Consider the following 144,179-nt stretch of genomic DNA (forward strand, 5'->3'; position numbering starts at 1 on the left):
GGGGAGCATGAAAAAGACTTGAAATTGTTTATTCAGACCATAAGCTCATTCGGAAAATGTTTATTTAAGACACAGAACGAGAGAGAAGTCGGCTCATTTTTACATTGGAGCCAATGTACGTGTCGTCACTTCCGGACCTGACGTGCGCCCCCCTGCGGACTTTTCGAATTAATGGAATTTCACGACTGGCTTCATACATTCCCTAATTCTGTTGCCCACTGGCTCTGATCTAGTTTTGAACCTGACTGATAACAGGGGCCAGCTGATTAATAGCCCTTAAAAACATTAATTTAAAATAACACCAGGCTTCGGCTGCAGATGTCATTTTGAGAACACGTGACAAGTCCAATTTTCCTAGCTGGTACAATAAAGACTCATTATTATAGTTCCTCGTGGATCTAATTTTGACCGTGTGGTGACAGTTATCACCGGTCTCTGAGTTTTACCAAGTCCCAGGGCATCACTATACTTTTTAGTTTCGGACGAACCGGGTTGTCCAGCAGAACTCCCACAATGGCTGAAAGCCACAGCAAAGTGCAACAATCAAGTAAGCCGGCAGCACTTTAGGGGGAAGCGGTGGGATTGGTGGACCTGAAGCATTACTGACTTCCAACTTTGTCGTCGGTAGAGAGCTGGTTTGAGCCTAGATTTTAACCCCGTTTTAACAGTTTTTAACCCCAACAGCCTGGCTAAGGTTAGGAGTAAAACAACTTGGTTGGGTTTAGGCAACCATAACCCTTTAGTTGCCTAAACCCAAATTAAATTAAATTAATTAAAGTTACGAAACTAAAGTGATAGAAATGGCAATGGCAATCCTGACTGAAACTGTGGCTCTAAATCAAACTGAATGATGGCCGGTGGACTTTAGATGTTGGAGACATCATTAGATTAGATTAGATTCTTTAGATTAGATTCTTTAATCTCACATCATGAAGCTACAGGACGTCTCTGTGGTTTCTGCTAGCAGCTTCCTGTCAGTGCAGCCAGCCAATGAGCAGGGACTGATGACATCAGAGAGAAAGCACGCAAAGCTGATGAGATGAGGAGATAAAGGATGCAGAGGAAAGCGAGGTAAGACGAGGCACCGACAGACAGACTGGATATGGACCCCATCAGGCTGATGCTGGTCATGTTGCTGAGCTGTTCAGGTAGGACTCTGTAATGATCATGTGTGAAATAGAGGTCTGCTACCTGACCCGATGGCTGGGTACTGTAGGGCCTGGTTTTTAAATCATCAATTAGGAGGTGGGGGAGGACTTGATCGTCTCGGGAACGGGCCAGCAGGGGGCTAGTGTGAGAGGCTCTGAGTCAGAGATCTGTGTGTGTGTGTGTGTGTGTGTGTGTGTGTGTGTGTGTGTGTGTGTATGCGTGTGTCTGTGTGTTTATATGCGTGCGTCTGTGTGTGTGTGTGCGTGCGTGTGTATGCGTGTGTCTGTGTGTGTGTGTATGTATGCGTGTGTCTGTGTGCGTGTGCGTGTGTGTGTGTGTTTGTGTGTGTGTGTGTGTGTGTGTGTGTGCGTGCATGCGTGATCGAGTGTGTGCGTGTATGCACGGGCGCCGATTTATGTTTCTGCCACTGGATGTGCATGCTTGCCAGCAACCCACAGACACATTGGGTTTAACCAGCATACTCTACTCTTTCTCTCTCTCTCTCTCTCTCCTTTGTGAGATTAACCGCACAAGTGGTCTGACGTCTTGATCTTTCGACAGGTAGTCTGTGCACTGCGTCAGCCAATCAGATTCAAGCTAACGAAGCTATATCTTTTGATCAACTCGTTTTGCAACCCGGGGCCCGCGGGGCGGCTGGATGCTATCAAATTAATGTAAAGAGGGTATGCAGTAGGCAATTGCCCCTCTCTCTCTCTCTCTCTCTCTCTCTCTCTGTGTGTGTGCGTGCGTGTGTGCGTGCGTGTGTGTGTGTGTGTGTGTGTGTGTGTGTGTGCTCATGTTAATGATTCCAAAATTTCCATTTCCACTTCAGTGTCTCTGATGGAAGAGAGTCTACCCAGGTTTCAGTACAGCAAAATACACTGGCATTGCTTTTGCTTGCAAGTATACATGGATTTGGGAGCGTATCAATATTCCCATGCAGGGCTCAATGTTCCCAGGGTTCAATACCAGTGTTTCCTCTATATGCATTCAGCAGCGGTGCACCAAGGTGGATTTTGCGTGTCCCCCCCCCACTGGTAAAATAATAATAATAATAATAATACTCACCATTGTAAATCTCCATATCACTGTCTGAATATGATCATAAGATTTATATCTGTACTTTGACCAGCACCGCAGGTATCTCTTTGCTAAAGCTGTGACAGGGGCCTCTGACAGGGCCTTGCTGCAGCCACCCCCTCCACCAGTCACATGTGACAGGCCAAAACTCTGTCTTTATCTTTATTGTTTATTTGAGCAGGGACAGTACACAATAAACATATTGCAGCAGAGATAGCTAAGAGCTAATTTGCATCTGTAGTCCCTGGTCTTCAGTGTTTCATACTCATGTCATCTTTAAAGGGTAATGAAACCCTAAAATGCATTTCTTTCAGCTTTAAACAAACATGGCTTTTGAGAAGTTTTTCTGAAAGATTCTTGGCTAAATCTCCAAGTTTGAGAGTAGCACACTGTATAATTTTCATACAGCGAGAGTGCCCTCTAGGGGTTAAAATCTGCTTTCGCACCTGGGCCTCCCAAGCTAAGATTTACAATGGTGAGCTCTAGTTTAAAGAGATATTCAACACTTTTTCCACTTTTTTCTGCTGAAAATCAATATATTGTAAATTAGCTGTGTTCTTGAAGAATCCAGGTCAAAGTCCTGACATTTACTGTAAATCTGAGTAATTCCTCTTCTCTTTTCACATACCCATGCAGTTCCATACAAACCAAAAAGGCCAGAGCCGTGTAGATAGAAGAGTCCCGACATCTTCATTCACTAATGGACCAGTTTTTTACTCTCAAGAGTTCCAGGAAGTAAGGTCTTGGATTAAGCAGCACTGTCGAGTTGCAGCAAAATAGACAGTTTGTGTTGTACTCTGAAAGGGTTTTTCCCCCCTTGAATCAAATTGTACATTATCAGCTTTATTTTAGCATGCAAAAGTAGCGTGAGACCCATTCCGGGCTGTTCATTGGCTAATGAGTCTCGCATTTTGGCCCTCCGCTGATGCCACTCTCTCTCTAGAGGACACTAAAAAAGGCCAGCTGTAGACTCCAATTTTCCTCCCTTTCTATTGGCTGAGCTCTTCATCAGTGACGTAGCTTGATCAGTGACGTCACCAAACCCAGCCCGCCCATCTCTCGTGCCTAGGCCCCTCCCAGCCAAAGTTTATAAAAGTGGCTGCACCAAGGAGCAACCCCACCCCCTTTCCCCTGAGGACATGGAAGTCTTGCTGTAATTCCTCAAATGGCCACTTGAGGCAGGGCTCAGTAGTCCCGTTGTTCCTGTTTAAATGCCCAACTTCTAACTGAACGATTTACAGCCTGGTCATTAACACGGTTTTGTTCTATATAGCTGATTTCACCTTTTCACAACATGTCTGGGGGGGAAATATATTTGATAACTCACCCGTTTACATTTGATAAGGGTTTAAAGTTATGCATAATTGAGGTGAGTGAGCGCTGCTCTGCTGCCACAATGGGGCTGCCACAGCCCAGCCTGTTTGCTAGTACTGTGGCCAACGTTAGGCTAATTGTCTGACCAGGGGGGCTGGCCTGGCAATGTTGATGTTTCTATTAGTGAACAAATATAACATGTATCATCGTGTTCAAACAACCCAAATTGGGCTTCAAACGGCCCAAATTGGGCTTCAAACGGCCCAAAAAACAGCCCGCGCTACGGCCCGCATCGGCCTGGCCTGCTTGGTATCTAATGCCTGGCCTGAATTATGATCCCAGTCCGCCTCTGGGCACGTCAGACACAGAAGAAGGCATGGCCTGTTGTGTCTCTGTGTTTCACTGGCACTGGATTAAAGTTAGGCTGGTGCTATTTGCACCTGGGTGTAAATAGACAATGTGGCTATATACTCGATTTACACCCGGGTGTAAAAGGGGGGGGGGGTAGATTTTGGGGAGAGAGGATCCGGTGTCTTGTCCTTCTCAGTGAAAATATATCACATATGTTTCTCATAGAATGATTTTGGAATTGGATGTTATCATGACAGGGAAATATATAAAAAAGGAAGTTTAACGTTACTTGGCTTATGTTAAATGACCACCAATCATAAACGTTGAGCAGCTCTTTATTTCCTGTGGAGCAGTGTAGTGGTAACAAAGAAAGATGGGTAAACTTTACATTTCTGAGGCAGTTTTCTCGTGTGTCGCATCGTTATAAAAAAAGGTGGATAATTAAACTTTAGTCGCCCATATACAAGACTAGATATGAGACTACAACAGGGGTTTTCAAAGTCTGAGACTGTGGGCCTCCCCCCAGACAACGCTTGGAATAAGGACCCCCCCCCCCCACTCAATTCCTGGACTGTGCTGCAGTTGAGGGGGAGTATGTCGAGGGGGGGGGGGGGGTAGTGCTGGGGGACTCCTGTAGTCCACTAGCTAGGTTGTTCTGACCGCACCAGAGGGCCAACCCTTCAATCTCCCATCTGTATGCTGGAGAACTACGGTAATAACTGCATGAGAATGATCCATAAAACATACAAGGGAATGTGATTGACCAGTTAGGATCATTGTACTTACTGAGCTTTGTGATGAGTGTCCTGCACAACACTGTTTCGTGGTATTTGAAAAAAGCGCACCGTTGCGATATAATCGACTTCCAAACTTCTATTTCACAAGAATCGCCATAAATCTGGAACACAACGTGCGATCCTAACCAACCTTGGTCCAGGTGTGGAAGGATGTACTCTGAGCCTATAGGAGAAATATTGTGTCATTTTGCCTTTAGGGGGCGCTATAGCAGCATTCAGTACCTGTACCTTCTAAATTGTTTTATTTTGAAGGGCGGCAGGAAGTGCTGATTCATTGTCATTATGGCCAACCTTCCTTCTTGTATTGACACTTGACACACGCCCGCACGCTATTATATAGACTTCAGACATACCTATACCTGTATTATATCACTCATGGTCTCACTCTCATAAATTTTACATTATCTTTTGAGCAGCTGCAGCTCTTCTCTGTTAAAAAACACATGCAAAAAGTGTACTGGAAGCAGGAATCTAGTGTGATTTGACCAGATAAATATAGCTTAAGAGTATCTCTGAGCAGGAGTGTTGCATGTTGGGTAGAGAGAATGATGTTCACAAAAATAACACATTAAATTAGCTGTATCTCAGAAACCATACGAGGTACAGCTACAAAACTTCTTCTCCCGGGAAGTTCGACTTCCCATGCATGAAAACTAACCAAACTTTGCACAAAGGTCCAGTCCCATGCCAAACGTCTGACGCAAATTTGGGGCCAGTAGTCCTAACGGTGGCACTACAGCGACTGTCTAAAGTTTCAAATTTGAAAATTCATAGAAAATCAGGCATACGTGCTACGGCTTTGCAACTTTCACCGAAATGTGCGCCCAAATGAGGAGAAACTTTTGTACAATGCAGCCTATGGCCAATTATGAAGTCTAAAGACCGCAAAACTGCAAAAACTGTAAAACTAATTAAACCCTACTCCTCCCACATTTTTTCTTCAAACGACACCAAACTTAAAGGCCCATTCCGTTGGTTTTGGCAAGAAATAAATGTGCACAAAGTGTTTATTATTGGCACTGAGTGAATGCGCCTTGACGTAACTTAAAAATGGCGACCAGGGGCGTTTCTCTCCGACCAGCCGTTCAGAAGATATATGGAAAAACCGCCGTTTCAAAGTGGATAGCATCTCCCGCCACAGCTAGAGGATGTGACGTCTCGCGCGTTCACGAGCTTGTGCTCTTATCCTAGACGCTAACAGGAAATAGCTGAAGTAGCTTTTAACATTACGCTCGTCGCTAGCTGCTAGCTAAAGGAAACAACACAGACTCCAGAAAAAGTCCAGACTAAATAAATAAATATTTATCTAATGAAGCCCGTCTGGCCAGACAGCAGCAATGTGACCGACATCGGGGGGAAACTAGAGTCAGGACTGTGTTTTCGGTTCATGAAGGGGAACTTGCTGCTTGTAGCTACTGTAATGTGGTTTTTACCAGATAACGTTAGCTGCTTGCTAATGGATTTTCAAGATTCAAGATTTTTACTGTCACTCCGTAGTACAAGTATCTGACCACCTGGTCAGAAACTCTGCTAACATTACCGTCTTGTGTGAAGTAATGCAACCCTAACGTTACTACCGTTATGCTTATGGTCATGGAACATTATTGTTTGACTGCATTTAGCTGCGGTGGTGAGTCTGCCTGAATGTTAGCTTGATGCTATACGCGGCTAACTAATAGATTTAGCTATATTTATAGAAATTACCACCAGCCCCACTAGTAACGTTACTGTCTTGTGTTGATAATTAATCTAACAGTCGGAAATATGCCTAACGTTAGCCTACTGTCTGTTATGCTTACAAACATTCTGGGAAACAGTCATCTTCAATTAAATCCATAGCGAGAGGAGCCAGCAAGAGGGTTACCTCTCTGCAACGAAAATCACTTCCTCGTTTGCCTGAGGCGCATGTGTGCGCATGTGTACGCATGTGGTGGTCACATGCGCCTCATGTAAACGAGGAAATAATTTTCATTGCAGATGGGAACGCTCTTTGCTAGTTATTTTCTCTATGGATTTACTTGCAGTTTGTGACAACAAGCCTTACGTGTGCTGTTTTGATGCGTTTCTCTCGTGATCAGCGCTGATCGCCGGGTCCACTCGGGTCTTATTGGACCCGGCATTTCACTGTCAGAGCCCCGAGACCCGTGACAATCGCTACCGGAACCGACCCAGACCCGGAGGCACTTCTTTTAACAGTCGGAAATATGCCTAACGTTAGCCTACTGTCTGTTATGCTTACGGTACATTGTTTGACTGTTCAGTTTGGACGGTACCGTACATACAGGGGGAGCAGGCTATTTCCTGGCTTCTGCTAACATGAGTATCCACTTCCCGCAGCCAGCAGGCTCTGACTGCAGTTGGCTGTTGGCTGCATACTAGTAACGTTAGCTTGATGCTAATCGCGGCTAACTAATATTAATTTACATTTATAGAAATTACCACCAGCCCCACTAATAACGTTACCGTCTTGTGTGGATAATGAATTTAACAGTCGTAAATATGCCTAACGTTACTGTTATGCTTATGAAACATTGTTTGATTGTTCAGTTTGATCAAAGGCATTACAGGGTACCGTACATACAGGGGGAGCAGGCTATTTCCTGGCTTGTGCTAACATGAGTATCGACTTGCCCGCAGCCAACGCAAGCCAAAACACGACCAAACATGCCACAATAACATCCCCTAATTAATCCAGAATCCTTCCTGGGCATCTCGAGGCTGATCTGACCGATAAATTGTCCAGGTTGCCGTTTTCAAGTGACTTTTATGAGTTAACGTTACAAAGCAACGAACAGCTCTGCTGTTGCCAGGCAACTGCTTGTGCGCGTGCGAGTATGGTGCCCGCGCGTCAGCTCGTTCACACGCTGCCTGCAGTTACACTAACGGCCACCGGCGTCGGTAATAGTGAGTTTTGACGGATTGGGCCTTTAAGCATCTGCATCGTTAGACTGTCCTACACAAAAGTATCAAAACAGATTTTCGATCGGTCAAAAATTGAGCCCACAGTGCATCAAAACGTTTAATTCTGGCCCCGTGTATAGCCTAATTGCCTTAATTACCTATGGCAATTAGGTTGTATTTGTGATGTCATCAGTCAGTCAAGCAATTGGGATGCCATCACTGATGTCACTCGAGCAATTGTGATGTCATAATAGCTCAAAGTAGAGGTCTTCATGGGTCCAAAATCACGGACCCGGACCCTAATGGACCCTGGGAATTTGTGCCCGAACCCGTAATGGACCCGTCTATTATTAAACATCTGAGACCCGGCCCCGTTCAGAACCGATAAATGTCGGACCCGGACCCGGAGTGGACCCGTCTATTATTACAAATCTGAGACCCGGCCCCGTACAGATCCGAGAAATACCAAGGCAGAGACTAGTGGTGTCGACGTCAAAGTTGCTTGTTAACTGCTACAAGTTGTATATCAAATTAAACGTTGTGCATCTTAACGTTATAGCATTCTCACCTGGTTGATGCTGCCTAACGCTAGTTAGATAGTACAGTGGCAGTCTCTCTATGCTACCGCCGTTCCTTCGCCCAAAAACACACACAACAGCGCTAGAAATAATCACATACATGTTGTGACTTGTGTACTTACCATGCGATCATCGAATAATAATCCAAAAGTACGGGAAACAGTCATCTTCAATTAAATCCATAGCGAGAGGAGCCAGCAAGAGGGTTACCTCTCTGCAACGAAAATCACTTCCTCGTTTGCCTGAGGCGCATGTGTGCGCATGTGTACGCATGTGGTGGTCACATGCGCCTCATGTAAACGAGGAAATAATTTTCATTGCAGATGGGAACGCTCTTTGCTAGTTATTTTCTCTATGGATTTACTTGCAGTTTGTGACAACAAGCCTTACGTGTGCTGTTTTGATGCGTTTCTCTCGTGATCAGCGCTGATCGCCGGGTCCACTCGGGTCTTATTGGACCCGGCATTTCACTGTCAGAGCCCCGAGACCCGTGACAATCGCTACCGGAACCGACCCAGACCCGGAGGCACTTCTTTTGAATGGACCCAGACCCGGCCGGGTCCGGGTCAGAACCTCGGGTATTCGGAGGGTCGGGCATACGCGAAGACCTCTAGCTCAAAGCCTTGAGACTTGCCCGGCCACGACCCATTGCTGCGCAGCAGCTATAATTATATATAATATTTCCAATATTTGATTCACTATATAGTCCACTATAAAATACCCACAATGCAGTGCATTTTTCTCCCATATACCACTGCAATGCTGTTGTGTTTATCAAAGGAGAAGAAGAGTGAGCTAGTGTCCGAAACGTTTTGATCATTCCAGTTCACTATTATGATCAACACTACATGCCATGGGGATTGACTAGTGAGTGAGTGAGTGAGTGAGAAGACTCGCTGGCCAGCCTCCTCTCCCTACCGTCCGAGGAGTCTGGCACCGCAGGTCTCCATAGTGGGATTGCGATGGGCGGCGCTTAGCGGCAGTGCCCTTGGAAAATAGTTTCCAACAATCCAACTTGCCGTTTTCAGCGTGTAGCAACGAGCTACCGTGTAGGTTTCTGCGACACACAGGGAGGAGGGAGCGGAAGCCGCTCTGCGTCTGATTGACATGGTCGGAGCCAATGACAGAGTTTGTAATAAGCCGGGAGCGGACATCCGGCTGCCACCGAAACAGTCGCTTCAATGGGGAGCAGCTGTAGAGCAGGGGAGGGCTTATCCCAGTTGCCTGTTTCCGTGGCGCCAGACTCCTCTCTCGGTAGGGAGGGGAGGCTGGCCAGCGAGACTAGTGAGTGAGTGAGTAAGTGAGTGAGTGAGTGAACCATTCTGAACATGGCTTCTGTCTCTGGCCCAGCACAGCAGCCTCTGAGGAACGCAGCAGGATAAGTGTGCAAAGCGGCAAGTCTGTCCTGCTGAGCTTTGAGCTGGGGGAGAAGGTCCAGCGGCGGTCTGAGGAGAAGTATGACTTCAGGTGGAAGCTGGGTGACAAGCCCGTCACCGTCCAAAACAACGTCACCGAGGACTTCAGGGGCCGCTTGGAGCTGCAGCCGAACGGCTCGCTGCTGCTGCGCGCGGCGCACGGTCACAACAGCGGGAACTACACCCTCGAGCTCTACGATGAATACACCGGGAAGCTGATGCTACAGACACACATCCTGCTCACCGTGGGTGAGTCCACACTAGTTCTTATTAGTACAGCAGATAAGCTCCCATTAATACAAGAATTGTACACGTTTTGAAAGAAACATGACATCTCTCACATATCGAGTGAATACCATGAGGGTAATTTTCAGATGTGGAGGGAAGTCAGATTTGACCTCAAATCCAAGATGGGTGCCATAGACCTTATTTACAGCTCGGTCAACAACAACTGGATCGAGTCTTATATCCACGATATTGAAGGAAGCACAGCCGATGGTCTAAAATTGTAAACTGCTTTACACCCTCGCACCACTGAGCACCGAGCTGATACATCTGGCGCTGTGGAGCAGTTGAACCCGAAATGACGCAGCCGAAGAAGGCTGTGTTTGACCTTAAACTTAGGCACTGGCATGTGAATACATGTGAAACTACGCAATATTTGTGAATACCATGGCATCAAAATAACAATATTGTGTCGGAGGTGACACCTCTGACAACTTTAGTAGCACTAACATTGACGCTAGCGTTAGCTAGTGTTTGAGCTAGTGTTAATTTCGTCGACGAAAACTATGACGAAAAATTTTAGTCGACTACCTTGGCTTGTTCCCCCAAGACTAAGACGAGACTAAAATGTTCAGACTTTTAGTTTCATTGACTAAGACGAGACTAAAATACTCAAACTTTTAGTCGACTAAAACTTGACTAAACAAAAAGAGGATGAGGTTGACTAAATATGATAAAAACTAACAAGGACATTTGACACAGGACTAAGACTACGACTAAATTTAAAAATAGATGACAAAATGAACACTAGTTTGAGCTCACCACTGTCATGCTAACCTAGCTAGCGAAGGTGCTAACGCTAACGTCAATGTTAGCGCTACTAAAGTTGTCAGAGGTGTCACCTCCGACACAATATTGTTATTTTGATGCCATGGTATTCCCAAATATTGCGTAGTTTCACATGTATTCACATGCCAGTGCCTAAGTTTAAGGTCAAACACAGCCTTCTTCGGCTGCGTCATTTCGGGTTCAACTGCTCCACAGCGCCAGATGTATAAGGTCGCTCAGTGGTGCGAGGGTGTAAAGCAGTTTACAATTTAGACAATCTGCTGCACTTCCTTGAATCAATCAATCAATCAATCAATCAGTTTAATACATGTCCCAGAAGGGCACTTTGGTTCACATCAGACAGTAGTGGATAATTACAACATCATTACTAGTTTGAGATTAGTAATAACGGCACACTTCAGAATATTGTGGATATAAAACTCGATCCAGTTGCTGTAGCCCTTTTTTTTAAATCCTGTACACATTCATCTGCCCATTTATGCTCTGCAGGTCCTCTGCAGTTGTTCATAGATTCATCTCGCGACAACCTTCTGCAACAGTTCCCAACTTTCGAACCTTGCAGACTCAGCTATCAAGTGCTTCAGCGTTCCTAGTTATCGAGACTTCAGTTACCAAGTGTGTCTTGTCCAGCATTTTGAGCTGCATTCTATGTATGAAAGGTGCTATACAAATAAAGCTTATTTATTAGTGGCCGGGCCAGCGAAGCGGCAGGGCCACTTATTGTATTTGCCTGTATTATTAGTGGCCGGGCCAGCGTCCAATGAGACCAGAAATTCTGCAGACTCCGGTGGATCCTCTGGAGTCGGCCATCCCCCGGGGCACGATCCAAACATGGGAGACTGGAGACCATCAAAAGGGTCAATGTTACAGTTCAGTGGGGACCAACAAGAACTGTTCTCCTGACACAACACCTCAAACTCCGCGGGCTCCGAAGGTGGGGCCCCAAACTTGGAAGAAGGATCCAAAGGAACTGCAGGGGCCGCCGTCTCCGAAGGCAGAGCCACAGGGGGCTCTTCCCCGGGGGATGGCGGCCTAGGCAAAAGGCCGGCAGGAGAACCGAATTCCTCCAAGGCCCGATAACAGTCCCAGGGTTGAGCAGGACCCGAACGTCGACGCTTAGACCTGCATTTAGACTGCTGCTGAGGACCAGGCTCAGACTCGGCGAGGGAAAGGCCTACCATCCCGACCTGTAGTTGAGGTAGGACACCCACAGGTTGGGCCTCAAGGTCTTCTGTGTTGGCCACTTCAGCTGACCGCCTGGTGCGTCAGCTGAAGCGGCCGGCGGGGAAACTGGCACCTCAGGGTCTTGCTCCTTGATCGGTGGAACCTTATCCGCTAAACCCATTTCTGAGTTGTTCATACTGTTAGGCATGCTGTGAGACTGGTGGATTTACGTGCGGATACTTGATGGCCAAGACACACTTGGTAACTGTCATCAGTGACATCATTGGTGATGTCATAGGCATTGTGACATCAGTGACAGTGATGTCATCAGTGATGCCAAGTTGAGCAATTGTGCACTGCGCAAGCCATTAGAGCAGGTGAATGTGTGCTGCGCATGCCAATAGAGCAGGCGAGGCCATGCAGCAACTGAGCTGCGTGCGGCCAGCCCGCGCAGCCCAGATTATATATTTGCTATGCTGAAGGATACTATTGATTATAGGAATACAAGATAATACAATACAAGTTGTTTTTAGAGATGGACTAGAAAAGACTCCAACGCATAATTGAATGCATATGAGCAAAAAGGCATAAAACATCCATGTCCAGCCACTCAAGGAGCTTAGAAAAATGTAAAAGTCCTTTAATTTAATAGGCTAGACTAGAGTCATTAAAATACAACGTGTCCGCTTCCGCCGTCTTCAGTGTGTGATACGTCTTCCTCTCTATTCAAATATTCCCTTCCAAGAGCACAGGTGGTTTGAGGGATAACAGCAGTGCACCTGCTGCCACCTATGCATTTTCATTTGACTTGTGTTTTACTTATGTGCACAGATTCCAGCAGCATTTTATTGAAAATGCCAAGTCTCTTAAATGTATTAAACTTTGTAGAACATATGCCACATGTTTTGGAGAGAACCTGTACACCTTCTCTGTCTCTGTTTCTAGATGCAGATGTACAATACAGACGCAAAGGAGAGAAGGTCATATTGACACCAAACCTCCCTTGCCAAAATGTTGATCACATTCTGTGGAAACATAAGGGTAACAAAGTGGTAGAGTTTAATGGCAGCCAGCAGTGGGAGTATGGCACCTTCAAAAACAGGGTAGTCCTGGACTGGGACAGTGCAGAGCTCACTATCGAAGACCTCACTGACCAAGACCGCGGACGCTATGATTTGGAAGTAATCATAAACTACATTCTTCATGATCCACCTCCACATATTATTCTAGAGGTCATAGGTGAGTTTTTGTGTCTGTCTTCTTGAACATAGATTAAATAGATCAATAGAGATCAATAAATGGAATGAATGAATGAATGGAAAGACAGATCGAGATGATTAATAAGACTTTATTGTATATAGCTAAGTAACTCCTATTCTATTGTTTTATGTTCATATGCCTCTTATAATGTTTCAATGTCTATATTTTTCCCACAAGTGTAAGCAACTGCAGCATGACTAAATTTCCCCTCTGGGAAGTCATTCTAATTCTGATAAACCACAAATGAGCAAAAGCAATGAGCAAAACAGAGCGCTTCTGGTGTGAATGGGAAGGCTCCTGCTCGATGCTTCCATGACATGCTGCTTTGGAGATGCTTCTGGTGAGAACCAAGCGTTAGCCTAGACCCCGCCCCCAGTTCCCCCTGTCGATCTCAGAGAGAGAGAGAGAGAGAGAGAGAGAGAGAGTCTTGTATTGAGGGCAATAGCAGTTAAAAAAGCCGGTAAACACACATGCACACACACACGCATACTGTACACACACACACATGCACATGCACACACACACACATCAACGTTCAAGGTGGATGGTATCAATATCATTGCTATCGGTGCCAAAAACATACTGTGTTAAAAATCACTACTATCAGTCCTACAAAATAATAACTCAGTAAAAAGAAAACATTCTAAAAACAACAATAAGGCACATAGACTGGTGGCCAACAGGGCCTGATTGCATCTGATTGCATATGATACCTGTTAGGGTTTTTGTTCCAAGGAACCCAGGCGTGTCCGTTGAATGGGAGGGAAACACAGCGAGATAAGGGACAAGGACACAGCCGACAACAGACAGGTGGACAAGTTTAAGTGCATGGTGACACACGTTTATTTAAAACTAGCAGACATGAATGGTTATATCAAATGCAATGGAATTAAATGGTACAAGTCAGAAACAAATGAATAAACTCATAGATACTGATACCCAAGTTGTTTAGCTCCAGAAGATCTATTCTAGGCAAAAACGATCGTCTCAGCAGCAGTGACCTGTCATACCTCAACAACAAGTGTTGGGGGATCAAAGGATGCAGAGTTTACGCTGCACTAGGATTTGCCACACACAGATGCATGCATGCAAGAGATTTCTTCTCCACAACACAAAGCATATATCAAACTGTATTTTCATTATTGCTCAGAAAAACATTACATAAAAATATTATAGCTTAACCAAATTGCATAATGAAGGTTCATAAGAGTATATTATATAATACAATACAGTTATACACATATACATTCTTCAAACTTTTAAACAATGGAGCCTTGTAATTTTCGTGAGAACGCTCTCCCCTTTGCTTCGTTCTAGAGATAACACCGCCAGCTGCATCTGAGGATGTCATTTGTACACATAGCAGTGGGAGAATAGATACTAAATTGAGGAGGCCTTTGTCCTGTTGGCTCCTTTCGGTGGGAATCTAACTTTTCTCACACTGACTGTACATAGCTTCTCCATTGCTCATGGGCACATGGGCGTACATAGCAACTCCATTGCTCATGGGCACATGGGCAGCATGTAAATATCTATACTAAGCATATGGGCCGTATACAAACATCTATAATCACTCTATTGATTAGAATATAGGATGTCCTATAATCACTCTATTGATTAGAATATGGGCTGTCTGTAAATATCAATATACCTGATATTAAAAGAAGAAGAGTCAGTCAGTCCTAAAATGCAGTGTGTTACGGCGGGTTCACACATACGCCTAGAGCGACGCTTAAAGCTATGCTTTACGCTTCGTTCACACAGACAACCTACGCCTTGCCTTGCCTCAACCCACGCCTACGCCGAGCTGGGCGTGAACCTGTTACACGCTTTTGTGATCACACCGCACGCCTTTTGCACGCCGAACCTGGAGCCGAGTCACAAGCGCCTCTTCTCTCTCCCGACTGTATTTTTTCACGTGTTGTCCAGAATTGTCATGGGTAGCCTCTAGGTAAAATAAATCGGATATATTTAATGTTCTATTGATGCTGGATATGTATAACCAGGTCTGACTATAGTCGGACATTTTAGAGAGGTGATCTCTAAAACAATCCATAGAAATGCAGTCTGACTTCATTCATCTTTTCGCCCTGCTCAAAGAGAGCGGACTGTCCATCTTTTTCTCCGGCCCGATCCCCACGCTAGGCCGGTCAGCTATGAGGTTTAGCCGCATCCTCAATCTCCACACCTGGCTTCAGTCAGAATGTAATAACCGTCACTTCAATTTCATTCACAATTTCGATTTGTTTTGGACCCACCCAGCCCTGTTTGGACGCGACGGCCTCCACCCAAACAAAGCAGGGACTCGTATGTTGGCTACTAACATCCATTACGCTGTCCAGACGCTCCCAAATAAATGACCACTACTTTGTTGGTCACCTCCTAGCGTTTCTTCTTCTACGGTCTTGCCTAGCTCTTCTTCTCCGCCCTCCCCCCTGTCTACTGGCAACACACCTCCATTGCCATCTCCCCAATTCGTCACCTCCCCCTACCGACCGGGAGGACAATTACTCTCCTCTCATCCACCAGTTATCACAACAGACACCATTACACCTGCAAACAATACAGCTCTTGGCGAATTAAGAACATCCATTTCCAACATCCCTGTCCGTATTAACATTAGACCTTTTCTCACTCCAGTAAAAATAATTTCAAAAAATCAAAAATCAAACTTGGCCAGTAGTAACTCTGATAATTTTTCATTTCCACAACCTTCCAACTCACCCTTCACCGTTTATGCTGGACTCTGGAACTGCCAATCCGCCAATAACAAAACAGACATCATTTCCGCACATGCCCTCTCCCAATCCCTTCTTTTCCTTGCCCTCACAGAAACGTGGATTATCCCGGAAAACACCTCAACTCCTGCTGCCCTCTCAGATGACTTCTCATTCTCCCACACTCCCAGAGCTTCTGGCCGTGGGGGAGGCACTGGGCTTCTGATTTCACTAAAATGCACTTACACCATTACTTCTCTTTCTCACCTCTCACTATCCTCTTTTGAATGTCACTCTGTCTCTGTTTCTCTTCCTATCAAACTCATCATCACTGTCCTCTACCGCCCACCTGGTCCGCTCGCTGCCTTCTTTGATGAGCTGGATGCTCTCCTCTCCCTCTTCCCCGAGGATGGCACTCCCCTGGTCCTTCTGGGGGATTTCAATGTCCCTATAGCATCTCTTCAATCTCCTCTTTTTCTGAACTTTTTCTCTTCTTTTGACCTCTCCCTCTCTCCTTCTCCGCCCACTCACAAGGCCGGGAACCTCCTCGACCTGGTCTTCACACGTTCCTGCAGCACCTCCAACCTCACAGTCACTCCTCTCCCTGTCTCTGACCACCACTTCATAACCTTCTCCCTTCCCATCTCTCTCCCCAAACCCCCCCCACCACCCACTCATACTACTACCACCCGTCGAAACATAAAAACACTCTCACCCTCAGTCCTTTCTTCTGCTGTCCTCTCTCTCCTCCCCTCAGTCGAACACTTCTCTACCCTATCCACTGATGCTGCCGCTACTAGTCTTCTGTCCTCCCTCTCCTCAGCCCTTGACTCACTCTGTCCTCTCACTTCTAAACCTGTCAGATCCTGTCCCCCTGCGCCTTGGCTGTCCGAGGCTCTGCGTATCCATCGAGCAGAGCTTCGGGCAGCCGAAAGGAAATGGCATAAATCCCACAACCCTTCAGATCTCTCCGCTTACCACCTCATCCTATCGAAATTCACCACCGCTGTCACCTCTGCAAAATCTTCCTTCTTCATCTCCCAAATCCAGTCCTCTGCCTCCAATCCCAGAAAATTATTCTCCACTTTCTCCTCTCTACTCAACCCTCCCTCCCCTCCTCCCCCCTCCTCCCTCTCCGCTGACGACTTCATGACTTTCTTTTCCAAAAAAATCGATGACATCACCTCCTCCTTCCCCCCCCCAGCCACTAACAACAACTCTCCCATCTGCAACTATAACTCTCTACCCCCTGCCACCACCCTGTCCTCCTTCTCTCCCCTCTCCCCCGATGATGTCCTCAAACTTCTTATGTCCTATCCTGCCACCACCTGCCCCCTGGATCCCATCCCCTCCCCTCTTCTCCAAACCATTTCCTCTGATTTATCCCCCTTCCTCACTTCTTTCATCAACTCCTCCCTGTCCTCTGGTACTGTCCCGGCCGCTCTGAAAACAGCCAGAGTCAAGCCCCTCCTTAAAAAACCTTCCCTTGACCACACCGCCCTCCATAATTACCGCCCTGTCTCTCTCCTCCCCTTCATCTCAAAAACCCTAGAACGTGCAGTATGTCAACAACTCTCTCTTCACCTCACTCAAAACAACCTCCTGGACCCCTTACAATCTGGATTTAAGCCCGCTCACTCCACGGAAACAGCCCTCCTCTCAGTCACCCATGCCCTCCACACAGCCAAAGCCTCCTCCCTCTCCTCTGTCCTTGTCCTTCTTGATCTTTCTGCTGCTTTTGACACGGTTAATCATCACATCCTTCTCTCCACTCTCACTGATCTCGGTATTTCTGGTTCTGCACTCTCATGGTTCACCTCCTATCTCTCCAATCGCACTTATCAGGTTCTTTGGCGTGGGTCCCTCTCTAAAACTTGCACTCTGAACACGGGTGTCCCCCAGGGATCTGTCCTCGGCCCCTTCCTGTTCCTTCTATATGTTAGGTCCCTTGGTCACATAATCACTTCCCACGGTTTCTCCTACCACAGCTATGCAGATGACACTCAACTTTTCCTCTCTTTTCCCCCTTCCGACACCCTAATCCAGTCACGTCTCGCCGCCTGCCTTAATGACATTGTCTCCTGGATGACTGCCCATCATCTTAAACTTAATCTCAACAAAACCGAGCTCCTCTTCCTCCCTCGGAAAGACTGTCCATTCTCTGACCTCTCCATCACTATCAACAACATCATCATACTACCGTCAAATACTGTTAAGAACCTTGGTGTAACATTAGATAACCAGCTATCCAACTCAGCCTTCATCTCAGCAACCACCCGCTCCTGTAGGTTTTTACTATATAATATTAGAAAGATCCGTCCGTTCCTCACTAGGGAGGCAGCTCAGCTCCTGATCCAGGCACTCGTCCTGTCCCGCCTTGACTACTGTAATGTCCTATTGGCGGGGCTACCTGCCTCGGCCATTCAACCCCTCCAACTCATTCTAAATTCTGCTGCCCGTCTGGTGTTCAACTTACCTAAATTCTCCCATGTCACTCCCCTTTTCCGTGACCTTCACTGGCTCCCCATCTTGGCCCGTATCAAATTCAAGACCCTGGTACTGACCTACCGTGCAGTTCACCGGTCAGCCCCGCTCTACTTACAATCCCTGGTCAGCTTCCAATCATCCCACCGTTCCCTCCGCTCCTCCACCTGCACGGCTCGCCTCGCCCCTCCATCGCTACGTGGCCCTGGTGAACGCTTGTCTCGTTCAAGACTGTTCTCCTCCATGGCTCCGCAATGGTGGAATGAACTTCCCCCCTTCGTCATGTTGGCCGAGACACTGCCGATTTTTCGCCGGAGACTAAAAACTTACCTTTTCGGGCTACACCTGGGTCCCTCCGGAATCGGTTAACCCTTATTGATTATATATGGTTTTAGTTATGTTTTCATTGTTTGTATTTCTTTGAATGAATTGTATTGAAATGTGATGTAAGTCGCTTTGGATAAAAGCGTCTGCCAAATGAAATAAAGTAAAGTAAAGTAAAGTGATCTTGCAAGAATATGTGCTGGCACAACAACATTGCCCATCTTGCTTCTTCGGTCGCTTTCTCTCTCATGAAGATTTGTTTCCCGACGGGGAGAAAGCCCCACGTGATAGCCACCCGTCAATCTCTCTGTCTCTCTGCTCAACATGTTGTAGCTAGTAACTCCATTTTATTTTGAAATTCAGTTGACTTTTCCATTTCCGACGGATATTGTGCGTTTTTCTTTCATGGCTTGACAGAAGAAGCCTGCCTGCACGCGCCTTGTCGGCTTCAAAATAGAACTCACGCCTATTCGATAAAATCGGCAAGGCACAGGCGAGGCGTGGGTACACGCAGGGTTCACGCTCAGGCGCACGGTGTACACAGCCTCGTTGACTAAAACGGACGCCTATTAAAAAGCGTGGGCAAGGCATAGGCAAGGCTTGGGTCGTCGGTGTGAACCCAGCCTTAAGCTACGCCTACGCATATAGGAATCGCTTCATGCACGCTAGGCGCCTATTTGCGTTCACACAGGACGCCACACTGAAGCCCCGCTCTGCGCTACGCTGATCACATGAGCAGTGGTTTTTTACACTTTTCACATCTGATTTATAGCATGGGTGAGTAATATAAACCTCTTTTTTATTGTAATGTGCAAGTGACGATGTCTGTCTATTTCCTAGCCGGCTGTAATTGTTATTTTCCCTCGGGTAATCATGTGAATGAATTTGCGCTGACATAGGCTATAGCACAATGGTCAACACCATGAGTGATACATGCATTGAGACAGGGGGGGTATATATACATCTGACAGAAAAGACGTTAACTCATTCACCGCCAATGACGTCTTTGACGTGTTATCAGCAATGGCCTTCCCCGCCAAGGACGTGTTTGACGTGTTTTTGTTTTTATTGGTGCAGCGCCTGCAGCAAACACTTGCCCAGCCTGTCACACAGACACAGGTCCCTGCCTTCAAAGGGTAGCCGACAGCACGCGATCAAACACATACCGCAGCTGTTGTTTTGAAATTGAGCAGAGGGAAAGCAGAGAACGGGTAACGCTTCCTTGTGCAGACAGGAGAAACGCAATTGAAACGCCGAGCTGGAGTCGCCTTCCTCTGTGCCAGCCAGGAGAAAACGGGAGAAAGTAATCAAGAGATGTGTTTGATCATCGGAGGAATGAGGAAATGATCGATCAGTTTGCGAGGGCGGTGAGGACGTGTTGAATAGCCGAGGGGAAAACGGGAACGATCATAGATATGACAGGGAGACATGGACGAGGACGGTGTACCAGAACAAATCAAAATAAACACAGGAACAGCTAGGCAGCAGCGGGCAGAAGGCACTCACAGCAGCCCGCTGTCCTTCTCAAGAGCTCTTGAGTTGGTTCATGAAATCGCTGGGCTGCTCGCCCTCCAGTGTTGCTCCTGGCCAATCCCAGCGCCACAGGGCGTGGTTATTGCTTATCCTATGTTGGGTTAGAAATCTAAAAGGGGGATCGTGTGTGTGTGTGTGTGTGTGTGTGTGTGTGTGTGTGTGTGTGTGTGTGTGTGTGTGTGTGTGTGTGTGTGTGTGTGTGTGTGTGTGTGTGTGTGTCTGTCTGTCTGTCTGTCTGTCGGTGTGTCTGTCTGTCTGTCTGTCTGTCTGCACACTCACACCGAGTAAACTGTATTGTTGAATGTAAAAAAAAAGCACTTCATGTGTGTATATATATATATATATATATATTTTTTTTTTGTCATTTGTGTCCTAACGAATAATATTTACATGTCTGATGTCAATACAGTTCAAAATAAAAGAATTGAGAGTGAGTTATGCCTGAGATTGTGCCCTTTTACAAAAATGCTTTTTTCTCCCTTTTCTCTTCCCAGACAGGCTTTTTTGGTGAACATGGGGTGTATAAAAAGGGTTATAAGTAGAGTACAGAACATGCTAAAAGCTAACTTTCTTTTTGGGGGTGAAAGTAGAGACTTAGATCTTCATTTCGAGGTATTGGACATCACTGTAGTCCTAGTACAGAATTTACTGTGGGTCTTGAAAGATGACCAAACATTATGGAAATACTTGGCCTGTGCCAAAAATGCCAGTCAGATATTGGCAGTGAATGAGTTAATAGAGGAAAACATGAAGGACAGCTCTCCTACTATGCACTCGTTAATTCGCGCTCCACCCTCCCTTTTGGGCAAACTCGGTAGAAAATATGGCCCAAGTCCGTCAGAAACAACAGGCAACAATGTGATTAATAATATTTTAATTTGAAATTGGTTCAATTGTGAAAATAAACAGGACGCTCTTTGCCATTCTTGTTGCTCACTTCCTGCATAGCTTGACAGTTCAGCGTGCCTAGACGCTGAAAAATAGAACAGACGCCTAAACGATAAATGCAGCGCAGCGAGAGCGTGGCTTCAGCGCAGCGTGGCAGCGGTCTGTGTGAACGCTCTCATCTGTTAACAAGGACGCCTACATTTTATGCGTTCCTTATGCGTTGCTTAAAGCGTCGCTCTAGGCGTATGTGTGAACCCACCGTCAGGCTCAGAGCATGGCAGTGCTGAAGTGCAATAATTCACAGATACAACAGACAAGCAGCATCTGTACAGAGTTAACAAGTCTCACAGCCACCGGGGAAAAGCTGTTCTTGAGCCTTGTGGTTTTGGCTTTGATGCTGTGTAGCCTCCTGCCAGAGGGGAGGGGGCAAACAGTCCATTAGGGTGGGTAGAGTAGTCCCTCCTGCCAGAGGGGAGGGGGCAAACAGTCCATTAGCAGGGTGGGTAGAGTAGTCCCTCCTGCCAGAGGGGAGGGGACAAACAGTCCATTAGGGTGGGTAGAGTAGTCCCTCCTGCCAGAGGAGAGGGGGCAAACAGTCCATTAGGGTGGGTAGAGTAGTTCCTCCTGCCAGAGGAGAGGGGGCAAACAGTCCATTTGGAGGGTGGGTAGAGTAGTCCCTCCTGCCAGAGGGGAGGGGGCAAACAGTCCATTGGCAGGGTGGGTAGAGTAGTCCCTCTGGGGCAAACAGTCCATTAGCAGGGTGGGTAGAGTAGTCCCTCTGGGGCAAACAGTCCATTGGCAGGGTGGGTAGAGTAGTCCCTCCTGCCAGAGGGGAGGGGGCAAACAGTCCAATGGCAGGGTGGGTAGAGTAGTCCCTCCTGCCAGAGGGGAGGGGGCAAACAATCCATTGGCAGGGTGGGTAGAGTAGTCCCTCCTGCCAGAGGGGAGGGGACAAACAGTCCATTGCCAGGGTGGATAGAGTAGTCCCTCCTGCCGGAGGGGAGGGGGCAGACAGTCCATTAGGGTGGGTAGAGTAGTCCCTCCTGCCAGAGGGGAGGGGGCAAACAATCCATTTGCAGGGTGGGTAGAGTAGTCCCTCCTGCCAGAGGGGAGGGGGCAAACAATCCATTGGCAGGGTGGGTAGAGTAGTCCCTCTGGGGCAAACAGTCCATTAGCAGGGTGGGTAGAGTAGTCCCTCTGGGGCAAACAGTCCATTGGCAGGGTGGGTAGACAAAGCTATAACAAAGTTATTCGAAGAGCAGATTGTAACAGTCTTTTTTTAATGGGTTGCAATGACAGAACTGATAAGTTAGCGCTGATACAGTAGCATGGTAAAGTTTTGGAACAGAGATCACATATGTGATGAACATTGATTATTAAGCGTGCCAACCCGCACCACATCATCAAGAAAAAGAAAGGGAGCAAACAGAGAAGAAACCAACTAGGCATTTTAGATAGGTAGGTATTTTGTCATTTGTATTTGTCAGGGGCGGACTGGGATCATAATTCAGGCCGGGCATTTATACCAAGCAGGCCAGGCCAATATTGAATATTGATTGAATACTTTATTGAAACAATGGCACGAGAAATACAGCGTAAGACCAGATTCATTGAAACAAAAGGAATAAAACACAACAAAGCCCGAGGGCTTATTTCCATTGTGGTCCTTGAAGTGAAGCAAATGGAGTGAGTGTATGTGTGCATGTATGAGCGCGTGTGTGCGCGAGGGACATTGAACACAATAGACATTACATGCGTTACACATAAAAATAGATAAAAAACCATCTATATGCATATAAATACACGCGTACACACGTCCACCCATATACACGTACCTAAATACACATACAAATATACATGTAAAACAGTACAACATTTTACACTTCTGCAATAATCATTTCGAATCCAATTACTGCAGAAAGGGCCAACCTTAGGGGCCGCTCTGTAGCCACTGTTTTAAGGTGGACTTATACGTGAGTTTAGACCTGAGATCCTTAATATTTTCGGGGAGACTGTTCCACAGGATCGCTGCTGAGTATAAAAAAGTACATTTACCTATTAAGGTTTTTAATTTAAAAAGAACAACGTTAGTTGAGCTTCCCCTGGTGGAATGGCTGTGCACCTCGCTAACCCTCCGGAAATAGCCAGAGAGGTACACAGGGGCTTTCAGATTAATGATCCTGTGGACCATACACAGCTTGATATGAGAAACCCTCTCCTCCACTCTCAACCACCTGAGGCTGAGGAAGTGAGAGCGGAGGAGAGAGGCTCTGGGGTGTAGGCCCTGGACAACCCTCACCAGTTTATTTTGGGCCGTCTGAAGTCTGGTTTTAAGTTTGGCTGCAGTGGCTGTGAACCAAGAGGAGCAATACGGGCCGACGCGCGCGTGCCGGCGACCAAAGGTTGCCAGCGCAAATAATCTGGGCCGTTTGAAGCCCAATTTGGGTCGTTTGAAGCCAGATTTAGTGAATATAATGCTAACACGATGATACATGTTACCTATTTGTTCATTAATAGAAACATCAACATTGCCTAGATAACTGCAAGTATAATATGAAGAAGTAAAACCAAAAACATGCCTCTGTACAAACGCCGTCTGTGTGACTCCGTGCGTGCGCAGCCTCACCTCGAGTGGCCTGGGCTGGGACGAGTCTGACTGACAAGTTAACTCATTCCTGCCTGCCTGTCTGCTGGCTGCTATCCGCACAAATAGGAACACTACTGGCCTCAGTGGCCTACCTGGCCTGCTGTTCAGTGAGTGGCCTGACTGCGGGCACAATATATATATATATATAGGCTATATATATGTACAGAATATATATATATTGCCTGGCCTGCTGTTCAGTGAGTGGTCTGACTGCAGGCACACACCAAAAAAATAAAAATAAAAACTTTTTTTTTTCAGGCCAGGCCAGGCCAAGCCACTTGGCATTTGCCCGACGTGCCCGATTATGCAGTCCGCGCCTGTTTATCCATGACAAGCTGCTGCTATCTGCTAACTTGCACGATGTATGATGTATGTTCTAACTTCTATGTTCTATGTTCTCTATGTTTTATGGTGTGCTGATTGTGCACAATATGTAACATACTGTATGTGCTGTGAAGAGAAGCCAAAGACACATTTCCACTAAGGTGGACAATAAAGTAAATCAAATCAAATCAAATCAAATCAAATCAAATCAAAGGCCACCATGTGCTGTGAAACATATGCATTTAAACCTTTCCACCTTATTTTTGAATGCCCTGCTGTAAAATAATTATGGGTACAAGGTCTGGTTTAACGTGACTTGATTGTTGCAGCTTGTGCATTTCGAAATGCACAAGCTGCAACAATCAAGTCACAGTAACAGTAACTCACTCCCCATTATAAAGGCTTGTTGGGGTTGCGGTTTGCAAGCAGGAGATCGTGGGATTGAATCCCTTCTCCACCCCTGGGGCAAGCCCTTAACATGTGTTGCTGTCAACGCAGGTTATAAATGTACACGCATCAATCAGATTATTGCCATTTTACTGCCATTACCTGATTTTTCAGATTATCGTGTGCACTCTCCTCTCTGTGCGTCTGTCTGTAGCTGAAGAGATGTGTAAGACCATAGCTGACATTGTGATCTTGGTGGATGGCTCGTGGAGCTGGGGGCAAAACGGATTCAAGCAGGTCTGCATGTTCCTGGAGAGCCTGGTCAAGGCCTTCAGCGTGGAGTTCGACAAGACCAGGATTGGTGAGTTTTCTGTTTTTTAACTTCAGCAGAAAGAACTGGGTTCCCACACTCCTTGAAAACATGGAGAGGTTTTCTAGTCCTGGAAAAGTGATGAAAAATGATGAGAAGAATTTTAACCTTGCGAGGCAGCTGGATTTGCACGAGAACGAGATGACATCATGCGACGAATCCATTGTGCCACGTTCCAATCTATTGGTTTGAGTGCTACCAATCAGCATCTGAGTGGTTGAAGTTAGCCTGTCATAGATGGTGGTAGACAGATGGTTCATCCAATCACCCCAATTATTTTTTTAAAGTGCATGCCCTTTTTCACCAGTTTCCAAGATCGAGTTCCCAGACAGCTCTGTGAAACAAACTATCTGGCAAGGAGGAGGTTACAAGAGTTTTGGAAAAGTCATGGAATTTTATTTTAGTGAAGTTGTTGATTTTATTTTCTTGAATAGTATAAAATGTTACTAGAATCTGTGGCTGGCTCTGAAACAGATGAGGAATATTATAACAACCCTCAATTTTAAAGTGAAAAAGAAACGAATGCTTAATGTTAGTGTAGCTGATGGTTGATGATTACTTTTGAATTCCATCTCATTAAAATGTGGCCATGGCAACTTGCAGAGGGGCATGGAGGAGTCATGAGGAAGGAGGAGTCATGAGGAGGGAGGAGTCATGAGGAAGGAGGAGTCACGAGGAGGGAGGGGTCATGGAAACGTTTTGTAATTTGATATGGGAAACGGTCTGGGAACCCTGAAGGAAGAAAGTTCAAGTTGTACACTCATTATTTTTAGTTTTGTGCTTTATTTAAAACCGCCAATCGTTTTCAGCTCCCCAGCCTTCATCATTGTGAGACAAAATAAATGTCATTACTTCCTTATGGACTGTATGTGTATCAGGTAAAAGGACACACAGTTAAATGTTTCTATATGATTCAACCATCATCTTTAATATAGCTTGTCAAGTAACTAAGTAAAAAAACAAGAAGAAATAAATTTTCATCATAGCAAGTCTGTAAATCCCATAGCAGTGCATACCCATATTAACAAGAGTCATCACATCATTATCAATTCCAGAATTACAATTATGCTTTTATACAAAGCATCTTATTTGAAGGTCTCATTACATATAAGTAAGGCATAATGTACAGCGAGCAGGTCATTATTGGAAAAGAAACCCCAACAGGGTGGTCACACCCCGACATGCTGTCATAGGTGTTATGCACTTCAATAATGTGACTATAGATCAGAATACTCCACATGCCATTTAAGTTATGTTAAGTTATCCTTTATTTATCCCCATGGGGAAATTCATCCTCTGCATTTGACCCATCCTCTAGAACCCTTGCTAGAACTAGAAGCAGTGGGCACCAGCAGTGCTGCGCCCGGGGACCAACTCCAGTTCTTTTGCCTTTGCCTTGGTCAGGAGCACTGACAGGAGTATTAACCCTAACTTACATGTCTTTGATGGTGGGAGGAAACTGGAGAAAACCCAGACAAACACGGGGCGAACATGCAAACTCCACACAGAAAGGACCTGGGACGGACCGGGCTTCGAACCCGGGACCTTCTTGCTGTGAGGCAAGAGTGCTAACCACTGAGCCACCGTGCCGTCCCGGTCCAATTAAGGCATGTGAGGCCATATCTCACGCCCAAGTGCAAGGGCAAATCATTGCTAGTATAGCACTAAAACAAAACATTTTAGTTACCACTGGGTCGCTGAAACATGGAATGAAGTTTGATGTACAACCCAGTGCTAATTAAAAAGGAAAAAAGGAGTGCTAGAAAATAACAAAAGATTTGCCCTTGCACTTGGGCATAAGATATGGCCCCACATGTCTTAATTTGACTTTTGTTTACTTTGACTATGGCCTTATTGGGGCTAAGGTAATCAGAAAATGCTCTTTACATGGCAGTGTTTTATTCAGAGTATTGTTTTAAACGGGTTAATATCAGAACATTGCACTCCATGTGAATGACCACATAAATGACTTGACTGAATGCGCACATTAATTTTGTTTAACTTTTTCGCACACTTCGTTCCTGCGTGTGTGCATGCGCGCGCATGTGTGTGTGTGTGTGTGTGTGTGTGTGTGTCTGTGTGCAGGCCTGGTTCAGTACAGTGGAGACCCCAGGATTGAGTGGCATCTTAACACTCACAGCACTAAACAGGCTGTGATAGACGCTGTGAAGAACCTGACCTACAAAGGAGGAAGCAGACTTACAGGTAGGTAGACTCTCACACTGATTATTATGGTCTGTTGCAGAGCTGCTCTGCCCTATATGCTCACTACTAGCAGCCCGCAAATTAGGCAAAGGCCCCGCCTCCGCCTTGCATGTGTCATTGTTTACAAGTCAAGTTTGCTGAGAGGATGGAAGGATGAAAAAAACACAATGAGAGTTGTTTGCGGGAACAGCAATCAGGCAAACATGTGTTCTCTCCAAGTTTGTCAGCCAATCTGGGAACCCATCTGTAGAAAAGAAAAACTAGAAAAAACATATTGCCGTTATAAATATATCACGTTGTATGCCTCCGCCAACAAGTGAGCAGCCTACAGCCATGTCTGTCCAGACACATACAAGCACAAATACATGTCTGTCCAGACACATACAAGCACAAATACATGTCTGTCCACAAGCACAAATACAGACACAGTGCAGTGGTGTATATTCAGCCTTATGGCACTCAATGTTTGGGAGTACTGTACCTCAATAACATGACTAATTGTTTTGAACATGGAAAATGGTCCTACCCCTACTCCCAAACCACAAAAATCTCCCCCAACAACTCTCCCTACCCACCCCTCGAAGACTCTCTACGCCATTCCTATCCATAGCTCTGGTCCCTTTCCCCTAGCACCACCCCTCACCACAGTCCTTCCCACCACCCAGAGCCCCCTATCCACTCCCTCCACCCACCCTAGGACCTTCAAATCCCTAGCTACAGCCCCTTTTCACCTGCCCCACCCCACTTGACCCCCACACCCGCTCCCACCCCTCCTAGCCACTCTCTCTAGCCACCCCTTGAAGCCTGGCCCTCTACAACCTTCCTATCCCTAGCTATGGCACCTTTTGCCTAGCCCCGGCCCTCACCGTGCCCCTTCCCACCACCCACACCCCCAAGCCACTCCCCCGACGTCCTATCACTAGCTACGACCCATTTTTCTAGGGCCATATGATTTCCGCAAAATGGAAAAAAAAACAGACGGAATCATGGAATTTGGGGGGCAGCCTGTCACTCAAACGCGAAGGATTTTGTTTTCACCACGCAACCTACACGTCCACAAGTCACTTGTCCTCAGGAAATAGTAATCCAGTTCCTGAACTCGGTAAAAGCTGTGCCCACGGGAGAGTTTGACCGGAAGGGGAAACAAAATCATTATGGGGTTCATAGTTGAGTGTAACACTGCCAGTATCCGCCATCAAAGGCATTTATTTGGGTCAGGAGCCGTGAAGATTACTTAATTTACAAAAATGCCATTTCCTCTGCTTTCTGGTCAGATACTGCTGTTTTTGGTGAAAACGACCTACATTCAGGTGTCGATAACTAAAGAACGGGTGAAGGTAGAATCAAACTTTTTTTTCCATATGAAAGTCTCTTCTTTCTTTTGGGAGATTCAGTCTTTATGTAGTCATAGAAGGAAATATTCTGTGGGTGTTGGAAAATGAATGAAAATGATCAAAAACCCTGGCGGTGGCTATAGTGACTTTTTCTGAAAAACTGTGGTGGAGAATGAGTTAAATACCATATCAGAGCATTACATTTGCTCATCATCAATTTAGACAAGAATTGACAAGAATGAATCTTGTGAATGTGCGCCATGACATCAAAACATCTCAGCCATCACGACACGATTCCACCAAAGACGACATGCGACTACGCCAATCATCACCCAGCCCTATATATCATCAGTGTTTAGAGCTATGGAAGGTCTAAAGCAGTGATACTCAACTTGCGGCCCGTGGGCCACATGCAGACTTGAGGGTTAAAGATTCAGGGGTGTTTTGCTAGCTGGGAACCCGGTTCCAAAACACAAACGGAGACCGGACCCAAACCCTGAAGTAACCTCATTTGTTCCTACCTTCACCATGTGGTAAAGGCTTTCAACCAGAGAGCCTTACAGTACCATTCTACTTAGAGTGTTAGACTCTGCTTCCATAGCAAGTTTACTCGCCTCCGCCCACACATGGTCGTCATAGCGACCGCATATCTGTCCTCCTCCCATAGCTGAAGTAGGCTATAACGTATAACATTAAAATTAAATCCATACACGGAACTTTTAAACTGGTTATGAAATACTGGTGCCTCTAAATTACCTACAGTGTACATGGGCAAATGTGACAATCGGCCAGGAGAATGGATATCACTTTGTTGTTACTCAAACTCACATGCATGCACTGCACGGGGGATGGGAGTGACGCTACAGGGAGAAGGGAAGCCTCTACCCCGGCGGCAACTCACCAGGCAAGACCGCGGCTTCACTAAACCCCCGCCTCCGGCCTAGCGGAGCCGACGTAGCACACAACTACAAAGGGCTTCCTGAGGAGCGGACTTTTTCTCTCTCAAAACAATTGAAAACCACCGTCATGTTAAAGCTGAGCAAGGAGATCGATTTTATTTCATCAGAGCCGAAGGCAGCAACACAAAAGACTGATGGAAATAACATAACAGAAGAGAAGGTAAGCCCCACTAAACTGGTATCCAGCATTGACAGTCAGTAGATACAGTAAACACAATTCTGCCTGACCAATCAGTCGTCTACAGTGTTTTCACGTCACGGTATGGTACCGGGTCCACATCACTGGAACCTCAACAAAGCAGGGACCAAAACCAGCACGACTCAACCCCGACTCAACCCGGGCTGTCCACGTTTTTGATCGGTGGAATGAGACAAAAAAGCAAGACGAGCTGGGCGGGGCCGTGCTGATACCAGCGGTGGAAATGGGCCATTAGTTACTTTAGCAGTATCACTGCCTTGCACAACCCTTTAAGCTACACAGGCAATTGAACCTCTGACCTTAACAGTGTGAAGACCTTGATGGAACCATGGCTCTGAACCCTCTCACTCACTCATTCCCTCTCTCTCCCTGCCCTCTCCCTGTCTCTCTCCCCCTCCCTCCTCTCTCTCCCTGTCTCTCTCTCTCCTTCTCTCTCCCCTCTCTTCCTATCTCTCTCTGCAGGCCTGGCTCTGACCTACATCCTGGAGAACAGCTTCAAACCGGAGTCTGGATCCAGATCTGGTGTTCCCAAGATCGGGATCCTGATCACGGACGGGAAGTCTCAGGATGACGTGATTGCCCCGGCTCAGAGCCTGAGGGAGGCCGGCATTGAAATGTTCGCCATCGGTGAGAGAAGCACCACACTTTACCTCTGTCCTGACCAACCATGGGTAGTGTTTCTTTTTCTTTTTTTAATTCTTTATTTAGTAGTCTCGCTTGCCAGACTTATATGCCAGACTATCCCTATGCAGGGTTGGGGAGTAACGGATTACATGTAACGCCGTTACGTAATCTGATTACAAAAAAACGGTAACTGTAATCTGTCACAGTACATTTTAAGATGTGTAATCTAGATTACAGTAACGGGGGTATAGTAACGGCGTTACAGGCGGGGTTACATTCGCCCTTGCCTTTTCATTAATTTTACAAAATAACAACAAAAAACGGTGTAGCCTACTGTGTGCTGGTGACTGACTGTGACGAGGACGAGCGAGGCGGAGCAACAGCAGCAGCTGCAGGCAGCATTCATGATGACAGAGGCATGCCTCCTCCCACGAGTGCATTCACCTCATGGAAATATAACAAGCATTTCACTTTTACGTTCGCTCAGTGTTTAGACAGATCAAGCGTCTTCCATGTGGAAGGCGCTTGTGTGTGGGGCTGTCAGCTGAACGAGCTGCCAGGCAGTGGAAAATCTGCATTTAATTTCTTCGCCGGACACCCGTGCTGACAAACGCTGCTCTAGTCTGCATCATGGGGCGAGAGGTTTTTACTTTCACTTACGGCCGGGACACACATCTTGCGTGTACCTACCTAGTGCGTGTGCGTGGCGTGATGGCTGCGGCTGGCACGCCCGCGGCATCCACACAGGCAGCGTGGCTGCTGCGCGCTGCTGTCTGTCTGTCTGCCAACTGTCTTCCTATAGACCAAATCAGCGGGGATGTTTACATTTACTTCCGGTTACCCCTGGGTCCACACATTATAATGGCGGTGGACGGCACAAACTGACGTGTTGAAGACAAAAACAGACAAAGAAGACAAAAATGGTTCGTCCGTGTTGTGTTGTTGTTTAATATCATTCATAACAACACTTTCACTAACGTTAGTGGAGACCAGACTAGCTAATTTACCTGTTGGACCAGACCAGAGTAGACTTGAAGCTAAATTAAATTAACGTGGCGTCAGTAGCTCCGTCTGTAACGTTAACGAGTCTGCAAAAAAACAGCGAGTTTGACAGACAAACACAAGTTATTAGCTAGCTAACACTACATAAAACAAACACAGAAGAAAGGCTAGATACGTCGGACAAGCATGTTTACCAACCGTTTAACCATTTAAATTGAAAGTAGTCGGCCGAAAACAACGAGAGGGTTTGACAGCATTTATTTGACAACACGCACATTTAAACCTGCCGCCTTCCCCAAGTGGTACCCGGAAGAAAATTTGTTTACATGGTGACGTCACAGTGATTTGGTCTATAGAGTTTACCTTTTATTAAATTTGCTATAAACAATACAATGATGATTTTAACTGAAGATCGCTTGGGCTCACTTCGTAATCGAGGCAGTATTGATTTGTGTGTGTGTCTGTGTGTGTGTGGTGGGGAGGGGAGGAACGAAGCCATGTTGTAGCCTATTATATGTGGTTTTCAGAGGGCAGGAGAACTGCAGCCGTGAGCTCAGCTCATCCTCTCGTCTCAAATCAAAACGAGCCTTGATTGGCTGTGGCTGCCCCTGTAAAATATAATTTTAATGTCTTTTTGTGTCTATTTGTGTAGAGACACACTAGAGACACGCGCGCAGTAAAAGGAAAAATAGACGTCGTGTTTCAAGATTAAAGCAACAAGCTGCGTCTTCCACTCCACATCATGAAAAATACCCATAACGTAAATTAAAGTGGTCTTAAAAATAACTCTTGTTGTATTCTCCTTAACTTCATGTTGGTATAAACATTCTTATCTGGTTATCAATGGTAAAACATGCTTCATCTAGTTAAATAAGGGTTTTAGCCAGGACTCTTGACCAGGACTCCCTGGAAGAAGAGATCTTGTATCCCAATGGGACATTCCTGGATTAAAAAAAAAAGTAATCCAAAAGTAACTGAAAGTAATCCCTACTTTACTTTTAAATAGTGGTAATCGGATTACGTTACTAAGTACAATTTTTAACAAGTAACAAGTAACTTTAAGGGATTCCTATTTAAAAGTAACCTACCCAACCCTGTCCCTATGACACCGTACCTACCCCTATGACTAGGGGTACGGTGGCGCAGTCAGTAGCGCTGTCGCCTCACAGCTAGAAGGTCCTGAGTTCGATTCTCGCCTGGGACGCTGTGGGCGCTGGAGTTGTGACCCCCCCATATCTTCAGTGCCTACTGCCCAGGTGGGCTATCTCGTCGAAAGGGCCTTTCTGTGTGGAGTTTGCATGTTCTCCCCGTACCCCCCAGGGGGTTCCTCCGTACATAACCCCCCACTAAAAACATGCAGAAGATTGTCATCCGACCAGTGACGACAACATCTGAAGTTGGTCCCAGGGCGCTGGAAAGAAAATGCGACCACTGCTCCTGGCCTGCCCCCTGGAGCAAAGGACAAGCCTGGATGGGTCAAATGCAGAGGACATATTTCACCGGCCACGGTCAGCATGAGTGTGTTGTGGCCGCATGCATGTGTTGTAGTGTTCGTGTGACAATAAAGACGGGCTTCCGTCTGAAATCGTGTTTAATCTCCGTTTCTGTATCAGTGCAGGAGAGAGTCTGGCTGCTCTTACTCTCACTCTGGTATAGCAAGGGGGGAAAGGCTCTGATATCTTTACAACCATCCCAGGGCTTAAAATTTGGTGCGGGATTGCGAGATTCGTGCATCTTTTTGGAAATTCCCGCATATTTTCAATTTATAAAGGGGGAGTAATCCCGCAATGGTTTACGACGTAAACCATTGCAGGGTCACCGCCCCCGGGCCAGACACGGCCCCTAAAACGATTTCATACGGCCCGCCACTTGATATCAAGTTATAGTGAAATCAGGCCCGCACCTCGGCTCGTTGTAAAACACAGAGAGGCGCTTGGACGAGGCGCTGCCTTCATGCAGACGAGCCGCACTTCACACCAGGGTTGCCAGATACATTTCCATAGATGTGCAGTTCCTTGGGCGGTTTTGTGTGCATTTTCGCGGGTTTTGAGCTCTTTGTGCTGGAAACCGTCAGCAGTATCTGGCAACACGGCTTCACACTCCAGGCCAGCCAGTGGGATCATCACTGCATGTAAAATCCACCTCATTAGGAGGTGATTGGGTTCACCCGAGTGAAAAAACAAGTGGAAAGAAAAACATTTGCACGCTAAAATTTCATCTTTTGTTGAGAAGTGAACATGTTGCTGTCAAAAGGCAAAAGAAAGGTTGATGACGAGCACAGACAGTTTCAGGAGAAGTGGGAGAGTGATTATTTTTTCGTCGAGTTCAAAGGGAATACCGCCTGCCTCATTTGCAAAGAGAAAATCGCCGTACTAAAAGAATATAACCTGAAGCGAATAAGAATAAGAGAATAAGCAGAGATGCAAACTAGTCACCTTTAGGTAACAGTGAGTCACCTTTTTCATCCCAAAATAGTGCACTTAAGTGAATGATTTTGTGTCTGCCCTGGTATCTGTCACCTTTTTAACTATCCATGACTTTGCATCCCTGAATAATCTAATCTAAGACATAGTCTAATCTACTATGTATTTTGTCATTGTGTTTTATCTGAAGACTAACCCTGAAAACACACTGCAAGCGTCTCCTGCACGTAAGCTGCGCGGCGCGACCTTGTGCGCAGCCAGTTTACATTAGGACACCATGTTAACAGATCTGTCTAGTCTGGGCACCTTTCACCCCGCTGTTTGTCAACGTCTTTGTTGCCGTTAGCTTGACGTCTCTTTCCTCGATTAATTGTCTGATGCAAAGCTTCTGTATTGGCTTAAAAGATGTGAGATTGTGAATCTGCAATGTTTCTACAAGAACTTCTTCAAAAACTTTGTTCGGTACGTCCATCTTTTGTTTTGTTGTTTGCCATTCTGATACATTGTGTCTAATTGTCAAGTTAACGTAAACGTTGCCGCTGTTACTTCCTGTTTAGGGCGGGCTCTAGGCCGGAACCAGGCAGGGTGACAAAATCAATTGTGAACAGAGGCCAGGCTCTTTCTCGCCGAGAAGAGCCTGGTGACGCGAGGTTAGATCTGTCAGTCCACACTGAATTGCGCGCAGCGCGCTGCTCCGCGGACGCACAGGGCGCGCAGGATAGCCTCGATTTCTATTTTCGTGCACGGACCCTCTGCGCCGACCCTCTATTCTCCCCCTGGCCTTAGGCGCTAAACTGGCCTTAAACACAAAAAAAAAAACACTTTACAGCTGCCTACCGCTGACTCGGGAGGATACCGTCATATTTTTACTCCCCGAAATGCACTTTACGCTGAAGAGGCGTGGCGCAGTGCCAGAATAGGCCAGAATGGGCGTTTCGGCCTTAAATACCAGCCTAAAGCGATCTTCCCAACGGGCGTTAATTTTGCGGTTAACGCTTTTCAAAACCAGGCCTTATTCAGTGCGCCGGGGGTGCACCTCCATGGTGACACAACGCGAGCTTTGCTGTCTTGCCCCTCTGTCTGCTCCTTTCTTTCTCCTCGCCTGCTCACATGGAGAAACGACTCTATACCTGAATATTATTCTCTGGGGCGTACGAGCAGGCGAGGATAAAGAAAGGAGCAGACAGAGGGGGAAGACAGCGAAGCTCGCGCTGTCACCAGGATTCCCCCGCTCTCGTCTCATCAACAGAGCTGTGCTGGAGACAATTCTTCCATGTCCCAAAAGTGAAAGGAAGAAGTGGCCAAAACAGAGGGACTGAATGAATAAAACAAGCAGTTTTTATTAGCGAACGTGTATTGACGATGCAGTGCGAGCTCCTTTACAAAGCAACTCTCAGTTGTGTTTGCATGCTCAGACTTCTCCCTCTCTCTCTCTCTCTCTCTCTCACACACTCACTCACTTGCACTCTCTCTCTCACTCCCTCTCTCCCTCTCTGTCTCTCTCTCACTCTCTCTCCCCCTCTCTTGCTCTCTCTCTCACATCTTTGCCAGTCATCTTCTCATCCCCTCCTGACTTACATGATTTTTGCTTCTAGGGCTTTTCTGACCGGACTGGAGTATCACTCCGTGGATCTGAGCTTGGAAGGGAAGAATGTGATTGGTTTACTGGAGATCACCAATCCAACACTTGTGAATAATTCTATGCTTAAAAAGGCGTGGTTAAATGGTGGTTAAATGGCATTCTGGCTTTTACCGTCAAGGAAAAATTTGGGAATGCGCATGACCACGCCCACTAATAGCACTGTGCCCAGCCATAAATGCAAATTTAAGGCCAGGGGGAAAATAGAGCCCTAAGTCTCTTGATTGAGTGTGATTGGATGCCTGTGGGCAAGTGGTGACCAGGGGCATGGGAAGTGGGGATGCTGCAGCACCCTCTGCTGTTTTGTATTGTAATTGTAATGTCAATTAAAATATATACGATTAAAATGTGTTTTATATTTTTATACTGCAATATTTAGGGTTTAGTTGAAGACTATGAGCAAAGCAAAGAGGGTGGAGATGTTATTTTTGATGTTTGGTTTATAATAATAAGATAATAAAATATACTAAATAAGTTCAGTGTTTCTGCCTGTGTTGCTGTCTGTTGTAGTGTAAAACGACCTAAAGGGAGAGCAGGTGGTGACATGAAAGTGAGTGAGAAAAGGAGAAAATACTGAATAATGACATAACAGTATAATCCTAAAGTAATTTAAAATGAGATATTCCTCTAAATATGGCAAAAAAACATCCAAACGTCCAATAAAACCGTCAATTTCCCCCCTGGTGGCGCCCTTGCGGGGGGTGTTAATCTGCCATTGTTCTTACCAAATATGGAAGTCCCGCCTAGAACATTTCAAATTTGCCACCATGTTTTTACCACGCTGTTCAGATGCTGTTCGTCCAATCAGGGCCACAGACGGCCCTGATTGGTCGAACGCTGTTGTTCGGCCAATCAGGTGCAGCAAGGAACAAACATTGAAGTCTGCAAATTCTGTGGAGCAGGGCGGCCCCTAGTGTGGATTCATAGTGACATGTGCATGTACCATCACTCCCAGAAAGGGGAGAAACAAGGCCAGGTCGAAACCTGGCATAGGGCCGGTGTGCTCAGTAAAGTGCAGAACTCTGCCAAGCTGTATTGAGTCATTTGTGTAGTGTGCCTGTGCTGTAGTGTAGCCTATGTGGGTTAATAATCCTGGGTTTAAACTTCATTGACATGAAGTGCCAGATTTATGGTTAATCTAGTAATATATATTATTTTCACACATAAATGTAGGCTATTGAAATGTAGGCTTATTATGTGGTGTATTCCCAGCCTCCCCCCCATACGTGTAGGCTAGGTGTTTTTTTTTACAATGAATTCGTATATCATTAATAATTGGGATTATTGTAAATATTAGGATAGGTGAGATCAGATGACTGCTTACCATGTAAAAGCTTTAATAACACTGGAATTGAGGGCCATAGACTATGGCCCAAAATTAAAATATAACACTATGGCCCATAGTGTTATTAAATATTGTACATGGTATGCAGTCATCTGATGTCCCCTCCCCTAAACGTTACATGTCATGACTTGCTCCTTCCTTGGCAGAGATCTGTGCTCCAGCACATTGCCTCGTGTTTCACTGTAAACGAGTAGGCTATTGTGACAAGCAAACTTTTTCAGTGAAACAAGTTCGCTTGTCACACAATACTCGTTGGACTTATTTGAGGGCATGTATGTTTATCGTTCACGTTCGTCAACCTGTTGGTCTTTAAATTCTTTGAACAGGTCGGGGTGCCTGTCGGCAAGATGTTTAGCCAGGTTCGATGTGTTTGAGCCTTTCGCTTTGGTCGCGTTGAAGCACCTTTTACTTCAGGAGCAACTGCACGGCCGGGCGTCAAGTCAGCCAGAATGTACTAGTACGTCATCCGCTTTGTTGCTTTCAAAATAAAACGCTTATTGTAACCTTATTTATTTTGAGTAATGCGTTACAGTCACAGTTTCACGCCATATAACATCACAACGAGTATTTTGATACAAGGTTTGCTGCTTCATTCATTGAAATACCTTTTCTCCTCCAACGTGCATCAATAAGCTATTTACTTTTGTTTAAGTAACATTATTTTGAAAGTTTTAACCGGAAGTTTTCCAGCTCTTCCCGAAAAAAGCTGCCTGGAGATATTCTCCCGAATGAGAAGCACGCTTCTTCATAGCGCACGCCCGATAAAACTCATTCAAAACGTTGCACTAGTTTACTGACTACACTGTCGTTTCCCATAACGTTAGTCACAAGAAATGTGGCGAAATAATCACTTTTTGGGAGACAATCGCATCATGGTGATCACTATTCAGCAACAATGGACATGTATTGGAAATCAAATGCCTTCGCTTGTTTCACAACTTGTCTGCTCCAAAGCGCTACTCCAACCGGAGATACTGTGTAAAGGTAGGCTTTAGAATGATGTTAGCTTAGCGTCACCTAATATCATCACAGTCAGTCCCTCTCCTGACAAAAAAATGCTCCAGGTAGCGCTTTTTCCATGCAAAAATGCAAACGTTATGTGTGAACAGCCCCATACACAGCAGATTACCCCTGCTCAGACATTACCATAGTAATCACACAGCCCGCGCCCCCCGCGCGAGTGCTCGAGCACTCGTTCATAATAGACTATTTAAATTGCTTAAAATGCCCATCCCTAGAAGCCGCTGCCATTTTCGCTGTGTCTGTCCTCCTGTGTGTCGGGAGTCGGCACGCCCACACATGAAGCAGACAGAGTCAGAGAGAGCTTTTTTCACTTTTCACCAGTCACCATTGGTTCAAGGCAACGATGTGTTTATTAGCCAGAGGTGCATTACCGCCACCTACCGGACTGGAAAGACATTTACTCGGCCTGGATCCGTGCTCAAATGCAGCGACAGAGTCGAATGTAAGGGCCCTGCTGTGCACTGCACACCGGCCCCAAAAAGTTCTGCACTACAAAAGTGACACACTCCAGGTTTAACATCTCTCTCCTCTCTTTCTCTCCCTTCCTCTCACTCCCTCTCTCTCACCAGGTATACAAAATGCTGATGCTGAGGTGTTGGTGATTGCCTCTCATGTTTATATGGTGGCAGACATTGTTGTGTTGAGTGACATCGGTCTGACGGAGGCGCTGTGCGATCGGGTGGAGCAGCTCAACAAAGTCCTCAAAGGTTTGCTTCAGCCCAGCCGAGTCGTGATCCAGTCTGGGACTTGTGTTATGTGGGACCTCATGTCCTCACCTACTATTCATTTGACTATTTCAGGCATATTTTTTGTTTGTTTGTTTGTTTTTGACACCCCCCCCCCCCCCCCCCGTTACCCGAAAGTGTTACCGTAAATTTCTTCACTATTGTGGAGCAGTGTGCTCAGACCAAAAAGGGCTCTGCTAATATCTATGAACTTCAGTTTACTTTTAAAACTTACTATTAGCTTTCGCCCTTTTAGGTTCTACTTTCTCAATCAAAAAGGGTGGAGCTTTGATGTAGTCAACGCACACTGTGACACAACTGGTCCAGGTGGCTGTCGACAGATCATTAGCTCAGGTCGGTGAGATATGAGGTCGTCCTAGGCCACACCTCCCTGAGAGGGGAGGGACCAGAATACCCCATTTTTGTGCACCTGACTTCCCCAGCAGTTACACTTGGGGAGTAGGTGTGTTTATCCAAAAAGAAAATATAACCTGTGGTTTAAATAGGGGAAGAATTATTATATTTCCAGCCTATTTCTATGCTTTAGAGAGAGAGGAACGCCTCTTCGTAGCATGTTCAGTTATGATGAGTCTGCTCCCACAGGAAAAATCTATTTTGAGGAGGCATACATGTACATTATTTCCCTCCAATCAACAAATGATTTGTGGGAGTGAAATAATCACCTTTCAATGAATCCCTCTACTTTAAATAATAATTTGTGTCTGATGGTTTTTCCCATAAAAAAGGGTTCCATTATATTGTTAAACTCCTTAAAATGGCTTCCCCTCCTCCCTCATTTAAAAATCCAAAGCAATCAATCAGGGTTTTTAAAGCCGTGTTGAAAACACAGGCTTTCAACACATTCTCACAACCAACTGGTGACAAAGTGACGACAAGAAAGGTTCCTGACCGATCTGCATGTATATGACGAGTTGGGAGTGAGAATGTGTTGGTGCTTTTTAACTGCTAAATAGACCTTATTCGAATGACGTCACTCACGTACGGGCACGCCCACCGCTGCCATATTGTTGACATTCTGCAGCACGCTGTTTAAAAGTGACTGACAGCTGTCATAGCTTAGGACGCTAGCCAGCGTTACTTACTAGCCTATTTACCGTTTTTACTGCGTCAGGAGCTATTTCACAACAGTGTGCTGTGTAACATTACACGACTGTAGTAATAGCAGCAATAAAAGCCTGGGTGTTAGCTACTAGCTACTGTCCACAAACGTGAAGGGAAAGAGAGTAGAGGCTAACGTTAGTAGCAAACATTGGGCTCATGCAAGCAAGCGTCAGATCATATCAAACAAACATTTAACGTTAAGGTTATTTACCTTTGCTGTCACGACAATGTTTGATGATGATGATGATGTCGTTGGTGGCACAAAAGTAAAAATGTCAGATCAATTGCCACAGATGAAATAGTTCTAACGCTAGGACTCAAGGGATTCGAAAGCCTTCAGCTCCTAAGACGTGTATGCCAATACTGTATTCACAAGGTAGTTCTAAATGTTTGGTACGTTATACTTGGCAATATGAGTTATATTTACTACCACTGTAAGTCAGTTTTTTATAGGGGTCCGCACCTCCGACCAAACTTATTTTTTCATCACTTCTCTTTGACGAAGCCATAACTGTTGCTATACACTCGGCCAGACTACGTTGCGGCTGCAGTTTGTCAAAAATATGGCGCTGTCCGGGGTTATCGAATAAGGTCTATACTGGACAGGGATTCACTCCAGTATCCGTGATGGCACAAATCTTGCTTGTTGAAAATGGCCTTTTCAGTGAACTCAGAGAAACTTTCCATTTTCAGCAGACGATTGTCAAAACAGTCTTGTAGAGCCCTATCTTCGTATGGCGCTATTGTTTGCGCTGCCGTTTGCGCGCCTCTTATTGCTATCTTGCCAGTGTCTTAAGCTATCATCTGCCTCCACCGTCCAGTTTTGCGCTGGGATCTAAGCGCAGACACATGTAGGCGTGGCCCAGGCGTGTCCGTGGGCCTCTAGCCTATCATCTGCCTCCCACAATTGTCATTTTGCGCTCTGGCGAAGATACCGTCGCTATGTTCCGAGCGCGAAGAGAGGTTTGGGCGTTGAGCGTGCCAAAATAGGTGTTCTAGCACAATGTGTTAGAAAAAATGGCCTTGGGTGCTCTCAATTTTTCTTAGCGCAAAAAACCCACTATGCCAGGCGTACGCCTCAGCGCAGACAGTATTCTCCGGTCAGTGCAGGAAATCCTTGCTTGGATACATTTACACACAGCATGGATGTCACTCTCCAACACCTCACGCCTGCACACACTCTTCTCTCCTGGGAATGCCACATTGATTTTCAACTATAGCCTAGATTGCAGAAAAAACACACCTTGATTTAAAAATGAGAATTATTTGTCATGGTTTCATTGGGCTACATCATTCCTGACCATACAGGTTTGTGGTGTGAGGTAACAGTAGATTGCTTTTGAGAAAGTTGTGACGGTGTTGTGCCAAGCTGCCTCTCCCCACACTGTGAGCCCCATGGCCGGCCCAAAACACCCAGGGCACCGACCCACACCCACCCCACCACCCAGCCTGCCTACCCGTCCAGCTCCCACCTTCTCTGGGGAAGACCCCCCCTCCAGCACCCGGTGCACTAGCCGAACCTACACATGCCACAATTAAGCACCCCTCCAAGGGCTACATACAGACTCCCGCCCCGCCAGACCCTCGTTCCCCTAATCCAATTCAAAACGCAAATCACTTTTTGGCACAACACCTGTAGTGTCTGATAGGAAAGGATTTTCTCCGGCGCCTGGTCCAACTGGACAGAAACTGACCTCACCGGTCAGAAGGTGTTTGTGGAGATATTAATTACCTTTCCCGCATATTCAATTAATTCCAGATAAATGACACACCAAAATGACAAGTAATTTCTGATATTAAAATGTTATTTTTATATAGAGATAATTTGCAAATACAGAGCAGAATCAAATAATACAATACCACAGAAATTTCTGGGTCAGTTTCAGTCGTCTCTCCAAAACACAACAGCTGAGCATGAGTCAGTTGAAGAAGAGGCAAAGATGACAGGTTGAAAAAGACCCCGTTTCTCTCTTCATGATCATTTTTATCACTTTCAAACGTAGGAGGATCGTCGGTGGGCGTTTTCTTGTATGGAGATGTTCTTTCCTGAACGTTGGTTCATCTTCACCACAAGACCCACACCACGTGACATCTCAGCCGGATGAGCACAACTCTACCCTACCAAAGTTTATACACTGAATAGTAGGGGTGTCACGATACACTCAGTTCACGATACGATACGTATCACGATACTGGGTTCACGATAACGATACGATACGATACGATTTTAACAATATTTTTTTAAACTTGAATAATGACAATATATGACTGGAAAAGTAGTATTTTATTTGAAATGCACAAATACAAAACATGCTGTTGTGGGAAATTGTTATTACAATAACAACTAGAAAAAACATGAGATTGGAGATAAGGCTTATCTTGAAATAGAATGAGTTACACCGTCACTTAGATTTACTTTGAACTAAAAGGTTTCTCAGCAGTATAAATTCTCATTATGCATCTTCAGTTTTTCTTCAAACTCAAACAACAAGACTTTTCTTAGTCTATTTTTTATGCATCTTCAGTTTTTCCTGTCAAGTAAACAGTTTTGCCAGAAACTCAATTGAATGGTTTCTCTCCTGTATAACTTCTCATGTGTCTCTTCAGAGACTTGTTCAACTGAACTACTTTCCACACATTGAACTTCAACAAACAAGTACGTTTCTTTGTCTACTTTTGGAAAAAAAAAAAAAAAAAAAATTTTTTTTTTTTTTCACGATATGAGATTTCATCTCAACGATACATATCGTGACGTTTTACTATCGCGAAATTTCGTGGGACGATATATTGTGACACCCCTACTGAATAGCCATTAAATCATTCCTATTTTTATTTGCTAAAATGCTTCTACCAATATGCACTTGTCTAACATCTGAAATGTCAAGAATAAAACTAGAACAAAACTTTCAATACAAGAGCTATTTGGTTTCCAGCATGAGACATTTGAACATCATTTCTATGCAGCATTATTCAGCCCAAGCCACAAAATCGCAACTAGGTCCATTTGTCACGGGTCGAAGAATGGCCGGAAAATTAACCTGGCTTTATGAGTCAGGAAAAAACGCCATCACGAGAGAGCCTCGTCCAATTCCGGTTCGCCCAGGTAAAACCCAAAGAACCGGGAATTTCATGGAATTCAGTCATTCTCATGAATTCATGAATTCCCATTTTTATAAGCTAGTGGTCAAGCATAGCATTTTACTCCTGTTAAAAAAAATGGCTGGAAAACCCTTCAACTAACACATATATTTATAAAAAGAGTCTGTTGAATTAGTACACCTTAATACTGTAATTCCATGGCTGAGGAGAAAAGGTTAGTTATACATACTTCTTTTAATATTTAATCATAACAATCTTAATCTAATTCATATGAGAGTGTGTTGAAATATTTAGCGTGACTTTTACTGTGACAAATTGGCTGTCATGCTGTACCACCTGCGCTGATCCTTGCTGGCAGGAAGCTAAAACCACCGCGGCTTCTTTCCTGTCTGGTTTCAAAGAGCTTCAAAGACGTCTTGTTTTGCAGAGACGCTTTGCAAGAAGCGCTGTTGCCTTGGCGTTAAAACCACATTGAATACACCGAAGCACCTGTGTCACCTCAATGGAAAAACACATGAGTGAACTTTGGGCTAGGTGTTTGTGTCCCATTCTTGCACAGGCTGCAAAAATGTGTGAAGGAGGTCATGGGTCGGGGGGGTTCAGTAAAACATTTATTACATCAGTAGGATATATAAGCACAATATGCATTTCAAGATAAAAATAAGTATAAATGAAATAAGTATAAATGATAAGGTATCAAAAATAATAAGGACATAATTGTAATATTGCAGTAATTAAATTCATTTTAGCTAAAACCTTCTGACTTTATACCTTTCTTTATATCTTTATACCAGGACTCATAACATGGTCTTGGGAGTTTTTTTTACCTTCAAAATCCACAGTCTTCTTTCACATGAGCAAAGCTTTTAAATTTCAAAAACATAATTTCTGTGGTGGCGGTGTGTGTGTGGCCCGCTCCTCCATTTTGGTTTCAGTTTCACGTTTTTCTTTTAGCAGGGTACAAATGAGGAAATGTTTGCATCACTGACAGGCAGAGAGAGAAATGTTATCCATTTAAAAAGTGAGGAATCTTATCATGTCCGGCCAGTACAGTAACCTCTTTCCCTGCAATTGCACGCATGCAAGACCAGCTTCTCCACAGCGTGGATGGCGTGACCGCAGTCAATGGCTTAACCAGAGTGGACAATTCTGACATAGGCTATTGAAATAGGCTAGAAGTAAAATCACACACATTCCTACCCTAGAAACAAATATTTTTAGATGTGTAGGCCTATGTTATAGCCTATATGAACGAAACGTCTAATTACAGTAAGCACACGCTTTGGGACATCACTGCGTAATTGTGCGGCGGCCCTCTGTCTCATTCTCCCCTCCCTCTCTCTCTCTCTCTCTCTTCCCCTCTCTTTTCTGTCTCTTTCTGTTAGGCGTGGGTTTTTTGGACTCAATGGCAGAGACAGACAGAGACAAAAATAGCAAGTTTAACAATGTTGGTTTATTCAAAGTTATTGGCTTGGTCCGGCTGGACTAGATACCCAGCCAGAGAGCTGGCAGGCTGAAGTCCAGGCAGGCAGAGAGCTGGCAGGCTGAAGTCCAGGCAGGCAGAGGGCAGGCAGGCCGACCAGTGAGGATTGGAGCAGGTAGCAGAAGTTTAGGACAGCAGACGTTTCTCTCTGTGTAGCTGAGTTCATAATCTGGCACTGTCTTGGGAGTCTGGGCTGGTTATATAAAGCCGCTTGATTAGTGATGACTGGCAGCTGTAGTAGCTGGGACCCAGCTCCCACACACCTGGCTCCAATCCTGCAATCACAACACAAAGGTGGGGGGGGGGGGTAGAGAAACTAGGAGGCAGAGGATGAGGGCATGGCACTCTCTCTGTTTCTCTGCTCTCAGCAAGAAAGAAGCTGGTGTCACAGACCTGATGGCAGTGATGCTGTGGCTTTTAAGGGGAGTGATCTCACCTTGTGAATCCTTTATGGGCATAAACACGCCTATGGAGGTTTGCGCCAAGATGACGTGAAGCGCAGCGACACTAAAAGTGGTTTATCTCGAGAACCATTCATCGGATCGACTTCAAACTCGCGGGGGCCTGTCTCACGGACCGTTCGTCCGATCGACTTAAAGGTGGGGAGTGTGCTGCTGGGAACCCAACAGAGTGCAGTGCCGAATTTCGTGCATTTCGGCATAGCATCACCTACTGGCAACACAAAAGTGGTTTATCTCGAGGACCATTCGTCCGATCGACTTCAAACATGGGGAAGTGCGCTGCTGGGAACCGCCCAGAACAGACCCAGACCTTACATACACAACAGAATACCGGGCCGGAGTCCCATCTATTTATTTATAATCACTATCTATTTATTTATAATCATTATCTTGTCTCTGTTCAGCTGATGAAGTCAGGTTGGTGGGAGGAGCCAGCCGCTGTGATGGTGTAGTGGAGGTGAAGAACCAGGGAGACTGGAAACCAGTGGATGACAAGTATGAGTGGAACCTGAAGGCAGCAGGTTTAGTGTGTGGACAGCTGGACTGTGGCTCTGCTGTTCACACAGAAAGGAGAGAGGAATCGTCAGAAAGATCTGTATGGCAGATCGATCGTCATCACTGTCTTCAGTATGCGTCTACACTGAAGAGGTGTATACTCTCATGGTCTGGACCTTCCTCTCACAGCCTGCTGATCACCTGCTCAGGTAACATCATCAATGACATCAACTATGACAGTAATGTTTCCAGTCTCTTCCTTCCTCTGTCACAGTGCAATCAGTGGAACTGACCAATGAATATAAAATATATTTTTGGAACTTGCTCAATTGTTTTTTAATAAAGAGCTGTTAAAATTCCAATCTCTCTCTCTCTCTCTCTCTCTCTCTCTCTCTCTCTCTCTCTCTCTCTCTCTCTCTCTCTCTCTCTCTCTCTCTCTCTCTCTCTCTCCAGAGACTGTGAGGCTGGTGAATGGGACAAGTCTGTGCTCAGGCAGACTGGAGGTGAAGTCTAACCAGACGTGGTCCTCAGTGTGTGAAGCTGACTTTGACCAGCATGACGCAGAAGTGGTCTGTAGGGAGCTTGGCTGTGGGGCTCCTTCAGTCCTCCAGGGGGCGCTCTATGGAGAAGTGGAGGCTCCAAGGTGGACCAAAGAGTTCCAGTGTGAAGGCAGTGAATCTGTTCTCCTGGACTGTGGAACCTCAGGCTCAGCTAGAAACACCTGCTCACCTGGCAAAGCTGTTGGACTCACCTGCTCAGGTAGTAGATGAGCTGCAGCTTGGACTTGGCTTTGTTTCTGTTCTAATCCAAGTGACTTCTCTTTGTTTACTAATTACTCTCTTCTCCCTTGTTCAGTTGATGTTGTCAGGTTGGTGGGAGGAGCCAGCCGATGTGCTGGTGATCTGGAGTTGAAACAAAATGGAGACTGGAAACCAGTGGCTACCAGGTTCTATGATGAGCTCTGGCACTTAGAGTCAGCAGCTGTAGTTTGTAGACAGCTGGACTGTGGCTCTGCTGTTCACACAGAAAAGACAGAGCGTTACACCTACACACCTGTATGGAAGATCACACCTTCCTGTTTTAATTCTGGGTCTTCAATGAGGGACTGTGTACTAACACAGTCATTCACAATGGAATTAGACAGGCTGTCAATCACTTGTTCAGGTAACAATCAATGACATCAACTATGACAGTAACAATGTCTGCCACACATTATGTCTCATCTCACTTTTGTATTTACTTTACAGGCCAAAGGTGTCGAACTCAATTTCATCCACATCAGCATTCTCAAACGGCCGGTTAGATGTAACATGATATAAATGTATCAAACCTACGTATCATATTACATCATTGCCTCTGATTAGATTTGTATTGGTTCTTAGTAATGATGACTTAATAATAACAAGCTCTGAAAACAGAATTATAGGAAAAATAATGACAGACTAGTAGCCTACAACTAAGAACTAGTTGACTTGATTTTCAACCATAGCCTACATTGCAGAAAAGACACACCTTGATTTAAAAATGAGAATTCTTTGTCATGGTTTTATTGGGCTACATAATTCCCGACCATACAGGTTTGTGGTGTGAGGTAACAGTAGATTGCTTTTGATAAAGTTGTGACGGTGTTGTGCCAAGCTGCCTCTCCCCACCCTGTGAGCCCCATGGCCGGCCCAAAACACCCAGGGCACCGACCCACCACCACCCCACCACCCAGCCTGCCTACCCGTCCAGCTCCCACCTTCTCCGGGGAAGACCCCCCTCCAGCACCCGGCGCACTAGCCGAACCTACACATGCCACAATTAAGCACCCCTCCACGTGCTACATACAGACTCCCGCCCCACCAGACCCTCGTTCCCCTAATCCAATTCAAAACGCAAATCACTTTTTGGCACAACACCTGCAGTGTCCGGCCAGTACAGTAACCTCTTTCCCTGCAATTGCACGCATGCACGACCAGCTTCTCCACAGCGCGGATGGCGTGACCGCAGTCAATGGCTTAACCAGAGTGGACAATTCTGACATAGGCTATTGAAATATGCTAGAAGTAAAATTTCACACATTCCTACCCTAATAAAGAAACAAATATGTTTAGATGTATAGGCCTATGTTATAGCCTATGTGAACGAAACGTCTAATTACAGTAAGCGCACGCTTTGGGACATCACTGCGTAATTGCGCGGTGGCCAGCCGCGGCGCCAGAGGGGGGCTAGGGGGGGCTTTAGCCCCCCTGAAATTAGCCAAGCCCCCCCTAAGCCCCCCCTGGAAATTTCTTTGGAGAAAAACAAAAACTTAATGTATAACAACTAAACTAGGCTAATACATCATAGTAGAAGTGAAAATTCCCAGCGTCCTTGAACACAGCATTTACACACCTCGTGGCTGTCTGAGAACCGGGCCGGCCCATTTTTTATGGAGGGGTTCTCCCCCTACTGGCAAGTGATTATGGCGCGTATTATGGCATGGTGTGATAGAAGGACCTCCCCTCTGCTCTGCTCAAAGTGGCCTGCTCCATCTCATAGCGTCTCTCTCTCAACCGGTCCGCGGAAGTTAAATTTCATTACATACACATGTCAATATCTACGGAAAATGGACATAAAACAAGCATCTATCGTTAGTATCGCGCGCCTTTATATTGATCAAGCGTTTATGTTGATGGCCATCACAAAGGAGATACTTTATTTTGCTTTGTACACGGACTGGACTGGACAGCACAGGACTCCTCAGGATCGAGCGCACTGATGTTAACAGCCAGGTAGGCTGCCAGGGCATGGAATTTATATTTGATATACATAATGGCTTTGTTAAGACTGCGTTGCCTACTGTGCTGTTGTGTTTTTTGGCCGCCATGCTCATGCGTGTGGTGTGAATGTGAACATAACTGTCATTCTCCCATGAAAGTTTGTTGTTTTAGATCACAACTTCTGCATGGGAAGTGGGCGCCTCTTATAGGGCAGGCCCCGTTTGTAGCAGGGAGGCAATGGGTCCCATTTTTATAGTCTTTGGTATGACTCGCCCGGTGATCGAACTCACACAACCTCCCAGTCTCAGGGCGGCCACTGAGCTGGTTTTGATAAAAGTATCAAAAAACGCCTCAGTCACTATACAGTCTTGTTGTCACTGGCGTGATTGTTATATAGTGCAATCTATCAATGGTTCTATTTATTTTTTACTCTGGCACAGACTATTGATGAATGGATGTGCCTGTGTATGTGGCATTGTTTATTTACATATAGCCTATATGCAGTGATTAGCCTAATTTGTCTCTAAAATATAGCACATTTTAAATCTTTTGTGTAAATTGTGAATATAAACTCTTGATTTACCATCTAAATGTGTGTGCTGCATATAGCCTTGTGTAACTGGACTCATCAGTCTCAACATATACAGTGTGACATAGGGCTAAATACACAGTCAGTCTTCAGCTCATTGAAGCACTTACATGCATAATGTTGGGTTGGCGATTTGGCTCTCAAAGGAAAAGCAGTGGGCCCTCCTTGTCTAATAGTAGAGCCTAATTCACACCCTATCATATTATTCTAATTTCTTATATTAGTGTTTCTCAACCTTTTTACACAAGTACCTGAGAAATTACCACCATATGAATGTATGAGAGGGAGGGGCCCCCGCGTACCACCAGTGGTACCTGTACCACAGGTTGAGAAGAGAACCACTGTCTATTTATGTAGAAAAAGTTAGCCCCCGCTGTAAATATTTAAGCCCCCCCTTAGCCCCCCCAGGCACAATTGGCTGGAGCCGCTACTGGCGGTGGCCCTCTCTCTCTTCCCTCTGTTGTTCTCCCCTCCCTCTCAGCCAGTGTTGGGCAGTAACGCGTTACTTAGTAACGCGTTACTGTAATTAGTTACTTTTTTAGTAACTAAGTAATATAAGGCGTTACAATTTCCAAAACAGTAATTAATTACAGTTACTAATCCAAGTAACGCATGCGTTACTGCGTTACATGATTGCCTGCCAGAATGCAGTGTTTTCTATGTAAAAGAAAACATTTTATCCTTACGGACTCAGTCTCAGTCAGGTGGACCGTGAGGACGCCGACGCACACATATGGGCCAAACACCAAAATTTCACATATCGGTACCACTCAAGTGGGCAAATTCTAATCATGATTTTTGAACATGTATATATCCATAGATGATATTTTAGCCTTTCCAGAATGGTAGCTTTCTCACGGTTATCAGTTCATGAAGTTAGCCAGCCCCTACAATAATTTGGATTCTAGGTGCCGATGCATATCCTATTCTAGGCTCTTTTTAGGACCTTTACTCATGTTTGATGAGAATATCTTTGATATAATTTTAAAGGGTAGCTTCCTAGCTTTCATTTAAGCTCAGTTTTGTGTCTCTCTGACAAATACAGAGGTCACAGGAGCTCCTCAAACTGTCAGTGACATTCGTTTTTCCACAATTTTCGTCTAAACTATAGTTTTATTTCAGCACTGTGGCATCTAACATCAGAGATACAAACAACAAACACTGGAATACTCACAGGACTATAAGGATTCAGACAAGGTATCATGTGCCCATACTATCCCATCGTGAGGGGTGAATGTGGCCCTTAAGGTAGAAGAATGACTTCTCAAGGGAAATGAGCCAGAGCCCTAAATTTAACAAATCGGTACCAGCCAGGTGGGCAAATTTTACTTGTGATTTTTTTAAATTCATATACATCCCTAGATTATGTTTTTATATGATAGACCTTGATGACTGGTAGCTTATTAGTGGTTATGGCCTCTTAAATTATGGACTGCTGTCGTTCAAAACTAGGAAAGTGCCCTCCCTGGAAATCATCTTTCTTTCATTATCCGTTGCCTATAGGGTGTGTCTGGACTACTGTTAATATTACATAGATATAGGCAAACTATCCTATGATATTGTACATACTATACTATACTATACTATACTATACTAGATATACTATGCTTGTCTACTGAAGTGGCACATTTCTCAGTCAAAAACAGAGTAAATTGACACGTTTCTCACTCAAAAATAGTTTTATTTGTGTTACATTATATGAACAGCCACATTCAAAATGTTTCCAGTCTTTCAGGACAATATTAGGACAATCTACCCTCCCTGAGACACCATGCCACCCACGAGGGCAACACCATCATCGTCATTCACATCTGAGTGTGCTGGTTGGCACATTTTTGTAGTTTGCACAGGTTTGTGCACTTCAGACCATTATTGAGACCTGTGCACTCTGGTGGTTTGCACGACCTCACACACTTGCAGGAGAGCAACTGCAAAACGGTCTGGTGCTGGGGAACCGCACATCCACTGGATTTCAAGCTGCCCCTCATCGTCTGTGGTCCACCCATGGTCCTTGGGGCTTGGTACAGATGGCTGGGTTTGAAGAGACCGTCTAGAGATTGCAGTCTGATCTTTTGCATGAATGGAATGCATTAATAGCCAATCCTCAAATGGTGGAAGCTGGCTGGACTCGACCTCCCCACGTCTGGTGCAGAAAAGTTGGTATCGGAGGAGGTTGACATCTGTAATGTGTGTAGAGGGTACATATACGTAATACATGTGGCACATGATTTCCAGCAGCTTCTTGAAGAGCTCATTAGAGACATCCCAAGCATGGCCGAGCTCAAGGAAGGCTTCTTGATATGTCCTGTCTGTTCAGGGTGCCCACTTTTCCGTGTCCTGCAAATACGCTGACAGTGTTGCAGCCAGTGAACGTGTGCATGCCAATCAAGGCGCCAGCAATACTATTGCCGCGTGATTTGCATAGTTTGGTGATGTCCTGGAACATTGTCTTGTTCTGTGTTCCACATTTTTGGTACATTGGGCATGGGATGTCCTTGCTCCAACCCAGAGTCAGTATAGCAGGACATCTGTGTCTGCCATGATGATCACTGCCTTGAAGCCAGACTCTGCTACATGGAGAGCATGCATTAGCATGCAGGTGTCAGCTTCTTCCTGAGAGGATTTGAGCTGTGTTACCTCCTCCCATTGGTTCCTGTTGATTTTGAAGCGGACTACTTCACAGGTAACATATAAGGCCTTGTCTTGTAGTTTCTATCTGTGTTTGGGTCCTTTCCATTCCTCAAACAAGAATTTGATCAGACTGACTTTGCTGGCAGCGCTGTAGAGCAGTTTCCTCCACTGCTGGATGTTGTGGCTGGAATCATGCAGGTTAGCTACATCTGGCGGGGCAACAGTTGCAGTTGACAAGCTGACAAACTCATATTGATCTGGACTGAGTGGATTCACAAAGGAGTTTCCCATGATATCAACAATGGACTGTACTTTAAGGACCATGGGTGGACCACAGATGATGAGGGGCAGCTTGAAATCCAGTGGATGCACGGTTCCCCAGCACCCAGGTGCCGTCTTGCAGTTGCTCTCCTGCAAGTGTGTGAGGTCGTGCAAACCACCAGAGTGCACATGTCTCAATAACGGTCTGAAATGCACAAACCTGTGCAAACTACAAGCATGTGCCAACCAACACGGTGAAGAAGAGCTTGCTGCACAGCTGACAGACTCAGGTGTGAATGACGATGATGGTGTTGCCCTCGTGGATGACATGGTCTCAGGAAGGGTAGATTGTCCTAATATTGTGTTGAAAGACTGGAAACATTTTGAATGTAGCTGTACATATACCGTAACACAAATAAAACAATTTCTGACTGAAAAGCGTGCCAATTTACCCTCTTTTTGACTGGGAAATGTGCCAATTTAGTAGACAATTAAGTATAGCATATATATTTATCTAGTATAGTATAGTATAGTATGGTATGGTATGTATAGTATCATAGGATAGCATGCCTATATCTAGACATGTAATATTAACAGTTAGTAGTCCAGACACCCCAGGGAGAGGATATAATGAAAGAAAGATGATTTCCCATAATTCCCATAAGTCCATAATTTAAGAGGGGTGGTTAAGCACTAATAAGCTACCATGGTCATAGGAATTAAAAAAAATCACAAGTAGAATTTCTCCACCCGGATGGTACCGATATCTTACATTTTGGGTTCTGGCCCGTTTCCCTCAAGAAGGCATTCTTCTACCAAATTCAAAGGGCAAAATTCACCCCTCACGATGGGATAGTATGGGTTCATTATACCTTTTCTGAATCCTTATAGTCCTATGAGTATTCCAGTGTTTGTTGTTTGTGTCTCTGATGTTCCTAGATACCACAGTGCTGAAATAAAGACTATAATTTAGGCGAAAACTGTGGAAAAATGAATGTCACTGACACTTTGAAGAGCCCATGTGAGCTCTTTATTTGTCAGACAGACACACAACTGAGCTCAAATGAAAGCTAAGAAGCTACCCTTTACAATGTTGTCAAACATGTTATCATAGAACATGGTTAAAGGTCCTGAGCCTAAAATAGGTTATGGATCAGCACCTAGAATCGAATTTATTGTAGGGGTTTGCTAACTTCATGAGCCGATAACTGTGACAAAGCTGCCATTCTGCAAAGGCTATCATACTAAAATATCATCTACCTGTTCAAAAATCATGATTAGAATTTGTCCACTTGGGTGGTACCGATTATGTGCAATTTTTGTGTTTGGCCCATGGACTAAATAGGGGAAAATAAGAAAATGTCCAATAAATATGAAAAGCTACTCCTGTGGAAAGGCTATCATATATTAATTTACTTATATTGACCCTATAAACAATTTAGTATAGGTAAAGTTTTGCCCACCCATATGGTACCGATATCTGGTCTGGCCCATGGACTAATATACGCATAGTGTGTGTGCGCGATACAGCGTCAGAGCGTGCGCGCTGGCTTTCAAAACAAACCGAGTCAGAAGAAGGAGACAGCAAGAGAAACCCGGGCCCCGTTCCAATACCCATACTTCCATACTATTTAGTAGGCAAAAAAAGATTTAGTATGTCCCAATACATAGTATGTCAGATGCAGTATGCCAAGAGTACCAGGATGTTGTACTACATCAGCTCCTATTTCGGAGTATGCATCGATGCATGCTGCTTCAGCCAAACTTCCCCACAATCCTTTGCGCAGCAGGAATTTATGTCTTCTTCTTCTTCTTCTAATGTTTTATGGCGGTTGGCAAACAACTTTTTGTGCATTACCGCCACCTACTGGAGTTACGTCGCACTGACTGAGCTGCGTGTTCATGAATGAGATAATTAACTTTAAGAAAGCCTTGAAATATGTTAAAACCAAACAAGCATGGTGTGTACCAAAACATGCATATCTTGATTCCTGTTTAGATCTCTGACTTAATGTTTTTGCTTTATTTATTTTATTTTGTTTATTTGATTGTCTGTTCCAATTTTGTAAATGTTTAGTCTGAATTTTTTGTATAATGTACTGTTTGTTACTGCCAGACTTTGTTTATTGAATTAAAAAAAAAAAAAAAAAAAACTCAAATGTGGCGCTGCGGACGTCGGCGGAAGTGAGCAAGAGGTCGGAGTTCAGGAAGCTCACGTGACGACAGATGTAGTGTGTCCCAATAGTATGCATTTTGCATGCATGCTGCACACTACAATCCATACTTTGTGAGGGCAGCGGCAGTACATACTACAAGAAAGAAGTACAAGTATGGGTATTGGAACGGGGCCCTGGCTACCTCGAGAGAGAATATGCGGGGATGGAGGCTAAATTGAAGGCGACGCTGGGTGAGGTAGACTTGGGTGTGTTCACTGGATTAACAGATACACTTTGGGTAAGTCAGTGTTGTACACAGTTACTTCCTAACCTTCTCGTAAAAGCCTTTCTCACCGTAGTCAGACGGGCCGGCCCAGGGAATGTTGACAGATCATCACTTTTCTTTCAGCAACGAAGCTTGAAACGTTTGCATTGAGGCTGTTGTATTACCACTCCGAGTTTCCGACAGTAACAGCATCTTTCACTCACGTTATCTGACTGTGTGACTGTCTGATTTCATTTCGTGTGAAGCTAGCCAGTCTTAACACACCACTTCCTGTTCTTTCTAACCGAATTTCAAAGTAAAATGCCTTTGGCTTTTCGTTTAACATAGCCTATATAATACCAAAGCGAAAATAATTAATACAGTGACATGCTAGACGGTATTTGGGGTAAAAAATAAAAATAAAAGTAACTAGTAACGTAACTAGTAACGTACCTAGTTACTTTTTGAAAAAGTAATCAGTAAAGTAACTTTTATTACTTTTTTAAGGAGTAATCAGTAACAGTAACTAATTACTTTTCCAGAGTAACTTGCCCAACACTGCTCTCAGCAAGAAAGAAGCTGGTGTCACAGACGTGATGGCGGTGTATGTGGCATTTGTCACATACATGTGACAAAAGCCACACAATGTGGCTTTTAAGGGGAGTGATCTCACCTTGTGAATCCTGTTAATATGGGCATAAACACGCCTATCGGGGGTTTGCGCTGAGATGACGTGAAGCGCAGCGGGCTGACACGCCCACAATTAGGGCTTTGCACGGCGCTATTCCAGCGCAAAACGGGCGCTAATGCAATATTACCGCTGTTGCGAAGATAGGGCCCTAAGTGTTTTTTGCTGTCATTACTAACCTACAGCCGTGTATAACACAGGGCACCGTCGCATCCCTCCTCAGGTTCCTCTTAAAATATTTCTTGCAATGCAGTGGAGAGCAGTTTATCGTGAGAACCGTCCGTCCGGTCCCATCGACTTCAAACTTGGAGAGTACGCTTTTAGGGGGAGCTGATGGAGTGCAGTGCCGAATTTCATCCAATTCGGCAGAGCGTCACCTACTGGCAACACAAAAAGTGGTTTATCTCGAGAACCATTCATCAGATCGACTTCAAACTGGGGGTGCGCTGCTGGGAACCTCCCAGAACCGACACAGATCTTACACACACAACACAATACGGGCCGGAGTCCCATCTATTTAATTATAATCACTATCTATTTATTTATAATCATTATCTTGTCTCAGATGATGCAGTCAGGTTGGTGGGAGGAGGCAGCCGCTGTGCTGGTGTACTGGAGGTGAAGAACCAGGGAGACTGGAAACCAGTGGATGACATGTATGAGTGGAACCTGAAGGCAGCAGGTTTAGTGTGTGGACAGATGGACTGTCCTTAGCAAAAAGAAGTTTATACAAGTGTACAATTAGTATACTTTACTATACTTATTTTAAACTTAAAATGAGAGAGTATTTCAGTTTACTTTTTATATACTTATCAAATATATACTTATCAAAGTTTTACTTAAGTATACTTACACTTGAGTATACTTATACTTAAGTGTACTTACACAGTATACAGTATACTTACACTTAAGTATACTTATACTTGAGTGTACTTACACAGTTTACAGTATACTTACACTTAAGTATACTTTTACTTAAGTGTACTTACACAGTTTACAGTATACTTACACTTAAGTGTACTTACACAGTATACAGTATACTTACACTTAAGTATACTTTTACTTAAGTGTACTTACACAGTTTACAGTATACTTACACTTAAGTATACTTATACTTGAGTGTGCTTACACAGTATACAGAAAAGTCTAAGTATACTTGGCTTATACTTGTACTTAAACTTGTGATTGAGATACACACAAGAAAAGTATAAATAAGTATTCTTGCCTTATACAGAAAGTATAAGTATACTTCGCTTGTAGTTGATTTGTTTTATTTGAAGTAGGCTACAGCAGTTCTGCATATAACATGGAAAAATCAGGATATCACAATAAATCCCAGATGCTTATTTCCATGTGGTCCCTTATAGCCTATTAAATACTTCTTCAGACATATCGGTTTCTTTGAGGTAGTATACACCATACACATTTGGCTGATTTTATTAACAATTCTTCCATGTGTGAGAGTAGCAGACTTGATGTATACTGGCTGCTAAGGCAGTACCAGAATATATGGAGCGCTTGAGTGATGTCACTAAGCACACAATTGCTCAACTTCACATCACTGATGACATCACTCACTGATGACCACCACTGATGATGTCATAGGTGTGATGATGTCATAGACATTGTGACATCATCAGTGATGATGTCATAGACATTCATTCATTCGAATGAATGAATGAATGGTATCATCAGAGGGACAATTGAAACAGAGAAACAAACAGACAAATAGAGCCCATGCTCCCTTTTATAGGCACAATTAAAGCAATACAACTGTGCCTTTTGCTTCGCCGGAAATTATGGTGGTGTCCAGAGATGGTTTCCAGAAGTACACAACCTGCCTATGACCATCCCCTGATCACAACCCACTGCCATGCAAATATTCAGTACAATGACACCTGGGGTGTGGGTGTGAGGTGTTTTCCAGGACTTTCCAAGTGGTTCCAGGACTTGATGAAGTGCCCATGACCTTCCCCAGATCATAACCCCCTGCCATGCAAGATTTCAGCCCAATCTGACCTGGGGTGTGGATGTGAAGTATTTTCCAGGTGGTTTCCAGGATTTTCCAGGACTTTCCAGGTGGTTCCAGGACTTGGTGATGGACCCATGACCTTCCCCAGATCCTAACACCCCGCCATGCAAAATTTCAGCCCTATCCGTCCTGGGGTGTGGGCGTAAGGTGTTTTCCATGTGTTTTCCAGGATTTTCCAGGTCTTTCCAGGTCTTTGCAGGTGGTCCCAGGACTTGATGACATGCCCATGACCTTCCCCAGATCACTACCCCCCGCCATGCAAAATTTCAGCCCTATCCGAACTGGGCTGTGGGCATGAGGTGTTTTCCAGGTCGTTTCCAGGATTTTCCAGGACTTTCCAGGTGATTCCAGGACTTTACAATCTGCTCATGACTTTCGCCAGATCATAACCCATCTCCATGCAAATTTTCAGCCCAATCCGACCTGTAGTGTTAGAATAGAGACAGATACACCTATAGTGGTATGGTCAACATTCACTACTTTACTGAGCTGAACGGCTGGCCGAGTGGATAAGACACAGGACAAAGTGCTGAAAGGAAGGGGCCCTGAGTTCGAATCTCACATTTTCCTACTTTTTCCTTACACTTAAAGTATACTACTAGTATACTTACTTAGTATACTACTAGTATACTGAATTGGGCCGATTTAGTGCCAATTTAGTGTCAAGAAGTAATAGGCAAGTATACTTGGACTATACTACTAGTATATTGATATTAGTGTACTTGGTGCAGAAAGTATACTGAATTGGGCCAATTTAGTGCCAATTTAGTGTCAAGAAGTATTAGGCAAGTACACTTGGAGTATACTACTAGTATATTGATATTAGTATACTTGGTGCATAAAGTGTACTTGAGTATATAAGTATACTTGCATAAAAGTACACTTGGAAATACACTTGGTCTTTACTTAAGTTTACTTGATAAAATAAACTTGAAGTATACTTCTTTTTGCTAAGGGCTGTTCACACACAGAAAGGAGAGAGGAATCTTCAGAAAGATCTGTATGGAAAATGGCTTATGCCTGTCCTCAGTGTAGGTCTACAGACACTGAAGAGGTATATACTCCGATCGTTTAGGACTTCCTCTTACAGCCTGCTCATCACCTGCTCAGATAACATCATCAATGACATCAACTATGACAGTAATGTTTCCAGTCTCTTCCTTCCTCTGTCACAGTGCAATCAGTGGAACTGACCAATGAATATAAAATATATTTTTGTAACTTGCTCAATTGTTTTTTAATAAAGAGCTGTTAAAATTCAAATCTCTCTCTCTCTCTCTCTCTCTCTCTCTCTCTCTCTCTGTCAGGATCGGAGTTAGACGTGTGGATCTATTCGCGGGTAGTTGACGACCACGGGAAACTTGGTAGGTCTGGAGAAGCTGGGGTGTTGTGGAACTTGGTAGCTTGATAGCGGGGGCTGCACTGTTCGAGGTTTTGGGAACGGTTGCAGAGAGATTGCAGAAGTTGCTGGTAGCAGAAGTTGCAGGTTGCAAATGTTGCAGAGATTGGTATGATCCTAGTTTAGATTATGAATCACTGGCCGGGACCTGCAGGAACAGGCCCTTATAGATGTGAATATGACATCACCTGTGTTATGACATCACCAGCGAAAGGCATGAAGACGCTTATGAATCATGACATCATCAGTGATTGATGACATCATAGTAGGAATGACGACGTCAAAGTAGGAATGATGACGTCATCCTAACAGTTTTCTCCCCTCAACGGACGTCACCTGGCGTCCAATGAGGCCATCAAGGATGGCATCTGGGAGACAAAAAATCCGTAGGTTCTGGTGGAGGTGCTCTTCCGCAGGTGGTTAGACGCAGGTGGTTAGGCCCCAAAGGGGGTGTAAGAGAGTGAGCTGCTCTTCAGCAGGTGGTTAGATGCAGGTGGTCAGACCCCAAAGGGGGTGTAGGGCAGTGGAGGTGCTCCTCCCTAATACAGGATATCGAACCCATAGATGGACCGATACGTAGATAGAACTTCCACCGGGTCCGGTGGATCCTCTGGGGCCGGCCATCCCCCGGGGCACGATCCAAACACGGGAGGCTGGAGACCATCAAAAGGGTCAAATGCCGCCGTCACCGAAGGCAGAGCCACAGGGGGATCTGACTCAGCGAGGCCTGCCCTCCCGACCTGTAGTACCTCCTCCTTTAAACGCCTCTTATTTCTTCTTGCTCTTGACCGAGGGCTGACGACACTACGGGAACCTCCCAGCATGAAGCTGGAACCTACGTGTTGGTCAAGGACAGGAATTGGCTGCTGCTGGGGTACGGGTTCAGACTCGGCGAGGGGAAGGTCCACAGGTTGTGCCTCAGGTACAGGTTCAGACTCGGCGAGGGGCAGGTCCACAGGTTGTGCCTCAGGTTGTGCCTCAGGGCCAGCAGACTCGGAGGCCCCCTGCGGGGGGACGGAGCCGATCTGCAGGCAGCGATTGAACCTCCCAATGAGACGGTCGACAGTCCTCTCCAACTCGTTAACCCTCTTGGAGACACACTGCCACTCCTGGGTCCTGCAGGGAGCGCTACCCAACCGTACAGATCTTTCGGCTGGACACGTAGAGTCTCGATCCACTGAGAGTACCACGGGCCGGCGAGCGGTGGGACCACTTACTGGACGCCGGGAGCAGGAGGAGAGGTAATGCCCGGCTCGACCACAGTACAGGCAGCTCCGGGTGTCCAAACGGCGCTGCCTCTCCTCTGGTGTGATGCGAACCCTGCCGGTCAGATCACGGTACAGATGGCTGCTGGTACAGATGTCGGCCGGCTGCCCCTGCTCTGGGATGACGCGAACTCCCCCCCAGAATATGCCCTTAGCAGCTGGAGGCGGCCGAGAGGCAGAGCTAGAAGCAGGTCTGGAAGGTCTGGAAACCTCCGGAACGACGGCGCGCTCGGAAGCTGGGGCAGGAGGGGCAGAAGGCTGCGGAATGGCACCCTGGGGGCCTAGCCCGTCGAGACGATCTAGCCTGCTCGCCAGGAGGGCGAGCTGATCCTGGGCAGTGGAAGCTATATTCTGGATTGTGCTAACCAGGCTGGATTGTGCTAACCGGCTTCATAACTCTCCCTCTCTCCCTCTCTCCCTCCAGAGACTGTGAGGCTGGTGAATGGGACAAGTCTGTGCTCAGGCAGACTGGAGGTGAAGTCTAAAAAGACGTGGTCCTCAGTGTGTGAAGCTGACTTTGACCAGCAGGATGCAGAGGTGGTCTGTAGGGAGCTTGGCTGTGGGGCTCCTTCAGTCCTGCAGGGGGTGCTCTATGGAGAAGTGGAGGCTCCAATGTGGACCAAAGAGTTCCAGTGTGAAGGCAGTGAATCTGTTCTCCTGGACTGTGGAAGCTCAGGCTCAACTAGAAACACCTGCTCACCTGGCAAAGCTGTTGGACTCACCTGCTCAGGTAGCAGAGGAGCTGCAGCTTGGGGTTGGATTGATTCTGTTCTAATCCAAGTGACTTCTCTTTGTTTACTAATTACTCTCTTCTCCCTTGTTCAGTTGATGTTGTCAGGTTGGTGGGAGGAGCCAGCCGATGTGCTGGTGATCTGGAGTTGAAACAAAATGGAGACTGGAAACCAGTGGCTACCTGGCTCTATGATAAGCCTATCTGGCACTTAGAGTCAGCAGCTGTAGTTTGTAGACAGCTGGACTGTGGCTCTGCTGTTCACACAGAAAAGACAGAGCGTTCCACCTACACACCTGTATGGAAGATCACACCTTCCTGTTTTAATTCTGGGTCTTCAATGAGGGACTGTGTACTAACACAGTCATTCACAACTAATGTCAGGCTGTCAATCACTTGTTCAGGTAACAATCAATGACATCAACTATGACAGTAACAATGTCTGCCACACATTATGTCTCATCTCACTTTTTTATTTACTTTACAGGGCCAGAGGTGTCAAACTCAATTTCGGAATAGGAAAAATAATGGCAAACAGACAAGTAGTATCCTATAACTAAGAATTAGTTGACAACTAAGAACTAATTAGAATTAGAATTGTAATGCACAAATTGTATTCTTTGATAGCTCTCGCGGCCCACGTAAAATCAGGTGTCGGGCCGGATTTGGCTTTAGTTTGACACATGTGATTTACACTCAGTACGTTTACTTGTTACTTGTTGTTTGTTGTTTGTTTGTTTGTTTGTTTTTGCCCCCCCTTCCCCAGGTTTCAAGTTTTTCAGATATAAATTTGATCGTACTTTTCAAGCATTGGAGGAAAAAACTGCCATTTGTAATTTGCTCATTCCTGCTCTTTCCTGATTATTATGAATTATGAATTATTAACCCATGAATTATGATTAACCAGGACTAAGATTCTTCTTTCAAACACTTGTGCTTGGAGATATAAATTATGAATGCTGGACTTATAAAACATTATAATATCCACCACTTATAATACTTTATAAACCTTCTTATAAGTTGTTATGCATGATTATAAACATTTATAAAGGGTCTTATAAAGCTTTATAAATGCATTATAATGCCTTATGAATGTGCTCATAATGCGTTCTAGACATGACCTTCATAGAAAGTGTCACCGTAAATTTCTTCACTATTGTGGAGCAGTGTGCTCAGACCGAAAAGGGCTCTGCTAATATCTATGAACTTCAGTTTACTTTTAAAACTTACGTTCATCTTCTATTAGCTTTCGCCCTTTTAAAAGTTTTAGGTTCTACTTTCTCGATCAAAAAGGGCAGAGCTTGATGTAGTCAACGCACACTGCGACACAACTGGTCCAGGTGGCTGTCGACAGATCATTAGCTCAGGTCTGTGACATATGAGGTCGTCCTAGGCCACACCTCCCTGAGAGGGGAGGGACCAGAGTACCCCATTTTGGTGCACCTGACTTCCCCAGCAGCTACACTTGGGGAGTAGGTGTGTTTATCCAAAAATAAAGTATAACCTGTGGTTTAAATAGGCAAAGTATTATTATATTTCCAGCCTATTTCCATGCTTTAGAGAGAGAGGAACGCCTCTTCGTAGCATGTTCAGTTATGATGAGTCATGTCTGCTCCCACAGGAAAATCTATTTTGAGGAGGCATACATGTACATTATTTCCCTCCAATCAACACATGATTTGTGGGAGTGAAATAATCACCTTTCAATGAATCCCTTGAGACACCTTTGTTAGGTAGAAGCAGGTAAGGAAAACCAGACTTTAGGTTTTTATGAGGCCGCTGTGCAGATGTCCGTCAGACAATCTTTTTCAGCAGGGGCATCAAGAAGCTACGGCCCTGGTGACGCATGATCTGTGATCATGTGAGGGTTCGACTTCTGTTACCGTAAGTTTTTTTGTGATGGCCCCATAAGCCAGTGGGAGAAGAAACCCGCTGCGTGGGAAAAGAGAAACCGGTAACCCGACCTTGTAATGGACAACAGTTGTCCATCTGGTGGTTTGCTGTGCATAATACAAAGTGCGCCCGTGCGTGTCCTTGAGCACCAGCGGTGCGGGACAGACTCTGTTCTAGAGGACTTGCCGCAGTTACAGGAGAATTCTGTTTTTTTTTACATGGACCTTTTTTCCAGCTTTATTTATGCTTTATAACTCGCCCAGAGCAGACATTTCTGACAATTATTCACTATGAATACTCACTATGCATAGTGAGTATGCACAGTATGCACAGTTACCCCTAGTTTTAGGTCTTTCAATGAAGGACACAGAAAAAAATTATTATAGCATACAAGTGTGGTGAAATAGGCATTTTAAGACCATAGCCTCCTGTCTGTAGATGGCGCTACAACTGGCGTTCTAAGCTTGAGTTCCCATGCCCCACCCCTATACTATAAGAATGTGAGCAGCTCTCCAGAAGACAGGAGACTGAGCAAGCAACTCTGTTGGTAAGATCTCTGAATATGACGTGTTGTCCGCCCCGCCCATTTCCAGGCTAAGTTCATTGTTATGTATCTCTCCTGGGTTGTGACCCAAGTCCGATCTGGATTCCCATGACCAGTGATTAACCAGTGTTGACTGATTTAGTGTGAATTGACAAAATAAGGGTTGTACATGGGTCAAGTAACCCTGGGCCAACCCTGGTCATTGGTCTGAAAGTGGTATCCCCATCTCTCTCTCTCTCTCTCTCTCTCTCTCTCTCTCTCTATCTCTATCTCTCTCTCTCTCTCTCCAGAGTCTGTCAGGCTGGTGAATGGGACTAGTCTGTGCTCAGGCAGACTGGAGGTAAAGTTTAATCAGTCGTGGTCCTCAGTGTGTGAAGCTGACTTTGACCGGCAGGATGCAGAGGTGGTCTGTAGGGAGCTTGGCTGTGGGGCTCCTTCAGTCCTCCAGGGGGCGCTCTATGGACAAATGGAGGCTCCAATGTGGACCAAAGAGTTCCATTGTGAAGGCAATGAGTCCGTTCTCCTGGACTGTGGAAGCTCAGGCTCAGCTAGAAACACCTGCTCACCTGGCAATGCTGTTGGACTCACCTGCTCAGGTAGAAGAGTAGCTACAGCTTGGATTTGTCAAAATTTCTGTTCTAATCAAAGTGACTTTATACTAATTACTCTCTTGTCTCTGTTCAGAGCCTGGTGATGATGCCAGATTGGTGGGAGGAGCCAGCCGCTGTGCTGGTGACCTGGAGTTGAAACAACATGGAGTCTGGAGACCAGCAGTGGCTGACTGGAGGTCTGACTGGAACCTGGCGTCAGCAGCTGTAGTGTGTAGGCAGCTGGACTGTGGCTCTGCTGTTTCTACAGAAAGGAGAAATGGTTCCTCAAAAAGATCAGTTTGGAAGATTCATCCTCACTGTAATGGGTCTGAGTCTGCTCTGAGGGAGTGCTCCGTAAAGATGGATTCGTATTGTAGCTCTTCCAGCCTGGATCTGATCTGCACAGGTAACACTGAGCAGTGACATCACATCCTCAGCTGCATCAGTGACAGGCTGCTCTCTGACTCCTCTGTCTTGCATGTAGCAGTTAGGCATTAGGATATCACTAACATGTATGCTCAAGTCTTCATCATCTCTGTGTTTACAGATCTGCTGGTTCAGCCAATCATCTCCCTCTCTACAGAGCTGCTGGTTCAGTCAAACATCTCCCTCTCTACAGAGCTGCTGGTTCAGTCAAACATCTCCCTCTCTGCTCAGCCTAACATCTCCCTCTCTCCCTCCATCGATGGGGTCTCCGAGGCCCAGCAGCAGGGGCTTCAGGTGTCCAGGGGCTCCAGCTTCACCATCAGCTGCTCCATCCAGCCACAGTACCCAGGAGGCTCCTTCTACCTAATCTCCACTGCCTCCAACACAGCATACAACCACATCCAGCCACCTGTCAATCACTCTGCCCTCCACACAGCAGTCAACCAGACCCAGCCAGCTGTCAATCACTCTATCCCCCACACAGCACACAACCATACCCAGCCAGCTGTCAATCACTCTGCCCTCCACACAGCAGTCAACCAGACCCAGCCAGCTGTCAATCACTCTATCCTCCACACAGCAGTCAACCAGACCCAACCAGCTGTCAATCACTCTATCCCCCACACAGCACACAACCATACCCAACCAGCTGTCTCTGCCCTCCACACAGCAGTCAACCAGACCCAGCCAACTGTTAATCACTCTGCCCACTTCCTGTTTCCTGCTGCAGAACACGCCCACCAAGGGATCTACAGCTGTGTTTATCACATCTATGTTTTCTCTCATAACTTCTCCTCTGAGAGCCAGCCCCTCTCTCTCACTGTCTCAGGTAAGCTGCAGGAGAATCTGACGCGTTTTAGACAACATTAACTTTGTCTTTAATCGGAGATGTTGTTCTCATGATGTCAGGTGATCTGATGTAATTAATCTGTTTCAGCCTCTCCGGCAGATATCATCATCAGACATGTTGTCCTGCTGCTGACTGTGGTGTTGCTGCTCACAGTCTTCACTGCCCTCTGTTGCTACAAGGTACTGAACATCTTTATCCAGTAGAGCAGTAGCCTGGGTTTACCCAGGCTAGTATAGCAGGGGTTCCCAAATGTGAGAATGCCGCGGCCCACTTTGAAATCTGGAAATCTTCTGGGGCCCACCCAACCCTTTAATCACAACTCTGATCAACACACCATACTAAGATGATGTATTTCCCCATATGTTTTTTTGGGGGCATAAGGGAAATTAATAATTAATCCACATACAAAAACATTTCAGCAAAATACCCAAAAGCAGATTGCCAACATTTTCTTCCCCCCTTACTCATCAGAAGTATTTTCTGAGATAAAATGTGATGAGCAACAACAACAAGAAATCAATCCACAAGCTATTAATGCTATAGGCTGTGAGAAATGCTAATATATCTGTAAAGGGGAGACTCGTGGGTACCCATTGAACCAATTTTCATTCAGATAAATTGATCTGAGAGGTCAAGGAACCCCTTTGAAATAGTTTTCCCTAACCAAAATTTAACCTACAGTATGTTTGGAGCGTTATTTAGCCGACAAGCAAGCATATTATGCTCGGTACCAATGGGTCCCTTAGGTCTTCTAGTTTCTTCTGATATCTCCACGGTATCTTCAAAAATGACCCTGCTACAGCCATTATATATATATATATATATATATATATATATATATATATATATATATATATATATAGAGAGAGAGAGAGAGAGAGAGAGATGTGATCCATGTTGTCATGTCTCTGCAGGCCAACAGGAGGCAGAACCCAGGAAGAGAAGAGAACATTGAGCTGGTTTATTATAACCTCGGCGGTTCCAGTGCTGAAGGCAGCCCGGATTATTATAACCTGGATGGTTCCAGTTCTGAAGGAAGAGAGGACATTGAGCTGGATTATGATGACGTGGGTGCTGAAGGAAGAGAGGAGAACATTGAGCTGGATTATGATGACGTGGGTGCTGAAGGAAGAGAGGAGAACATTGAGCTGGATTATGATGACGTGGGTGCTGAAGGAAGAGAGGAGAACATTGAGCTGGATTATGATGATGTGGGTGCTGAAGGAAGAGAGGAGAACATTGAGCTGGATTATGATGACGTGGGTGCTGAAGGAAGAGAGGAGAACATTATTGAGCTGGATTATGATGACGTGGGTGCTGAAGGAAGAGATGAGAACACTGAGCTGGATTATGATGACGTGGGCGATGAAGGAAGAGAGGAGAACATTGAGCTGGATTATGATGACGTGGGTGCTGAAGGAAGAGAGGAGAACATTGAGCAGGATTATGATGACGTGGGTGCTGAAGGAAGAGAGGAGAACATTGAGCAGGATTATGATGACGTGGGTGCTGAAGGAAGAGAAGAGAACATTAAGATGGATTATGATGATGTGGGTGCTGAAGGAAGAGAGGAGAACATTGAGCTGGATTATGATGACGTGCGTGATGAAGGAAGAGAGGAGAACATTGAGCTGGATTATGATGACGTGGGTGCTGAAGGAAGAGAGGAGAACATTGAGCAGGATTATGATGACCTGGGTGGTTCCAGAGTTGAAGGAAGAGAGGAGAACATTGAGCTGGATTATGATGACCTGGGTGGTTCCACTTCTGAAGGAAGAGATGATAACATTGAGCAGGATTATGATGACCTGGGTGGTTCCAGTGCTGAAGGAAGAGAGGAGAACATTGAGCTGGATTATGACGACGTGGGTGGTCACAGTGCTGAAGGCGGGCATGATGAAGAGGCAGCAGCCCAGGGGACAGAGTAGGATTTCAAAGGAGCTGGTGTCACTTCCAGATGGATCCCTCAGCTCTCACACAGTCAGCCGTCCATCATCATCAAACCATATGGGTTTTACAGTGACAGCTGTTCCTTTTAAAGTCCCGCTGAAATCACAGCAGGAAAAACAGGAAGTCAGGACATTTTAGTGTAATCGACCTTCCTCAAACTCCCAGTTTGTAATGTGGGAAAACAAAGAGTGCTCCCTGCCTGGCATGTGGCAAGAGAGTGCCACAGGGATGACATACTTTGGTAGGTTAACCCGGAAGTTAAAGGGATTTTTGAATGGGATTTGGTTAGATGCCTGAAATATGGGCTGTGGTTAACGTTAAAGTTCATGATACTTAGGCCTTTGTGTCCAGCAAGATAATCTTCACAAATGAACGTCACTTTTATCATTTTTTGAAGAGTTTTCTGGTGATCGTGATTTCAGACGATTCCATTTACGCTTCAGAAATCCTAACGCGTTTTAGGACTCATTTCTGCGGTACTCTATGCAGGTGTTGAATGTCAGGAAGACACGCAAACCTGTGAAAAGATTTGTGTTTGTACTGACTGGCTGTGAAGTCCCAGCCTCCACCAACTAGATCTATGATTGTCGCCTGCATACCATCTGGTCTGGATAAGACTTTCAGCTTAATGCTAGGCACAACACTCATTTGTATATTGCTTTATTTTGTTATTATTAATTTTGTTATTTATAACTTCTCCTGTAAACACCTTGTGTCACTTCAACTTTCTGCTTCAGGTGAAGATTTTGCCTGAATTAAAAGTTTGCATGGTCCGTTCTTGATGACATCAGGGCCCAAAAGACTTATTTAACCCATTGATACCTGATGCAGCATTTGTGTGTATATCCTTCATTTGCTGCATCAGGTATCAATGGGTTAAGACCTTTTTTGCTTTCCACTATAAACACGTAAAAAATGTTTTGTTGTATATTGCTGTATTTTTCATTTAGTTACTTATCACTTCTATCCTGTGAACTTCTCATGTAACTTCAGTTTTGTTAATTCTTTATTTAAATATTTTTGCTTGAATAAAAGGTTTGCCTTTTTTTGGTCATGTTAATCGTGATGTGAAATACGGTTTCATCTCTGGTGACAATATGGAAACGTATAACGTTAGACACCAGGCTTGCAGAACAAGGACGTTAACGCAGGCGTCTGTAAATATTCAACTCTCTCTCTCACTCTGCTTGTGATTGTGCGTGTGTGTGTGTGTGTGTGTATATGTGTGTATGTGTGTGTGTGTGTGTGTGTGTGTGTGTGTGTGTGTGTGTTCCTGCTCATCTCTTTGTCCGTTTTTTAGCCACAACTGACAAATATAGCCTAAAAAAATTGTCAGACCCCCCCTAGGGGCCCCGGACCCCCTGTGAAAGACCCCTCACTATAGCTTATTCTAGCTAACACCGATGGTGGACACAGAGAATCTGTCTTCAAAGTGTATTTATTTCATGTTTCACATAGTTCATGGTGTCATTTGTACAATATTCATTTACATGTGTGCCAGTGTAAAATAATGCAGTGATATACAGTACAGTAGCCTATAGCTAAACTCATTTAAAAAATTTACATAAATGAGGTACAAAAGGTGAACTGTGCTCTTGCTGTGTGGATACGTGTCAGTGTGGAGCCTGGCAAGTGAAGCAAGAATGGTTTAAAAAAATTCTGATGGTAGAGATGGGGTCTGAGAGATCACAATTATTTGATTATTATTGATATGTGCTGTAAATGAACAGTGAGTTATTATATTATTTACCTTGGAGTGAGTCATGCACCTTTCTAAGTAATGTCCATACATTAAAACAGAGTGGAGTGTAGGAGAGTGCAGAGCCATAGAGATATAAGAGTTGCGTAATCTCCATTCACTCCAATGTTGTTTTTGTTTTTTTGTACCTCGCAATAGTAATTGTATATGATCAGCTTTATTTTATGCATTCAAACATACTTCCAGGAAATATCTCCCAGCACACACTATAGACGGTGTTCACAGAATCGTGCTGCTAGGGAACAGTTTGGAAACTTATGTCCTGTCAGTTATAGAGAACCGCAGGAATGAGTCCGTAAGTATACTTCCGGGTTCATCAGGGGGAAAGTGAATGGGATTTTACAATGAGGATTTCACTTAAATGCATAAGATAAGGTCTGTGGTTAACAAAAGTTTATGGGAACGCGAATTTGGGTTCAGCAGGATAATCTTCACAAACGTTAATAACTTTTATGACTTTGAACATACATTTTTAAGTATTTGACGCATATTATGGCATTTCATTGGCAATAAGGATAATATTCCCGTGTATTCACGGAATGTAGATGAAGCATTCTGTTATAAATATAAGGTGCTATAATTTAGCATAGAGATAATTATATCCACCCCAGTAACTGAATTTAATTCCAATAAGTAGGCCTATTCATCAGCTTTATTAGCCAAGTACGACGTACACATACAGTGGTAGACGGATCAATAAGCGTGCCTTACCGCAAGCTGTGTATTGACGCGCGGCGGCATTAAAACTAATTGAGGTGTAGTTGCACCGTTGACCACCAGGTGTCATCTGTGAGCATCCTTGAGATCAAGTGTTGAATGTGACACAATAGGGCGCGCCGGGAAGAAAACAAAAGGTAATTACGGCAGCTAAATAGGCCCCAATATAGCGTTAAAATAAAATAAAAATGTAGGCTGTCATGCAAAAAGTAGCCTGTAATGTTAATTTAATTTCGGACCGTCTGAATATGTTTTATTTATAGAGAGCGAGGCGAACCAACAGCAAGCAGAGAAAGAGAAATGGAGATCTGAGAGTTTCTTCATTGCCCAACCGTGACAGCAGTGAGAAAGTAGTAGTAGAGAGTAGTAGGCTGCTCAGTTAAAAACAACAATAAATATGCTGGTCGGTTACTTATTTTATTTAGCCTTCTATATTTTAGAAGCATATTTTTATGTTTACATTTTCTCAGTTTCTGGGATAGTCGGACAAGTGAACATGAAGGAAGAGTAGAGACTTATGGAACCCTGACTGAAGACGTTTGTTTATTCATGTAGCCTAATTAAAAACATTTTCAATGATAGCCTGAGGTGTCTGACTGCTGAATGTAGCCTATTAAAGGCCTTTGGCCTAACTGCAAAGTGCAAACTCAGCAAGCAACAATAAATTAAACAAATAGCCTATAGCAGCATTATTGGGCACCTAAGTAAATACATGCACTGTCTGGCATGCCTAGAATGTCTCTAGAACGTGAAATTAAATAACTTGAAAACTAATAAATGAAGAATCACTTGTAAAAAATTTTTTTAATAAAGTGGCTGGCTGCTCGGTTCTGCCCGTTTTCGTTTAGCATTTATTTGCGTCGGGACTTCACTGCATTGAACTGCTCCGCTGCATGTGCAAAGTTGAAGGCCTCCAAACCCTTTCCACAACTTGCGATCTGCATCAGCCTTGTGACTTCTGCAGGGACACTGGAGACTGGAATTGGGGGAGGGGGATGGAGGGTGGAATGTTTCACCCCTATTAGACCCTACCTGTCTATTGTCTCATGTGGCCAACCTATTGAAATGTAAATAAAGGAACGGGGGCAGTCCCGATGAGAATAGGCCTACAGTAGCCTATATTACAATAGGCTATATATAAAATCTGTGGCTTTCAAGGCTGGTGTGAAAGAGCCTACATAACCAGAGTAGGCCTATATTGTTTGATAAAAATATGTTTTCAGACAATGGGCACGGCGCGCGCGCGCACACATACACACACACACACACACACACACACACACACACACTGCTCCCCTACGAGAACCGCAGGCTCTGCGCACGCTGTGCCTGCTGAGCGACATGACGGGCGGCCAGCGTGGCCGAGAACCAGATGACAAATAAATAAAGTAGCTACTCTCACCTCTTGATTAAGGTGTAGGCTATGGGAGTTATTTATTTTATTTATAATAATACAGATATTTATAATAAAACATATATTATAGTTTTTATGGTAGCCTAGCCTATATTATTATTATTATTATTATGGATGGCCCTCTGCAGCTGTACTAAATACGAATAAAGCAAGGCCATAAAAATTAGTTCGTATAGTCTAGAGGGAACAAATAAAAGGAGCTGAATTGCCGTGGAGTGCGCAGTAGTTTTAATGCGGTTGATCAGACTTCTCTCTATTATAGGCTATTGCTTTAAGGGATGCGGCCGCGCGCCGGTCAAGCCACTGCTGTTATTTCCAAATACACACACAAAGGATACTGTTGGCAGAGTACATGAAACATTCCACCCCCCATCGCAAGTGATTTTATTCTGCATGTAGAATATTCAGCAGGAATGCACAAATGTCACACAAAGGAATAATAATAATAATAATTATGACGTGATAAGATCATTCATTTTAGCACCGCGCGCTCCGCTCTCTTCAATGAGGAAATGGAAATCCAGACCTTGTAGAAAAGTGTCGATTTTCGGGGTTAGGGTTGAAAGTAATTCTCTCTCTTTTCAGAGGCACACAATTACTCACATAAGACCCTACATTTAATAGTTAATTTAATAGTTAGTTTGTGGATTTGGTTTCCAGGGACTTTAATCATCAAGGGGAGACAAAACACGATTGATTTCGTAGGCTGAGAGCGAGAGCCTCCCTGCTTGCTGCATATACTGTACTGTAGGTAGTTGTGCACTGCCGCCCCCTAGTGTCCCACTTTGATACCACATACTAACGGCAAACAGAATTAACGCCGCGTTGCGGTAAAAGACGCTTATTGATCCGTCTACCACTGTACAGTACAAGGAATTTGAGTTTGGTTTGCTCTCAAAGTTACTCACACACAGAAATGCTCAAGCTAAAACAAACAAGGCCATTGGTAACCTGTATCATGTTCAATTTCTCATGTTTATAACAAACCAAATTCCACAAAAATCGGTTCAGAATAAAGTGAGTTATACAGCCTATTTTATAGAGAACTCTGCATCTCTCACATGGCAGATGCAGAGCAGCGTGTATCCTGACGCTCCAAGTAGCAATGTGGTTGGACTACGCCAACGTTGAGCTTCTTCACATTGCAATGAGGGGTACTTCTCAACCAATCTATCAGAAAATATGTGTAGCATGTTCCCAACAGGCCACCAACGCTGACGTCTGGATTTGACAAGATAAAAATACTTAAACACTTAGTAAAAAAAGAACTTTGTGCTTCCAAAGGCTTCTTCAGTTGTTCCTGAAAGTAGGAGTGCAACAAAGGATTCTGCGATAGAAAATGGAGTGTGTTGTTGTGTGTTACAGTGATTTATCTGTTTCCCGGCCTATGATATTTTCATATTCATTTTCCAGTAACACTCTATTTTGGATAGTCGAATGTTGAAACTCAACTTCCTATCTGCCTTATTTCTAGCTGCCATGATGCCTTACGTGAAATATGGGCACTTCTTCCGGTGTAATCCTCCCAGCCCTCCCACCGTTACGTTGCTGACATGCGGACACAACATAGCCCGTCTGTAAACCATGTTTCTAAGCTGCAGGCGAAGGGAGCAAAAATACGAAAACACAACTTGTAGAACTTGGTCCATATAGATGTTACATAGCGATTTTGGTGGAGATCGGTCAAACGGTCTAGGAGATGTCAAACATGTGTTTTTCCCAGGTGGACGTTGAGGGTCCTTAAGGCAAATGTGTAGCGCAAGTTCAGCTGAACAGGTGGAAAAAAGAGTTGCTTGAAAATCGGACAGCTTACGTGGAAGTTATGGCCTTTGAAAGTTTGAAATTTTAACCTTTAATTATAGCGCTCCCCATCAGACCGATTCAAAAAATATTTCTTGAACAGAAACTAGCCAACCAATATCTGGCACTTGGCCAAATTTCATGTCTGCGATGTACCAACTCATTGGAATTTGCGTCACAGAAAAACAATGATGACGAAAATACTGTAATAAACCAGCACAAAAACAATAGGGGCTTGAACCCCTAAAATGAAAAATGACAAAGAAGGTGGCATCGAAAAACGACAAAAAAGGTGCCATCCGGTGGTGTTGAAAAATAGGGAAAAAGAGTACCCAGTGTGTTAACAAGTGACGGCAAGGACGGTCCTGACCAAACGTCACTATTTGACTAGAACGGGTTGTGGACGGAGGAAAAAGAAAGGATCTAGGTAGAAAAAAAGCATGTTTAACAGAAGTTGGAATATTCCACTTTGTCAGCCATTTTTCATCCAGACATTTTGGCAGATTTGAGGGAAGACGTCATGAAGCGGTGCACCGTACTGTCTCACCACCAGGGGGCGGTGTCCAGCTGACTCTGTATCCACTCCACATAGTTGGCCACTCGGGTGTAGACGCCATACACCCTCTGGCTGCCGCACTCCTCGGGCCCGCCCCAGGACACCAGCCTGAACACGGCCCAGCGCCGGGTGACCCCGTGCTCCATGATGAACGCACCCCCGCTGTCCCCCAGGCAGGTGTCATGGCCGCCGGCGTAGAAGCCGGCGCAGAACATGTTGTGGGTGATGTTGTAGCTGAGCGAGCGCGAGGCGTAGCTGGCCTGGCACTCGGCCTGAGCCACCACCGGCAGCTTGACGTACTGCAGCAGGTCAGAGGTCATGCCGGGGTCAGCGGGGGTCACGGCCGGGTCGGAGGTCAGGGTGGAGGGGTCGCTGGAGGAGGAGGAGGAGGAGGAGGAGGAAACGTTGGGGTTGGAAATCCCCCAACCAGCGACCACACCGAGGGAGTTAGGGAGAGGAGTGGGGGGGCCGTCCTGGGAGGAGAGAGAAGTCAATCTGAAGTCAATTTAATTTAATTTAAAACATTTGCATTTACATTGCGTATTGGCAAATAAACACAATTTGTAGCAATTATTAACATTTGCTTCAGCCTCACTTCAACTGCTGAAAGCTGGCAACAAACCTTGCTGACCCACCTTGCTCTGTGGTGGTGGGAGGCAGACGAGGCGGATGACCTCGTTAAGCTCCACCCCCTCCCTCAGCTTCAACAAGGCGATGTCGTTGTTATAGTTACGACGCTGAAACTCCGGGTGCAGAAAAATCTTCTCCACAGACCGGTTGGTGGCCAGGTGCTTGTCTCTGGCATCATGCAGACCCAGGTAGACCTGAAACCGTCAGGGACACAGAGGGAAATTACCAGCAGACACCAGGCTCATACCTCCTGGATGTTAGGCTGTATCTGATAACTTCTTCCAGTCACCACCTACAGACCTACAGCCTTTGCACCAGTTGTCCCCAAGTCATCTCATATGCAGATCTCTGTTTATAGAGATGATCTGAAATGTCCTCTGTACCTAAAACACCTACAAAATGTATTGCTGTTTGTGTGGAGAAACGTTCGACTTGTGTAATAAAAGAAACAAATAGAGTGCCGCAGGAAGTTAGCATGAGCATCACGTGGTTCCCTCGTATGGAAGTCAAAGGGATTTTGATATGGGGCTTTGGGTTAGATGCCTCTCATGAGCTCTGTGATTTACAAAAGTTTATCACTTAAAGTGAGACCTTTGTGTTCAGCAAGATCATCTTCACAAATGAACACCACCTTTATGGTTTTTGAAGCATTTTCTGAAAATCACAATTTTTGGTGATCGCATTTACGCTTCAAAAATCATAAAAACTGGTGTTCATTTTTGAGGATTATCCTCCTCTGGTCGGTCGGGGTGCCTGTTTCGGTGGGAGGGGAACTGGGGGAATAGCCTGATCCTCCCACACGCTACGTCCTGTCGGTGAAACTCCCTGCTGTCAGGTGAATGTGCATGTGCTAGTCTACAACTTGCCCCAGATCGGCAGAGGGGGAAACGGGGGGGCGCTCGATAAAAAGAAGAAGAAGAAGTGAAAGCGTTGTGCGGCACACCTTGACATGCTCGGGCGCCACGGGCACGACGCTGGTGTCCCTGCGTTGGGAGCGCAGGACGTGGGCGGCCGTGAGGACCCAGGATCCAGACAGCAGGGCCCCGGAGCCGAACCAGCGGTCCTCAGGAACCCGGGACAGATCCTCCACGCTCAGCAGAACCTGCCAGGGGAACAGGCCGGGCGCGGCGCTACGGCCGCCCACGATCCGCTTCACCTGGGCGGGCAGGGCCTGGGAGGGCTGGCCGCACGCTGCACGGAGGGACAACACAGCAGCTCACAAACAGTGTTGGACGGTAAAGTAATGTCATTACTTTTCATCAGTAACAGTAGTATAAGGCAGTGGTTCTCAAAGTGGGGTCTGAGGACCCTCAGGGGTCCTTGAGGGGGTTCCAGGGGTCCCCAGCAAAAAGGGGAATACATTATTTTGACTATAATTCCATCCATAAGTAACACAGTTACAGAATAATACTAGTCTGTACCATGTATATATTTAGCTAAAATTGCCATCTCTGTACTTTTGCCAACTTTGTACTTGTTGCTGTCACTTTGCCTTGCTAACTCTGCACTTGGCTGGAAATACTCTGTCCATATTTTGTATGTTTAAATGTAGGCATACTTATTGTGTTATTGTGTTGTCTATATCTCATGTAACGTGTGCACCTACTACACCAAGACAATTTTCTTGTATGTGCAAACATACTATGGCCGGAAAAAAATAAAAAATAAAAATTCTCAATGTATGACTGTTTTGGTCAGGGGTTTCATACACTTTCTCTAATAAAACATCTAAAAGCAAAAATCTTATCAGATGGGGGCTAACTTGGAAGACAGCTGGGCAGTTTGGTTCCAAGTTCTGAGTTGGTCCATTCTCCATTCTCCCCACAGCTGTAGGAACCTATAACACACACGCATGCACGAGCACACGCACAAGCACACGCATGCACGAGCACACGCACGCACGCATGCGCGCGCGCACGCACGCACACACACACACACACACACACACTCACACACACACACATTATTGTTGGATTGCAAAAGTTCAAAGTTCAGTTCTTAAAGACTTGATTCAAGATTAACTTGAACAGCCACCGTAAGTAATCAGATAAACTAGGAATTTGACTTCGATTTCACATCAATAGCAGAAGACAAGCTCACCCTCAAATCCAAAACACATATTTTTCCTCTCACCTGTGCCCTATACCACGAATGTTGTATAAGGAGATCCAGGATCTGTCCCTTGATCTGGTTTGTCTAAACCAGATAAGCTCGATTGTAGTTAACTTGTACTACGAACGTCGATTGCCACTCGTTAACTCGAACCAGGTTTTTCTAATCAAGCCGAGAGCTCGTGCACATGAAAATGCCCGTGCACTGGAGCTCGTGCCCGCAAAAGAGGCGTGGTTTTTAACAACTGCCAATCACAATGCAATATGGACTGCTCCAACTCCTACAGCGCCAGACACGCCTATTTCCTCATTGAATAAAACCACAAATAAAAATCTGCGTTGGATATTACTACTGTTCCCGAATGACTGTCTAAAGTGACCACTTTTATCCACACCAGTAATTTATTTGAAGAGCGGTTTCTACCTCCACGTAGGCTATCTACAGCAGCTCAATTCACCCTCTCAATAAACTCAAAACTGGCATGTCTTTTGTGGAAGCAATGTGTAATCTATCTCTAAGATGACGTTATGAACGTATATTTACCATAACATTCTCCTATACACTGTGTTATAGGAGAGACTGAATCTCAATGTACCATCTGATCAATGTACAGAGTCCAAATATTCAGCCGCAATGTCACAATTTGACATAAGCTTTATACTGTAAAGGAAGAGGAAAGGCAGAGAGGAGGGGTAGAGCAGAGAGGAGGGGTATGAACATTGGAAACGTGTGTGCGTCGTGCAGGCTCCTGTGTGTATCAGTTGTTATTGGAACTCGATGCACTGGACAAGGTCTCAGCAAAAGGAGTAGTCCTCTGCCATGGGTGAACCTATATGTGTCAGATGTCATGTCATAATGTGTGAGATGTCATGTCACTGTAACTCACTGTAGCATAATTATGTGTATGCAAATATAGCTTATTGATTAGGAAATGCCAATGGAACTTATATTTTTCTCTAACAGGCAGAAACACTAAACACACTCACATCGCTGCCCGGTCGGTCACCAGAATAAAACAGCATGTTGGCATGTTTTCTTGATTCTACCTTACTGTTACTAATGAAGAAAAAATCAGCAGGCAGTAGAGTGTTCTCCTACCGAGCTCCTTATCTCTGGAACCAGCTACCACTTACAGTCAGGGAAGTTACTTCAGTTTAAATTTTTCAAATCTAGACTCAAAACCTACCTATTTTCACAGTCATACAACTTACCTTAGCAGTGTGCCTCGACACAGTCCTTTCTCTTACCCTAGTATTCTGTCTGTCTTTCTCTCTGTCTGTCTGTCTGTCTGTCTGTCTGTCTGTCTGTCTGTCTGTCTCTCTAATACCCTGCTTCAGCACTGCTTCTGAGATGCTTTTGGTGTGACTGTGAACCAAGGGTTACCCTAGCTTTCTGTCAGTCTTATTCAACGGATACCTGTTTGACCTTTTTTCTCTTTTTTTTATATTATTTTTGGGGCATTTCGCCTTTATTTATTTTGATATAGGACAGTAGGCAGACAGGAAAGGTGGGGAGAGTAAATTCATATTTATCATCCACAGAACACTTCACCACTCATGTACATATTGTAAATATTGACTTGATTTGATTCGATTTGATTGCACTTTGATTGTCTTTAGTTTTCTTCCTACTTCTTATCTCTGTATATTGATGTAACCGCTATGCTGCATACAGACACTAAGACAAATTCCTCGTATGCAACTTGCATACTGTGGCAATAAAAGTGATTCTAATTCTGAGAGAGAGGGGATGACATGCGGCAAAGGACCGCAGGTCGGATTCGAACCCGGGTGTGGGGCCGAGCCTTTGTGGTATGCGTGTTACCACATATGTAGGCTTCAGAAACGTTGAGATTCAGCGTATCCGTGGCGTGCAGAAACATAACATGCCGACATTTGACCTCTGTGTGTTCCTCTTGTGTTTCTCCGTCTCCAGTCTTTGTGGAGCATCTCTCTGCAGCTCAGCTCCTCCGCTCCATCAGGAGGCGCCGGGCCAACTCGGGCTTCCTGGAGGAGCTGTGGCATGGCAGCCTGGAGAGGGAGTGCTACGAGGAGAGCTGCTCCCAGGAGGAGGCCCAAGAGATCTTCCAGACCCGCGAGAAGACGGTACCACCCACAGCACACACAAACTCAGTACACTTTATACCATGGTCTGGGTGAATGCTCTCTCCTGATTGGCCGGCAGGTGTGCGTTAAAATCGTTGAAAGGCTCAATTATGGGAGGTACGGTGGTGCAGTGGTAAGCACTATCGCCTCACAGCTCGAAGGTCGTGGGTTCGATTCCCACCTGGGACGAGGTGAACGCTGAAGGAATGCGTGCCCGTCCGCATGTCCTCGAGTGCCCACTGCCCGGGTGGGGTCGGCAAAAGGGCCTTTCTGTGTGGAGTTTGCATGTTCTCCCCGTGCCTCCCGGGGGTTTCCTTCATATAGGAACCCCCTTCACAAAAACATGCAATATCCTGGTTGCTAATGTGGTTCCTCCTCTGGTCGTTAAGGGCGCCTGTTCAGAGGGAGGGGAACTGGTTGGAATAGCGTGAACATCCCACGTGCTATGTCCTACCGGTGAAGCTTCCTCTGTCAGGTGAAAAGAAGCGGCTGGCTGACTGCCCATGTCTCGGAGGAAGCATGGAGCCAGTCTCGGCTCTCCCCAGATCGGCAGAGGATGGAGTAGCAACCAGGATTGAGAAATCAAGTGAGCACTAATGGGGGATAAAATGGGATACAAAAAATCTGGAAAATTTAGAAAAAGAAAAAAAAAATCTGTGCTCTGGACAGAGATGCCTTCCTCTGCCTCTGCCCCCCACAGTACCACGGCAACACCTGTCACACAAGTAGGAACCCCAGCTGTCATTGTTATCGACACCATTATTATTGAACGCTTCATTGATTTGTTCCTTATGACAGCTGACTCTCCAGACAATACTGTCTGTCTGTCGATCTGCCTGTCACTAACCTGTCCACCTGTGCGTGTGTGTGTCTGTCTGTCTGTCTGTCTGTCTGTCTCTCTGTGTGTGTGTGTGTGTGTGTGTGTGTGTGTGTGTGTGCGTGCGTGCGTGCGTGCGTGCGTGTGTGTGTGTGTGTGTGTAAAGAGGTATTGGAGTGTCGCTATAGAAATGGAGGCTGTATGCAGTACTGTACAGACCAGATGGGCGGAGCAGGAGTGCAGTGTGGCTGTGCTGCTGGATACAACCTGGAGCCTGATGGACACAGCTGCACTAAGACAGGTAAGACTTAGCCCCGCCCCTTTCACGGCTGTGTCGTCACACTCCGCTCCTACACAGTCCCTTATTTGATCGTTAGGAAAGCCGACAATTAAGTCTGAAGCCGCAGTTCAGCTAACAGGTCTTACAACTGTCACAGAGACATTTCAAGATTCAAGATTCAAGATTTGTATTGTCACTCCATGGTACAAGTATCACGTGTGAAATTCTTGTGCTGTGGACTCCGTTTACAACATAGTACAAATATAACAGGGCATATGAGTGCAAAAACAACAAGAGACACAACAAGCAATAAGGCAGTAGAGTGATAAGTCAAGTCAGAGACAGTGGCATATTCACTGCACTAGGTGCACATGTCATGTGCATACTTTAGATGTGCTTAACATTTTAAATTCAACGTATTTGACGTACAGGTGCAAATAGCATATACCTAATTAAACATACAATTAAACATTAGACATACATAATGGTAGCAGCTACAGTACGGTACAGTACAGCTACTACACTATTTGTGTATGTTAAGGAGTCTCGTGGCCTGCGGGAAGAAACTGTCCCTCAAGCGATTTGTGCGTGCTTTTGGAACCCTGTATCTCCTCCCTGAGGGTAACAGGGAGAACAGGCTGTTGTGGGGATGGTTTGTGTCTTTGATGATCTTCAGGGACCTCCTGAGGCACCGCTGGTTATACAGTTCCTGCAGTTCTGGCAGCTCACATCCTGTTACGTGCTGGACCGCGCGCCTCACTCTTTGTAGTGCCCTGCGGTCCATGGTGGTACAATTCCCGTACCAGGTGGTGAAGCAGCCAGTCAGCAGGCTTTCAATGGTGCCTCTGTAGAAGTCCCTAAGGATTTCTGGCCTTAGCCCAAATTTCTTCAGGCGCCTGAGTCCGTGTAGTCGCTGTTGGGCCTTTTTGACAACAGTGGCGGTGTGACCGGCCCATGTCAGGTCCTGGTGGATGTTGACTCCCAGGTACTTGAAGCTGTCCACCCTTTCCACCACTGTGCGTTGATGGTGATTGGGCGTGTGCGCCCCCCCCCCCCCCCCCTTGTAGTCTACAATAAGGGGGGGGAGAGGGGTAGGTGGGGGGGTGGAGGGGTGGTGGTGGGGAGGAGAGGTGGTGGAGGTGGGGGGGGGGGGGGGGGGGGTGGGGGGGAGAGGGGTAGGAGAGGAGGGGGGGAGAAGGGGGGGCGCTCTGGCAGAGGGGTCAAACCTAGCGTAGAACGCGTTGAGTTCGTCCGGCAGGGAGGGTGATGTGTGGGGGGATTGCTGTTTCTCCCCCTTGAAGTCAGTGGCAGCATGGAGTCCTCTCCATAGATGCCTGGGGTTATTAGAGTCCAGTTTGGACTCTAGCATATTGCCATATTCTCTCCGTGCTCTTTTTATAGTGGTTCGGAGGGCATATCTTGTCTGCTTGTATTCCTCTGGTGTTCCAGAGTTGAAGGCGGTGGTCCTGGCGTGGAGGGCAGCCCGGACATCACTGTTGATCCAGGGTTTCTGGTTTGGCATTAGTCTGATTATTTTTGGGGGGATTATATCCTCTGTGCATTTTTTTATGAAGCCTGTTACCGTTTCTGCATATTCGTCCAGGTCCCCTGCAGCCCTGAACTCTTCCCATGCTGTTTGGTCGAAGCAGTCCCTCAGGATGTCCTCTGATTGGTCTGACCAGCAGTGGGCGGTTCGGAAGGCCGGGGGGTGTTGCTTGAGCTTTTGATGGTACCTGGGAACGAGCAGGATGGAGGCGTGGTCCGATCTGCCGAAGGGGGGGCGGGGTGTAGCCTTGTAACAGTGTCGGATGTTCGAGTAGCACTGGTCCAGTGTGCGTTTTCCCCGTGTGTGGAATTTGATGTGCTGGTGGAGTGTAGGCAATCTCTTCCTCAGGTTGACTCTGTTGAAGTCGCCTGCTAGTATCAGTGCTGTTTCAGGTTGTTTAAGCTCCTGTGCGCTGATCGCGCGGTGCAGTTCCTTGACTGTGTTTGTGGCGTTGGCCTGGGGGGGATATACACTGCAGCAAGGGTGACTGACGTAAATTCCCTCTGGCTGTAATACGGTTCACATTGAAGCATTACATATTCCAAGTCCGCTGTGCAGTGCGTTCCCGATGTTAGTGATATTCGCACACCAGTTCTTATTCATCATCAGGCAGACCCCGCCGCCCCTCGCTTTCCCGGATCGCTCCGTGTCTGTGTCCGCTCTGTGTATGCTGAACCCGGGGATTGTGATGGCGTGGTCCGTAGTGTCGGGTGAAAGCCAGGTTTCAGTCAAACACAGGACGTTACATCTCGCTATGTCCGTTTGGAATTGTGCCCTTGCTCTCAGTTCACACATTTTATTCTCCAATGATTGCACATTAGCCAGGAGAATGCTGGGCAGTGGTGGTTTATTCGCTCGCCTTCTCTGCCGGGCAAGCAGACCCCCTCGTCTTCCTCTCTTTTGCCTTTTTCAAAGGTACTCATGCACCGTTGCAGAAGGGTCTTGTGATCTTGGGCGGTCTGAAAGCTCGGCACTGCTAATAAATATTTTTAAATATATTTCTTTAAAAAAAATCCTCAACTTTCAATTTCCTTCCAGCCATCACAGCGCTCGATATCGACCCCTGCTGGCAGCTTCCACCTCTTGTTTATTGTTGCAATAGGCCTATAGCGCACCGGCACACAGAAAGACACGACTGCTATCTTGCAGCACCAAGCTTTCAATGCTGACCGGATCACAACACCCTTCTGCAACGGTGAGTACGTTGCTGAAGGGTCTAACTGGTCTAACTGGTCTAACTGACTATATATGCCTCTTCTTTCCATCCAGCGGCGTTCCCCTGTGGCCAAAAGCAGAATGAGGCGTTTCACAATGTGCGGTCTCTGTTGGGGAGTCGTCCTCATCACGTCAACACCACAGAGGAAGACCACAGCGCCGACTGCAGGGTCAACACCACCGAGGAAGACCACAACTCCGCCTGCAGGGTTAACACCACCGAGGAAGAGTGGCTGAGCGTGAACCTGACCTCGGCACAAGGAGGAGGGAACAAGACGCAGCTGTGGAGGGAGGAGGAGGAGGAGGGAGGAGGTGACACTCGTATAGTGGGGGGGCGGCTGGAGAGCTGGGGGGGCAGTCCATGGCAGGTACATTTTTGTTTGTTTTGTTTGTTCGTTTGTTTGTATGTTTGTTTTACTTTTCTTAAGCACATCAGATTTACAGAGACTTTTGTACGTGCAGGTCCTGGTCCGGAGGTCGGATGGTTATGGTTTCTGTGGAGGTACTCTGGTTTCAGATCGCTGGGTTGTCTCTGCTGCTCACTGCTACCAGGAACCTCCAGACCACGTCACTATAGGTGAGAACAATGACTCTCATCGCACGGCGACAGCGCATTTGGAGGCGTGTCCAAGTCCATTTTCCACCGTTAAGGTTCAGTTATTGGTTTTTGTTTACAATGTGGTACCTTGTAAAAATCTTAAGTATTTTACTTTAATTATTTTGCCTTCCTTCCTCCCCCCTCCCTCCCTCCTCTCTCTCCCTCCTTCCCTCCCCCTCTCTCCCTCCTCTCTCTCCCTCCCTCCGTCCCCCTCTCTCTCCCTCCCTCTCTCCCTCCTCCGTCCCTCCCCCTCTCTCTCCCTCCTCCGCCCCTCCCCCCTCTCTCTCTCTCCTCCCTCCCTCTCTGTATAGGGGACTATGATAAGCGTCGTGCTGATCCTGGTGAACAGGTGATAAAGGTAGAGAAGGTGGTGGCTCATCCTCATTTCCACGACTACACGTTCGACAGCGACGTGGCTCTGCTGCTCCTCGCCCGGCCCGTCCTCTTTGGACCCACCGCCATCCCCGCCTGCCTGCCCGACGCGCACCTCGCCAAGTACCTGCTCAGGGTAACCACTGACTACATGTTCCTCTGTCTGTCTGTCGGACTGACTGTCTGACTGTCTGTCTGTTTGTCTGCCTGTCTGTCTGTCTGTCTGTCTGTCTGTCTGCCTCTGTCTGTCTGTCTGTCTGTCTGTCTGTCTGTCTGTCTGCCTCTGTCTGTCTGCCTGTCTGTCTGCCTCTGTCTGTCTGTCTGTCTGTCTGTCTGTCTGTCTGTCTGTCTGTCTGTCTGCCTCTGTCTGTCTGCCTGTCTGTCTGCCTCTGTCTGTCTGTCTGTCTGTCTGTCTGTCTGACTGTCTGTCTGTTTCTATAGGCACTTTATTTTGTGCACTTTAATTGCCCTGCACTTTAAATCTGAGCCAGATGATTCGGGCCTATCCACAAGTGTATTTGTCTCTTTTATTCAATTGTATTCTTCTTTTTATTCTTATTTTATTGTACTCTTTTATACCTACACATTTTTTTTTTTGTCAGTGTGATTTGTTATGTATTTTTTTTATGTTTTTAAGCTCCTTGCACCTCAATTCCAATGTAGTTTCTACTGCAAATGCTAAATAAACTGACTCTGACTCTGACCCTCTGTCCTCTCTCTAAAGCCCCTTTCACACTGGACGAAAAAAAAGATCAACTAACAAACACCCGCTGACATCTGGCTTTTGTCTTCAGTACAACTCACGTACAACTGGCATTCACTCCTGGGTCACATGACTCTGCAGAAGCATTCACTCCTGGGTCACATGACTCTGCAGTAGCATTCACTCCTGGGTCACATGACTCTGCAGAAGCATTCACTCTTGGGTCACATGACTGCGGTAGTAAGATATTCATCGGCTCCAGCTCCAATCGGGAGTGACGGAAACACCCGGGTGGACGCGCCAATTTTCAGCCCTTTTCTGGTGCGATGCGTTAGGGTTAGGGTTAGGGTCAGCTACCATTGAAGTGACGTTGGCATGTAAAATAGTCAGGGTTAGGGTTAGGGTTAGGGTTAGGGTTAGAGGGTTAGGGTTAGGGTTAGAGGGTTAGGGTTAGGGTTAGGGTTAGGGTTAGGGTTAGGGTTAGGGTTAGGGTTAGGGTTAGGGTTAGGGTTAGGGTTAGCTACCATTGAAGTCCCAGACGTTGGCATGTAAAATAGTCAGGCAGGAACATGATTTCTTGTTTGGGAACAACATGCAATGTTGCCAACAAGAATGTTGGCAGTTGTTGGAGAATGTTTGGTTGGTGTGCCATTGGCAAACACAGACAAACAAGGGTTGAACATGTGGAATCTGACCAAACATCTCCAAAACAGCCATGGCACACCAAACCAACATCTGTGTTTGTTGGAGAATGTTGGAAGGCCGATAGTTTAACCCCAGATTGAAAAGGAACAATGTGGATTCCGTCCTGGTTGTGGACCAATGGAGCAACTCCTTACTATTGCAAGGATCCTGCAGAGGGCCTATCAAAACCTATCAAAGATGATGGGTGGTGTGTGTCTCTCCAGGAGGACAACATGGGCGTGGTGAGCGGCTGGGGGGCCATGCATTACCTGGGTCGCTCCTCTCGCTGGCTCAGGAAGGTGGAGCTCCCGGTGGTCAGCCAGCACAACTGCAGGAACTCCACACAACAGGTGATTCAGTGATAATCAAATGCAACCAGCAGATGGCACAATGTGTCACTTTCCCTCTTCACAGAAAATAAAACCTTTATTTATTATGTCCATGACCTCACAGATAAGTTTAAACTCTAACTCTTTTCTTTGAGGGTCATCCTCAATCTCAGTCCAAGAATGCACATTAGCCCAACTCATTTTAAAGAGTTAAATTGGGTCCCCGTTGAAAGTAGAGCACAACAGTTGAACTTATCATGGTCTATAAAATATTAGATGACCTTTGTCCTAATTATTTCACCAAGTACTTCCAGTTTGTTCGGGACATTCATAGCCTGAACACGAGGGCTAGTGTAGCAGATTTGAAGCTACCCAATCTGGAAAGCAAAGTTGGGAGAAGTACACATCCCTAGTGAAATTAAGTCTGTGCACTCTCTGAATGGTTAAAAAAAAACTTCTGAAAAAAGTCTTATAAGCTAGAGTAACGTGTGAGCCTTCCGGTGTAATGGTATTTTGGTTTATCTCTTGTTCTTCTTATCCTTGATTGTTCTGTATTGTGTATTTGATGTTATGTGTACAGTATGTCATGTTTTTACAAGACCAGGGACCATGATGGAAATGAGTGTTTACACTTTTTCATGTCATCCCTTGGATTTTGTCATTCTTTATCCAAAATAAAAATCAATCAATCAATCAATTAATCAATTAATCATTCACATGCCACTGATTCTGAGAGTCACTGATGATTCGGGCCTATCCACAAGTGTATTTGTCTCTTTTATTCAATTGTATTCTTCTTTTTATTCTTATTTTATTGTACTCTTTTATACCTACACATTTTTTTTTTTGTCAGTGTGATTTGTTATGTATTTTTTTTATGTTTTTAAGCTCCTTGCACCTCAATTCCAATGTAGTTTCTACTGCAAATGCTAAATAAACTGACTCTGACTCTGACCCTCTGTCCTCTCTCTAAAGCCCCTTTCACACTGGACGAAAAAAAAGATCAACTAACAAACACCCGCTGACATCTGGCTTTTGTCTTCAGTACAACTCACGTACAACTGGCATTCACTCCTGGGTCACATGACTCTGCAGTAGCATTCACTCCTGGGTCACATGACTCTGCAGAAGCATTCACTCTTGGGTCACATGACTCTGCAGAAGCATTCACTCCTGGGTCACATGACTCTGCAGAAGCATTCACTCCTGGGTCACATGACTCTGCAGAAGCATTCACTCTTGGGTCACATGACTGCGGTAGTAAGATATTCATCGGCTCCAGCTCCAATCGGGAGTGACGGAAACACCCGGGTGGACGCGCCAATTTTCAGCCCTTTTCTGGTGCGATGCGTTAGGGTTAGGGTTAGGGTCAGCTACCATTGAAGTGACGTTGGCATGTAAAATAGTCAGGGTTAGGGTTAGGGTTAGGGTTAGGGTTAGGGTTAGGGTTAGGGTTAGCTACCATTGAAGTCCCAGACGTTGGCATGTAAAATAGTCAGGCAGGAACATGATTTCTTGTTTGGGAACAACATGCAATGTTGCCAACAAGAATGTTGGCAGTTGTTGGAGAATGTTTGGTTGGTGTGCCATTGGCAAACACAGACAAACAAGGGTTGAACATGTGGAATCTGACCAAACATCTCCAAAACAGCCATGGCACACCAAACCAACATCTGTGTTTGTTGGAGAATGTTGGAAGGCCGATAGTTTAACCCCAGATTGAAAAGGAACAATGTGGATTCCGTCCTGGTTGTGGACCAATGGAGCAACTCCTTACTATTGCAAGGATCCTGCAGAGGGCCTATCAAAACCTATCAAAGATGATGGGTGGTGTGTGTCTCTCCAGGAGGACAACATGGGCGTGGTGAGCGGCTGGGGGGCCATGCATTACCTGGGTCGCTCCTCTCGCTGGCTCAGGAAGGTGGAGCTCCCGGTGGTCAGCCAGCACAACTGCAGGAACTCCACACAACAGGTGATTCAGTGATAATCAAATGCAACCAGCAGATGGCACAATGTGTCACTTTCCCTCTTCACAGAAAATAAAACCTTTATTTATTATGTCCATGACCTCACAGATAAGTTTAAACTCTAACTCTTTTCTTTGAGGGTCATCCTCAATCTCAGTCCAAGAATGCACATTAGCCCAACTCATTTTAAAGAGTTAAATTGTCTCCCCGTTGAAAGTAGAGCACAACAGTTGAACTTATCATGGTCTATAAAATATTAGATGACCTTTGTCCTAATTATTTCACCAAGTACTTCCAGTTTGTTCGGGACATTCATAGCCTGAACACGAGGGCTAGTGTAGCAGATTTGAAGCTACCCAATCTGGAAAGCAAAGTTGGGAGAAGTACACATCCCTAGTGAAATTAAGTCTGCGCACTCTCTGAATGGTTAAAAAAAAACTTCTGAAAAAAGTCTTATAAGCTAGAGTAACGTGTGAGCCTTCCGGTGTAATGGTATTTTGGTTTATCTCTTGTTCTTCTTATCCTTGATTGTTCTGTATTGTGTATTTGATGTTATGTGTACAGTATGTCATGTTTTTACAAGACCAGGGACCATGATGGAAATGAGTGTTTACACTTTTTCATGTCATCCCTTGGATTTTGTCATTCTTTATCCAAAATAAAAATCAATCAATCAATCAATTAATCAATTAATCATTCACATGCCACTGATTCTGAGAGTCACCTGTAACATCTAAAAATAAAAATCAATCAATCAATCAATTAATCAATTCATCATTCACCTGCCACTGATTCTGAGAGTCACCTGTAACATCTAAAAATAAAAATCAATCAATCAATCAATTCATCAATTAATCATTCACCTGCCACTGATTCTGAGAGTCACCTGTAACATCTAAAAATAAAAATCAATCAATCAATCAATTCATCAATTAATCATTCACCTGCCACTGATTCTGAGAGTCACCTGTAACATCTAATGTAAAAATGGCAATACAATGTATTTGTGCATTGTGGACCAGGTGTTCACTGACAACATGTTCTGCGCCGGCTACCTGGATGCTGAGATTGACGCGTGCAGTGGGGACAGCGGTGGGCCGTTTGTGGTGAACTACAGAGGCACCTGGTTCCTCACCGGCGTGGTGAGCTGGGGGGAGAAATGTGCCGCCAAGGGGAAATACAGCGTCTACACCCGGCTGGGGAACTTCCTGGGCTGGATCCGAGACACCATGGAGAAACAGGGAGGGAATGCCACCGAGAGCTGAGCAACGCCGTTACCCTGAACTTCAGATGTGTTCAGCAAATATTACTGTAGATAGATAAATGTGGTTTCTGCTACCTTTGGTTACAGAGGTGTGATGATATTAAATGGCTGAAGCCAGGCGCGGACTGCATAATCGGGCACGTCGGGCAAATGCCCGGTGGCCTGGCCTGGCCTGGCCTGCAAAAAAAAAAAAAAAAAAAAAAATTGTGCCCGCAGTCAGGCCACTCACTGAACAGCAGGCCAGGCGCCGCCTACTGGTTTACTAGTGGTTTTGTTACTTTATTAGTTAGTCTGAAGTAATAATTACACTTCAGGGTTAAAGTGGGTGCATCTCATTGTAAAATTGGACTCGGCCCAAATTGGGCTTCAAACGGCCCAAATTGGGCTTCAAACGGCCCAAATCTGGCTTCAAACGGCCCAAATTAGGCTTCAAACGGCCCAAATCTGGCTTCAAACGGCCCAAATTGGGCTTCAAACGGCCAGAATTAGGCTTCAAACGGCCCAAATCTGGCTTCAAACGGCCCAAATTGGGCTTCAAACGGCCCAAATCTGGCTTCAAACGGCCCAAATCTGGCTTCAAACGGCTCAAATCTGGCTTCAAACGGCCCAAATTGGGCTTCAAATGGCCCAAAGTTTTCGCCGGAGCTCTTTTCTAGTCTATCGACTACTCAAAGCTCTTTAGAATGAATATCTCACAAAGGGCACCTCCACACGTAGCTCTACCTCCTTAGCTGCTGCCGCCCAAATGTGTCATCTGTTTAATATTTTAAATGTAAAGACTTTAAAGGAATAGTTCACCCAAAAATGAAAATTCATCAACTCACCCTCATGCCAAATGAAACAGGTGAAATTTGTACACAGGGAGCCTTCTCCAAAACAACTGAAGTCAATGGGGACCAGTTCTTTACAGTTCCAAAACAGGCAATCACCCTGTGAATAGAAAGACGTACATTATGTGTTTTAAATCAATCAGCTGTCATTGTAACTAAAGATGGTGTAAATATATGTTGTATTATGTAGGACTGGTTGTATAATTGGTAACACCTTGGTAAACCATCTTATGTATGCCGACAATCTGGCAATTTGTTACCCTAGCAGTGTCGGGTTTCAACAGCTACTGAATATATGTTCTGTATGTGGGGTCAAATGTTATGTTAACTCATTGAGTGCCATGGACGTCCTTCGACGTCCAATTAAATAGTGACGTAGAGTGCCACGGACGTCCTTCGACGTCCAATGCGTTTTTTGACGGTGGGACGTCGATCAAAGCCTTCCGCAGCTCCTGTACAACTATAGTAGCTATTGGAGGTCTATAACCTATTTTACAGAACCCTTAGGTGGCGACAGTGCTCTCCACATAACAGAAAGGCAAGGAAAAAACAAAGAAGAAGTCGTTATGGAAACGGAAATCGCATCGCATCCGTATGCATCGATATGCTGAAGCACGTTACTGCAGCTGTGCCTGCAGCAGCCAATCTGCTCCCACAATTGAGCCGCTCCGTGTCGGTTGCGACAGCACATCCGCACATCCACACCGTGGAGTTGTTATTATTCTCAACTGGAAGCATCGTTGCCGGTGACAAACACACGCGGAACGCTGTAAAAAAACGGGATGTTGCGCACCCTTCACTGTGCGCACAGCAAACTCAGCAGAGAGCCACCACAGACAGGAGGAGGAGTGTGCAGGCGAGGCGAGGCGAGGCGGGGCGGGGGGGGGGGGGGGCACGCAGAGCAGCACGCAACGGCCAGACAGACCCAGGCAGCAGGACAGGATTGACAAACGCAAGCCAGAATATCCGATGCCCACCAGCAGCAAATCAAGACCAGCAAGAAGCTGCAACCAGCAGCGCACGCAGGGGCCAGCGCTGCTGGTTGTAGCTAAACATATTATTCTGCCAAACAAAATTCCCTGGCCTAAACTGTTTTATTGAAGGAAATTATTTTTGAGGTGTGACTACATTAGAAAAGATTAGCTTCAGAGTCAGTGATGTGCTTGAAATGTTTAATTTCACAAAAGGCCAATTATCTCAGCTTCTAGGAAAAAATTACTGTTTTTGGATGAATCAAGCTATCTTCTCCGGCTCATAACTAAAGAACAGAAAATGGGATCAATAAACTTTTTTTTGCAGATGATAGAATAGAGTCTCATCGTTCTTTGTGCGTGTTCGGTGTTTACATAGTAATATCACACAATATTCTGTGGGCCTCGAGAAATCACTGAAAACGCTCTGAAACTCTGGCACTGGGAGCGTCCGTTCTCCAAAAGTGGCTGGCACTCAATGAGTTAAATACAATGCTAAAAAGAGCGTTGTTATGATTTGTAGAGCAAAAGGGGATAGGGATCTCGCTTTTCCTGCTTTTTATTTGTCGGAGCATGCTCTATCTGTTTGTGACAAAACAAAAATATCTGGGTAACTTCATTACAGATCAAATGTCTGATGATGATGACATTTATTCACCTTGTTCTTTGTCCATATAAGGACGCTTCTGCACACATTTTGTAATCGTCTTTCTGTTTTAGACACGGAAGTAGAGTACGCCTACCGCAGTCATTTTTAGACTTGCCAAAAAGCTATTTTCAAGCAAAAAAAAAAAAAAAATTAGTGTGAGAACGTAACATGCCAAATATGTTTATCAGAATAACGCCTATTTGGAAATATTAAACGAGCAGCGAGGACTGTGCTGACCGGTCAGACTGTCAAACCCTACTGTAGTTAGGCTACTGGCAGTGAGAAAACACTGTCGGCGTGCTTTTGTAACTAACGTTAAATGCCGACCGGGTACAGCCATCGGCTCCTCGCAGCAGTAACGCTATGAACATGTAACTGAAGTTGGCCGCAGTGTAGCTTAATTCTGAATGTTGCCCAACTTCATTCATAGTGACGTTTTGTTTTGAAATTAGCGCTGCACCGGAAGAACAAATACAATTGCGTCTAATGCGGAAGAGGAAAAAGTGGGCGTGTCAATACTTTCCAGGAGTCAATACTTTCCAGGCGCTCTTGACAAATTTGATGTACAAGTTTATTTGTCGATGTTTCTCAAAATGCCATTATCATGCTGCTGATTATTCCAGGTTTTAGTACCGTGAGATACCAGTCAAATATGTGGAAATTCCGGTATAAGTGCCTTTTATAGTTTTTTACTGTGCTTTTCTGTTTTCTTTTAACTGTTATGTTTGTCTGTTTTCTATATGGGCTATGTGTCCGCTAATAAAAGTTGATTGATTGATTGAATAGACCGTTTCAACTTGACAACATAAACCTAAATTGGCCCTAGCCTTACTTCCTGTTGCATTTTTTCCATTTTTTGCTAATAGAATAACTGACAGGAAATAAACCAAAAGTCCAAACTGTTCCCTAGCAACAGAATTCCTGGTTGCTAGGGAACAGTTTGAAACCTTACTGTTCCCTAGCAACAGAATTCCTGGTTGCTAGGGAACAGTTTGAAACCTTACTGTTCCCTAGCAACAGAATTCCTGGTTGCTAGGGAACAGTTTGAAACCTTACTGTTCCCTAGCAACAGAATTCCTGGTTGCTAGGGAACAGTTTGAAACCGTACTGTTCCCTAGCAACAGAATTCCTGGTTGCTAGGGAACAGTTTGAAACCTATCTCATTTCCTGTCAGCTATTGTATTAGGCATCATAGACTTACTCTAAGAGGAAGTTAGCCAGGGGCAATTTAGAATGTTTATGTTGTCAAATTAAAACGGTCTATAGGTCTTTGTGGAACTGTGAAGAACTGGTCGACTGACTTCAGTTGTTTTGGAGAAGGCTGCTATGGAGTGGTGCTGGCAACCTCCCCGTCTGTTATATGGGCTATAACTTCACCTGTGTTAACACTGGCATTTGAGAGGAGTTGTGCTCATCAGCCCTCACATAGCAGTGTAACAGCCCGAACACACCATATGCTAATCCTACGCTGAAGCAACGCAGTGTGGATGCAGTTTCCCAGACTGTCTGGGGGATGAATATAAACAATTTATAACCTCAGCAGAGAAGGATTTATGATGTCACTGATGACATCACAATTCAGTCTCTGACATCACTGATGATTTCGCAATTTCTCAGTGTATGATATGATGTCACAATGTCTATGACATCTTCAGTGTCTCTGGTCACTGATTATATCATAATTGTGACATCGCTGATGACATAGCCAGTCATCACTGATGATGTCGCAATGTCTATGACATCACTGATAATGTCAGAATGTCTATGACATCAGTCACCACTGGCCCACCCGCTACTGGCCACCACTTGATGATGACGACATCGCTCTGCACACTTGAAGATTGTGGGGCATGCAAACTGGGGGGGGGGGATTCCCCCCTTATGTTCTTCAGATAGGGGGGATTTATAGACCTGGGGGAGGATGGGGATTTATAGACTTTCCGGGAGATTTTTTCAGCCGATACGATAAGCAATAAATATCTCCTTATCATGTCCGATAACCGGTAATAATTTCACTTTTTTGTATTTAAAAAAAGTTCTTAACTGAGTCTAAATTACTATGGCTTTTGTCATTGTGTTTCATCTGCAGCCATATTGCCTTTCAGTTCCATCAAGGCCTTTATTTTTTGTATTGAGTGATACACTTTACTAAAACATTCATAATATCAGAAGTGTTCTTTGTTTTGTGTTCACAATAGTGATGTCAGTTAGATGTGGTTAGGTCAGAGCTATGGGATATTAAATCATCCATCTTTGCTCACTACTGTACATCTGCCTTTCTTACTGTCATTTTACTGGCAACTAAACCTGTTGAATGTTGCATTGGGGACCGTTCTATTGAAGTGAATGGCAGCCATGGAAAGTCCCACTATAAATATCTGTGTGGTTTCACTTTTTATTGAAAATGCTTCCACCAGATTACAGAAAAGACATTATCTGATGTTGACTGATGCTTTTATGTAAATGTCCACATTTGTTTTCCTTATTATTGGTCTCCAAACAGATCATGGCCCTGTCTAGCAGCTAGCTCGCCTATAGCTCAACTCAAGTGCCTGTTTGGTCCAAAGTAGAGCTAACTAGATTAGCTAACTACACTATGATACATGACCAAACAGAGCATCAGTCAATATCACATGTAGCCGCTTGTTTTTGGAGCCATCGCCCACCCCAACCCTGGACGTTTAATTTCAGGTAAAGCATGAGGGTTTTATGTACAGTATTAGGCCAGCTCTGGGACTATGAAGTGCTTTGAATGCGGAGATGTTTGGTCACAACAAGCGGTTTCTGGGCGTCCGGGTATTGTATAGTAGATTCCCTGCCTACCAACACGAGGGTCGCAGGTTCACGCCCCCGTGTTACCTCGGGCGTCCATACAGGCACGATTGGCTGTGTCTGCGGGTGGGAAGCCGGAATGAGGGTATGTGTCCTGCTCGCTGCAGTAGCGCCTCCTCTGGTCGGTCGGGGTGCCTGTTAGGAGCAGAAGGGAACTGGTGGGAATAGCGTGATCCTCCAACGTGCTACGTCCCGCCGGTGAAGCTCCCCGCTTTCACGTGAAAAGAAGCGGCTGGCAACTGCATGTATCGGAGGAAGCATGGTGCTAGTCTACGGCTCTCCCCAGATCGGCAGAGGGTGGGGCAGCAGGTCGGAATTCACCCAGTACATTTGGGGAGAAAATGGAGGGGGGGAGTAATAATAATAATAAACAAGCTGTTTGCTTGCCGGGCGGGGAGGACACCACTGCCTGAGCTAACGTTTGCTAGCCACAACAGCTAAGGGTCCGCACTGTGTGATGCGTCCGACCAGTCGTCTGTATTCAGCAACGTTCCGCACCGTCGGCTTAACATAGGCTAGACATCGGCCTGCGAACGCCGGCCCACATTATAAATTCCAAATGTGCAGGAATTGCCGAAAATATGTGCGATACCCACAACCCGCAATTTTAAGCCCTGAGTGGGTATGATGACATCATCAGTCGGGTGGCGTTTGCCTGCTAAATTGATGGATTGTGTTAATTTACTAATAGGCCTACTGTTTGTGTGGGACGCCGCACCACAGAACACCGCCATTTTATATTGGTAAAAAGAAAAGCTTAAGAGGCCGACAGGTCTACTAAATCATTTTAAAATGGCACGACTTCATCATCCTGCACACACAGAGAACACATGCACACACACAGTGTGGTGCAGGTGAACAGTCAGTGTATCAACCAGCTGTTAGGGCCCTATGGTAGAGACAACAGGTTTCCTTAGCCCTTTTCCCACATGCGTACTGGAAAATTACCTGTAAGTCAATATCGGACATTTCCCTGAATTTCCCTTCACACCTCAGCGTTCGCAAGTGAGAATCTAGTCGTCAAATAGCCGGTATGTTGGGGGGTGGGGTGGGGTGGGGTGCGGGGGGCGGGGGGCGGAGGAGAGTGGCCTGGGGTCTGTGCTGCAGACCACTGAGGCCAGTCAGAAAAAAACAACAAACACACATGGACCCGGGGGGGGGGGGGGCGGCACTGCAGAGCGAGTGGGGAGTGACGTGTTGGCAAAACTCTGAATGGTGAAATAAGTTTGCTCCGTTCACCTGCGTCGCGTTGAAGCAGTTTTTACAGACTGGCTTCGTTTGATGTGTCCGGGCTTGCCTTCGCTGTCGGCAACGTAAGCAAAATACTGTGACTGAAGGAGGAGGACGGACTGTGGCCAGAGAGCGAGCAGAGAGGAGAGGGGAAAATCAGCACACCCACACATAAAGCTGACATAGGCTACTGCTCTTATTATCACAAGATAATTTCGCCAGTTTGCTTTAATGTGCGCGAATGATTAGATTATGCCCGCTGGAACATTAAGCAACGTGTGTACACCTCGCCCATGAGAGTGTCGCGGAAAATGACTGCACCCGTTTCTCACTAGTATCCGCTAAAGCGCATACCGGTCTTCTGACTGGGTCGAAAGTGGTGAAATGTCGGGGACGACGGGGTCGCGCTTATACCGGCACGGCGCCTTTCTCACATACATGCATTAGACCACGTTCCGGTCATTTTGCGGTACAAAGCGCATGTGGGAAAAGGGCTCTTGTGACCTTAGAGCAGAAATGAAGCATGGATTGATTGATTGATTGATTGATTGATTGGTTGGCACCTTAAGGCAGTAGTTCTCAAATGGGGGTCCGGGGACCCCCAGGGGTCCGTGGTACTTTGCAAGGGGGTCCACGAAAAGTTTTCAGGAAACTTTTTGTTTGTTTGTTTTTTGTTTAAGGTGTCCAGCCCAAATAGGCTTATAAGACACTATTATATTTACAATATCCACATGACAAATCATAATATACATTTGTACAGAATCAAGAGAAAAGCATTTCAACAACACATTTGCTTTCCAATGCAGAGATACAGTTACAGGTATACTGAGTACAATGTACAGTGGAAGTATCTCATCAGAATGTTTGCACACAATGAGGGTTTCACGTGGTACTAGAGTACCCCCAAAGTAGGTCATAAACAGGAAGTCAGGTGGTTTCTGCTAGCAGCTTCCTGTCAGTACAGATATCAGACAGAGATAAAGGAGACAGATTAGCAGAGTGGAAAACAGAGATAACATCACATTATACAGTATTATGATATATATTATAATATCATATCATATCATATATAATAGTGAGCTGTACTGTCATATAAGTACAATCTAAACTAGACTCCTCCCATCTGCCTTGGTCAGCTTCTCACTGGGAGGAGAGGAGTGACCCTTTACATGTTATGAGCAGAGAGGGAGAGGGAGAGAGGCAGTTGCAAAAGAGAGAAAGAGGGAGAAAGCATAGTGTGCACACATAAGCACATAAGTAGCCTAAGCAAAAGGCTATATTACATGTTGCTTATATTAGCAGAATCTAACATAACCTTGATAACCCATAATGTGTACTGTAGGAAAATGAAATATTTCCTCAAATGAGCTGTTTATTAGTGGCCGGGCCAGCGAAGCGGCAGGGCCACTTATTGTATTTGCCTGTATTATTTTTCTTCTCCCGGGAAGTTTGACTTCCCATGGATGAAAACTAACCAAACTTTGCACAAAGGTCCAGTCCCATGCCAAACGTCTTTGACACAAATTTGGGGCCAATAGTCCTAACGGTGGCACTACAGCGACTGTCTAAAGTTTAAAACTTTGAGAATTCATAAAAAATCAGGCATACGTGCTACGGCTTTGCAACTTTCACCGAAATGTGCGCCCAAATGAGGAGAAACTTTTGTACAATGCAACCTATGGCCAATTATGAAGTCTAAAGACCGCAAAACTGCAAAAACGATTTAAACCCTACTCCTCCCACATTCTTTCTTCAAACGACACCAAACTTCAGCATCTGCATCGTTAGACTGTCCTACACAAAAGTATCAAAACAGATTTTTGATCGGTCAAAAATTGAGCCCACAGTGCATCAAAACGTTGAATTCTGGCCCCGTGTATAGCCTAATTGCCTTAATTACCTATGGCAATTAGGTTGTATTTGTGATGTCATCAGTCAGTCAGCAATTGTGATGCCATCACTGATGTCACTCGAGCAATTGTGATGTCATAATAGCTCAAAGCCTTGAGACTTGCCCAGCCACGACCCATTGCTGCCACTTTTCCTGGAGTGTGGAGTGAGTCTATTTAACTGTAGTTCATATGTAGTTACATGGTAACAGACCTGTAAAGTGGAGTGAGTCTATTTAACTGTAGTTCATATGTAGTTACATGGCACCGGACCTGTAAAGAGGCTCTGGCCTGGGACAGAGATTGCTAAAAGCCAGTGGTGGATTCGAACCAACTTCAGATTGCAAAGCAGGCAGCTTTAACCACTCAGCCACGAGGGCTTTCCAACTTTCGTAGTGGAGTTTGGGAGGATAACTGTATGTCAGTCAGATGTAGTTGTCACTTCCTAGCTTTGTTATTATAAGCATAGACTTGGGGGAAAATGTTGATACTTTGTTAGTTGTAGCTTGAAAGACAGGCAATATTGATTAATGTGAATGCATTTCTGCAGTGTGACTGCAGTTGAACGGTCTCACTCCACTTTACAGGTACGGTACCATGTAACTACATATGAACTACAGTTGAACGGTCTCACTCCACTTTACAGGTCTGTTACAATGTAACTACATATGAACTACAGTTGAACAGACACTCCATTTTACAGGTCTGTTACAATGTAACTACATATGAACTACAGTTGAACAGACTCACTCCATTTTACAGGTCTGTTACAATGTAACTACATATGAACTACAGTTGAACAGACTCACTCCATTTTACAGGTCTGTTACAATGTAACTACATATGAACGTAATTTAGAACTATTGGTAATTACTGTGTAATTACATTTGGTGTTCATGTGTAATTACAAATAGTTCATATGTAACTAGGGTACCTGTAAAATAAAGGGTTACCGAAGTATTAGACCTATAGGACATTATAAAAAAGTGTGCAATTAATGCTGCCACGGCTCAAATACAATGGGAATGGTATGTATGTGTGTTACTGCCATAAATGTTTTTCAGCTTTCATACTACAGTATGTTGTTATAGATGTATGCTTATTCCTTTTCGGGCTATCTCTCCTGCAGCTCTGCTGCGGGGCTACTGCGTGCGTAAATATGCAGCGTACTGAGAGCCGTGCTGAGTGATGCCACTCTATTTGAAGTTGAATTTCCATCCACCAGCACACATTTTCTTTATCAGCTATTTTTTATTCATTTTAATGTATATACATTGAATCCGAACAATTTAGTCCAATATTTCATGAGAGAATTGTGAGTAACTATTTTTCCTCTTGACATAAAGACACATGCTTCCGTCACTGTCTGCTTGATGGCGAGAGGGACTTCAGCTGTAGGCCTACTCGTGACAAAACCAGACATCGAATTTTCAACATAGTTAACATTTGCAGTAGGCCTAGGTTACTGGCTATTAGTAGGAGATGAGGCAGTTAAGTTGAGCTGGTTAGTAACGTTATAGACTGACAGAATGCCCCGTGTCTCTCTTTCTCTGTCTCACTCCCCAACGAGGGAAGTGGAGAGGGCTATTGCGGTGCTATTAAACGTAGCCTAATGGTTGAAAAAAAATCAGCATTTGCTTTTTATTTTCTCCTACCTTTTCTCCTACCTAAAGTAATCTACTGTTATACACCTAACACCACAGACCTGTATGGTCGGGAATTATGTAGCGTAATAAAACCATGACAAACAAATTCTTATTTTTAAATCAAGGTGTGTGTTTTTTCTGCAATGTAGGCTATAGTTGAAAATCAACTGGCATTCTGAGGAGGGAAGAGTGTGTGCCCGCGAGGTGTTGGAGAGAGAGGGGGACATCCATGATGTGCGTAATGTATCCAAGCAAGGATTTCCTGCACTGCGTGGAGAATACTGCGGGCGCTCAGGCGCAGTGGGGTTTTTAGCGCTAAGACCTGCTATTAGGTGGTCTTAAAATTGGATGCATGCAAAGACATTTTTCCTAACATTTTGCGCCGAAACGCCTGTTTTGGCATGGGTGATGCCCAAACCTGTGTTTACGTTCAGAACATGGCGATGGTATCTTCGCCAGAGTGCAAAATGACACTTGCGGGAGGCAGATGATAGGCTAAGTAAAAGGCCAGTATTTAGCACGGACACGCGTGGGACACGCCTACACCTCTGTCTGCACTTAGATTCCAGCACAAAACTGGATGGTGGAGGCAGACCATAGCTTAAGACGCAGGGAAGATGGCGTAAGAGGCGCAAACGATAGCGCCTGTATGATTATAGGGCCCCAAAACTGTTCAAATCAAGGCTAACCAAAGGGGCGGGGGATTGCGGCTTATATAGCTTGGGGCCAATCAGGATGCCCTCCTCAATCAATCACCCACATGTGTAGCAATCTGGGAACCCATCGGTAAAAATAAATAAAAAACAATCTCTAACCTCTGGGGGCAGCCCCGTTTCAATGTGGTGCAACAGGAACTCAAGAGGCGCGGTCGGAACTCGCCATCTTTGGCTGCTCGGAGTCTTCTCTGAACTTCCCTACAGCTGTGCAACAGTCTCTGACACAAGGGACAACTGTTGCCAAGAAACTAATCCTGAAGGAATGGAAGTCCCCCTCTTCACCCTCTTTCCAATTGTGGCTGATGGATATGACCTCTGTTATACGGATGGAGAGACTTAGGTTCCTGAGGACCGACTCACTTAAGAAATTCTCTGCCATCTGGGACCCGTTTCTAACCTACCTCGTTGAGGTTGGGGGCGACGGGTGATTCACCAGACTGGTTCCCCATGGATCCCCTGTGTGGGATCCCGGGCACAATACCTCTAATAAGCATATAAGCACCTTACGCGACTGGTAGCACGACTTGATACTGAATGTTGATCATGTGTTTTTGTTTGTTTGTTTGTTTGTTTTTCTTTTGTTTTCCTGTGTCTGAGAAATCCCGTTCCGCTCCTTGCAAGCTCTGCCATTGGCTCCAACCGACCGGCTCTTTCCATTAATGCAGTTATTTTCCGCTCCCTGGGTGTCACTCTCAAATCCGTCCGTCGCTTTGAAACACCAATAACAACTCGTTGCTAGTAGCAAGTAGCAACTTGCTACAGATTTTCGATGCAAGTCGAAAGTCTGTCTCCAGAGATTACATGTGTAGTGATTCACTCACCCTGTGGAGGTGATTATGCATCTTAAAGAGGTATTTGTTAGCCTATATCTAAGCCATAGTCAAAGTCTATCTTTGTGAAACCGGCCCCCGGTCTTCATGGGGGTCATGCCTATGTTCCCCGGGTTCTATGTTCCCCGGGTTCTATGTTCCCCGCTCCTGCTAAAAAGGGTTATATGTTCCCCGGGTCCTATGTTCCCCGCTCCCAAAAAAGGGTCCTATGTTCCCTGGGTCCTATGTTCCCTGCTCCCGAAAAAGGGTCCTATGTTCCCCGGGTCCTATGTTCCCCGCTCGTATGCGTAAAGTCGGCGAGTGCAAACTGCAGGGCCATAACGGCAATATAGATTGAGAACGACAAATGACAATGACATTGCTCTCTGTCAGAACTTGTTTGGATGTCCTGATGTTGGTCTTGTTAGTTATGTTGGAAAATGCGCACCAGTCTGTGTGTCTGATTAGGGGCAGTTCATTCATGTGAGCTGCTGTGCTTTTCTTGATGGCTATTGTTCTATCCTTATTGATATGTAAAGTTTAAACTGCTACCTTGTGTTGATTTGTTAGTTGTTGACTAGCTAATGTCATTGGAGCACATTGGACAAATGCATTTGCATATTTCTACCAGGATGCAGCTTGTTCCTTCCAAACTTTTTACATGAAAGTAACTAATTAACCAAATTAAATGAGTGGTGGGTGGAAATAATAATTTGCCTATTCTTATTCAAACATACAGTTTTGAAACATTCAATAAAGACAAATTAAAAATACCGGTAGACTATGACTCGACACCCACACATGTTATGGGAGTGGTATATATACCCATTACATCAATTTCCATGTTAGTAGAATGGTTAGTTCATTGCTCTGCTCTCCCCTAGGAGCGCCATGAACAGTATCGCGCAGTAAATCTGTTTTCTTATTTTTTTTACATCAATTTATTGGGGGGAGGGACACATTTTATCAGGCTGAAATATTGGGGGGGATTTGTCGTTCTCAATGTATATTGCTGTTATGGCCCTGCAGTTTGCACTCGCCGACTTTACGCATACGGGCGGGGAACATAGGACCCTTTTTCGGGTGCGGGGAACATAGGACCCAGGAAACATAGGACCCTTTTTCGGGAGCGGGGAACATAAGACCCGGGGAACATAGAACCCTTTTTAGCAGGAGCGGGGAACATAGAACCCGGGGAACATAGAACCCGGGGAACATAGACATGGACCCTCTTCGTGGACCCCCACTTTCCACTCCTGAAATATACGACAGAGCGCTCAAAGTGCTCCACGAACCAACTCCGCCACCCTTTTAAATATGTCCATATCTGGAAGCCCTGTTTCCATCCGTGTGACTTCACCTGTACAGCCATGCTGTAGTGAGTATTTACCTGTGCCTCCAACAGGCCCAGACTGCAGGCTGTCATCCCCTGTCTGGTCATTGGAACGGTTGGGTCCAGACTGCATGCCGGAGGGGCCGGGTTCAGGGTCAGTGTCGGCACTTTGGTGTAGCTGTGGTCAGTGGACTGATTTACTGAGGGTAAACTGATTATATCTGGATCATATCTATTATATCTGGAGCCAGGCTAGATTATATCTGTCTTATACCATGGTCTGGGTGAATACTCGATTCTGATTGGCTGCAGGGTGTCCATTAAAAAGTGATAATGTACAGTTGGTAAAGTTGTTCAGCCAAATGGTCTGTTCACCATCCATATCAATGCACCATAGTTTCAACAGTGTTATCAAGAGAGCAGTTTGAGCTCTATACCCCCGTTAAAGGGATAGTTCGGCTTGTTTGAAGTGGGGTCCTATCAGCTAGTCAGATACACTAACTTAATTAGGTACAGTGTTCTTGAAGCGGGGCGCAGCGTCGAACGAGATCCGGCACCCAGAGCAGCAGCATCACCAGCTTTTTCTCTCTAAGTCCTGGGGGTCAACAACTAAACAAAAAAACGTAATTTAGCCACCTAAAACAACGCCCACCTAAACAAATCGATATCCGTGTACATGCACGCTCTATTTTGACAATTTTCAGCGCTTTACTTTTCCGCAAAACAGCAGTTTCATTCGGCACTGCTTTTTCTCCCAACCGTACCCGTATTCCTCCGCTCAAAGCCTGCACACAGCCGCAGCACTGGATTACTCCGCAGTTATTTGGGGGTAGGCTATTTTATTTCTCCCGGTTTGAAGACACAACAAATAGAATACACGGACAAAAATATGAGTGATTTTGATAGCGAGGATGATATGCCATTCACCTTGGTGACAAGAGGATACAATTATGAACCAGAGAGAATACAGAAGAGGAACTTTTGCAGAGAGTGAAGTGAACAGGCAGAGAGATGCGCCTCCTGTCTAAATGCCTGGGTGCCCTGGCTGCAGACCTTTTTCACCATTCCCAGGATAAATTGTGGAAAACGTCCCAGACCAGAGAGGCCAGGTGACTTGTTGTCTCTAAAGTAAGTCAGTGTTTTATCTCTCTTCTAAGCCTTCCTGTTTTGTAAACCGCGGCTCTGTGCTCTGTGCTGGCTTTTAGCGGAGGAATACGGTAGTTGTACGGTTGGGAGAAAAAGCAGTGCCGAATGAAACTGCTGTTTTGCGGAAAAGTAAAGCGCTGAAAATTGTCAAAATAGAGCGTGCATGTACACGGATGTCGATTTGTTTAGGTGGGCGTTGTTTTAGGTGTTTTAGGTGGCTAAATTACGTTTTAGTTGTTGACCCCCCGTACTTACAGAGAAAAGGCTGGTTTGGCTGCTGCGCTGAGTGCGCGGTCTCGTTCCACAATGCGCACTCACTCCTGAACACTGTACCTAATTAACACGTTCACTGCCAATGGCGAGTTGACTCGTCAAAAAAAATCCAACGGTTGACTGCCATTGACGAGTCAAGTCGTCAAAAAAAAAAAAAAAAAAATTGACGGTGGGACGTGGATCAACGCCCCCCACGTCTCCTATAACAATATTGGAGCCACCGAACGTGTACAACCCATTCCACCGACCCACTAAGTGGCGACAGTGCTCTCCATTCTAGAAAAAGTCGAGCCAAAACTGCAGGGGAACGCGCGATGAAACCATTCTCCTACTGTAAAATGGATTGGCGAAAACGCTTTCGCTTTCGCGCTGATTGTTGGCGGTGGGGGATTGCAAATTTGCATAATAGATTATGGGTGCAACACACTTTGAAACACGCAGCATAAATAAGACCAGAATCGCAAAAGAAACCCCGTTTCTTGGGGTTTCTCAACCGAAAACCCAGAAACGAACGAGCCTCATTCTCATACTGTAGGCGAAAACGCTTTCACGCTGGAGCACACGGGCACACAACGGTGGGGGGTTCCAAAAATAGACTGGGTGGAAAACACACTTTGAAACACGCAGCATAAAGCCTAGAATCGCACAAAGCTTCATCAAAGCTCTCAAACCCAAGAAACGAGTGAGCCCCATCCACACTCCCAGGGAGGGAGGCTGCTCACTGCTCAGACAGGCAGTAGAAACTGCTTGTGACAAACGCTGCTGAAAGCCACCAGACACGCCCACGGAGGGAGGAGTTTGAAGGAGAGGGCGTTCAGAACTATATTGTTTAGATGTCTGATCTCTCACTGATGCCAAAAATAAATGGTTAAAGTGACTGTTCTGCCTGTTTGATTGAATTTCACAAAACTGCGATTATCTCAGCTTTCAGTCTCAGACGCTGAAACCATGCTGTACTCAACGGCTAATATCTACATAACTACTAACTCTACAAACTAACTCTTTTAGACAGAGAAAGCACACATTCTATTAATACTTTTGTGAACTTTGTGTTCACAAAGTCCAAGCAGAAAATAATCATCGGCTCTTGTAAAATGAGCCAGAATCCTCAAAAAAACCCTCTGGCAGAAGCTACCTACAGTAAAAAAAAAAAAACGGCTGGCAGTGAATGTGTTAAGTTAGTGTATCTCACTAGCTGATAGGACCCCACTTCAAACAAACTGAACTATCCCTTTAAGGGTTAATATGACACTTTTGGAAGTTGAGAAAAAAATGGAGTCGGTCAAAGTAAGTATTTAAATCACCCCTGTGTGCTCAGTTTATCAAAAATAACTCTTATTTACCATTTTGATTTTCGTTTCGGAGATTCCCTCTCCTGACAGAAGCCGGCTCTGAGCCATTAACGCGCGCGTGAGCTGATACAAATCAAGAGGAAAAAGACGAGATCAACAAAAAGAAAACAACGAAATGGGGAGTTAACAGCAACACACTGAGAGACGTCCTTGTACAAAACATACCTGGACTCCAACATACTGAAAGCAGATAGTTTTCACTCTGCCTCGCGCCATTTACGTCTTATAAGACCCCGCAGACGTTAACGCAATTCCCTGGAATGCGAGTTTAAACGACCCAGTTACATAGCGTTGCATTCTTAGACATTGCCGTTTTATTTTGTATGTTGTTACATAGGCTACGATTGGCGAAATTATTAGTTAGCTTGATTCTAGAATTGTGCCAGGTGAAGAAACTAAGCAGCCATTTTATCCAATGATAGCTTAATCTCGAGGGGACTATTTTGTCTCGCCGGTTCTCAACTCATATTCAAGGTTATGAAAACTATATTTTGATTGCAAAATGCATGAAAATATAAATGAATGGTCTTGTTTTGTTTCTTTGGCAAGTGACCATGGTATAAGCGGGTTAATGCCCTTCGAGGTGTCCATTATCACTTTTTAAGCCAAGGGACTTCGCGGAGGCAACCGGTCCTTGGCTGCGCCTCGGACCGGTTCACACCTCTGCGTCGTCCCTTAAAAAGTGATAATGGACACCTCGTCAAGCATTAACCCTTACTTACTCCACTCAGATAAACATGGGCCTTTCTCTTTTCCATGAGGAAAATGCCAGCTGCATATTCTGCAAATAACATCTGTCTCCCTGTCTACTCGTCTGCAATGACGAGAAAATCATATAATGAATTAAATAATAATTAAGCCCCTCTACCCATAGTATTGGTGTTGGCCTAAAAAGTTCTTTTGAAAAAAGTGTTTACCTGAAAATGTGTAAACCACAGTGGTGTGTCATCTATGCTGTGTTCATGTGTTTTTCTCAGTTCAGCTGAAAACGGTTTCCAAGAAGTGGAGGAGTTATCTTCAGATCATCACATCTTGAGAGGCCTGGTGGTCTCCCTTATCTTGATGTTTATCTTGATGTGTGACTGGGTTCTTGTTTTAGGACACAGACACACAGACACACACACACACACACACACACGCACACGCACACACACACACACACACACACACACACACACACACAGACACACACACACACACACACGCACACACACACACACACACAGACACACACACACACGCGCACACACACGCACACACACACACACACACACACACACACACACACCCAGAGCTTATTCCTCCATAGCAGGTGAGTAACTGAACCTAGCTGTGGCACACTGCTACACTGTACTTTTTTTTACATCCATCTTTTTATTTCATTGACATAAAAGGATGGAAGTATGAACTAAAGTGGAATGTCATCACCTTGTTTTAAAAACTTAAAAAGCATGCATGATTTGTGTAAATGTATTATGTTACTACTCTGTTGTTAAAATTGCATTATATTTGGTGAAGACCACATTATGACTCAAACCCCAAAGTGTAGGACTTGGTCTTGAGTTAAGACTTGACTTGGGACTTGACTCATGACTTGAGTGCAAATCTGTCAGCCAAGGTCTTATGGAGAGGCCATGTTTCTGCTCCATAAAGGACGGAAAGAACTCATGTGTTGTAAATGGGTAGTTTAGTATCTTCATTATGCATCATTGATTTCCTGATGGACAGAGTCTGTGCTCGCATTCCCTGGGTATCTAGGCAGCCATCTTCTCACAGACCTGGAGTATGCAGATGATATCACACTATTCTGTGCTACTAGGCCAACTAGAAAATGCCCTGTGATTTACCAGGAGGCGGCCAGCAAACTGGGCCTAAAGGTTAGCTGGCCCCCGTTACGCATTGTCCAGGAAGAAGTGTTTGTGAGCTCCTTTACCTACCTGGGGTCCACCAAATAACGGTAACCTGAAACTGGAGATCGACCGGAGACGTACCCTAGCTGCCAGCATAAGACTTGATTTCAGGCAGTTTCATGTCCCTGGGATATATATTTTTATGATGTTTTTGTTATAATGCTTATGTCACAAAGGGAATAGACACTAGGTTCTTTTTAAATCTCTGGTTCACAAGCAGGGTGCGAACTACGGGGGAGCTGGGGGGGCTTTGGCTCCCCTTAAAGAAATAGTAGACCCCCTGAAAACATGACTTGTGAAATTTGGGGGGGTCTCTAAATTATTGACTAATATATATTACTCTATGTATTTTCTATTTCTTTTTCTGTACCTTCATAGTGACTCAAGGATGTGCCAAGGTGCTATTGTGCGAATGCCTATAGAGGAAACAGTGGTATTGAACCCTGAGAGCATTGAGCCCTGGGAACATTGATAAGAAAGGAAAAGAGGGAAAAAGCAGCAGCATATTCAGCAATTAACATGTCTCCCTGTCTGCTCGTCTGCAATGAAACAATCATTTAATTAATGTATCTATCTATCTATCTATATCTATAATTAGGCAATGTGGGCTCTGTTCGCTGTTTCACTTTTTGTCCCACTGACACACACACACACACACACACACACACACAGGCATTGTGACATCACTGATGATGACACACACACACACGGCAATAGGGCAGGCGAGGCCACCAGGCAGCCGAGTTGCAGGCAAGGCCGCGCAGCGGGCAAGCAGGGCCAACTCGGTGAGCTGCAGGGCAGCGGCTGAGCTAGCGAGCCCGCACAGCGGGCGAGCCTAGGAATAGAGCATGCATAGTGCGTGAGATGCCTATGCGTTAGAGATGCGCGTTTGAGCTTTTATGCCATCCTATTCCGCGTGTATGTATGAACCGTCCGCCCGCCATAAATCCGCGCAAATTATTTCATACTATTTATAGAGCCGCGCCCGCCATGCACCCGACGATATAAACGCTATAAAAGGAGCAAACTTACGGTTTCTGCTGCCGTTGGTGCGATCGCTGCAGTCCAAGACTCTAAATAAACACGTCTTCAGCGGAGATTCCTTTTTAAAGGGGGGACATCATTGACCTTATATGGACGAAAAGTGGAGTGTAGCGACCTAGCACATGGCTCTTGTTGTGTTTACGCCCGTGGGTCCTTTGGGGGACCTACAATAGGCGACTAAGAATGTGCCTGACGAAAAATGTAGCTTAAAATACATTCATAGACTAGAGAACGTAATTAATATTATTGTTCCTCATTAATGATAGGCTACATCGTTTCAACCGCCCGCTCACCCATCCGCTATTAATCAGAATGTTTATTTTTATGATCCTGCCCGCCCGCGGGGCGGGATATCCGCGGTCAGCGCGGTTATAACTGCGGCCCGCGCATCACTACTATACGTAATTCAAACCTACCAAATAGTCACCCTACCCATAGGGTCACATTCTTCATCTGTATCTTATGAAGCATTTTTAACATTCATTTTGAAAGGTGCTATACAAATAAAGTGTATTATGTCATCTTTTCTTGGTCCATCTGACTGGGGGCAGTCCTGCTTCTCTGACCTGGAACTCTGCATTACTCAGTCCCCTCGGATCCCACTCCAAACCTGCTTCCTCAGCCCCTAACTGTCCCCAGCCTCAGCTCCTGGCTCTCAGCTACCAGCTGAAGCGCTCCCTTCCCTACCCTGCAGCCCATCTTCCCTGTGCTCTTATTGCTTATCCCTGTCTCCTCATCTGTCTGCACCTGGGTTCACCTATTCTGCAGCCACATGTAACCGTAATAGTAGTATTGGTGTTGGTCTATGAAGTTGTTTTGATAAACATGTTTATGTGAAAATGTGTCAACCACAGGGATGTGTATAAGGTAGATATACACATCGCGGCCTGGGGTCCTTCAGGCTAGAGCGAGGTACTCGGCGCAGCCGAATGACGTGCAGCGCACAGGCCTCCTTGAGGCATCCTCTTTGTCTATGGTGCGGCATAGTAGGATTGCTTTTGGGAGGGTCTGGTGAGACGAAGGAGGAGCGCGGCCTGGATTAACCCACAGAGCCTTAGCCCTCCATCCACCGAAGGGTCTTTCAATGCTGCGGTGTAGCACTAGCTCTATTGCAGCGGATTGGGCATGATCAACCCGTCCGCAGGCAACGTTGCAGACAGAGTAGGAAGGCTGATCCGTGAGCGGCTGCTTCCGGGACGCGGGTCGGGGTCTTAATCGGCCTCGGCTGGGTCTACTGGGCGAGGGTGTATGATGTATGACAGACCCGAAACACCTTACGACCCCAGTCAACATCACTGATGACGCGTCCCAGCGCATGCTGAAGTATGTATTTATGTAACTATAGAGTCCTGGGTTCTCTGACCAGTGACACTTAGGAATAGACTAGGTGACAACCAGGTATAGATTGGTGACAAGCTGGAGAGACAGTTGACGGTCGGAGAGACGGCAATCCGGTACGGGATGGGTTTAGCACCCCAGCCTGGCTCTCTCGTGAGGGAGAAATCCACAAATGCTACGGATTAGCCTCCCGAAAATCTGTGTAAACATCAGCGCAGCCTGGGGTCCTTCAGGCTAGAGCGAGGTGCTCGGCGCAGCCGAATAACATGCAGCGCACAGGCCTCCTTGAGGCATCCTCTTTGTCCATGGTGCGGCATAGTAGGATTGCTTTTGGGAGGGTCTGGTGAGACGAAGGAGGAGCGCGGCCTGGATTAACCCACAGAGCCTTAGCCCTCCATGCACCGAAGGGTCTTTCAATGCTGCGGTGTAGCACTAGCTCTATTGCAGCGGATTGGGCATGATCAACCCATCCGCCGGGAACGTTGCAGACAGAGTAGGAAGGCTGATCCGTGAGCGGCTGCTTCCGGGACGCGGGTCAGGATCTTAATCGGCCTCGGCTGGGTCTACTGGGCGAGGGTGTATGATGTATGACAGACCCGAAACACCTTACGACCCCAGTCAACATCACTGATGACGTGTCCCAGCGCATGCTGAAGTATGTATTTATGTAACTATAGATAGATAGATAGTCATCTCTGATGCGCTGCGGGTCTTAAGTTTACCAGAACACAGTTTCCAAGAAGTGAAGTAGTTTGTTATCTTCTGATCTTCGCATCTTGAGAGAAGCGCACGTGTTGGTCCCTTATCTTGATGTGTGACTGCGTTCTTTTTTTAGGACTTGGTGGTTTCATGTTTCTTTAAAATTTCCACTGACTGGCACGGTTGGAGAGAGAAATGTGCAGAGCTGCAATAGAGCACTGACTCTTACTTGCCTTTGCCCCCTGGTTCAAAAGTTTTAAATCTTTACTATCCACCTTATTTTTGAATGCCCCGCTGTCAAAATGATTATGGGTGCAAGGTCCGGTCTAGAATGTGACTGATTGTTGCAGTTGGTTAATGTAGCCTACATGGCAGAGGGGCTGCCTGCAGCGCTCGTACTCAGCACATTTCCTCGTCAAACTCAAAATCAAAAAAGTTGCTCGTCACAAAGAAATAACACTTGTTTGACAACTTATTTGAGGGAATCTAATAATGTTATCCATCACATCCGCTAACCTGTTGCTCTTCTATCAGCGAGCTGTTTGGCCAAGCTGGACGTGATTGGCTCCCTTCACCTGCAGCTTTGAAACAACATTTACAGACGCGGACAGGCTCCGTGTCAGCAACATAACGGGGGGAGGGGCCTGGGAGGATTACACCAGAAGAAGCTCCCATATTTCACGTAAGGCATCATGGCAGCTAGAAATAAGGTGGATAGAGACTGTACGCTATCTGGCAATATAAAACAATGGATCAGCTTTAAACATTTCAGCCCTGCAAGGGACTGTGCTGCTCAGAGTTGCCATCTTGGCGACTTTGTCACTATATTTAGCTACTTTTCAGACTCACCAGATTACTTGATTTCTCAAAAGCGACTAGTGACAAATGTGCTGACTTTTTCTGACCATGAGAAGCAATGTTAATGTGTTGAATCCATAGTGTTTGGCAATAAATTGGTGCGGCTGCTGCCAGGGTTTCGCTCTCTTTCTCTCTCCCTGTCAGTGCTTCAGAATCAGAATCAGCTTTATTGACCAAGTATGTAGACATACAAGGAATGTGACTCTGGTATATGGTGCTCTCAATGTCCTGACAAGAGAAAAAAGAAAGGCAAAACAGGCTAAGACAACAAACAAGGATGTCAATCAAAGGTGCATAAAGCAAGCTGGCTGCTATTTATATAAAATACAATAAGTATGATGTAAGGTGACCATTATAAATGTATAGGAGAAATAATACCTATGTACAAACTAAGCATATGTAAACAACACTGGATTATAAACAGGCTAGATATTGCACAGTTGTTTATATAAGCAATGCTTTGGTACAGTAATTGCACAGTTATTGAGACACAGTTTTGGAAGAGTTATTACATGCTTATTGCACAGTTAACATGTTACGCATTAGGGTAGTGTGTTTGTGTGTGTGTGTGTGTGTGTGTGTGTGTGTGTGTGTGTGTGTGTGTGTGTGTGTCGGGGGTGTATTTTGTGCATGAGGTAGGTGCAACAGGTAATATGATTCAGGGTAAATTGATGGAGTGATTAAAGTGTACAGCAAAGTGTTCAAATGAAGTGATCAAGTGACTGGATTAGGTGTTGGGGGGGCAGCGCTAGGGGGTCGCTTCCCGGCGAGCTTTTAAGCCAGTTTTAAGCTGTTTTTAACCCTTTAATGTTCCCTCCAAGAAGAAAGCAATGTACACATCTTTTTTTCTATTTCCTATGTTATTAGGGCACTAATAACAATAATAAACCGCCCCCATTGTTATGCCTCCGCCGGCGATAGCCAGGCTTGAGGCATTATGGATCCGGGTTGTCCGTCCATCCGATGTTCGTTAACGCGATATCGGAATTTCATCAACTTTGCCTCAAACATCGACTTAGACTCAAGGATGATCTGATTAAATTTTGGTGGTCAAAGGTCAAAGGTCAAGGTCACTGTGGCCTCTCGAACCATAGACATATATAAAGGCTAGATGGCTTACCCGCGCTGCCGGTCAATGGAGAGCGACGTCGTCGCATGGTGGCCATCTTGCTACGGCACCACAGCTTTATATATATCTATGGGTTAAAAAAACGCTAACATTTTATTATTATTTTTGGCTCCAAATTACACCAAACTTAAACTGAAGCATCATCATCATGAGATGAATTCACGCACCTAGTTTCATGCAGTTTCATCCATTTTGCTAGGAGCTATGAGCATCTGTTGTTGGGTTAGAATTATCACATCAGATGATGATAACTCCTAGGGAAATGGATGAAACTGCATGAAACTTTGTGCCTGAATCCCTCTCATGGCATAGATGCTTCGGTATAATTTTGGTGTAATTTGGAGCCCATCAAAAATATAGTGTTTTTAGTGTTTGTTTTTTTGTTGTTGCCATATCTCGGGAACGGAATATGCTTGTAATAAACCAAACCGTTTGTAAATCCGTCAAGATTTCAGCAAGTTATGAGTATGTTTGTCTGTGCACCCTCCAACAGCTACCAGAGAACGTACCAGAAAGCCTGCCGTAGCAAGATGGCGGCGCTTCAACGACGCTGGTGACTCCGCCTTAAGCCATCTAGCCTTATATATGTCTATGTCTCGAACGCCCTTCTCAAGCTTGTTAACGCAACATCTCAGGAATGCTTTGACGGAATTTCATCAGATTTGCCTCAAACATCAACTTGGACTAAAGGATGAACTGATGAACTGAACAACCACCTCTCTCTGAACGTCTCCAAGCGCACCCCCCGCCCAATCACCATCAACGGCACAGTGGTGGAAAGGGTGGACAGCTTCAAGTACCTGGGAGTCAACATCCACCAGCACCTGACTTGGGCCGGCCACACCGCGACTGTTGTCAAAAAGGCCCAACAGCGACTACACGGACTCAGGCGCCTGAAGAAATTTGGGCTAAGGCCAGAAATCCTTAGGGACTTCTACAGAGGCACCATTGAAAGCCTGCTGACTGGCTGCTTCACCACCTGGTACGGGAACTGTACCACCATGGACCGCAGGGCGCTACGGAGAGTGAGACGCGCGGCCCAGCACGTAACAGGATGTGAGTTGCCAGAACTGCATGAACTGTATAACCAGCGGTGCCTCAGGAGGTCCCTGAAGATCACCAAAGACACAAACCATCCCCACAACAGCCTGTTCTCCCTGTTACCCTCAGGGAGGAGATACAGGGTTCCAAAAGCACGCACAAATCGCTTGAGGAACAGTTTCTTCCCGCAGGCCACGAGACTCCATAACATACACAAATAGTGTAGTAGCCGTACTGTACCGTACTGTAGCTGCTACCATTACATATGTCTAATGTTTAATTGTATGTTTAATAAGGTATATGCTATTTGCACCTGTATGTCAAAAACGCAGAATTTAAAATGTTTAAGCACGTCTAAAGTATGCACATGACATGTGCACCTATGTGCAGTGAATATGCCACTGTCTCTGACTTGTCTTATCACTATACTGCCTTATTGCTTGTTGTGTCTCTTGTTGTTTTTGCACTCATATGCCCTGTTATATTTGTACTATGTTGTAAACGGAGTCCACAGCACAAGAATTTCACACGTGATACTTGTACCATGGAGTGACAATAAAAATCTTGAATCTTGAATCTTGAAACTAATTAGATTTTGGTGGTCAAAGGTCAAAGGCCCAGGTCACTGTGACCTCTCAAACGCCATTTTCAAGATTGTTAACGCAATATCTCAGGAATGCCTTGACGGAGTTTCATCAAATTTGCCTCAAACATTGACTTGGACTCAAGGATGAACTGATTAGATTTTCGTGGTCAAAGGTCAAGGTCACTGTGACCTCACAAATGCCATTCCCAAGTTCGTTAAAGCGATATCTCAAGAACGGCTTGATGGAATTTCTTCTAATTTGGCTCAAACGTCGACTTGGGCGCAGGGATGAACGGATTACATTTTGGTGATCAAAGGTCAAGGTCACTGTGACCTCTCCAACGCCATTTTCAAGCTTGTTAATGCCATATCTCAGGAATGCCTTGACGGAATTTCATCAAATTTGTCTCAAACATTAACTTGGCCTCAATGATGAACTGATTATATTTTGGTGGTCAAAGTTCAAGGTCACTGTGACCTCACAAACGCCATTCCCAAGTTCGGAAACGCCACATTTCTCCGCTGGTTTTCTCTCATTTCTCTCTCACCCCCTCCCTCCCCCCCCCCCCCCCCCCTCTCATTAACATAATGTCGTAAACCTGCTGTGGGAGGAGACGTTTGGGGGGAGGCATTGCGGAATCATAGACTGATTGAAGTCTATGCGCTGTCCGTGCGCCGTCATCACCACCAACCAAAAGCCATTGTTTTTACCCGGGGGTCGGGAGAGGGAAATTTGCCTCAAACATCGACTTACACTCACGGATGATCTGATTAGATTTTGGTGGTCAAAGGTCAAAGGCCAAGGTCACTGTGACCTCTCGAACGCCATTTTCAAGCTTGTTAACGCGTTAATATCTCAGGAATGCCTTGACGGAGTTTAATTAAATTTGCCTCAAACATCGACTTGGACTCAAGGACGTGCCAAGGTGCTATTGTGCGAATGCCTATAGAGGAAACAGTGGTATTGAACCCTGAGAGCATTGAGCCCTGGGAACATTGATAAGAAAGGAAAAGAGGGAAAAAGCAGCAGCATATTCAGCAATTAACATGTCTCCCTGTCTGCTCGTCTGCAATGAAACAATCATTTAACCCTTGTACCCCGCTAACCCGGTAACGCTTAACTGTCCACTGGACCGTGTACACGGTCCGTGATATTATTTCTTATTTTTGATAGTCTTAACCCATTCACTGCCAGCCGTTTTTTTTTTACTGTAGGTAACTTCTGCCAAGCCGTTTTTTGAGGATTCTGGCTCATTTTACAAGAGCCGAGGATAATTTTCTGCTTGGACTTGCAGGGAGGTGCAGGTCTCTGGCCTCAGCCTTATCTGCCTCACCCGTCATGAAGGGAGGTGCAGGTCTCTGGCCTCAGCCTCTCCACCTCACCCGTCATGAAGGGAGGTGCAGGTCTCTGGCCTCAGCCTCTCCGCCTCACCCGTCATGAAGGGAGGTGCAGGTCTCTGGCCTCAGCCTTCTCTGGCACCTCTGGCCTCAGCCTCTCCGCCTCACCCGTCATGAAGGGAGGTGCAGGTCTCTGGCCTCAGCCTTCTCTGGCACCTCTGGCCTCAGCCTCTCCACCTCACCTGTCATGAAGGGAGGTGCAGGTCTCTGGCCTCAGCCTCTCCACCTCACCCATCATGAAGGGAGGTGCAGGTCTCTGGCCTCAGCCTCTCCACCTCACCCGTCATGAAGGGAGGTGCAGGTCTCTGGCCTCAGCCTTCTCTGCCTCACCTGTCATGAAGGGAGGTGCAGGTCTCTGGCCTCAGCCTCTCCACCTCACCCGTCATGAAGGGAGGTGCAGGTCTCTGGCCTCAGCCTTCTCTGCCTCACCTGTCATGAAGGGAGGTGCAGGTCTCTGGCCTCAGCCTTCTCTGCCTCACTCGTCATGAAGGGAGGTGCAGGTCTCTGGCCTCAGCCTTCTCTGCCTCACTCGTCATGAAGGGAGGTGCAGGTCTCTGGCCTCAGCCTCTCCACCTCACCCGTCTTGAAGGGAGGTGCAGGTCTCTGGCCTCAGTCTCTCCACCTCACCCGTCATGAAGGGAGGTGCAGGTCTCTGGCCTCAGTCTCTCCACCTCACCCGTCATGAAGGGAGGTGCAGGTCTCTGGCCTCAGTCTCTCCACCTCACCCGTCATGAAGGGAGGTGCAGGTCTCTGGCCTCAGCCTTCTCCGCCTCACCCGTCATGAAGGGAGGTGCAGGTCTCTGGCCTCAGCCTCTCCACCTCACCCGTCATGAAGGGAGGTGCAGGTCTCTGGCCTCAGCCTCTCCACCTCACCCGTCATGAAGGGAGGTGCAGGTCTCTGCCCTCAGCCTCTCCACCTCACCCGTCATGAAGGGAGGTGCAGGTCTCTGCCCTCAGCCTCTCCACCTCACCCGTCATGAAGGGACGTGCATGACTCCTGCAGCTCCAGTGTGTATACCACACCCAATAACTATTTAGACTCTTGTAAACTATTATAGTGTCTTCGCTCATCTCCCCAAATAATGTTTTCTCATTACATCTTCACCTCAGAAAACGACAAAGATTAACCCACTGTCCTCGCACAAGTGCTTCAACATTAGCAACACTGTACTTTGTTACTAATGCAATTTCTTTTCAAACCTGCATGTCTTTACAAACTTCAAAGGGTCCTAAGCATCTCATCCATCCATCTTCATCCATCCAATTTAAGCAGGTTTATTACCTTGGCCACGTTTGCCTCGGGAGTGCTGGTAGGAGGATTTGGTTGATTTGCTAGCCATCTTGTATTGACAGGAAGTTGATTTTTCTTCTTCTACTACAACAAAATTGTAGCTTAGGTGTCCCTAAGTGAGGACAAGAGGTCTGAAGAAAATAAGCATTATAGTGTAGAAACGGCAAAATGTGATGTCCTCGCAGGAACCTCAGGGGCCTCAGGAGGCTAATTTGGCCTTTTTAAGCAACCTACATTTCTGAGCTTTTTAAACAAGCCGAAAGATGATTCATAATTATTTTTATTTTTTTCCCGCAGACTGTCATTTCTGGCCATAATGGCTTCAATGATTGCTGCATCAATCCAGGGCTCTGATCTAGTTTTGAACCTGACTGATTTAACATGGGCCAGCTGATTAATAGCCCTTAAAAACACTAATTTAAAATAACACCAGGCTTCGGCTGCAGATGTCATTTTGAGAACACGTGACAAGTCCAATTTTCCTAGCTCGTACAATAAAGACTCATTATTATAGTTCCTCGTGGATCTAATTTTGACCGTGTGTGGTGACAGTTAATCACCGGTCTCCGAGTTTTACCAAGTCCCAGGGCATCACTATACTTTTTAGTTTCGGACTAACCGGGTCGTCCAGCAGAACTCCCACAATGGCTGAAAGCCACAGCAAAGTGCAACAATCAAGTAAGCCGGCAGCACTTTAGGGGGAAGCGGTGGGATTGGTGGACGTGAAGCATTACTGACTTCCAAATTCGTCGTCGGTAGAGAGCTGGTTTGAGCCTAGATTTTAACCCCGTTTTAACAGTTTTTAACCCCAACAGCCTGGCTAAGGTTAGGAGTAAAACAACTTGGTTGGGTTTAGGCAACCATAACCCTTTAGTTGCCTAAACCCAAATTAAATTAAATTAATTAAAGTTACGAAACTAAAGTGATAGAAATGGCAATGGCAATCCTGACTGAAACTGTGGCTCTAAATCAAACTGAATGATGGCCGGTGGACTTTAGATGTTGGAGACATCATTAGATTAGATTAGATTCTTTAGATTAGATTCTTTAATCTCACATGAAGCTACAGGACGTCTCTGTGGTTTCTGCTAGCAGCTTCCTGTCAGTGCAGCCAGCCAATGAGCAGGGACTGATGACATCAGAGAGAAAGCACGCAAAGCTGATGAGATGAGGAGATAAAGGATGCAGAGGAAAGTGAGTTAAGACGAGGCACCGACAGACAGACTGGATATGGACCCCATCAGGCTGATGCTCTTCATGTTGCTGAGCTGTTCAGGTAGGACTCTGTAATGATCATGTGTGAAATAGAGGTAGCTGCTATGACCCGATGGCTGGGTACTGTAGGGCCTGGTTTTTAAATCATCAATTAGAAGGTGGGGGAGGACTTGATCGTCTCGGGAACGGGCCGGCAGGGGGCTAGTGTGAGAGGCTCTGAGTCAGAGTGTGTGTGTGTGTGTGTTTGTTTGTATGCGTGTGTCTGTGTGTTTGTATGCGTGCGTCTGTGTGTGTGTGTGTGTGTGTGTCTGTGTGTGTGTGTGTGTGTGTGTGTGTGTGTGCGTGCACGTGTATGCGTGTGTCTGTGTGTGTGTATGTATGCGTGTGTGTGTGTGCGTGTGCGTGTGCGTGTGTGTGTGTGTGTGTGTGTGCGTGCATGCGTGAGCGAGTGCGTGCGTGCATGCACGGGCGCCGATTTATGTTTCTGCCGCTGGATGTGCATGCTTGCCAGCATCCCACAGACACATTGGGTTTAACCAGCATACTCTACTCTTTCTCTTTCTCTTTCTCTCTCTCTCCTTTGTGAGATTAACCACACAAGTGGTCCGACGTCTTGACCTTTCAACAGGTAGTCTGTGCACTGCGTCAGCCAATCAGATTCAAGCTAACGAAGCTATATCTTTTGATCAACTCCTTTTGCAACCCGGGGCCCGCCGGGCGGCTTGATGCTATCAAATCAATGTAAAGAGGGTATGCAGTAGGCAATTTCCCCTCTCTCTCGCTCTCTCTCTCTCTGTGTGTGTGTGTGTGTGTGTGTGTGTGTGTGTGTGTGTGTGTGTGTGTGTGCATGTGCATGCGTGCGTGTGTGCGTGTGCTCATGTTAATGATTCCAAAAATTCCATTTCCACTTCAGTGTCTCTGATGGAAGAGTCTACCCAGGTTTCAGTACAGCAAAATACACTGGCATTGCTTAATTGCTTGCAAGTATACATGGATTTGGGAGCATATCAATATTCCCATGCAGGGCTCAATGTTCCCAGTGTTCAATACCAGTGTTTCCTCTATATGCATTCAGCAGCGGTGCACCATGGTGGATTTTGCGTGTCCCCCCCCACTGGTAAAATAACAATAATAATAATAATCCTCACCATTGTAAATCTCCATGTCACTGTCTGAATATGATCATAAGATGTATATCTGTACTTTGACCAGCATCGCATGTATCTCTTTGGTAAAGCTGTGACAGGGGCCTCTGACAGGGCCTTGCTGCAGCCACCCCCTCCCTCTGGAATGTCCACCCCAGTCACATGTGACAGGCCAACACTCTGTCTTTATCTTTATTGTTTATTTGAGCAGGGACAGTACACAATAAACATATTGCAGCAGAGATAGCTAAGAGCTAATTTGCATCTGTAGTCCCATGGTCTTCAGTCTTTCATACTCATGTCATCTTTAAAGGGTAACAAAACCCTAAAATGCATTTCTTTCAGCTTTAAACAAACATGGCTTTTGAGAAGTTTTTCTGAAAGATTCTTGGCAAAATCTCTACATTTGAGAGTAACACACTGTATAATTTGCATGCAGCGAGAGTGCCCTCTAGGGGTTAAAATCTGCTTTTGCACCTGGGCCTCCCAAGCTAAGCTTTACAATGGTGAGCTCTAGTTTAAAGAGATACTCAACACTTTTTCCACTTTTTTCTGCTGAAAATCAATATATATTGGAAATTAGCTGCATACAAACCAAAAAGGCCAGAGCCGTGTAGATAGAAGAGTCCCGACATCTCCATTCACTCCAATGGACCAGTTTTTTACTCTCAAGAGTTCCAGGAAGTAAGGTCTTGGATTAAAGGATGGCTTTTCCGTGGTGAATATGAAGATCTATTAAATGTCACACACCTATGGAGTTGGAATCCGTTGAGTTTTTTTGAATTGATGGTTGCTAGCCAGAGAAATCAAAGAAAATGCACTCTGTGGGGTGGGGTGGGGGTGGGGGTGGGAGGGGAGGGGAGGGGCGGGTGCGAAGGGGCAGAAATACTCCACTTCCCACAATGCACTGGGCTCGTGGCCTTCTAGCGACCAGCCCGCAGGCAGGCCCTTCCACTATGAAGACATCTAACTCCAGTAGGTGGCGGTAATGCACAAAAAGTTGTTTGCCTACCGCCGTAAAACAATAGAAGAAGAAGAAGCAAGCAGGCCCTGGGCCCTGCAGGCTAAAACATTATTCACGCAATCTTGCTATTACTCAACTTTACTTTGTTTGTTCATCAAACGATAATGGCAAGGGTTAAATGTGTAGTTAGCGCATGCATGGCGAAGAAGAGGAGAGAAGCAGAGGAAACGGGCAAAGCGCTTATTTCGCATTTTTTCCAAAAGAATGCTAGATAGAAGAAGAACGCTAGGTAGCTAGCATTAGCATAGGCCTCCATTAGCTTGGACCTGCGAGTTTGGCTGGTTGCAATAAAACACAATGACAGAATGTGGCTATTTTGGTCATGGGTTTCATACACTTTCTGTAATAAAACATCTAAAGCAAAAATCGTATCAGATGTGGTGCTCTGGAACATAATATTATCAAATGAGGGTCAGTGGTCTAATTTGGCACAGTTTAGGGGTCCTTGACATGAAAAGTTTGAGAACCATATACTGTCTTAGAAAATGCAGTAGGATTTCTATGACAAACTGATGTGTGATTTCTACTGGCATAAATGAAGACATTTTATAGGTTGGTGTGAAAATCAACAGCTGTGTCTGCATCCCATGTGTTTATACTTTGTTTTTACAACAGTAAAAAGTTCACGTTTCTTTGGTTAACACAGTAGTATTGAGGCAGGTGCAGAACTAATAGATGCCAGCAATAACTGCTCAAAGACCTCAAAGAATCTACTGCATCTAATGTAAATATCAACCTATTCGCTAGAGCTTGTACAACCCCATACCGGCATGACTGATTATAGTGGCAAATAACCAAAGCAACATATATTTTAAATTTTAATACAGGTTCTGACAATATATAAACACTATGCAAAATATAATAATGAGATGTAGCCTACAGAAAATGAAAAATGTATGTCTAGCTAATTCTAACATTTCGAAAATGTTCTCTATGCCATGGATTGTTTGCTGGAAGCCACGGTATTGTTTATCAGGTGAAGGTACATGGATCGCCTGCACAACACGCTGGCAAAACAATACGACCTCTCTCGCACTGTAGTCCCCACTGGAGGAAATGTCGATAGGCTATCAGGACATCACGACACTGTCAGCAAACAAACAAAAACAAACAAAGAAAAAACAGTATTAGAATGGCAAGACTATTTTCAGTGTAATGTTTGACTTACATACAAATGTTCTGCTAAATATTATTATGCAAAAAACGATTGGTTATCATCATACTCTACTAGCTATCAGGACTAACTTTACACAGACACCAAAACAGTATAGTAACGTATTGTTACACGTATCGTTGTATCGCTATGAAAAACATAATCACATAATTATTTAATTTATTCCCAGATGCCACTATAAGACCAAAACAGTATAGTAATGTATTACACATTCTGCTATTACAGTACTCACTCGATGCTGCTGGCTCTTCTAGTTTATTTTCCGTCTCCTCACAAAAGTTTCTAAACCCCAATGATCCATGGTCCAAAACATTACACATCCCTTTCGTTCCTCGGCATATTCAGCGACTTCTTCAAGAAGAAATTGGCCTCTCGCTGTAGCAGAGCGATCCATCGGAGCCAATGTTTTGCCAGCGGCACAAAGCAGGATTTGTCCCCGGGACGTGGGCAGCCTCGGGGCCGGGCTGTGGTTCGTCTCCGGTGGCCTGCTCAACTGCCTCTCCTTCCATACGGCGCAATTCCTCTGCACTGTAGTCTGGCTCATATGGCGTTAAGTAGCCCTGAATGTCAGAGTTTATTAGCACAGTTTCAAAATCGTCTTCATCCATATCAAACTCTTAAATTTCATCGGAGATATTTCCTTCAGCCATGGTTGAGCTAAGGTGAGCTAAGTTAGCTTGCAGGCTATGTGGGCGCAGAAAAGATGGCTGACTGAATGTTTTGATTTCTGAGCTGGAGGTGGGTGGAGGCCCCCTAGAGGCGGCACAGTGCACACACACAAAAGAGTTGTAGTTTTAAGTTATAGCTCTACAGAGTGTGTGGTACACCGCTCTGACGCGGTCGTGACGTAAAACGCGTCAGAGCGGTGTACTAAAAATGTGAATGATACAGATTGCATACAAAAGGGGTTTAGTGAGGGGAGGTAAAGGCTGCCCATTTAATCCAACCCGATCTCCAAAAAAAACGTAAAATAGGAACGTTTGTGGACAAACGTTGCTATTTTACGATGTCGGCTAAGAAATTGTAAAATGGGAACGTATGCGTCTACAGCGGTGGGCGGGGTTTGGGCGTGTTTTATGGAGATTTTCTGTTTCTAACCCCTCCCCCTACTTTAATCCTCACCCTAACCACTCGGAACGTTAATATTTTACGTTTTTCGAGCCGAAATTGTAAAATAGCAACGTTGGTCCACATCGTTGGTATTATACGTTTTTCTAAGAGACTGTGTTGATTTAATCATACTACTGACATTGTAATGATACAAATCTGGTTGAAAATCAGTAAAGCCGGCCTTTAAGCAGCACTGTCGAGTTGCAGCAAAATAGACAGTTTGTGTTGTACTCTGAAAGTTTTTTTTTCCCCGTGAATCAAATTGTACATTATCAGCTTTATTTTAGCATGCAAAAGTAGCGTGAGACCCATTCCTGGCTGTTCATTGGCTAATGAGTCTCGCATTTTGGCCCTCCGCTGATGCCACTCTCTCTCTAGTCTAGAGGACACTAAAAAAGGCCAGCTGTAGACTCCAATTTTCCTCCCTTTCTATTGGCTGAGCTCTTCATCAGTGACGTAGCTTGATCAGTGATGTCACCAAACCCAGCCCGCCCATCTCTCGTGCCTAGGCCCCTCCCAGCCAAAGTTTATAAAAGTGGCTGCACCAAGGGGCAACCCCACCCCCTTTCCCCTGAGGACACGGAAGTCTTGCTGTAATTCCTCAAATGGCCACTTGAGGCAGGGCTCAGTAGTCCCATTGTTCCTGTTTAAATGCCCAACTTCTAACTGAACGATTTACAGCCTGGTCATTAACACGGTTTTGTTCTATATAGCTGATTTCACCTTTTCATAACATGTGTGGGGGGGAAATATATTTGATAACTCGCCCGTTTACATTTGATAAGGGTTTAAAGTTATGCATAATTGAGGTGATTGAGCGCTGCTCTGCTGCCACCATGGGGCTGCCACAGCCCAGCCTGTTTGCTAGTACTGTGGCCAACGTTAGGCTAATTGTCTGACCAGGGGGGCTGGCCTGGCAATGTTGATGTTTCTATTAGTGAACAAATATAACATGTATCATCGTGTTCAAACAACCCAAATTGGGCTTCAAACGGCCCAAATTGGGCATCAAACGGCCCAAAAAACAGCCCGCGCGTCGGCCCGCATCAGCCTGGCCTGCTTGGTATCTAATGCCCGGCCTGAATTATGATCCTAGTCCGCCCCTGGGCACGTCAGACACAGAAGAAGGCATGGCCTGTTGTGTCTCTGTGTTTCACTGGCACTGGATTCAAGTTAGGCTGGTGCTATTTGCACCTGGGTGTAAATAGACAATGTGGCTATATACTCGATTTACACCCGGGTGTAAAAGGGGGGGGGGGGGGGGTGATATGCCTCACATGGGGGGGAGGGGGGGTAGATTTTGGGGAGAGAGGATCCAGTGTCTTGTCCTTCTCAGTGAAAATATATCACATATGTTTCTCATAGAATGATTGTGGAATTGGATGTTATCATGACGGGGAAATATATAAAAAAGGAAGTTTAACGTTACTTGGCTTATGTTAAATGACCATCAATTATAAACGCCGAGCAGCTCTTTATTTCCTGTGGAGCAGTGTAGTGGTAACAAAAAAAGATGGGTAAACTTTACATTTCTGAGGCAGTTTTCTCGTGTGTCGCATCGTTATAAAAAAAGGTGGATAATTAAACTTCAGTCGCCCATATACAAGACTAGATATGAGACTACAACAGGGGTTTTCAAAGTCTGAGACTGTGGGCCTCCCCCCAGACCTCCCCCCAGACAACGCTTGGAATAAGGCCCCCCCCCCCCCCCCCCCCACTCAATTCCTGGACTGTGCTGCAGTTGAGGGGGAGTATGTCGAGGGGGGGCGGGGGTAGTGCTGGGGGACTCCTGTAGTCCACTAGCTAGGTTGTTCTGACCGCACCAGAGGGCCAACCCTTCAATCTCCCATCTGTATGCTGCAGAACTACTGTAATAACTGCATGAGAATGATCCATAAAACATACAAGGGAATGTGATTTACCAGTTAGGATCATTGTACTTACCGAGCTTTACCATCTAGAGATTTTGTCATGTACCCTTTGTCTTTGTGTCCGTCCAGTAACACCGTGACAATACCTGATGCTTTCTCTGCCAACTGTGGAAACATAAAACAGCAGGTTATTTCAGCACGATCACCTTCATGTCCCTGTCAGGCAGACAGGATTGTAATACATTTCAGGAGTGATAGCTGTGAGGTGTTATGTAACATGTAAACTGTGTACAGTTTTCTTTCAGCCGGTAACTGGAAAGTTGTAACAGTTTTTATCAGGCCAGAGGGAGAAAGAAGGAAACCAAAGCTGTAGCTGTAGAACTGGCTGCTCAAAGCATCAAAACCTCAACACTGAATTCCTCGACCCAAAAAGTCCCAGGAACAAATTACTTTGAGCATTATAGGGCAAACCATTGAAAAACAACAGCACATGGCCCGAGCTAGTCCTGAAGCCTTTCTGTAAGAAGGCCTTTATGTAAGAAAGCCAACCCCCAAACTCATTTGATTGGTCACCACAATTGCTTGTTCCTGAAAACGTGCGGCAATTTTTTTTTTTTTTGGTTAAGATTAGGGTTTTCCGTAATAAAATCTATACTTTTACTCCGATACATTTCCCAAAAGTGTCATTACTCATTACTATAAAATAAACAAACAGCTGGTGTTGTGGCGAATCAGTGCTTCTGTGTTGCAACTTTAGTGCTTCCAAGTCTTTTCATCCATGTTCCAAGTTCCCACAGGCTGAAATCCCACGGTTAATTACTTTAAATTGTCTTTACATTGTGTCCACAATGATGGAGTATGCCACCATCTTACGGCTTTCAAAATAAAATCCTTAAGCTTAATATTAATCTTCACCCATCTTCACCCAAAAGCAAGCTACGAAGAACCCTTTTGAACCATACCCCCAGAGATTCCCGAGAGGGGGGGATGATGAGAATCTCAAACGGACGGATTTACTGGCAACGACCCAAGCAAATGGACAATCGACAACGAGCACAGTCTGTATCTGCGGCAAGGTGTGCAAAAACCCGACAGGTCTCAAGATCCACCAGACCAAGATGGCCTGTTTAAAGGGTGGACGAGTGCAGCAACGCACAGGTGCAGTGGCCAGTACTACAGTCAATGAAGTGGTGGTCACAAATCCTGGTCAGACGGAGGAGGAGCCAGGCCCGGACTCGCCCCACAGAGCCCGGAACCTCCAAGCAGCACTAGTCCCCCCACAGAGCGGAAAATCAGAACAGCGTCGGGCGAAGTGGCCTGCCGCCAACAAGAAAGAGTGGCTTCAGTTGGATGAGGAACAAAGGCTGGAAAGCCCGCGGCGAACCAGTCGAAGTAGGGTGCCGGGGTTTCGCTGGCCAGTCATTATACCGAACCCTCAAACTCCTTGGAGTAAAAGGTCAGCTGTGCAAAAGAGCCATCAAAAACATCTCAGAGGCTGCGGAAAAAGCTTCAAGATGGCTGTGGATCCGAAGGGGGGATCCGTGGAGTAGTGGGCCACTTGGACACAAGTCTGGGGCTGATCACCCCTGACTAGGGTCGCCCGGGCGAGGGTGTCTGATGATCAAAGACCCGAAACACCCTATGACCCCGGGTCCATCACTGATGATGTGTCCAAGTAGCACCAAGAGGTGTATTCTAGAACTAGAACTTGAGTAATGCTTTACAGCCACAGTTTCACACCATATGTAATCATCACAAGAAGTATTTCGATTTTCCGTTTCATTCGTTGAAATGCTTTGTTTCTCCAAAGGTGAGAAGCCTTTTAGTCTGAAAGTAAATCGTGGTATTTCCATTGCTAGTCTGGCGTACAGTAACTGTCGCTGTTTTGACACAGCCCAAATACTGCCATGTGTTTCAGAAAGGTAACATCAATTTCCATTTCTACAGTGATAACATTGATTAACTGAGACGAGTTTGACTTGCAACAATTTACTTTCGATTTTTAATATTTATTTGAAATCGTCCAGTTTTAATGGCTTTCTGTCTGCTGGGAGCCAGCGGCTTGGAAATTCCTGCTCAGTTGACACTGTACATAAATGTCCAAAACAATAAAATGTACACACATCCATGTGCTCGTAGGAGCTGGTTTGGTTATGAAATATGATTATTAATAATTATGAATGATTAATATTCATAAATGTATTAGATTTGACAGAAAATATTGTATTCTCTGTAAGATTCGGGGCACCACTGTAGTTAAGGCTACCAGACCTGTCTAAAAGTCAAGTTATGACTATTTTAGACACCAAACCAAATTGTCATATCAGTCTCATAATGATATAATGTACATTGTACAGTTAATTGAAGGGTCAAAGTCCGTAAGCTTCTGTCACAGATTTCACCAGATAAAATACCTCATGAATAACAACCAAGATTCATAGAATTATGTAATAAAAAGATTTAATAAATCACAATATCAATTGACATTAACATAATGATTAAAATATCAGTTCATCACATCTATTCTATGACTAATAGTCTACCACATCTATAGCTAATACCTAATATGAATAAACATAATATGAGATGTGTGTGTGTGTGTGTGTGTGTGTGTGCAGTGATTTAAGTCTGCAGGTCAGAAGCAGGCTTGAATGTGTGTGTATGTGGGTGTTAATTAGCATTTGTGTGTGTGTGTGTGTGTGTGTATATGTGTGTGTGTCAGGGAGAGAGGGAGAGAGAGAGGGAGGAGAGGTTCGTTCGGCCGTCTCTGTGAGGTAATCACAGGATTGGCTGAGAGGCGGTCTGGTCGCGTGAAGACCGCCTCCTTCTCAAAATGGCGGTTTTGCCAAAATTGGGGAAGGAGAGAGAGGGAGATCGAGAGAGAGAGAGAGAGAGAACAAGGGAGAGAGAGAACACGGTGATGGCATCAAATTCTCACAGATCGCTAACAGTCACATACATGATACTGTAATCAACATATATGATAATGCATTTTAACCCCTAACTCTGCCCAGAACCATTAAACCATAAACTCTCACGCGGGTCCCGCTCCGTTGAGCGGGTAGGGAGAGTTGCTCTGCATGCGCCTCTGGGGTTGCCGTGGAGCGGATGGCGTTGGTTTGTGGGAGCGATGGCCTGCAGCGCGGTTCACCCTGGCCTGGGCAAGCGTGCAGCGGACGTCTGATGGGGGTTGACGATGCCTGGGGTTGACGTGCAGTCTCTCTGCTGGTGGGATCGAGGGTCGTGCTGTGCTCTGTGGTCCTTCTTCTTGTTCCCCGGCACGTGCAGTGCGCTGGGAGGGTTGTTTCGTCTGGAAGCTTGGTCTACAGCTGGCGTTGTGCCGGGCTGTGGCAAGTCTGGAAGCTTGGTCTACAGCTGGCATTGTGCCAGGCTGTGGCAAGTCTGGAAGCGCCAGGGGGGGCTTTCCCCTGCGACCTATAACACTAAAACGACTTAAATTAACTGAGATTAAGTAGAACTATCTCAGTTACGCATGCTATTTCTTGTGGGACTTACGGCTTTTCCTTTCAGCCTATTTCTGCCTCTGGTGTTGCTGTCCTGAGGCCTGGTCCCTCCTGAGGCCCTGCTGGTCAGGCCTTTGTTGCAGGCCTGTGTTTCAGAGAGGGTACAGAGAGCGGGGGAGGGGAGCCGGCTTCCTGGCTCCTCCAGACCCTTTCCGCATCAAGGTCTGACGGAATCAAAAGCTTACTGCGACTGACTGCAAACAGTTTTTAAGGAGATCACATATTAAAATGAGCATGCATGGTGGGCCAATCATAGCGTTCGGTGAGTTGGGGGTGGGCTCACCCACTCTGTAAGTTCAACTTAAAGGGTGTTGTCCCTTTTGTTTACCTTTCGGCTGTGGGGGCAATTGTCTTTGATTAGGTTGAGAGATAAACAATGGCAAACCCTTTGAGGCTCGGCATCCAGCTGTGCTGGTATCTGTAGGGTGTGACCCAGCCCTCATTGTCTTTTCATGTGAGGTTAGGTTCCATACACTCAAATGTCTTACGTTCAAATGTATAAGTAATACAGTACAGTCCATAATGTGTCGATCACAACATCCAGCTTCAAGAGCATGTTATATGATAGATGCACTATGCGGCTACATGTATCCAGTGAGTTTGACTTGCAACAATTGACTTTTGATTTTTAATATATATTTGAAATCGGCCGGTTTTAATGGCTTTCTGTCTGATGGGAGCCAGCAGCTTGGAAATTCCTGCTCAGTTGACACTGTACATAAATGTCCAAAACAATCAAATGTACACACATCAGGCTTCAAGAGCACTTCCCTATGATAGATGGACTATGCAGCTACATGCATCAAGTGAGTTTGACTTGCAACAATTGACTTTGAATTTTTAATATTTATTTGAAATTGGCCTGTTTTAATGGCCTTCTGACTGATGGGAGCCAGCAGCTTGGAAATTCCTGCTCAGTTGACACTGTACATATAATGCAGCGACTCAATGGAACATGTTACCTTCGTGCTTGAAACTGAGTGAGTCTATCTGCACTTTTAAGAAAGGCTTAAAAAAATGGTTACAAACATCCGCACTTTAAACCGTTTTATCCTGTCTTTTTAGTTCTTGAATTGGTTATTTATTTATGGTATAGCTGGTCTTTTATTTTATTGATTGATATGTTTAGTTCTAGTTTTTATTTTTTTATTTTGGTAAATTATAAACTGAGTTAGTAATTTATCTTTTAATGGAGTTGTATTAGTTTTAAATTATGTTCCCACTTGCACTTCTTTGTTACACGTATTTACGTTGTCTGTCTTGTCTCCATGGGGACCACAATGGAAATAAGCCTTCGGGCTTTATTGTGTTTTTATCCTCGGTGATATGTTGTCTTATGTCCTGTTTTTATCACCAAATAAAGTCAATCAATCAATCAATCAATAATGTCCATAACAATAAAATGTACACACATGAGGCTTCAAGAGCACTTTCCTACAGATGGACTATGCAGCTACATGTATCCAGTGAGTTTGATTTGCAACGATTGACGTTGAATTTTTTACAGAGCTTTTATTTGAAATTGACCCATTTAATGGCCCTCTGATTGATTGGAACAAGCTTAATATAATAATAGCCTATAGAAGTAGTTAGTACCACAATACCAAATGATATATAGATCTAAATGCAATATAACCTTTTCCATGGGTATTTATATTCAATTTGTGTGATATCACTTCAATTTGTGTATTGTATCGAGTTTGAATGATCGCTTTTATTCTGAAAAAACCTGACCGGAAGTAAGACATTCATGATCAGCTCATTTGACGCTGGTATCATTATTGGGGGTTAAGTCGAGTAGTCAGTCAACCATGGCTATGGAGGAGAGGATGTTTTCGCTGACATTGTTGTGTCTGACAGTCTTGGTGAGTTTTTCTTGTAACTTTCATAAACTTTGTGTGGATTAGCCTACGGCAGACTGCCTGGGCCACACCTGTTTGCGCACCTTCAGCTTCTGAAACTTGCATGTCCTGTGATGTCTCTGTCTTTGATTAGGCTACCTTGGTTTTCATAAACGAAAAGATCGGCTTTGGAAAGCTTTTAAAATATAGGGGTAACACTTTACAATAAGGGTACATTAATTAAGGTTTAATTAATGGTTAATTAATGGTTAATAAGCAATTTTAATTAACAGGGTTAGTAAACCTTAGTAAGCATTAATTAACCCTTAATTACGTTAACTAATGTTTAATAAGGGTGTATTAATTAAGGGTTGGTTAATGCTTAGTGAGCATCAATTAACCACCTTAATAAACATGTCTAGTAATGCTTAATAAGCATTAATTAATTAACCTTAACTAATGTGTCTACCAATCATTTACTAATGCGGTTCATTTTAACCGAGCCTTAGTTGAAGGAGAAAAGCTTTTGCACACCTAAACTCAACAGGTGCGTCGGAGAAGGGCAAAACCCTACACAATATCAAAATAAACTCCCGCACACTGTCTCCATATGCAAAAAAAGGGATTTAATCAGAGTAATAACGTTTTGCTTCATCAGATTCTCTTACAGAAGAGGAGGAGGGACCCAGTTAAATAGGCTGACAAACCTACTGTGGACCAATCGGGTCGCACTGCACCCTGACATCATAATTGAACACAATTACCTAGATAGAGAATGGCAGGTATGGGTCAGAGGTCTGATAATGCACAGCAATACCCAAAACACAAAACAGTGAAAGAAATAGTGAAAAAAATACACCCTTCATAATACAATATACATAGGCTACAGTAGGTGATAACAAATGTTATACCCAATATAGGAAGGATGACAACGGAATAAGGAACACACATTTACACATGAAAAAGACAGATAGGATTCTGGAGATAAATAGGATTCTGGTGCATGGGCATATAGGGATAAATCCTCCTAGAGTCGGTCCTTACAAGAGGAGAGATGAAACAGTATTTTAAAATAGGCTATTATGGTAGCAAAAATATACCATAATCAAAATGGTTGCTACAAAAAAGTTTTAAAACACATACATCAAAATCATTGGGCTATAACATCACTTGAAGGAGGAACTCATCATTCAAGCCCTTAGGTGACAATGTCTGTAAGGTGAAAATCCAGAAAGCTTCTCTTCTCTAGAGCATCATGGTCGCCCCCTCTAAGCGGTAGGCTGACATGTTCAACTCCACAGAAGCGTAAAGCTGAAACGTCATGTTTTGCATCATTAAAATGCACAGCTACGGGATAGTCCCGGTCGTTCCTGCGTATAGAGCTTTTGTGTTCACTTATACGCTGTTTTAATTTCCTGGTGGTTTTGCCTATATACACCAGACCACAGGGACAACGTAGCAAGTATATAACAAAGGTGGAAGCACAAGTGATGACACTTTTAATCGGAAACTTTTTGTTGGAGTGAGGATGACAAAAACTGCTCGTTTTATACGTGTTATTGCACTGGGCACAACTGCCACAACGGTAGTTGCCATTGGGCAGTGGACTGAGTAGTCTCTGCTGAGGTTGTGGAGATTTATAGCTGCAAAATCAGCATTAATGAGCAGGTCTCTTAGGTTTTTGCCCCGCGTATGTACAAAAAGAGGCAGTTCTTTAAAAATTGGGGCTAAATCAGGATCTGATTTTAAAATATGCCAATGTTTTCTAAAGATTGGTTTTATGACATGAGAGTGGGGGGAGTAGGTGGTAATACATGTTACAGAAAAAATATTTTTCTTTTTTTCACTCATTTTTAGAAGGTCTGAACGGGGCTTATTAAGTGCCGTTTCATAAGCCTTTTTGATCCATTCAATGGGGTATCCGCGTTGGACAAACCTAGCTCTCATGTCATCGGCTTTCACGATAAAATCCTCAGTTGACTCACACACCCTTCTGAGTCTGAAAAATTGACTCTTGGGGAGGCCTCTTTTTAATGGGGTAGGGTGGAAGCTGTTCGCCAATAATAAATTGTTTCTATCAGTTTCTTTGCGATAGAGGGTAGTGGACAGTGTGCCATTGTGTTTTATGACCCACATGTCCAAAAAATGAACTTGTTCCTCACTGTGCTCCATAGTAAATTTAAGATTGCTGTTAAAACTATTGAGAAGAATAAAAAACTGGTTCAGCTCATTCAGGTCACCTTGGTACAGACAAAATATGTCATCAATATATCTAAACCATTGTAAAATTTTTGGTAAGTGTGTGTTGATTTCATGATTAAACACACAATTGTTTTCAAACAGGCCAACATACAGGTTTGCATAGTTAGGCGCACAAATCGAACCCATACTCGTCCCAGATACTTGTAAATAGAAGTCTCCATTAAAGTTAAAATAATTATTTTTCATAACAAGGGCAGCTAGATCCAAAATAAACTGATTAGGCGGAACAGATGTCTCGTTCCGATCTTGGAGATAGAATTGTAAAGACTCCAAGCCGCCATCATGTGGTATATTAGTATAAAGACTTGCAATATCCAAAGTAACTAACAGAACATCATCAGGTAAGTCGGTGAGAGAAACAGTCTTGTTAATAAAATCAGTGGAGTCTCGAATATAAGTTGGTAAAGTTTTAACATATGGCTTAATAAAAAAGTCAACATATTCTGACAAAGGAGACAATAAAGAGTCAGTCTGGGCTACTATAGGACGTCCTGGCGGATTAGACAAGGATTTGTGCACTTTTGGCAAGGTGTAGAATACAGGACGGTGCTGACAATACAAAAAATCATGTTCAGCTTTAGTGATCCAACCTTTTTGTCTAGCACTTTCTAAATAAACACACACCTCCTGTTGAAAGGAAGCAGTGGGGTCAGTATTGAGTCGTTTGTAAAAATTAGTATCAGACAACTGAGAAAGAATTTCTATTTTATATTTGTCTGCATCCTGGACACAAATCCCACCGCCTTTATCAGCTGGTTTAATGACAATATCTTTATCCCCCATCAGTTCCCTTAGGGCAGCCCTTTCCGTTTCGGGTAAGTTACTAGACATATGAAAAGGTTGATTGTTCATCTGCATAATATCTTGTTCAACTATTCTACAGAAGGTGTTAACTCATTGAGTGCCAGCCACTTTTGGAGAACGGAAGCTCCCAGTGCCAGAGTTTCAGAGCGTTTTCAGTGATTTCTCGAGGCCCACAGAATATTGTGTGATATTACTATGTAAACACCGAACACGGACAAAGAACGAGGAGACCCTGTTCTATCATCTGCAAAAAAAAGTTTATTGATACCATTTTCCATTCTTTAGTTATGAGCCGGAGAAGATAGGCTGTTTTGAGCAAAAAGACAGTTTTCAAATTATAAGCTGAGATATTCAGCCTTTTGTGAAATGCAGCATTTCAAGCACATTCACTGACTCTAGCTAATATTTTCTGATGTAGTGACGTGGTGTAGTTCTGTGCAGCCTGCGTGCCCCACCCCCTTCTCCCCCCTGAGCTGCAAACTCCTCCCCACACGCACCCAGTCTATTTTCGGAGCCTCCGTTTTTGCGCCGGGCGGCTGACGGCGGCTCCCGGGCGGATCCCAGCGCGACAAGGAAATGCCAAACGGGACTGCAGGAAAAGGTTTGGCCGTTCGGCGTCGGGTGCTGCCTTTCTGGCGGGTAATCGTGTGGAGAAACTATATGCAGACAGACAGACAGAGGCAGAGGAGCTCAGTTGTGGGCGCGGATTGACTGATGTTCGCAGCCAACTGTCAGCTGCAGACAGAGCAATCTATATGGCTCTGGCTGCAGCATGCATCGGTTTCTCTTTGATCACGGCTTTCTCCTGCAGTTTTCCGGACTTTTCTGTAATCTGGAGAGCACTGTCGCCACCTAAGGGTTCTGTAAAATAGGTTAGACACATTCAATAGCTCCCATATTGTAAGAGGCGATGTAAGAGGCTTAGATCGACATCCCCCCGTCAAAAAACGCAATTGACGAACATGTTCGTCCTTGGCACTCTACGTTACTAAACGAAATGACGAACATGTTCGTCCATGGCACTCAATGAGTTAATAGATGCATTGGTGCTGTTAGGGGAAAAGGTGCTCTTGGGTCTGAATGGGGTGGGGGGAGTATTTACAACAGTGTCCGTATTTTTAGAAAAAAAATGTCTCAGTTTGATCCTTCTAAAACATTTAAAGAGATCTACTTTTAAACCAAATGCATTTACGCCACATGTGGGTACAAACAACAGACCCTTAGAAAGGAGGGATAGCTGGTCATTTGACAGTTCCTTGGTGGAGATGTTGATTACCGTGTCTCTTTGAAGCTGCGCATCCAATATCGGTACCTTGAGCGCTTGCCTCTCCTACATTCCTTTTGGCTTTTCTGGAGGGGTAGTGGTGGCGATCCTCCAAAAAAGGAGCAGTGTGCGAGGGACCACTGGAGTCACTATCAAATGTGAAGTCACTCTCCCTCGAAGACTGGCCTCTGTCAGGAAAGCCACGTCTTTTTTGATTGAAGGTAGGACGGGCCGCTCGCCTCTGTCTTGGCGGCCGCGCTTCCATGCCAAATTGCGCGCTATGCGCAGCAGCAAGTTGAGGCTGGGAGGAAGATGATGTGCGTCATAAATCTCATTCCTCTGATAGTCTTCAGTGTCACGTTTGTATTTATTGAGCTTGGTGGCTTGAAGTGTGTCCTTATATTTATTCACAGAGTCTTTAATAGCCTGGTCAATGGCTGAAAAATCAGCTCCAAACTGCTGTTTAAGACTCTCTTCTTGTGTTAGAATTTCAGTCTTTACTTCACGTGCTTCAGTGGATACTTGTTCCACAATCAGAAGCATCAGGTCCAGGGAAACTTTGTTCAGGATCTCTCCCCATCTTTTAACAAAGTTCTCATCTGTTTTTCCGATTGTTGGAGCTTTTTGAATCCGCAAGCCCCGAGGAATCTTTTTATTCCTCCAATATTCGCTCAGTGTGGAGCCGTGCATCAGTAGTCGTGTTTCATTTAGATACAGTCTCTCAAGTTAGATTTTTTGGTCTATTGTTGACACAGACCTTTCCATTCCGTTGTTCGGGATTAAAATCCTCTGTGCGTCTTCAGGGGTGAATTAAAATGTCGTTGCGCAATTTTCGGTGAGCGCATTGATCGCTTGAAAGGAGCTCATTTTCAAGGAGTTCCAAATCAACTTTAAATGCAAGTGGGTAGGGTGCCAAAAGGAAGAGCCAAAAAACAATTTGGCTGGAACTTGAAGGAGAAAAGCTTTTGCACACCTAAACTCAACAGGTGAAGGAGAAGGAGAAGAAAGGTCTGTGTCAACAATAGACCAAAAAATCAAACTTGAGAGACTGTATCTAAATGAAACACGACTACTGATGCACGGCTCCACACTGAGCGAATATTGGAGGAATAAAAAGATTCCTCGGGGCTTGCGGATTCAAAAAGCTCCAACAATCGGAAAAACAGATGAGAACTTTGTTAAAAGATGGGGAGAGATCCTGAACAAATGTTCCCTGGACCTGATGCTTCTGATTGTGGAACAAGTATCCACTGAAGCACGTGAAGTAAAGACTGAAATTCTAACACAAGAAGAGAGTCTTAAACAGCAGTTTGGAGCTGATTTTTCAGCCATTGACCAGGCTATTAAAGACTCTGTGAATAAATATAAGGACACACTTCAAGCCACCAAGCTCAAGAAATACAAACGTGACACTGAAGACTATCAGAGGAATGATATTTATCACTGGGATATAAAAGAACGCACATCATCTTCCTCCCAGCCTCAACTTGCTGCTGCGCATAGCGCGCAATTTGGCATGGAAGCGCGGCCGCCAAGACAGAGGCGAGCGGCCCGTCCTACCTTCAATCAAAAAAGATGCGGCTTTCCTGACAGAGGCCAGTCTTCGAGGGAGAGTGACTTCACATTTGATAGTGACTCCAGTGGTCCCTCGCACACTACTCCTTTTTTGGAGGATCGCCACCAGTACCCCTCCAGAAAAGCAAAAAGAAATGCAGGAGAGGCAAGCGCTCAAGGGACAGGCCGATATTGGATGCGCAGCTTCAAAGAGACACGGTAATCAACATATCCACCAAGGAACTGTCAAATGACCAGCTATCCCTCCTTTCTAAGGGTCTGTCGTTTGTACCCACATGTGGCGTAAATGCATTTGGTTTAAAAGTAGATCTCTTTAAATGTTTTAGAAGGATCAAACTGAGACATTTTTTTTCTAAAAATACGGACACTGTTGTATATACTCCCCCCACCCCATTCAGACCCAAGAGCACCTTTTGCCCTAACAGCACCAATGCATCTATTAACACCTTCTGTAGAATAGTTGAACAAGATATTATGCAGATGAACAATCAACCTTTTCATATGTCTAGTAACTTACCCGAAACGGAAAGGGCTGCCCTAAGGGAACTGATGGGGGATAAAGATATTGTCATTAAACCAGCTGATGAAGGCCGTGGGATTTGTGTCCAGGATGCAGACAAATATAAACTAGAAATTCTTTCTCAGTTGTCTGATACTAATTTTTACAAACGACTCAATACTGACCCCACTGCTTCCTTTCAACAGGAGGTGTGTGTTTATTTAGAAAGTGCTAGACAAAAAGGTTGGATCACTAAAGCTGAACATGATTTTTTGTATTGTCAGCACCCTATCCGTCCTGTATTCTACACCTTGCCAAAAGTGCACAAATCCTTGTCTAATCCGCCAGGACGTCCTATAGTAGCCCAGACTGACTCTTTATTGTCTCCTTTGTCAGAATATGTTGACTTTTTTATTAAGCCATGTTAAAACTTTACCAACTTATATTCGAGACTCCACTGATTTTATTAACAAGACTGTTTCTCTCACCGACTTACCTGATGATGTTCTGTTAGTTACTTTGGATATTGCAAGTCTTTATACTAATATACCACATGATGGCGGCTTGGAGACTTTACAATTCTATCTCCAAGATCGGAACGAGACATCTGTTCCGCCTAATCAGTTTATTTTGGATCTAGCTGCCCTTGTTATGAAAAATAATTATTTTAACTTTAATGGAGACTTCTATTTACAAGTATCTGGGACGAGTATGGGTTCGATTTGTGCGCCTAACTATGCAAACCTGTATGTTGGCCTGTTTGAAAACAATTGTGTGTTTAATCATGAAATCAACACACACTTACCAAAAAAATTACAATGGTTTAGATATATTGATGACATATTTTGTCTGTACCAAGGTGACCTGAATGAGCTGAACCAGTTTTTTATTCTTCTCAATAGTTTTAACAGCAATCTTAAATTTACTATGGAGCACAGTGAGGAACAAGTTCATTTTTTGGACATGTGGGTCATAAAACACAATGGCACACTGTCCACTACCCTCTATCGCAAAGAAACTGATAGAAACACTTTATTATTGGCGAACAGCTTCCACCCTACCCCATTAAAAAGAGGCCTCCCCAAGAGTCAATTTTTCAGACTCAGAAGGGTGTGTGAGTCAACTGAGGATTTTATCGTGAAAGCCGATGACATGAGAGCTAGGTTTGTCCAACGCGGATACCCCATTGAATGGATCAAAAAGGCTTATGAAACGGCACTTAATAAGCCCCGTTCAGACCTTCTAAAAATGAGTGAAAAAAAGAAAAATAATTTTTCTGTAACATGTATTACCACCTACTCCCCCCACTCTCATGTCGTAAAACCAATCTTTAGAAAACATTGGCATATTTTAAAATCAGATCCTGATTTAGCCCCAATTTTTAAAGAACTGCCTCTTTTTGTACATACGCGGGGCAAAAACCTAAGAGACCTGCTCATTAATGCTGATTTTGCAGCTATAAATCTCCACAACCTCAGCAGAGACTACTCAGTCCACTGCCCAATGGCAACTACCGTTGTGGCAGTTGTGCCCAGTGCAATAACACGTATAAAACGAGCAGTTTTTGTCATCCTCACTCCAACAAAAAGTTTCCGATTAAAAGTGTCATCACTTGTGCTTCCACCTTTGTTATATACTTGCTACGTTGTCCCTGTGGTCTGGTGTATATAGGCAAAACCACCAGGAAATTAAAACAGCGTATAAGTGAACACAAAAGCTCTATACGCAGGAACGACCGGGACTATCCCGTAGCTGTGCATTTTAATGATGCAAAACATCAGCTTTATAAGCTTTACGCTTCTGTGGAGTTGAACATGTCAGCCTACCGCTTAGAGGGGGCGACCATGATGCTCTATTAAAGAGAAGAGAAGCTTTCTGGATTTTCACCTTACAGACATTGTCACCTAAGGGCTTGAATGATGAGTTCCTCCTTCAAGTGATGTTATAGCCCAATGATTTTGATGTATGTGTTTTAAAACTTTTTTGTAGCAACCATTTTGATTATGGTATATTTTTGCTACCATAATAGCCTATTTTAAAATACTGTTTCCTATCTCCTCTTGTAGGGACCGACTCTAGGAGGATTTATCCCTATATGCCCATGCACCAGAATCCTATTTATCTCCAGAATCCTATCTGTCTTTTTCATGTGTAAATGTGTGTTCCTTATTCCGATGTCATCCTTCCTATATTGGGTATAACATTTGTTATCACCTACTGTAGCCTATGTATATTGTATTATGAAAGGGTGTATTTTTTTCACTATTTCTTTCACTGTTTTGTGTTTTGGGTATTGCTGTGCATTATCAGACCTCTGACCCATACCTGCCATTCTCTATCTAGGTAATTGTGTTCAATTATGATGTCAGGGTGCAGTGCGACCCGATTGGTCCACAGTAGGTTTGTCAGCCTATTTAACTGGGTCCCTCCTCCTCTTCTGTAAGAGAATCTGATGAAGGTCTCACGACCGAAACGTTATTACTCTGATTAAATCCCTTTTTTTGCATATGGAGACAGTGTGCGGGAGTTTATTTTGATAACAACATTAACACAACGGTGGCGCACAACGGTGGGGGGTTCCAAAAATAGACTGGGTGCAACACACTTTGAAACACGCAGCATAAATAAGCCCAGAATCGCAAAAGCTTCATCAAAGCTTTCAACCGAAACCCCAAGAAACGAGCGAGCCCATCCAGACTCGCCCGCGGCCCGACGAGGGGCCGCCAGGCAGCAGACAGGCAGCAGAAACTCGCTTGTGACACACCCGCTGCAGCCACGGAGGGAGGAGGAGAACACCCACGGAGGGAGGAGTTTGAAGGAGAGGGCGGTGAGGGTGCTGTTATGGAGGAAATTACTGTTCAGAACTATTGTTTAGATGTCTGACGTCTTACTGATGCCAAAAATAAATGGTTAAAGTGACTGTTCTATCGAATTTCACAAAAAGGCATTTATCTCAGCTTAAATTTTCAGACGCTGAAACCATGCTGTATTCAACTGCTAATGCCTACATAACTACTAACTCTACAAACTAACTCTTTTAGACAGAGAAAGCACACATTCTATTAGTTCTTTTGAGATATTTTGTGTTCACAAATTCCTAGCAGAAAATAATCCTCTGCTTTTGAAAGATGAGCCAGAATCCTCAAAAAAAAAACTTGGCAGAAGCTACCTACAGTAAAAAAAAACTGTTGGCAGTGAATGTGTTAACAAGAGCATTAGTAGGGCACGGTGGCTCAGTGGTAGAGCTGTCGCCTCGCAGTCAGAAGGTCCTGAGTTCGATTCTCGCCTGGGACACTGCGGGCGCTGTGGTTGTGTTCCCCCCATATCTTCAGTGCCTACTGCCCAGGTGGGGTATCTCGTCGTAAGGGCCTTCTGTCTGTGTGGAGTTTGCATGTTCTCCCCGTGCTCCCCCAGGGGGGTTCCTCCATACATACCCCCCCCCCCCCCCATTAAAAACATGCAGAAGATCAGATCGTCATCGTCATCCGACCAGTGACGACAACATCCGAAGTCGGTCCCCGGGCGCTGTACGAGAAAGCGACCACTGCTCCTGGCCTGCCCCCCGGAGGAAAGGACAAAGCCAGGATGGGTTAAATGACAAATTAAAGGACAAATTTCACCGGCCACCGTCAGCATGTGTGTGTTGTGGCCGTCCATGCATGTGTTGATGTGTGACCGTGTGACAATAAAGACGGGCTTGTCCGTCTAAAATCGTGTTTAAATCATGTTTTAGTAAATGATTAGTATGAGTAAGGTATGAGTAAGGTATTAACTTATAGGCTACATTATTTAATAGCATAAAGTCTTTATCTTAATAAAGGAATGAAGGTTGTCATGTTCCAGTATGTTTCACTAATGTTAAAAGATCACAAAGAGTATTAATACAGTAATTTATACAATTAGGCTGAAATTCCCTATCTGAAGAGAATAGCTATTGTAATAAATTATTGACATTGACACAATAACATATTATCTAGCTGTGACCTGGTCAGAATGGGATTAATTTTATTTGTTGTAGCATTGCATTAAGCCAATAAGTCAATTCTAAAGGAGACTGGCTTCACTAATCAGCTGATCAGTTTTGCCCTGCTGGCATCATGGCTGGCATTTTTGCTGCTGTCGCTCCTATACAAGGAGATAAAAACATTGCCGCGGCCTACTGTAGATCACCATCTAGATCACCACTGTAACTGCCTCACATCGCCAGTTTTAAATTTGTAGTTGGCATCCTGCTAATTTTATTTTTGTTTTGGTCCTACCATTAATCTCGTAGTCTAGAGGCGGAACTAATCTGACGCACCCGTGTTTATCGGACAATTGAGAACGTAACACACAGCTTGATACCACATGCAAGCAGAGCACCAAGGAGCCACGGAGCCAAGAGCTCACCAAAGAAAGCAAATAAAATATTAAACTCCGAACCTGCAGCCTAGAGGAAGGAGGACCTAGAAGCAAGACGTTTTATCCCCTTTAGTAACAAGCAGCCTACGAGGTACGTTTAGAGTTTTAAGTTCGTTTCTGTCTGATACATGTGTTCTGTGTTGTGCTAATGTGCTAGCTAGCATGCTAATGTTGGTATAGCTGTCACTGGTTGTGGTGATGGTTTGAGGCAAATGTTTGGCGTTTTTCCTCTTGTGGTGGTGCAAGGAGTGATTAAGCACATTGCTAGCTAATGCCTCTGTTTTGTTTATATGAGTTACTAGTTACAGTATGTAACTATGGTTCTGTGACTAAGCACATTATCTAATGCTTATATTTTGTTTATAAAGTTACTATGTATCTACAGTTCCTGATACTTACATTTACATTTACACAATTTACATTTTGTTTTATAAAATTATTAATTAATGTAACTGCACTTTTAATATCTGAGAGTATAGATCCACACATTGTTGTACAACTAAAATGAGATTCAAATTTAAGTTATATGTAGGTTTACTGCAATAATACATTCCTTTTATTGTCACTGTAGCCTGTAGATTGAATTACTATGGGTTTACTGGGATATTACACACATTTTATAAATATTGTAGCCTGTACCAATTGATTTGATTACAGAATAGTAATTAAGAGAAATGGTGTGATCTTGTCATAGGTCAGATTTCTGTAGACGGGGACTTCCAGGATGAATCCCAGGATCCAGGGGAATACAGCGAGACTACAGATCTCCCAGTTGACTGGGATGGCGAGCCACCACGCATCTAGAAGAGCAATCCACACATTCACTGCAGTAGCATCAAGGACTACCCTGCTGTACGACTGGAGCGGTCGTTACACACACAGTCCAGCGGATGAACTTCATCGGGACGCGTACAGACACCAATCGACTTTTGACCCCAAACAATTTTTTTTTTTTTTTTTTGGACTGAAGGGACAAAATATTTTATTTGTGTGCGCGCTTTATTATTTTTGGGGAATTATAAATTGTCAACTGTGAAAACCTGAAGTGCTGAATTCATGTTTACAAACAAAAGGCTTTAAATTCATCTAAGTCTTACTAAGATAATCTTGCTAAAAGCCACAACTCTGTGTTGTTCAATTTCATTGCTGTCATTCATTTTGTCGTCTCTTGAGGCAGTGGTGTGGAAAAGTGTTCAAAAATATGCAGAAAAAAGAATAAGCAAAAGAGGCGAATGTTTCAGGTCTCAAAAAACAGGTTTTATTTGAGAAAAGAAATAAACAGCATTCCAAGGACAAGATAGCCGGGAAGGAGCCACCGAGAGGGAAATTAAAATCTACTCTACCCTCTTCTTGGCGCGTATCGATTTAAATAAACTCTGGCTCTACGCAGACCCCTCCTTCTGTCCTTCAATCCTCCCCTCGCTCTGACCTATCACAACTCTTTCTCTCTGCCCTCTGTCCAATCACAGTTCTACTCCAAAAATGAGTATGTGCTTGTTTTGGTGTGTGTGCCCTTTTGTTCTCTTACATCCTTATCTCACCTCTGCCATCCTTCCTGGCCTCTCTGATCTTACCCTAACAAAAGGCTGACCCTTTTGCTATCTTCTTTCAAGTCTCTGAGGCCCAGAGCCCCTCCTTGCTCCTGTCTTCTCATAAACAATGCAGCTGTTGTTTTTTGGGTGTGTGCTCTCCAGAATCCCTGTAAAAATGTGTGTAAAGGTGTGAGCTCTCTGTCCTCCACCCTTGATGCTAATCAAGCCTTTTGTTGGCACTCTAAGTGTCCCCCTCAAGCCCCCTCTCTCTTCCTGCTCTAAAAAGCCGGAGTGTCTAGATCTGTCTTTCAGCTGCCCTAAGCTAGTTAAGCTAGTAACTAGTCTCCCTTTGTCTGCTCTGTACATAACTTCATATCCAAGAATAAAAGACAATTATAAGATAGTATAACTATAAAATGGTATGGGTAGCAGGCCAGATACGACAATTTTTAAGGGCTCTGGTCATTCTGAAAATCTGGTATTTGTCCATGCTAATTTATATTAATATTCTATTATTATTGTGCTTGCTGACAAGCAAGGCACAATCTTAAAGTCCGACATACTTATTATTATTCTTTGATCCGCCACAAAAGTTCTACGCGTAATAACTCCCACAATTTTTGCGCCACATAGACATGCCATACCTCAAAATGAGCGGCTTATTGAGGACAGGTGTGCTATGACTTTTCTAAGGGTTTGTGAAAGCGGTTTGGGCGCTATTCACCATTAAGCGCCATTTTTTTCCCCATTGACTTGCTTCGGGGTTTACATAAATCTGGCAAAAGCTTGCGTTACATTAGCTGTATCTCAGAAACCATATGGCATAGAGAGACCAAACCTTGTAGGGAGGTTCCCAGAGGGGTCTTTTACTATCCCCGAAAAAATGACACCAATCGACCAGATGGTGGCGTTATAACAGCCCTCCTTACCTTTTGGTCCATAACTTTTGAACTGTATGGTCTATCATCAAGCTTCTTTTTTCCCTGGATTCCTTGGGTCCTTCCGCATCTACTCATCTAGGCCACGCCCATTTCCGTCTGACTAGATTTTCCGCCATTTAGAATTTGGTCCAAAACAGTTTTTTTGCGATTCCTCCTTGAAATCTTGTCCAATCTTCACCAAACCAAAGCACACATCATGTGATGAGTGTCCTGACTCCTGCACAACACTGTTTCGTGGTATTTGAAAAAAGCACACCGTTGCGATATAATCGACTTCCAAAGTTCTGTGGGTGGGGCCAATTTCACAAGAATCGCCATAACTCTGGAACACAACATGCGATCCTAACCAACCTTGGTCCAGGTGTGGAAGGATGTACTCTGAGCCTATAGGAGAAATATTGTGTAATTTCGCCTTTAGGGGGCGCTATAGCAGCATTCAGTACCTGTACCTTCTAAATTGTTTTATTTTGAAGGGCGGCAGGAAGTGCTGATTTATTGTCATTATGGCCAACCTTCCTTCTTGTATTGACACTTGACACTTCTGAGCTGATTTCAGAAAAGAAAGTGTAATTTGGCCTGTAGGGGGCGCTATTGTTTGCCTATGGGGGGTGCTACAGCAACTTATCTCCGCAACCGTAATTACTTACACTTATTGTATTTGCCTGTAATATTATTAGTGGCCGGGCCAGCGAAGCGGCAGGGCCACTTATTGTATTTGCCTGTATTATTCTTCTTCTCCCGGGAAGTTCGACTTCCCATGGATGAAAACTAACCAAACTTTGCACAAAGGTCCAGTCCCATGCCAAACGTCTTTGACACAAATTTGGGGCCAATAGTCAACGGTGGCACTACAGCGACCGTCTAAAGTTTCAAACTTTGAAAATTCATAAAAAATCAGGCATACGTGCTACGGCTTACTTTTCTTCTCCCGGGAAGTTCGACTTCCCATGGATGAAAACTAACCAAACTTTGCACAAAGGTCTAGTCCCATGCCAAACGTCTTTGACACAAATTTGGGGCCAATAGTCCTAACGGTGGCACTACAGCGACCGTCTAAAGTTTCAAACTTTGAAAATTCATAAAACATCAGGCATACGTGCTACAGCTTTGCAACTTTCATCGAAATGTGTGTCCAAATGAGGAGAAACTTTTGTACAATGCAACCTAGGGCCAATTATGAAGTCTAAAGACTGCAAAACTGCAAAAACTGTAAAACTAATTAAACCCTACTCCTCCCACATTTTTTCTTCAAACGACACCACACTTAACTCATTCATGGCCAGTTTAGGACTGCCAATATTTAGCACAGGCCAAAGATTTTCATAATTGTTGGTCATCTTTCAAGACCCACAGTTAATTATCTATTAGCACCAGAGTGATTTGCAATACCTCAAAATGAAGATGTACGTCTCTGGGTTCACCAGGAAAAAAAAAGTGAGCTTTTAGCATGTTCTGTACTCTACTTATATCCATTTATATACACCCTGTTTTCACCCAAAAGGTCTCTCTGAGATGACAAACAGGAGAAAAGGCAATTTCTGTAAAATACACATTCTCAAGCAGAACTCGCTCTCAATTCTTTTATTTTGAACTGTATTGACATCAGACATGTAAATACTATTCGTTATGACACAAATGAAAAAAAAAAAAAATATATATATATATATATATACACATGAAGTGCTTTTTTTTTACATTCAACAATACAGCAGTGTGAGTGAGTGTGCAGACAGACACTCAGACAGACAGACAGACAGACAGACAGACACACCGACAGACAGACAGACAGACAGACAGACACACACACACACACACACACACACACGATCCCCCTTCGTTGCGTGATTTCTAACCCCACATAGGATAAGCAATAACCACGCCCTGTGGCGCCGGGATTGGCCAGGAGCAACACTGGAGGGCACGCAGCCCAGCGATTTCATGAACCAACTGAATAGCTATTGAGAACAGACAGCGGGGCTGCTGTGACTGCCGCTTCTGCCGTGTGTTTATTTTGTTTTGTTCTGGTCCACCCGTCCTCGTCCATGTCTCCCTGACTGTCCTATCCTCCCTGCTATTTGATCGTTCCCGTTTTCCCCTCGGCTATTCAACACGTCCTCACCGCCCTCTGATCGATCATTTCCTCATTCCTCCGATGATCAAACGCATCTCTGGATTACTTTCTCCCGTTTTCTCCGGCTGGCACACAGGAAAGCGACCAGCTCCTGCAGCGCGCGAGGGGCGTTTCAATGGCGTTTCTCCTGTCTGCACATAGTGCACAAGGAAGCGTTTATCCGTTTTCTGCTTTTCCTCTTGCTCAATTTCAAAACAACAGCTGCGGTATGTGTTTGTTCACGTGTTGTCTTAGATGCTAGGGACCTGATACTATGTCACAGGCTGAGGAAGTGTTTGAACTACGCCCTGCAGTAATAAAAACAAAAACACGTCAAACACGTCATTGGCCCTCTGGGCTATTCCTGATAACACGTCAAAGACGTCATTGGCCCTGAATGAGTTAAGCATCTGCATTGTTAGACTGTCCTACACAAAAGTATCAAAACAGAATTTCGATCGGTCAAAAATTGAGCCCACAGTGCATCAAAACGTTGAATTCTGGCCCCGTGTATAGCCTAATTGCCTTAATTACCTATGGCAATTAGGTTGTATTTGTGATGTCATCAATCAGTCAAGCAATTGTGATGCCATCACTGATGTCACTCGAGCAATTGTGATGTCATAATAGCTCAAAGTAGAGGTCTTCATGGGTCCAAAATCACGGACCAGGACCCTAATGGACCCGGAGAATTTGTGCCCGAACCCGTAATGGACCCGTCTATTATTAGACATCTGAGACCCGGCCCCGTTCAGAACCGATAAATGTCGGACCCGGACCCGGAGTGGACCCGTCTATTATTACAAATCTGAGACCCGGCCCCGTACAGATCCGAGAAATACCGAGGCAGAGACTAGTGGTGTCGACGTCAAAGTTGCTTGTTAACTGCTACAAGTTGTATATCAAATGAAACTTTGTGCATCTTAACGTTATAGCATTCTCACCTGGTTGATGCTCCATAACGCTAGTTAGATAGTACAGTGGCAGTCTCTCTATGCTACCGCCGTTCCTTCGCCCTAAAACACACACAACAGCGCTAGAAACAATCACATACATGTTGTGACTTGTGTACTCACCATGCGATCATCAAATAATAATCCAAAAGTACGGGAAACAGTCATCTTCAATTAAATCCATAGCGAGAGGATCCAGCAAGAGGGTTACCTCTCTGCAACGAAAATCACTTCCTCGTTTGCCTGAGGCGCATGTGTGCGCATGTGTATGCATGTGGTGGTCACATGCGCCTCATGTAAACGAGGAAGTAATTTTCATTGCAGATGGGAACGCTCTTTGCTAGTTATTTTCTCTATGGATTTACTTGCAGTTTGTGACAACAAGCCTCACGTGTGCTGTTTTGATGCGTTTCTCTCGTGATCAGCGCTGATCGCCGGGTCCACTCGGGTCTTATTGGACCCGGCATTTCACTGTCAGAGCCCCGAGACCCGTGACAATCGCTAACCTCGGGTATTCCGGGGGTCGGGCATACCCGAAAACCTCTAACTCAAAGCCTTGAGACTTGCCCGGCCACGACCCATTGCTGCGCAGCAGCTATAATTAACTATTAATTTGCCATTTATTAATGTTGGTATTTATTAATGTTGGTTGTTTTAAGTGCCACCTTTGTATTACTATATGTATACCAGCAACCATGCATCATTTATAATGTGTTGTTTTAAATGGAAATCTGTTTGCCTGTCTTTTTCAACCCACAGTATTGTCATTAGCTGCGGGCATCCAGGTAAATATCCCGAAGAGAGAGTATATGTTTACCCGAGGCGACGACATCACTCTACCATGCAGCTTCATAACCGAGAGGCCCGTCAACCCTCTGGTCATCGTCACCTGGTCGTCTGAGGCAGAAAAAGTTGGGGCTAAGGAGGTCAGACACACAGAAAAAATTCTCACCTCAGAGTAGCTACATCCCTGCATACCTGTACCAAGTTTGGTTAGCATCGGACATGATGGTTTTTGTGAAATAGGCTCCACCCACAATTTTTTAAGTCAATTATATCAGAATGGTGTGGAGTTTCAAAAGTGGCGAAAGAGGTTTTGTGCAGGATAGTTCACACATGCTATGTGTTGGGGTTTGTGAAGATTGGACAAAATTTGTAGGAGTAGCGAAAAAACTTTTTTGGACAACA

The 144,179-nt window shown here is 44.9% G+C and overlaps 4 protein-coding genes across 4 annotated transcripts; 3 read left to right on the forward strand and 1 right to left on the reverse strand.

Annotated features, from left to right (window-relative positions):
• Window positions 1-1,054: 1,054 nt before the first annotated feature.
• Window positions 1,055-54,943, forward strand: LOC310776364 (uncharacterized protein; the record flags this gene model as incomplete). The annotated part of the gene is made up of 8 exons (XM_083636560.1): window positions 1,055-1,148; window positions 9,526-9,834; window positions 12,769-13,062; window positions 24,602-24,748; window positions 26,843-26,962; window positions 29,917-30,081; window positions 38,080-38,217; window positions 54,795-54,943. Exons 1-8 carry the CDS (start codon window positions 1,103-1,105, stop codon window positions 54,941-54,943), a joined length of 1,368 nt encoding a protein of 455 aa, XP_083492686.1. The 5' UTR covers window positions 1,055-1,102.
• An 8,017-nt stretch (window positions 54,944-62,960) lies between these two features.
• LOC310777555 (uncharacterized protein) lies at window positions 62,961-66,705 on the forward strand. Its single transcript, XM_083637922.1, has 4 exons — window positions 62,961-63,088; window positions 63,230-63,937; window positions 64,046-64,137; window positions 64,873-66,705. The coding sequence occupies exons 1-4, from the start codon at window positions 63,043-63,045 to the stop codon at window positions 65,884-65,886; spliced, it is 1,860 nt and encodes a 619-aa protein (XP_083494048.1). The 5' UTR covers window positions 62,961-63,042; the 3' UTR covers window positions 65,887-66,705.
• A 5,436-nt stretch (window positions 66,706-72,141) lies between these two features.
• Window positions 72,142-74,903, reverse strand: LOC310776365 (mannan-binding lectin serine protease 2-like; the record flags this gene model as incomplete). The annotated part of the gene is made up of 5 exons (XM_083636561.1): window positions 72,142-72,627; window positions 72,790-72,978; window positions 73,728-73,975; window positions 74,547-74,621; window positions 74,885-74,903. 5 exons carry the CDS (start codon window positions 74,901-74,903, stop codon window positions 72,142-72,144), a joined length of 1,017 nt encoding a protein of 338 aa, XP_083492687.1.
• An 812-nt stretch (window positions 74,904-75,715) lies between these two features.
• On the forward strand, window positions 75,716-86,777 carry LOC310776366 (coagulation factor X-like; the record flags this gene model as incomplete). Its single annotated transcript, XM_083636562.1, has 8 exons — window positions 75,716-75,719; window positions 76,832-77,001; window positions 80,237-80,354; window positions 80,914-81,227; window positions 81,322-81,436; window positions 81,769-81,965; window positions 85,392-85,517; window positions 86,535-86,777. The coding sequence occupies 8 exons, from the start codon at window positions 75,716-75,718 to the stop codon at window positions 86,775-86,777; spliced, it is 1,287 nt and encodes a 428-aa protein (XP_083492688.1).
• Window positions 86,778-144,179: the final 57,402 nt, after the last annotated feature.

The sequence above is a fragment of the Poromitra crassiceps genome, assembly GCF_964638095.1.
Source record: "Poromitra crassiceps genome assembly, chromosome: 5".
Lineage (NCBI taxonomy): Eukaryota > Metazoa > Chordata > Actinopteri > Beryciformes > Melamphaidae > Poromitra > Poromitra crassiceps.

Coding starts and splice junctions, on each gene's coding strand:
- LOC310777555 (XM_083637922.1), top strand. CDS start 63,043: ATGGATTCGTATTGTAGCTCTTCCAGCCTGGATCTGATCTGCACAG. Junction 63,938..64,045: donor CCTCTCTCTCACTGTCTCAG/GTAAGCTGCAGG, acceptor AATCTGTTTCAG/CCTCTCCGGCAGATATCATC. Junction 64,138..64,872: donor CTGCCCTCTGTTGCTACAAG/GTACTGAACATC, acceptor ATGTCTCTGCAG/GCCAACAGGAGGCAGAACCC.